The sequence below is a fragment of the Lontra canadensis genome, unplaced genomic scaffold, assembly GCF_010015895.1.
Source record: "Lontra canadensis isolate GAN:19392208 unplaced genomic scaffold, GSC_riverotter_1.0 scaffold35, whole genome shotgun sequence".
NCBI classification, from domain to species: domain Eukaryota; kingdom Metazoa; phylum Chordata; class Mammalia; order Carnivora; family Mustelidae; genus Lontra; species Lontra canadensis.
The window spans coordinates 3,996,014-4,121,330 of record NW_022631029.1 but is presented as its reverse complement, the minus strand read 5'-3'; the positions used below and the strand labels follow the sequence as shown (position 1 = coordinate 4,121,330).

Here is a 125,317-nt window from a genome sequence, read left to right as displayed (position 1 = left end):
GAAAGACTTATTGAGGTTCTAGCTCTAGGTCTCGAAAAGGAATTGGGAGGATTCAAACTAAACTTTTGGGCTCTCCAGTCTCAAAAGAACTCGAAGGGTCGTGCTGGGGTCGTGATGGCCCTGGGAATAGAGATGCAGGGCTGGGAGCAAGGATCCCAGCACCCTCCCTCGTGTTTAAGAATGGAACAGAGTTGGAGGGGGGGGAGGGAGCTGTATCAACAGAAACTGAGTTTATAGATGAGGAAATTGAAGCTCACACAAGTGACACTTGCCCAAGAACACATCTGGAATTTGAAAGTAGATATGGCTGGAGTGGGGTGGGGAGGTGGTGGAAACTCTCCTTAGTAAGGGCCCTTCCTTGGTAAAGAAGTTGTCTAGCGGGTGAGAGTCAAAAGAGTGGGGGCATGAGTCTTCTGGGCAAGATGGTTACTTCAGTCCTCTCTTCATTCATGCATTTATTGAATGCCTACTGTGTGCCAAGCTCTGGGACTCCACAATGAGGTTGGATCTATTCCTGCCCTCAGTGAGGACACCAGTGAAAAGTCAAGTAAAAATAGCATGGAAAGAAAAGAATTGTAATTTGTGCTAAATGCTGGGCGAGGGGAGAGGCAGTTGACCAAGGAAGGACGGAAACAGACATTTGAGCTTAACGCTGAGAGAATCACTAGAAACAGCAGAAGGAACATGTTCTGAGTGTTCCCAAGATACACTGGAGCTGGTGTGTTTGGGGAATGCCACAAAAAGTCCTACAGTGGGAATGGACAGGGAGGAAGAAGAGGTGAAGAGGTAAAAGTGTATGTCTGAAGAGGGGACCCCACAGGGCCTGGGGGAGATTGGGGATTATTTTGTTGCAATGAAGTTAGTGGGTTTGGTGACAGCAGCTCTCACTTGGGGTGCATTGACGATGTCTCTCTAAGCCCCAATTCTACCCATGTCGGAGCCCCACAGAGTCTCCAAGGAGGCTGGCCATCTTGTGGTTCTGGTAACTCCCCACTCCTGCTCACTCACCCTTTGTGTTCTCAGGTGCCCTGGGGAGTAAATTCCAGCTCTTCCCTAACCACTTTTGAATAGGCAGATGAGGAAACTGAGGCTAAGAGAGGGGAAGTGACTAACCTCCTGTCCTGGCTGGTTCACATCTGAGCCAAGAAAGAAAACCCAACCCCTCAGGTTTACACGAAGGATGCCTCTTCTGGTCTGGACCATCCCGTGGACTCTGCACCTGGAAAATGGAGGCAGGAATCTATCCTCCAGGTTGTAGGGAAGGGCTGTGTGGTTCATTGAAAGACCACACACTGAGCCTTCTTGAGGCTCCCACTACACTCAGAATGAAACCCACATCCTCACCCCTTTTTCCTGTGGCCCAGCCACACTGCCTGCCTTGTCCTTGACCCGACAAGTTTGGTCTTACCTCTGAGCCTTTGCACTGGCTGTTGCCATTTCCTGCGCCACTTACTAGTTTCTTTATTCCAGACTTGGTTTAAGTCATCTCTTCCCTGACACTCTGTTCTTTCCCTCCTTGCTCTTGTCACAAGGAATCCTAGGGCCTTGGGTATGGTATGTGCCTTTTTCTATTTGTAGATTAATGTGTGTGAGCAATAGGGCCTGGGTTCTTCCTACCCCATGGCCATAGACCTGTTGATCGGTTCAGAGGGGACAAGGCCTCAAGGATTGGGGCAGTTGTCCCATTTGTTGGCTGGAGAAGCTGCTTGACACTCACCCCTGTTGAGTCAGTGGGTCAGTTGAGGAGCCTGTGCCTAACCCGGTGAAAACTCACTTGAGGGCTGAATTTGGAGCCCCGTAAGTGTGCTGCTCACAGCCAGTGGTGGGGCATGGGGCACCAGTCAGGATATGTCACAGGTAGACTGGGACAGGTTTGGGTTTAATTTCTGTAATGTCTTCTGTCAGTTCTGTGCCTTGTCCATGTGAAACGTAGTTAGGTGTGGTGGTTGGAGAGGACCATCAACCCCCAGGCTGGAAGCAGGAATGTCTTAACAAAAAAGAGGAGAAACTGCAAAATGAATGAATGAATGAATGAACGAACGAACGAACGCACCTGGGAAAACACAGTTGTATTTTAGGCACATCAGAATTCACCAGTCACTGGGACGCCTGGCTGGATCAGTTGGTTGAGCATATGACTCGGTTTTGGCTCAGGTTGTGATCAGAGTCCTGAGATGGAGCCCCGGATTGGGATTCAAGCTCAGCACTCAGTGGAGAGCCTGCCTGACAGTCTCTCCCCTTCTGCTCCTTCCCCCATTTGCTTGCACTCTCTTCCCCTCTAAAACAAATCTTTTAAAAAATACTACCAAAAAATTCACCAGTGAGCACAGGTCTCAATAACTTTTCAAACAGTGCATCAACATCTGAAAACAAATTTTCACCAGAAATTGATTTCATAGCTGGCATGGCAGCTCCATCAGTGCTAGAACCTGCACCTGTTCTAAGTCCTGCAGCAAAGACACCCAATGCAGATGCCAAGCCTGAAAATTGGCCCAGAAAAACTTAGCACTTCGGGGGTGGGGGGGTGGAGGCTGGAAGGGACTAAGAGCTAATGGATGGGCAACACCCACTGGATTTTCACTTCTCTCGGCTGTGAATAAGTAGGCCACAAAGCCACAGGTTCTGGTGAAGATGGGAGGCCCAGAAGCAAAACCACAGTGCCCAGTTTGGGGAAGTACTCCCGCCACCTTTGGAAGTTAAGTCCGAAAGAAGCCCGTGAAGCAGATGTCTCATTGTTTCCCCATTAACAAGGGGTCACCCTGCTACACCTTCCCCAGTCTCCAAGCTGTCCCAAAGCTGGGACAAAAATAAGTGCAGGGAAAGCAGGGCTGAGGGGACAAAAGAAATAAACACCCAACATGTTGTCCATTTCTTTATTTTCCGTCAGATTCTAAAACTTCCTCATGACACAAGTATAGCCATTGATTCCAGCCTCTGTTTATTGGAACTTCTATTCTGGTTTCGTGGTCAACCTTTTACATTTATTATCAAAGATTTAGAGTCACAATAAATACAAGTGACAACCTCCCCACCCACCCATCCCGCAAACCCCCACCTTCCAAATACCCTGCACTAGTGTAACTTTCTATTACACTTTCATTAAGGATTATAAAACTTTAGCTGTCCTTTAAAAAAAAATGCTCAGTCCAAGTTCTTTAGGCAACCATCATGTGCAGCATAACTCGGCATCAAATAAAAACCCAATGGTGCAGCAGCAACAACCGTCTTTTCCATGATTTACACCCCTGTGATGAGAATATTTATATAGAAAACTCCTCCCCATGTCTTTCTGTCCATAGGAAAATGACGTGTGGGACACAGGAACCACAACACCCAGCGCAGCTGTACTCAGTTGGCTTTCATTCCCTCTGCACTGGGGCCAAGTTTGCTTCATAAAGGTCTTAGGGTACGAACAGGAGCAGAGGCTATACCCCTGGGAGGGCAACTGTTGGCCTTCTCAAAGGTGAGGGTCCCAACATCACAGCTGGGACACTGGGGACCCAGTGACATGGGTAGGATGGCCAGAGCAATGGGAGGCTCCAAGTGGACACACATGTATCTACATGAACACTCATGTTTACATGTATGACAGCCACTTCAAACATGCAGCCCTTCACCCTTGAGTGACTATCATCTTGAACAGTTTCCAGTTGCCATTCAGAGTTCATGTCACAGGTAACTTGGGACCATCATCATCCTCCCATATTGTCACTGCTCGTAGGAACCAAGTCCTTTCAGTCCTGAGCCTCCGGGGGTGGGGGGGGGGGAGACCAGGACCCCAGCACTGTGACCAATTTTGACAGGCTTTGCTGCTGGGAGAACACTCTTAACGTTACTATCTGTTTCCTAATGTCTAAACCCCACATGCAGAGAGGTATTTAATATGCATTTCCTGCAACATCATAAACCTCATCAAAGAACTACTCATTTGGGGCTTATCAGAGAAGTTATACTGCAAAGGGGGAAACAAAAGAAAAAAAGGGAGGGGTTAAGAGTTTTGATACAGTAGAAATGAACAAAAGATTAAGGCATCTCACGTTCTTCTCTCCTTTAAAAAAAAGTTACATGTCACAGTAAGTGGCCCCTGATGGGATTATTCCCAGGGACGCTGGGCTGGAGGAGGCAAAGCCAGGGCCGGTAGCCCCATCCTCCACCTGTGATGGTCGGGTTTGTCTGAATTCATGAGGCCCACTTAACAGCTCAGGGGCCGGTAGAAGTCCAGCCATGAAAGGTGAGTAGAGGTGGGTTCCTGAGCACAGTGATGAGCGAGGTTCTAATGGGCTGAGGTTGAGGGCCAACCTGTGCAGCACAGTTCAGCTTGGGCCCATGAGTCATAGACCCATTCAACCCCAGCTGGGGCGTGACAATCCTGGCACACCCCTCCAGTGCAGAGGTGACTCTTGCCTGGACACCTGATCCCAAGTTACTGCATAGAACTGACGTCTGTTTGCCCATAGAAGTGGCCAGCCTAGGTGCTCCTTCTTGAAGGATTTGGAAAATCTGGCCCATGTCATTGAACAGAGAGGGCTAACAGCTCAGGATAGTATAAGACAAGTATTTATTTGCCAGGCACACAGAAAAATGTGAGAAATAGAAATGCTTGCATACTCTTGATTTTTTGGTGTAAAAACACCCCCCCATGTCAATTTCCCTCCTTTCCCCCAAATCCCTGGATCTTGGAATGAAAGCCACCCTTCCTTGCCCTCCCCTCCTTCAGCCCCTCTAAGTTATGCACTCAAAACAAAAATCAATTTAAAATACAGGGTTTTACACAACAAAAAATTAGAATGTTGCAAAACTAGGTCTTCTACCGCGGGTCAAAATGTTGCTAAACATGGATATTCACACATGAGAGAGGGGGTTAAATGAGCCTTTATTAGAATGTTGTAGCAGTGTGTTTTGAAGAAGGAGGCCCTACAAAATAAGGATTTTAAATTAAGTCCCTAACTGCATGGATAGGAAAACTAGGGCTGGGGCTGAAGTGGGGAGCAAGAGTACCCCATCTCCACGTCGACAAACATGTGCGCGTGCACACAGGACACCCACGCACCTGCACGGAGACAGCCCTGTGCACAGCACACTCACGACAGCTTCTGCCTATCCTCATGGAACCGATTTTTAGGAAGTGGGAGAAACCAAAATGAAACACAACTAAGAGCAGACCTGATCCTTTGCATAAGACATTTCTGTAGACTCGAAAGAGAGTTAAAAAAAAACCCAACAAAACAAAAAACAAAAAACAAAAACAAAAAAAAAAAACCAACAACAAAAAAAACAAAACAGTCTGAAGGCGAACCCTGGCAGCATGGCCCTGTTTTAAGGGAAGGTTCTAAACTAGACCCAAATGAAAACCCTGAAGTCTTGGAAGGGCAGGGGTACCTCCCCACCAGACACACCTGACAGGAGCATAGGCCAGGACAGCTTAAGATGGTGTCCATCAAAATAAGTAAAGGAAGAATTTAATAAAATAAAACCACCACAACAAAAAAAACACAGTAGCCCGCCCCTTCAACTTCCCACTCAGGCTCTGGGTGTTGCTGCCAATTCTCTCTCCCTCCTCTACTGGCGGCGTGCGGCTTCTGGAATCCCAGGCCCTCTGGCTGGGGTCTGGGTTGCAGTTTGTTGTTCTGCTAAGTGTGGGAGGTCCAAGGTCTCCGGGATGAGCAGCAGCAGAGGCCTTCCGCTAGAGTGAGGGCTAGGCAGTCAGTGGCCCACCCTCTGGGGTGTGGGGGCCGTGCTCGGCAGGGACCCCTAGGTCTGCACGGTTTACTTTAAACTCCATCATCATGAGGTGATTAAAAAAAATCTGTCAACCTAAAGATTGCCATGAAGGAAGGCAGTCAAAGACTGGGAGGCTAAGATGGGGAAAAGCAAAAACAAAACAGAACGCTCCGCTTGACTTCAGAAGCCCCGGGCGCCGGTCTCGCCGAGCGTGTCACAGTGTCCAGGGTGAGCCGTCCGTGCACCCTGCCGGGGGGGAGGGGTTAGGGGCGCTGAAAGAAAGGGCCGGAAGCAGAACCAGCCCCCAAGGTCCACTTTTCTGCTGGTGTTGGGCAAACTAAAGGCAAAGAAAGGAAAAAAGCCCAAGGGAAAGGTCCCTCAGTGATATTCCTCGTCCACCTGTGAAGCAGCCCCTCAGCTGCGACGAGACTCTGCAGCCAAGAACGGGACCCTTGCTTCTGCAGCGCGGCCGGCGCTCGCTCACTCGATTCCTCAGGGAGTATGAGGTCTTCCCGAGTGGAGGGTGGCAGGGCCAGGTGGGAGGGAGGAGGGAGCCTGTTCTCCACTGGGCCCGGCTCGCACTATTTCCATGTGGCTGACTGGGGGATGGAGCGTGGCGGGATCATGTCCAGGAGGTACTCCCGCTGGCGGTCCACTGCTGAGGAGGTCTTGTGCACTGCCAAGCTCGGGCTGACAAACGCAAGGGCCCCGCCTGCAAAAGAGCACAATGACAGGGTGTTTAATGGTATGGTAATATTCTCTCATGAAAACATTAATTAAAAAAAAAAAGATTTATTTGACAGACAGAGATCACAAGCAGGCAGATAGGCAGGCAGAGAGGGAGAGAGGAGGAAGCAGGCTCCCCACCAAGCAGAAAGCCTGATGTGGGGCTTGATCTCCGGACCCTGGGACCATGACCCGAGCCGAAGGCAGAGGCTTTAACTCACTGAGCCACCCAGGCGCCCCTCTCTCATGAAAACATTAACAGGGACATGGAATGGTGCATGATGCCTCTGTAGGGCACTCAGTGAGTTACACACAAGGGACATACCAGTGGAGAGGCAGAATTGGGGGAAAAGCCCTGAAGTACAGCTTTTGCTCTCCTGGGGTAAGAAACACCATTCTTTTCTTTCTCTATCCTCCAAATTTCTCCAACGAGCAAGCATCTTTTACAAGTGGAAAATGAACAAATTACCCCCCGATCTCCAACACACACAGGTTTTGGGTTAGCCTGGGGCTAAGGACTGCCCCGTCTCCTGCCCCCATCACTGTGTTACCCCAACAGTATTTTTTTAAAAAAATTTTTTTAAGATTTTATTTATTTATTTGACAGACAGAGATCACAAGTAGGCAGAGAGGCAGGCAGAGAGAGAGGGGGAAGCAGGCTCCCTGATGTGGGGCTCGATCCCAGAACCCTGGGATCATGACCTGAGCCCAAGGCAGAGGCTTTAACCCACTGAGCCACCCACGTGCCCCACCCCAGGAGTGTTTTTGGTGGCAGCTACAACATTTTGTGGAACAAATGTTCTGAGGTCAAATGCAATACGGAAACCTCTCTACATACGAAAGAGAAACCTGACTGGGTCCTGCCCAGAAACCAAGGGTAACCTGGAGTGCTGGGAGAACCCTTTTGGGAAATGCTTTTATGCTACTAGATATTTATCCTTCATCCTACTACTGAACACAGCAACTACTTACTCCTTCACATTCATTACCTTAAACACACAGTTTTCACATGGCTGCTACCACTGTGCACACACGCACACACCTATGTCTATTTTGCATACTTTCAAAATTTTCCATAAAAGGAATTTTCAAGCAGCTGTGAGTTCTAGCTGCATCTTGCACGTGCTGCACAAAGGCCTCTCTGCCCTTGTCTACAAATGCTCTCTAGGCTGCTCCAATTCCTCCGCAGCCAGACCAATGTACTCCCTCCCCTGAGCTTTCCCCTGTGGAAGGCTCGGATTCTTGGCCACACTTCTAACTCTAGGGTCAGCTCCACACACAGCTGACTCCAGTGTTTTGTTTGCATGGCCGGCCTGGCTTTCCCAGCTCTGCCTAAGGAGACGGTTTTCATGGTGTTGCCCCCTTTTTAAACCTACGGGGATACAACAAACTTGGGTGGGGGCAGGGAGGGGCACTGATTCCCACAGCGAATGTGCTCACATGTCTCCTTTCAGCCCTTTGTGCCTACCTTTCACTTTCCTGTTTTGATGGAAACAAATATTTAACTGTCACCTTAATGCTGGCACATAAATAATAAAAAAGAGGGAGGGAAGCGGTGTGGAGGACAACCCAGGGATGATGGGACTGGGGCAGACTGGGAGTGCTCACCTGAGGGTACCCCCCCACACAATGAGTTGTTCCTCAAATGTGGTTTTCTCAGAATCCTCTGCCACCCACCCTAGTTAAAACCCTAGCCCCTGCCCCAGGGATCTTACCCTTCCCCCACCCCTCCCCGTGTTCTTGTTCTGTTTATCCTTTGCACCCCCTGACCTAAAGCAGAGGGTGGGAAGAGCGTCTCACAGAGCAAGAAATGAAGAACACTACCTGGCTGAACAAGAAATTAAGTTAGTGTGCCAGAAAAGATACAGCGTAACAGCAAAAACGATGTTCCCTATGGCAGGAAGGGGTCAGGGAGCCAGAATTGGCAAGATAAGTGTCTGTGCTGACAGGTGTCCACTGGATGGTGTGTGTATGACTGACACACACACACACACAAACTCGGTTTGCCCAACATTTTGAGTCAAGAGCTAAGAGTCTGGGTATAGAGTGTACAAAGGGGGGAAATCAGTATTTACCCAGGGCCACCACTTGTTTGGGGCACCCGGTTTGGTGAACAGTGATTAAGCTGAACAGTCAAAAGCAGCTGCTCTCAGGGAACAGGTCTGGGGTTTCAGGGCTCTGCACCACTTCTGTTCACCCTGTGTACGTGCAAGTCTTAGACAAACGCAAGGAAGGGACGGACGTCACCATGTGGGGGCGGCTCACCTGTACTTAGGGGTGCCTTCTTCCAGTTGGTGGTGGCATTGCCCTTGCCAGTGCTTACAGCTCTCTCGGAATGTCTGCCGGTCCTGCTGACAAGGGCTGTGGCTGAGGCTGCGTTCTGCAGTTTGGGTGACTGGCTGAATGTGTGCAGGACACCACGGGGCGCTGTGGCCGAGCCCCGGGACAGCTGGCTGGAGGCCTACAGTGGAGAAAGGGTGTGATGGCTCATGTGGGGAAGGCAGTGACAGAGGGCAAGACGCTCAGCGCAGCCTCTCCGTGCTCTGGCCGACCTCTTCCCACCCACACAGGGTCCCTAAAGTCCAAAATCAGGAGACCAGGTAAGTTACACCAAGGGGGAGGGTAAGAGGGAGGGAGAGAGAGACAGACAGACGCAGGCAGCGTGACAGTCGGCGACTGACGTGGTCACGGTCTGGGGCGTGAGGGCTGGTTGGTGGCGCGGTGCAGGGGCTCCCGGCACCGCAGTTCTGACCTGTAGCACAGCCCCGTTACTCCAGTCGCGGGCCTCTCCTGAGCGGAACGCCAACTTACGCCGGGGTTTTATGACCTATACAAACGGGGTTGAAATCGAGGTCAGCACCATCCACAGACAGCCTAGGGTGACCTAGAGTGACCGAGGGCAGCAGCTGTGGCCCCATGAGGCCCAGCCCCCACGGGACAGGCCATTTCCTGAGGGCAGCACAGCCACCCACTATATAAGGATCTTGAGAAGATGTGTTTATTAGCGAATTACAAATGACTTCCGAGGACACAAAAAATTGCCAACGGGGTGCTTTGGGTCTACAGGGGGTGGGAAAGCAAAGCATTAAAAAAAGCAGCCAAAACTTGACTTCAAACTTCTCTCCTTAATTTAGCTAGAACATTTCTTCCAAATGCCCCTTTTGCATCTCAATGTGGCTTTCAGAAAAGTCCTTTTAGACAAGAAGTACTTGTCAGCCGGAACACTGCACGTGAAAGCTACAAAATCTAAAGAAACTGCAAATTAGTATTTTCACCACCAAAGGCCACCATTAAATGCAATTTAGACACACAGTTAACAACCAGGCAGATAACTGCCCAGTGTGGGACAGAACGTCAGAACATCTTGCTTGCTAGCAACAACTCCCGGCTAAGGGAAGGGAATAGGCCCCTCTCCTAGAAGGTGAGGCCGCCCAACCCCCACTCCCAGGCCGCAGGGCCACAGCTTTGGCTCCCCAAGGACTCTCACCTGCTTTAGTGCGGGGTGTGGGGCGGCGGCAGGCTCAGCCTTGGCCTGTGTGGGGGCTGCACCCTGTTGCAGGAGGCGCTGCTCGATCTCCTGCTCCTGCTGCAGAGCCTTCACAAAAGCAGCCTTCAGCCGGCTCGTGTGCTCTACCTTGAGTGCCTTCTTCTGGTTGGATGCCATGCAGTTCTCACACATGATGGCGCCACCCTTCTCCTCCCGCCAACGGCATGTGAAGTCCGTCTTGCACTGCGCACACATGTAGGGCTCCCGGGACAGAACAGCAGCAGCTGACATCCTGCCCGCTACAGGGAGATAGGTGGACTCATGTCATAGGAACAGGATGCCAGAGTCAGAGCCCCTACCATCCAGGACAGGATGAGGACGTGTGACAGATCTGGAGCAGTGCCCTGGACTGTGTGGCTCAGCTGGCATCAGTAAGCCAAATCCCAAGACATTGTCTGTTTGGCACGCATGTACTGGTGCCAACTATGTGTGGACACCAGGCCAGCCTTGCGCCTTGGGGAAGGTTTGCTGATAGAAAGGAAGTTAAGCAGCTTTGGAAAATGCCATGAACTAGGTACACTGGGTACCAACTCTCAAGAACCTCAGTGCTCTCTAGGGGCGCCTGGATGTTTCAGTCGCCTAAGCATCTGCCTTCAGCTCAGGTCATGATCCCAGGGTCCTGGGAGCCCTGAGTTGGCCTCCCTTCTCAGCGGGGAGCCTGCTTCTTCCTCTCCTTCTGCAACCTGCTTTGTGCTCTCTCAAATAAATAAAATCTTACAAAGAACAAAAGCGATCTCAGATTAGCTCCTCCCAATTGCCTTTCCTACTCTCCCCCACCTTCTCACAGTGAAGAGAAGGTGACCCTCCAGGTCCCACCTTGCTGTGATAGGCATTCTTGCCAGAGGGCCAGTCAACTAAGGACTAATTATCGAGCAGGTACTCCTGCTGACAAATGTCATACCCATTGTCTTGTGCATGCAAACCTCCTAAAAGGGCAACCCACGCTGTTATTTTGAGAAGGAAAGAAACCAAGGCTAAGGAGATAAAGTGTCTTGCAGAGTCACACACCAGTAAGTGGCAGGGCCAGGACTCACACGTGCTGCCCAGCTGAGGGCACTCTGGGTCCTTGGCCCCTTTATCTGAGAAACGGGAGCACTGCATCCCCTTGGTTGGCCACAGGAAGGGTGACTGGGGAAGCCAAGTAAAGTCCATGCTCACGTATGGGATCAATATTCTTTTTGTCACTGAAAGTGAAGTAAGATGGGGAAGCCTGGGTGGCTCAGTCAGTTAAGCCTCCAACTCTTGATTTTGGCTTAGGTCATAATCTTGGGGTTGTCAGACTGAGCCTGCACTGGGCTCCACTCTCAGGACAGACAGAGTATGCTTGTCCCTCTCCCTCTGCTCCACCTCCCACTCACTCATTCTCACCCATTTTCTAAAATAAATAAACGAAATCTTTAAAAAAAAGAAAAGGAAAAAGAAAGAAAGAAAGAGAAAGCGAAGTAAGGGGTGCGTTTTGTATTCTCGTAACTATCTTTTGTGTGTCTAGAGTACTCAAGGATTTGACTTCCTCTTACCATCAGAGACAATGCTGCCAAGAGACCCTGGGCCTCTCTCCAGCCCTGGGCCTGCCCAAGCTGCCCCTGAATGCTGAGGGGCTATATAGGATCAGACTGGGGGAGCCCCCTCACCCGAGGCCCCCAGCTCCAGGCTCTCACCTGCAGCTAACATGCTCCAGTGTAAAGAATACATCACTTTCCAAACGTCTAACCCTAGAGGACACAGCACCTCTTTCCAGGGAGCTGTAGCAGGGATGACCAACATGAGAGTGGAGACACTGGTACAAGGCTGTACTTAGTCACCCAGCCTGAGGCTCTGGGACACATCAGGGACACCTCAAAAGGAGCTCAGAGCTTCCTCCCAGTTAGGTCCCATTTTGGGCAATACGAGAAGGATACTGACCCCAATGAGAGAACAGGTAGACACGGGCTGACTGGGAAGAGCAGATGCCCAGGGCACACAGATACAGACGGGTGGGCACTGTGTCCTGACTTGGGCCTCCCACCACCCACCTATCCCGCAGTGGCCTCACGGCAGCTCTTTTGCCAAAATCACTCCATCATAAAGATGACACCAAAGGGATCAGACACATCCAAGGGTGTGAGAGCTCGCACCCTTCCCTGCTGGGCCTGGCTCTCTGACAAGTGGAGGCCACCATCCCCAATTTTACAGAGGACAATGTTGTCCCTGTGTGGCTTCCCACTCTCAGCCTGACTCACAGTCAATCCTTCATATGGCCCTGTGGTTGGGGAGGATTTTAAGAGCAATGGCGTGGGTGGGTGGATGGGAGGTAGTAAGGAAGTTACAAATTAATCTGAGGTGGCCCGCTGGGCATCCTTGGCCCTGGGTCTGGCTCCCAACCAAATACGGAGGGCTCTACCTCTAAGAGGCACTAGCTACAATGTCCAAGGATGTGATATATCCTTTGTGATATACTGATTAAAGAGGAGGAAGAGAGCACTCCCTCCAACACCCTGACATCAAGCAGGCACTGCAGGGACCCCAACTACCTGTCACACATACCTGCTTCCTTCCCTCTCTGGAGACAAGAAGCAAGCAAGCAGAAGGTGCTTTTCCTTTGCACAGGCCCCATTACTGTTGCTCCCAACTCTGTGCTGGTAAGGGCAGCCCTGAGAGGGATCGGCATGTCCCAAGAGACAATTCAAGGTATGTGGTCTGACGCCTACCAGGCCCTCCCTTGCCCTGGACCAGTTACAGCTCCATCTCCTCCTCAGGTCTGATATCATGCAGGGAGAGCATTCAGGCTGGCTGCCTAAATAAGACCATCACAAACTCAATCTCCAAGCAGAAACATCTTCAAATCATCTGGTGGAGGCCCCTCAAAGGCCAACCTGGCTTCCCACCTCCATTTCCAATGTTACTTTTTTTTTTTTTTTAAGATTTTATTCATTTGACAGAGATCACAAGTAGGCAGAGAGAGAGGAAGGGAAGCAGGCTCCCTGCTGAGCAGAGAGCAAGACTCGGGGCTCGATCCCAGGACCCTGAGATCATGACCTGAGCGGAAGGCGAGGCTTTAACCCACTGAGCCACCCAGGCGCCGCACCAATATTACTTTTGATCACGACCCTATATATGCCCTTTTTTTAATCACTAAAACCTCTAAACATGCAAGTGGTGCTTTCCAAACTGTTTCCAAGGAGGGTGATAAAGTGAGTCTGGCCCAGGTGTGGGTGTCCCCCTCCTACCTTCAGGGCTGAGAGCATTCAGGGCTCTGAAAAGTTCTAGCTGGAAAGACCTGTCTGGAAGCAAAGCCTGTCAGTCTCCTGTAAATGTTCCTCCTCATGCCTCTCTGCCTGCCCCACCATCATAGAGCAGCTTCTGCCCTCAGACCATGTGTGCAGGCCCTTGGGCGTCCCCAGGGCCCAGCTCTCAGAAGAGGCCCCAACAAGAAAGGTGACTGTGATATGTTTAATAAGTTATCCGAGGTGATAGATGGTGACCACATTTATTGTGGTGAACGCCAAGTAATGTATAAAATGGTTAAATCACTGTATTATACACCTAAAACTAATTAACACTGTATGGCAACTATACTTCAATAGAAAGCATTTTTAAAAATGTAAAAACTAATGGGGCACTGGGGTGGCTCAGTTGGTTAAGTTTAAGTGTATGATTCTTGATTTCAGGTAAGGTCATGACCTCAGGATCCTGAGATTGAGCCCTGTGCTGGGCTATGTGCTGAGTGCAGGGTCTGCTGAAGATCTGCCCTCACCTGCACCCCTCCCACCCCCCGGGTTGCTGCAACTCCTAGCACATGCGTGCAGTAAATAAACAAACAAATAAATAAATGTAAAAACTGAAACAAGCAAAAAGTAAAGGCTCATAGAAAGTAGGACTGATACAAAAGGTTATACATAAGATGCTCCACCCCAAGACAGCTCTCAGAATACAGCAGACATTCCAACATGTGCTATGCATTGAAAATAACCTATTGTAAGAAAAACTTCAGTGGCAAGAGATGAAAATAGCTCCAAGGCCCACTCACCTTGGGTCTCTAGCAGGTTCTGCACCACTTCCTCCAGGCCGACCAGGTAGATGAATTCGTTGTTGGCAGCGCTGGGCAGGAAGTTCATCTCTGGGGCAGGGGGCTTGGGAGGGGGGATTTCTAGCAGCGTCTTCTCCAGCTGTTTGCGCAGTGCAAGCTTGGCAGCTGCCTGACGACTGGCTGGAGAATCAGCAGAGGTGACCACAGAGGCCACGCTGGTGGGGGTGGAGTTGGCCTGAGCAGAGGTGGCTGTCGTTCCTTTCAGCGACGCTGGGGAAGGCTTTTAGGAGATAACAACTTGGTCAGGGTTCTGGGGGTGCCTAATCCCAGAGACCAGGATGGCACTGTTAGCTGCACTGACTAATGAATCTTTAAGGTAGTAACTCCAAGCTGCGTGACATCAGCAAGCCAACAGGCAAAGCAGCATTAAACTCATCACCGTATGAGAAGACCAATCTTATAAAACATACTTGTTGAGGTTTAGCTGATATCCAATAAACCACACACATTTACAATCTGTATTCTGCTGTGTTTTGCTACACGAGGACACCCAAGAAGCCAAAACCATGACCAGGGCAGTGGGCACCCCCGCTCAGGCAACACGGCCACAGTCCCATCACTATGGCCTAGCAGACTTCCTCCCAGCACAGGTCGGATGGCCGCCTTCTTCAAAGGGGTGTGAGAGAAGATCACTACAGCACTGGTGGCATTTGCTTCATGAGCACCTTTGTATGCAGTTGTCTGAGACTCTAATGTTTCACTCACCTCATGTGTCCTCACTGGGGTTATGGTGGAGAACAGCTTTTGGACCAACCCCTGTCCCGCCCCTTCCCCCACTCCTGATCTTTCGTGCTCCTGTACTACTTTCTCGTCTTCATCTGGACCCCAGTGGCCAATGCTCCATTGTCTCCTTCCTTTAGTTCACCCAGCCCTCAACCTTGTCAAGTGCTTTCCCCAAAACCCAGAGCTGATCACACTAGTGCTCTTAATTTTGTGGGGCTGAGAACCCTTCTGAAAATCTAAGGAAAGCAGCATACACCACCCCCATGAAAATACACACACCTGACAACTTGCACACAACACATCATAGGACTCAGGGAGCCCAGAATGGTTTCCCAGGGCCCCCTCCCTCACAGAGGGTCTCAAGAGCTGAACAAGTTTCCCAACACAGAGGACACCAGCCATCAAAGCAGCTCAGCCTGGTCTGACTTTAGAGGAGACGGGGATGCTCAGAATCCTGCTGGTCAGGCTCTTATCTGAGGGAGGCAGACAAAGATGCACCATGCCAGAGGAGGAAGAGAAGCTAATACAGCCATCAGCAAAAGCCCCTGCAGACCCAATAATTTTCTCTGTCAATAAAGCTCTTGCTTCTAGCCTGCCCACCCACCCTGGTCCCATCTTCCTGGCACTACTTCATGGGAACAGACCCACCCCATCTCAGAGGCTCTGTACAGAGGTGAAAGGACTCGTGGCTAAGAATAGATGTGCTGGTGCTGTAAGGACATTTACAGACATGCTCCCCTCATGTGCTCATGCAGACAGGGAGGAGGGCGAGGAAGGCTCTGGTGCCGCTCCACCCCTCTCACCCTCCCGCCCCCGGTCCCAGCCATCTCTAGGCCGATCAGATGCTTTACCTGGCCTCATCCAGCCCCCAAAACATCTTGGGTCCACCACCTGAAGCCTCCCCCATACCCTGCAGCTTAGGTCTGAACCTTTCCCCCTCTCAGTACCTATCCACCTCAGCTAGACCATAGTTCTTAACACAGGAGGAGCTCCAGTCCAAACCCCCATGGGGCACCCAAGGCCTTGCCTGACTCTGAGGGAGCAGGCAGCTCACACCATACCACTCTGGAGACCTGACTATGCCGCAGGACCAGGGGCCCTTGATGTGTGCGCGCGCGGGGGGGTGGGGTTAGGTTAGCTCAGCACAGTCCTCACCTGTGGGATGTTGACAAGCAGACTGGTATTGGGGACATTGGCGACACGGATGAGGCCCTGCTGGATGATCCTCTGTCCCTGAATTTGCACACTGGGCACAGATGCCCGGGGGGCCAAGAGGAGCGGTGGCGGCCCCGTGCTGGAATGTTGTCTGATGTTGTGGATTTGCTGTGGGGTGGGACAGAGGATAAGATGATGAAAGGGATGGGGCGCCTGGGAGGCTCAGTTGGTTAAGCGTCCAACTCCTGATTTTGGCTCAGGTGATGATCTCAGGGCTGTGAAACTGAGCCTCACATCGAGTTTTACAGTGGGCATGGAGGCTGCTTAGGATTCGCTCTCTCCATCTGCCCCCTACCCTCCATGCACTCTCTCAAAAAAGACAAAAAAAAAAATGAAAAAACCACACCTTTTTAAGGCTGAATTAACATTCCACTGTATGGGTATTTCCCCATTCTCTCCCCCTCACCTTAAAAAATAATAATAAAAAATAAAATTAAATAAACAAAAAGATGGTGAGAAGATCAATGAAGGGAGGGGAGGGTGAGACCCCATAATCCCCAAGCTGATGACCAGGAAGGACTATTCTCATGAGGTGACTGGCTGGAGTAGCCTGAACACATTTTTACACCACACAAGCATACCCTGCTCACCTGAGCCCCCCTGACAAGTGGGGGCATGACGACCTGTGAGCTCGCCTGTGGCCCCAGCTTCGAGGACACCTGCTGCCCACCGCGGACCAGGGGTGGTGGGATGACACTGCCAGGCATTCTTGTTGAAGAGGTCTGTCAACAGCACCAAACCCCAGATTTTATACCCTTTTTTTTTTTTTAAACAAACAGGTTTGCAGTTTTGTAAAAGTGCATACTTGTTTAAAAGGGGGGGGGTGGACACCAAAATGCCCATTTATTCTAAACACAAAAGAAGAAGGAACATGGATTACGACAACAGCCATGCAGAGTGGCTTCACTCAGGAGTGAACTGCACCAACAAGGTAGCACATTTTCACCCCTACAACAGCAGAAGTCCAGCTAACCTGGGCTGGGTGTCATTTTCTTGCTGGTCTTAACTGGGGGCACAGGCCCCTGCTCCAACCTCAGTCTTGTGTCTGGGAGGAGCAGCTCTGGGGAGCTCTGCCCATCTCACCCTGTGGGCAAGAGGCCCTGCTAGGTCCCACGAACTTGGAACTGTTGAAACAAAAGGAACCTGGTCTGCCTAAATCTTGGTTCTCTAATTTTACTAGGAGCAGTCATAGGAGGAGCCCTCTCAGCAGTGGCATGATTCGTGATGTCAAAAGTGGCCTAAGTTTGGGCCTCACTCCAAAGGAATCAGAAGGAATGGGCAGCCTTTCACAGGAACTGGATCAGGACTGTTCAGGAGACTAAGCAGAGGGAACACTGACCTGAAGGGATGGCTTGCCAGAAGGAATGTTCTGGGTGCCCCGAACAAGCGGGGGAGGGGTGGTCACGGCACTCCCAGCAGAGCCTGTGGGCTGTAAGAGAGCAGACATGCGAGAGATAAGGGAGTCATCAGGCCCACTCCCCTCACATACAATCCAGAGGGAGAAAGACTGGTTTTCTTCCTCTTCCAAAGCCATCAAGCTCTAAGGTTCTATGCTTCCAGTGTAGTCTGTAGCATAGTCTCCAGCTAAAGTCTGTAGCAGGAATTGACACACCTGAAATGGACAGAGGAGGGGCGCCTGGGTGGCTTAGCTGGTTAAGCGACTACCTTTGGCTCGGGTCATGATCCTAGAGTCCCTGGAGTCCCGCATCAGGCTCCCTGCTCTGCAGGGGAGTCAGCTTCTCCCGCTGACCTCTCTCCTCTCATGCTCTCTCTCAAATAAATAAATAAATAATCTTAAAATGGGCAGAGGAAAGATTTTCCAGCACCCCTCCCTCCTGGGAATGCTTGACATCACACTGTGGTTTAAGAGCAGGTTTTGACTTCTGGGGGATGTGAAGGACTGGTGGTGACGGCTAAGGCAAATGATGCCAGACTTGAATAGATTAATCCCAATCTTGGTGAGAAAGCACCAAGTCCAAGCACTTCTTAAAGTAACAAATGCCACTAGATAAGGACAGGGACAGTGTGTCTTGGGCAGTATGAGCTGACAAGAGTATATAGAACACAAGTCCCCTTAAGGAAGCAGGACAGGAGGATACTCACTTAAGGCTCTGCTTGGGCTCCCACTTGAACGCAGTAAGTGGATATAGGCCAGTGGACAGAGCCTGCCAATTATTTGTTTCCTTTCCAATTGTTTAAGACTCAGTGGAGTGAACCAAGTCTGTCCCTGTCCTTTATCTAGTGGAATATGTTACTTTAAGAAGTACCTGGTTTACTGAGATAGTGGTTAAAGTAAAAGGAAGGGTAGCTTTAAAAAACCCAACAGCCAAAAATGTAAAAACAGAATCAAACAAAAACAAAACAAAACAAAACCAAATAAATAAATAAACCAACAAAACAAACCTAACCTTGGCGTAGATGGTAATCTGCATTTAGAAGCAGCAAAAGGAGCCTCAGACACCAGGGGAGATGGCAGGAGGAGCCCCAGGACAGAGACTCTGGGGCCTGGGAAGCACTGTGGCATGCCCCTGCAGCATGAGGGAATCTGTCCACAAAACCGTAGTAGCTCCTGATGGCCAGCACGGCCCACCCACAAGGTAGGAGGCCTCTCTGAAAATGTGTTTGGGAAAGAGCTCTTGACCCAGAACTTCCAGCAGCTTCTAAGACATCTGTTCTCTGTTTTCTTAACACTTCCCATCTATGAGGAGTTTTACATACTCCTATCGAGAATATTCTAAACCAAAACGCACTGTAGTATCCTTACTCTACCTTCCTTTCCACAAAATGTATAATTCAAATTTCCATTTTAGACGTTGACCCTTATGCCCCGAGGAAACTTGTTTGCCTGTGATCAGCTGCTCCTGGTTCCTGGCACTAAGGTGGGCCAAGGTAATGAGTCTTGGGTTTTCATCCCATTTTAACTGGCTCCTGCTGACTCCTGAGAAGAGAACGGACACACACACACCTTCTGGGCGGTAGTTTCCTTTTGTATTTGACTCTGCCGCAACTTTTTTAATAAAACAAGTTTTGCTTCTTCTAATCTTAACTCTTCTTTCAGTTGCTTAATCATTCTTTCTCGTTCTTCAGGACTGCTTTTCTGCAAGGACAAGAGAATAAGGGTTGAAGGGGAGAGCCACAGCCAGGGAGCACAGGCCCCACCATCACCATTTGGGGATAATGTCAGGCAGGGTCACCCCCCAACACGGGGACAAGGCTCACCATGAGGGCCTCGGTGCTGGTCTCCTTCAAGGCCTCCTTTGTCAGCCCATTCACCCTTGGGCTTGCGGGCTGCTCATTGTCAGAGAGCACAATCACATCAGGAGAGGGGGCTCTCCTCTCAGACTTCATGTCACTGTGGAGCAGGGAAAGCAGACTGTTACCAGAGTGCCTGGACGCTCCGCCAGCACCGTTCCCCAGAGCCCGGCACCTATATACCACAGATGCCCAGACTCAGACACAGCCACAGCAGGGAGGTGGAGAGCATGGCTGACCCACTCACTCTCCCAGCCTCTCTCCTTGGGCGTCCTCCCTACCACACACCCATACTGATTCTCTCACTATATTCACCACAAAGCACCCAAACTGAGAGCTAGGTTCCTAGCCAAGACTAATTCTTGTTGCCCACCTCTGTGTACCCAGGGCTGAGGACACCTGTGTTCAAGGGTGACATGGTCATTTCGGAAAACACTGCAGCTCCCTTCTCTACCATGTGGTTTAGTTTGATAAAAATGCTCAGCCTGAAGGGCACCTGGGTGGCTCAGTCGGTAAGTGCCAACTCTTGATCTCAGCTCAGGTCATGATCTCAGGGCGATGAGATTAAGCCCTGTGTAGGGCTCTGTGCTCAGCACAGAGTCTGCTGGAGAGCCTCTCCCTCTGCCCCTCTCCCTGCTTGTGCGGGCGCACACATGCACGTGCTCTCTTTCAAAAATAAATTTAAAAAATCTTAAACAACAAACCCAGGATCCTGGAGCTGAGGCAGGGTCTTTCTTGGCCTGTCGTCAGGGCTCCTGTGTGTTGATGTGACAGTGTGATGCTGAGCTTCTACTGTGTCTCTAACCGCATTCACAGGGTCCCAGAGACCATGCTGTGCGCTGCCAACCAAGCAGCTGTTTGCTGAGGGCCCAAGGTAAATTTTCCCTTAAGATCTGGCCTCCACTTGTGCTGAAGGATTAGGATCCTTTTCATCAGTAGGAAAACCAGCAGAGGACCAAACAAACCCACTAGGTGGCACTGTGACCCAGTGAACAAACTCAATAAAGTTAACTGGGAGAAATAGCGCTAGTTGTCCCACTCCTCCCTCCTAGACCCCAGGAAAGCAGGGACAGAGTTGTAGATGGAGAACTAGTTTTAACAGCCCACTGAACTGCCTTTTTCAATCCTGGAATGAGGTCTGTCTTTACGAAAGGATGGGCACAGAGGACCAAATACAGGGGCATGTTTGCCCCTGGACCCTTCTCCCCAACCAGGGCTCTTCCATCCCTCCTAAAAGAGCCACACGGTGGCTACACCTCAATCCTTCTAACCTTGATTTGATTTAACCAGTACAGTTGTTGGCCGAAATCTCAAAAGACATCAGAGGAGTGGGAAAGAAGGTGCCATTTCAAAGTATACAGTCACCTCACTGGGGTGATTAAACTACAGTCTCAAGTCCAGAAACCGGTTGGCTGTTTATCAAGTAACCCAGGACATCATATTTCAGGCCTCACCAAACCAAAGACGAATGCAATCTGGGAACCACCACTCACTCTGTTTGTCTCCCTGCTGACTGCCAACTCTGCCCAAGGTCAACTTTCAAGGGGACCTCAGGGCTCTAATTCCATCCAGGTTCTCTAGATGCAGACAAAGATACTGAGGGGCAGTGCAAGGCCCGAGCATAGGAGCTGTAGCCACTGGTCCCAGCCCAGGTGGACTCCCAGGTGACTGCATGCAGACAGAGCAGCAGCCCAGGCAGAACCATGTCTAGAAATGCAGACTGCAAGCATTTCCTGAACAAGAGTGCGCTGAGACGATGGTAATCACTTTTTGTCATTTTACTGAGGGCATGCACTTTTTCTGAAGGTTGAGAAGTCTAACAAAACTCAAATTGTCTGAGGGAAAAGGGCAGGCTGAGGGACCAAGAACATCTGGAGGCTGAAGCTTCCTGAGATGGCCACTCCAACCACAGCACTCCCAGGTCTCATCTTGGCCTGAGAGTAATCAATAACTCATCCAAGCAATGACGTCACCCCACCCCCATCAATGATCACTCAGCATCCCAGCAGCCAGCAGGGAGTGAACTTCCTGTATGCTAATCATCCACCAAAAAGTCATGTGACAAAGGCATTTCCCCTCCTTGGTCATGTGACCCTTTAACTGTGCCTTCCAACATGAAAACCATGGCAACAGCCAGTTCTAACCGGTTTGTGACATGCAGCCTTCATTTTGAGAAGTGAGGTAGGGTTCAGGTGCTGTCAGAAAATGGAGGCACCCTGCTCACCCTGGGGCTGCCCAGCAGCAGACACTTCCTATGTGGCGCCAGCCCATGAGGAACTGTTAGTGTATTATAGGGGCCAGGGCCACCTCTTCCTAACACAGAGAGGTCACCAGCCCCTCTAGTTGCCAACATGGAAAACTTTCCTAAGCTCAATTTTTAAAGTAAAGGTGCCTCAAAAGTCTTCTCAGTTCTTTCACAGAGAGTTCTTTTAATTCAGGAGAAAGAATACTCCTTTGACATAGGCTAAAAATTAGTTTGGGTGTTTTTGTTTTTTTAATTGTTCTAAATTGTAAAACCATTTAGGCAGAAGAACAAAAGCAGAGGAAATCTAGCCCAACATGCTAGGGGAATAGCACTGTGGCCAATATACTGCTTTCCTGCTTCAGTCCACGGTGGGCATGTGGCTATCAAGTTTATTTAGAAGCTACACGATTTCAGGGCAAATCCAGTAAGCCCATCCTGCCCATCTTGGGAACTCTTGTGTAAAATATTACGATCAAGAGAGATTTTATGTGACCTATGAAAATCTCTGGAAGCAGAACATGCTATTATCAACAAAAACAGTCTCATCACCTCCTCCCCTGTATGCCAGCCTTGGCTAAACCAACACAAAAATTCTGTTACCTGCTTGGAACTTTCATCAAGTTTCACAGAAGAAAGGAAGAGCTTATATAAACTTAACTAAATGACAGATCCCATGTCCACAGCACCAGGCTACCATCCCAACTGCTCACCAAGCAGCAGTTTGTGTGAAGTTAAAATTTAGCGCCCTCTCAGTCCATTCCAGGGGAAATGGCCTCATAAAAAGAACACAGAAACCGTTCTTGGCAGCTCTGACCTTCGCTGTTCTCCGAAAGGGCTTGCCTGATGTATGGGAAAGGGACACTTCGTCCACACTTGTTCATTCACTCACTCACTCATTTGTATCTGTCGAAAACCCACTAAGAAAGCAGATGCTGTGCCAAGCAATAGGGATACAACCCTGGATAAAAGGCAGTTCTGTTCTCAGGATCCTTCAGGAGGGACAGACCCCCAAACCAGGAGAGGAGGGGCAAGTAAGGGCATATCCACAGGTGGGAATGGATCACCACTTGCCTTGGTTCACTGAACAGCAGGGAAAGCTTCAATGGAGCGCGAAGAAATAAAGCATCTTGCTACCCCAAAGACCTGCTCCATCAAAGACTGCATTTCACAAGATCTCCAAGATTTTTTTTTTTTTAAGATTTTATTTATTTATTAGAGAAAGAGTACAAGCACAGTGGGGAGGGGCAGGGGGAGAAGCAGATCCTCCCCTGAACAGGAAGCCCGAGGTTGGGTCTGATCCCAGGATCCTGAGATCATGACCTGAGCGCAAGGCAGACACTCAACCAACTGAGCCACCCAGGCACCCCCCCAAAAACGATTTTTAAGTCACAAAGGTTTTTGTTATTTTCTTACACAAGATTCTTGCACACGCTAGGGAAGCTAAAGAGGACTATAGGCCCAATGAAGCCTCAGGACAACAAATTCCACCTCAGGGCCAGCCTGAGGAGACAGGTATGACCAGCCACAACCATTCCCTGCAAGAACTGTCCCTCTTCCCATTATCTTTTGGGCCTGGCTGGGTGGGGAGACACAGGTAACTACTTACTAGTAGTGTTTAAGGGTGGGGTAGGGGGCACTGCTAGACCTAGCACCTGCCTCACCCACTCTTGCAAACACTTGCCTCCCTCAGTGTGTTCCTCCACTGGAGCCCAGTCACACGTTCCAGGTCAAACATACCAACTGGCTTTTCCAGAAGCCCCTGTACCTCAGGTTCCTACCCTACCCACAGAAATATCCTGCCTGGGTTCCTCTGCCTTCACTATGGGTCCCTCCTTGGAATATCCCTCTACCACACTCCTGAGGCTCCCATGTGAGCCCCAACTCACACTTTAAGACACAACTTTAAAACCATGTCCCCTCAGAAAGGTCCTTGTCTGGCCCAGTCCTTCAACACGCTGGCCCTGGGAGCATGATCAGCACTCCCCCAGTGCACTCATGGGGAATACCCCCCACAGCATGCATGCCTGAGGAAGCCTTCTTAGCTATGCCCAGTACTGTCCATCATGGGGTGGGGAGTTCAGGGCAGAATTCTGGGGTTCCACCGAAAGACAGCACAAGCCTGAGCAGAGGCTTCCCTGTCAACAACCAGCTTATTCACCTTCACTCCAGCAAACTAGTCCAAGGAAAGTACCTTCACCTTTCTACTGGATCAACCAACAACCCCACAGCCTCCCAGGGTGACGGTGTCATTGCCTGTTTGTCAGGCAGGTTCCCCCACTCAAGCTGGGGCTGGAGGCCATCAAAGGCATAGGAGCCTGGGCCCCAGACACCAAGGCTTCCAATGAGGGCCAGGATATTCCCAGGGTGACCCAATAAGCAATGGACAAGAGGGGTCCAGTCCTGATGTTGACACCACAGTCCCAGGAAAGGGGGTGATGCCCCCCATGTCCCCATGTCCCCAGAGCCAGAGGGGCAGGAATTTTCCCCTGGTGCCACACTGGCTGAGAGTGGAGGAAAGGCCACAGGGTCTCCTCCAAAGCCTGTGGCTACACTCACAAAAGCTCACATAAGCAGGCACTATGAACCAAGCCTGGCACTGGGGGCTTCCCTGGCAAATCTGAATTTCACTTAGTTCTGTCTCTTGTAAGTGAAGAGCCCATGGCAGGATATTTCCCTCTTTGTGCCTCCTACACCAGGACAGCAATTCCTGCCCTGCTGCCCCTCAGGATTGCTGGTGAGTGCAACCGCAGCGCTGAGGAGGCCTGGACACACTAGGAGACCATCAGGGAGTTCAGGCCCCAATCTTTCCTAAAACGGTAAAGAGTTGCTTGCCATGAATGCAAGCTTGGCACAGAACAGACAACTGGCCATTGCGGGTTAATACTTAAATATTCTCAAACCCAGGGAAGGCAGGAATTTATCTGTTTTATGAACTGCTCTGTCCCAGCAGATGAAGAAGGATCTGGCACGGTGGGTGCTCAGGCAACATGGCTGGTGGACGTACCCACCTCTTCCTCTTTCTTAGCTCCTGGTTCCAGGATGGGGTCTGTGAACTCATGAGGAATCCAGTGATGCCTGTAGAGACTGATCACCTTGCACATGCTGTCAGCTTTTCCCACATGCACTGATGCCATGTTGCTAAAGGATGTGCAAATTCACTTAAAAGGATTTCTGAAGGGGAACCTGGGTGGTTCAGTCAGTTAAGTGCCTGACTCTTGATTTCACATCAGGTCATGATTTCAGGATCAGGAGGACCCCAACCCCCCGCCACACTGGGCTTTGTACGGAGTGTGGGGCCTGCTTAAAATTCTCTCTCCCTCTGCCCCCCTCTGCCCACTGCTTGCTTGGGTACTCCCTCTCTCTCTTCAAAAAGGGATTTCTAGGGGCGCCTGGGTGGCTCAGTGGGTTAAAGCTTCTGCCTTCGGCTAGGGTCATGTGCCCAGGGTCCTGGGATCGAGCCCCGCATCTGGCTCTCTGCTCAGCAGGGGGCCTGCTCCCCCCCCCCAACCGTCTCTGCCTGCCTCTCTGCCTACTTGTGATCTCTGTCAAATAAATAAATAAATAAATAAATAAAGTTAAAAAAAAGCGGGGGGGGGGGGGATGTCTACATTCTGTGTCATTACGTCTGTCTTTTTAAGGAACAGGTCCTGGAAGTGCAACTCCTAACCTGTGAGTCAAGACTTTGGTGGATGTTAAGGAGCCTTAATATAGTCCACAAAATCATGTACAGAAGACCACCACGCTACACCCTGATGAGACGACCCATACCTCTCCATGTTCACACATCCATTCAGTCCTGTCCCCAGAACCTGGGACCGGTTTTGTGGCTCACTCTGTGAACTACAGGAATGCAGAGGAAGCGATGCTACAAGCTTCTGAGGCAAGGTCACAGAAGCCTTGCAGTTTCCACTTGGGCCCTGAGAATGCATGCTCTGGTGGGGTCTCACAGTGTGCTGAGGATGTCAAGTTAGCCGTATGGAAAGAGGGTCAGATACACAGAGATGGGCATAACATCCTACATGAGTGACAAAGCCACTGGGGACATCCAACCTGGTTGAAAAAGGACTGCAAGGATCAGAGTCCAAGAAGCAATGCCCACCTAGGACCATCTGACCTGAAGACAGGACAAGGCTACACCAATACATCATCACTTTAAAGATTTTATTTATTTATTCATCTGACAGACAGAGATCATAAGTAGGCGGAGAAGCAGACAGAGAGAGAGAGGAGGAAGCAGGCTTCCCGCTGAGCAAAGAACCCGATGCGGGGCTTGATCTTAGGACCCTGAGACCATGACCCGAGCCGAAGGCAGAGGCTTTAGCCCACTGAGCCACCCAGGCGCCCCAATACATCATCACTTTAAACCACTAAGCTAACAAAGCTGACAGCCCAGCTCCGCCCCCAGGGAACTAGCCCACATCACTGTAACTCCGTATCCTCAGACTGTCCCCAGCAAGGAGACTCACTCTAGAAATTACCCTGGGACAAAGCAAGGAGAAACAATGTGGGAAAGAAACAGTTTACCCAAGCAACCACCCCTACTGAACCTTGAAGCCCCCCAAAAGGACCAGCAATTCTCTGTGCATGAGGGATGACCACAGCAAATGCAGACTTGAGAGGATATAGCAGCACAGCTCCAGAAAGGCCCGAGACCAGAGCTGCTCAAAAAAGAAAGGAAGTGAAGAGAGGGTCCCACAGGAGAGGAGGGGGCCATCTGTGTGTCTGGGAGCCACCAAAGCCTCAAGCATTACACTGAGTACTGCGAATCAAATCCAGAAAGCAATTCCTCATGCTTTTAATCTAATGAGTATTGCCATTCCAGAAACACTTCTAGAAAAGTCCTACAAGAGAGAAAGATGGTTACCACAACTTCCCAGGTTAGTTCTACCACCTGGGGACATTTCACTGGCCCCTGAACATACCTCTGGGATCTTTCATGGCCATCTGGACATGGGAGCTGCTCACCAGGACCCCTCACCAGCCCCCTCCTTTCCCAAGGGGAGCCGTTCACCGAGACACTTGGTGTGATCAGAAAGGGAGCTCTGCTGCACACAGACACAGGCTGTGCCTCAAAGCTGAAGACGTGCCTGCCTCAGGGGACGGTAGGCACTGATGGGTGCCTGGTCCCCTTTCCAGACCCCCCAGGGCCCTGAAGCCCACCTGCTTCCTGCCTGCCTTAGCCCCTCTTCAACTCCCTGGACTCCCTTCTTGGCATCCATTACCACTTCTCCCAGCCCTGTAACTTGACACTCTGTTGGCTGGGATGTCAAGAGAAAAGCCCAGAGCCTGCTTTGCAGGGGCTGGGAAGTCAGAATACATTTTGCTTCTTGGCCACAGAGGCCATGGAGGTGAGCAGCTGGGGATGAGATTTCTGAAACCTAGCCATCATTCTTCCTGGAGACTTCAGGTCCAACTATCGCTCTGGGACCCATTATGTGCACCCTGCCACAGCTAATGCTAAACATTTCAGAAGAAAGAAAAGGCGCTCCTGTGGCCAGGCTCTGGTCCTGAGACCCCATCCCCCCTCCAGGGCCCCTAGCACAGAGGAGGGCAGTCCCGAGGCACATGGCCAGAGCAGAGTGCTGTGCTGTCAGCAAGGCCAGGAAGCAGTCAGACTGTCCTGCTGGGGCTCCTTCTAGGAACACAGGAGCCCCCTAAAGTCACAGCCTGGCCAGGGAGGCCCAGAGGACTTCAATCCAACTGGAACAACAGGGGCCAGTTTCAGGAGGGTGCAAAGTCACCCAGGGCTGTAGAGACAAGGTGAGGATGGGTGAAATAGAACACTCCCCTAGGCCAGAGAAATTAGCTGTGACCGCACATAAAGGCCCCAACACCAAATGGCAATGGGGCAACCTTTAGGGCCAGTATCCACCCAAGGAGGTCACACCAGCTTAACACTGCCAGGAGGCAACATGTCCAATAACATCAGAAAGGCTAAATCCCATTCAGTATGCTCTGCTCAGATATTTGGAAAGGAGCACTTGTTACAAATGACCACAGTCACAGAACTGAAAGGCTGACTTACCTTGGATTTGGAAAAAAATCACCCAAGACATTTGCAGACCCTTTACAAGGGCTATCTCTGTGCCAACCACCAAGGCACACACTTCTGTATAATCCTGTATAATCCTTTCAAATGCCTGATCGTCACTCTACAAGTGAGGAAACAGTCTGAAAGGCATAACTTCTTGAGGTCACACACCTATGGCCTGCAGATAACCTGGGCTCACACTAGGCCCAGTGTTCTGTGGACGCTTGGCAATCCTGCCCAACTCTGGGACACCAAGGGCTGTCATGTGTACCCTGCACTGTACTGGGACCCATGCCCCCACCATAGGTCAGATCAGCGAGGTGCCTATGACCTACAAAGGGTTCAATGGCACCCCAGAAAAAGCAGTCAGAGGGTGAGAGAGAATGTGCTCATACGACTATTAACTCTGACACCTCTAACTCAGGTTATCAACTACCATTTTGGGAGTAGATTAAAGAGGAAAATGTTTTTACTTATTCTTAGGATCCTGGAAAACCAGCAGCATCCGCATGCCAAGTCCTTGAGTTGAGAAAGAGAGGACAAGTGTGAAAACATGGATGTGATCCTTGAACTTGACTGGAAAAAACCCTTGCTCCACATGGACTGCCACCTGCCCAAGAAAGCTTGATGGGGTTTCAGCACCCTGGAATCCAGACTCCTAAAGGGGCTGGGGCCTGGGAGAGTAAAAGAAAAAGGAGCATGGGACCCCAAATGTCATAGCACCAAAGCTAGTGATTCCTCCTTTGTCTCATCATCATACCCACATGCCAGACCAACCTTCGAACACAAAGAGAATCCAGAAGCACTCTGCAGCATGAAGGGACTCCCTACATCACATCGCATGAACCCAAACACAACTCATGGGATGCCAGCTCCCTGACCAACTCACAGAAAAAGAAAATCACCTGTGTGCAGATGAAAACTACACATCGGAAACAAATACTGCTTTCCAATTTGCAACAACTACCAACTTCCGTGACAAATGCAAAGTATTTGCTTTGTTTGAAAATTTACTGCCCCCTTTGAAAAATCTGTTTCAAACTGCTGGATCCTCCCCCACCATCCCCTGGCAAATCCCAACTTTCCCTCCCAGCATAGCTCCAGCACCCCCCACCCCCACCAAATCTGCTCTGACACTCTTAGCGCAGCAGGACCATGGGAGGCTAGTTCTACCTCTGCAGCTGTGAGGGCTCCACCGAGTCACCAGACCTCAATGAACCTCAACTGCAGAATGGGATTCCACGGACCTCCAAGGGGTATTATAAAATGTAAAAGGCAAAAACATGCACCTAATTCACAAATGACAGCCCTCCCCTTTCCCCCATTCTCACTGAACATGATGTGCACAATCAGAACAGCCCCCATCACCTCTGCAGCTATAATTTAGCTCTGAATTGACTCATCTGGCCACCTGCTCTGCAGCCAGAGGTCCCTGGGGACAAGGTCTCACGCCAAAGGCTTCCCTTCCTTCTATTGTCTGATTCCAGCGGGCCATTAACCACTGTTGCCTGAGATGGGAGCACACAGCCCTCATGGACGTCCTTGTCTTTGCCCACTTTAGACGGCCTCCTCCCAGCCCATCTAAGCTCCTCTGCACTGGGCTCTGCCAGGTCACTGTTTTAACACTGAGACAACTGTCTTTTTCACCGAGTCAGGACAGTAGTACCAAACTGCCAGTACTCAGTGGCACCATGCTGCAGGCAAAGCCCTGGATGAAGTAAAGCTATTAACTTTATTAAACTTCAGCCCTTGAGCACATGTCTTTTTAATATTCTGTGACAAGATAAAACACTTCTCCTGTGTGCCATAGCAGGACAGCCATCCAGAAGAAAAGTATGTGTGTGAGCATTCACAAGGCTCGCAGGAAGAACTCAAAGACACACTGAGGTTATTCAGACTTGGGTGTTGCACTGACATTTTCCCCAAAATGGTTAATGCAAAGCCCATTTCTTTGGAAACAATGACCAGTATTTGTTGTCAGTGATAAACTCCAAGCTTCCTACAAACAAAATATAAAAGTTTGGAAAATTTGTGTTTGACCCAAGAAGTCAGATATTAACTAATGTGATTTTGTCATACTGAATAATGCAGTGTGTCAGTATTTCAAAGGTAACTCTGTAAACTACTATTTTCTATGTTCAAAGGCATTACAAACTCAAACCTGAGTAAAAGATCATCCTGGGGGTGAAGACACAAATTACCCAGGCAGAAGAAACCCAAATAATTTGTGTAGCTACTTTGTTCTTGAGGAGGGGGTGTGGGCTACATGTGGTGACTTCCTTCCCAGGAGTCCAGCATAGGAAGAGGCAGAGAGAGTGACTTTACAGTGGAGACATCTGACAGATGCCACCCCAGCCAGGTGATTAAGGTCAACATCACAGTGAGAGGTCAAACTGATGGCATGTGCTGTGGATATGGTGTGGTAAGAAGGGTACTTTACATCTGTGGTCCTCCTCAAACCCATTGCCCCAGGCCAACCATGAAAAAACTCCAGACAAATCACAACTAAGGGATTTCCCACAACACACACGACTCGTTCTTATCAAAACTGCTGAGGTCACCAAAAACAAGAAAGTCCAAGAAACCGTCTCAGTCCAGAGGCGTCTAAGGAGATATGATGACTTTATCTACGCCAGAATTAATAAATACTTTCAAATTTCTAACACAGCAAATGGACAACAGATATTTTTCACATAGCCATGATGGAAAAGGGGTTACACCAACACTTTCAGCAAAGGGTTTCCTATGGGAAGTGCCATTCTGAGCAAAGGCTCCCGAATGGAGTTCTCCTGACATGTCATCCCCACATGGCTTTCCCTTGCTGCCGAAGTTGTGTTTTGAAAAGTGAGACATACTAAAAATTTCAAAGGACTCACCCCATAGATACCCTATAATTTATTCAATTATAAGCCAACAGAAGTCGGTGACCCTGTTCTTGTGGCCTTAAAAGCGGCAACTGGACAGGCTCTGCAGTTACCCAATTCACAGAGAATATGGCACTACCCAGGGCAGCCTAGACACCCTGCATCTGCAGATGGGGAGGCCAAGCACAGACTTCCCTCAGAAGTCAGCTGGGCGCTCCAGGCTCCCAGTGCCAGGACATTATCCTGCCCATCTCACATCCCATTCCCCCCCATACCTCCATTGTCCAGACAAAGGCATCTCTCCCTCCTCCCAACATGTCCACCTCCACCCTCATGTTCAGGTGTCCCACAAGCTTCTGGGCTCCACCCAGGGCAGAGCATCAGCTCTCTCCTCTCCAGAGGATGCCCACAGCCTGCCCTCCCTACCTGCTCCAGACGGTGCGTTATGGCCCTGCTCCAACCACCACCACTGTGGGCCTTCTCAGACCCTCTCACCAAACCCAATGTCTCCAGGGACCTGGAGCCCCTGAGCACCCCAATTTCTGAGCTGTGAGCTCCCTAAAATATGCTACCCAGATCACTCTTTCCCACACTGCCCATGGACACCGCAAGTCCTCTTGAAGGAAGGCAATGCTGTGTGCCTGGACTGGTTGTTTTCTTTAGAGTGTGGTTGTGTTAAAGTTGCTTCTGAAAGCTACCAAGGCCCTGCACTGAGGAACTCTACATGTCACCAGCTCTCAGTCATACTAAGACTGGAACAAAGCTTTTCAAAGTGGTTATTTACATCCCAACTATTTTTAAGATTTAAGCTCTAAAAATAAGCAGTCTTAGGGGGCTTGGGACCCAGGGAAGAGGATTAGTAATGTCTGGTATGTCTCCCATCTCCACCCATCAGACACTTCCCACCTCCTCTCCCACCCCACTCCCAGGCGGGGCCCCCTCATTGACATCTAGGCTGCTTTGCCATAAGGAACTCAGCGTCTGTCAAGGCAACTGACCCTGCTGTCACCACCTGCCTCCCACAGGGCTCTGTGGCCATTCACCTGCCCTCTTCTTTCTCATTCTTGGACATCCTTAAGTCCCAATGGCTTTTCCTATCACTGTGACAAACCTTACCAGACCATGATGGGAGCTTCTGAGGCTTAAGAACGACCAACCCAATTTCAGAGGAGACAATGAACTTCACCAGGGTGGAGTAAATGGTCCCAAGCCACATGGGGATGTGAGTGGAATCAGGTTGCTGGACACCAATTTTCTTTCTCCACCACCTGCTACTCCCCTAAGACTCACAAATTATAATTCACATGCTCATTCCTCTGACAGAAAAAAAGAAAAAAAAAAAGAAAAAAAAAAACACCTTGGAAATCTCTTGCCATTAAGCCATCTCTCCTTTTTCTTCAGGGCACTTCTGCTGAGAAAAGTCTTCTCAAAGTCTGACTTCTGCTTACTCTCCCTCCCCCCGGGAATCACACAGCAGCCCCCCTTCATCCTGGTGTTTCACCAGGGTAGGTGGCCACAAGGGACATGACAGGATCCCTCAGGCCAATGTGCTTGCCATCCCCCACCTTCCAGGTTTGTTACGGTTCTGGTACACACTGTTTTCAATACAGCAGAGAAATGGCTGCAAAACATAAAGCAAAGCACATGAAAGCAGCTTTAGAGCCCTCACGGACTTCATAGGTAAAACATTTAAAGGACCTGCTTCAGCACCCAAGACACCAGTTGTAAGATGAGGAGTCTGTCATCATGTGACAAACAAAGCACTAGCAGGAAGATGTACTGAAGAGCTATCAGAAACTTCAACTGCAGAATTAGGCCAAATAATTTCAAAGAAAATGATCTGCGTAATCTACAAATCTGCTTAATTCACATGTGTGTGAATTGTTCATGACTGCTAGGGTGCCTGGGTGGCTCAGTGGGTTAAGCCTCTGCCTTCGGCTCAGGTGATGATCCCAGGGTCCTGGGATCGAGCCCCGCATCAGGCTCTCTGCTCAGCCGGGAGCCTGCTTCCCCCTTTCTCTCTGCCTGCCCCTCTGCCTACTTGTGATCTCTGTCAAATAAATAAAAAAAATCTTTAAAAAAAATAAAAAAAAATTTAAAAAAAGAGTTCATGACTGCTAAAGGATGAGTGTTTACAGGTGCTTACCTCACCGACTGTACACAGCCGTCTTCTGGTTCCTGACAGGGCAACCACATCCCCAAGAAGGCAGGCACTACCCAGTTGAGAAAGAGACAGCCCCTTCATGAGCAGGGGAAGGTGTTATAAAGGCAATGGGCAGGTGGCTTCTCACCTGTCATCAGTCTGGCTTACACTAGGCCCCATGTGAGCTGCATCTCTCTGGGAGTTAGAAAGAGGACACCCAGAGTCTGTCACTCTGATAGGCCAGCATTACCTAATGATTTTTAGAAGTACAGGTGAACCCCTCAAATTTCAATTTCAAACCTGGGATAAAGATACAGCTCAGAATAAAGGCAGGTGGACAGAAAGACAGACTTGGGATGAGGAGCCTACAGGGAAGGAATAAAGCAGAGAATAACACAAGAGAGGCTACAGCTAAGGCAGGGAAGGAAGCACGGAACCAGGAACAGATTTCTGAAGGAACATACCTCTTGGTTCCCATGCACTAAACACGCTAAGAAAAGCAAGCAGGCCATGGAGATTTCTAGTTGGAGCTGATGGAGCTGCTCCCTGAGACTGCCCAGCCTCTCCTGGAAGTCACCCAGCAGTAACGACAGAGAATTAGCAAGTGAAAGCAGCAGCCAGGCCACAACAGGTGCTAGGGAGGGGCGGGGCTCCAGAGAGCTTTCCACAAGAGTGCAGGAGCCCCCAGACTCAGCAAAGTGGTCATACAGAAGGAAACAGGCTTCTAGCTAAGAGACTTCCAAAGCTCTCACACATAAAGAGGGGGTGCATGAGTGGGGGCATCCAATCCTTGTGAGGAAGATGTCAGAGAGCCAGGGTGAGAGTCACAACCACACCTACCCAGGCTGTGCAAGAACCCAAGCCATCACACCCACAGCTATGTCACATTCACCAAACTCACTCAAGAACACACATTCCAGCGGACAGCTGGTCAGGCCAGGCACAGCTGTGATGGAGCATGGTCCTGAGAGAAGAGTAGGTGGGGCTCAGGTCAGTACATGGCTGGTGAGCACTACGTTTCCATCTCCTTCCTATCACCATGGGAAAGAGGTAGCAGTCACACTAGCATGCCAGAGCATGCCAGAGCATGCCAGGACCTGGACCCAGACCCCTCTGTAGACCCCATGGCTAAATTTGTAAAGAAGGATGACACCAAACTGAGAATAAAGCAGCTGAACCCCCATACCTGTGAGTAAAATAGTCCAGACATTGCCAGGGTGGGGGCAGCAGTTTCTTTGAAATAATTCAACATGCATGTACTCTGTGACCCTAATTCAACCCCTAAGTATTAAGCAGATAAATAAAGGATTGATGTCCCCGCAAAGACCTGTAGAAATGATGACCGGAGCCACAGTCACACCAGCCCCAAAATGCAGACTGCCCAGTGTCTATGGTCGGATGGGTGGATACAGCGTGCATACCCGCACAGGAGAAAATCCGCAAAATGCTCCATACAATAGGGATGAATCCCAAAACACATGGAGAGAAGCCAGACCCCACTGAGCTCATGCATGATTCTGTTTCTAGAATCCATTTCTGAGAGGAGGCATGATTAGTCTAGGGTGAGAGAGTATATCCCGTCAAGGAGAACAGGAAATGTTTAAATGGCTACTTTTATGGTGACTACTAGGTTCTGTATCCTCATAAGGCTTTGGACTACACTGGTGAAAAATACACCAGGAGAGGCTCTCTGGGCTTTATCTCCTCACAGGGCAGGCAATCCTCTTCTTCCTCTCCCAAGAGGCTGCCTGTAAAGAGCATCTGCCAGACAAGAACTCAACCTGTCACCTAGGGAGTCATGTTGGGTGAGTGAAGGGATGCAGCCCTCTACCTGCAGGCCCCATTTCTATGCAGAAGAGAACAAGGCCGTCCATATAAACCCATATTATAGACAACAGGCAGCTGCAACATGTTACTTTCAGATTCATTTTTGGTTTTAGGAGAACGCAGGTGTGTTGACGTGAATGTGGGTGATATGCCCCCACACAACACACCACGGCAGGACAACCAAACCCTGTTTCAATATCAAATGAATAGTGATGTCCCTGGACACAGAAGGTGTGCCTAATTTTTTTTCCTTTTTTTGGTGACTAGTTTCTTTAAAGATGTGTCACCCCCATGATATCCTTGGTGAATGTCAAAGTCTCTAAAGAAAGATGGGAGAGTGATTCTGTCATCAAAAACACCAACTTTAACGAAAGGGCCCTGCTTTGCAGGCCTGGTAAACAGAGGACGCTTTCAGTGCATTTTTAGTCTGTTCAAGTTCGCAAGTGCTTGACTTAGGGAGGTGGAAAGCCAGAAAAACTCAAGCCAGGAACAGCTCTAATGGCTCAGACACTACTGCCAGTAGGCCATGGACCCCTCAGTGGCATAGGAGCCCCTTCTACCCAGGGGGCAGGCCCTCAGTCTGAGTGAAGCCCTGACCTGTAGCAAATCAGATGCATGATGCAAAGAGGGATGGGGAGAGAGGAGGGAGACATGCAACTACCCAAAGGCCACACACCCCAACAGAACCCAGGAATGGAAGTCATCTGAACATCTGCCCCACATTCACTGAGGCCCACATAGCAGGCTATTGAGAAGTGGAAGCTGGCCTACTTGACTGCCCCTGCCTCACCCATGGGACCCAGGGAGCCTCAGCCCTGTTTCCTCCCAGATAAAATGAGGAAGTAGAGAAGGGTCTGCTTTGGCACACATGGACTTCCATCCCCAATGAGCTATACCCCTTAATCTCTAGTCTTTGTCTCCAAGACCTCTGCACATTGTTTCATATTATAGTACACCAGAAAGTAGCTATGATCACATCTTGTCCTTTCTTTTTTTTTTAAATTAACATATAATGTATTATTTGTTTCAGGGGTACAGGTCTCTGATTCATCAGTCTTTTAGGGACTATCACAATGTGGGTCACAGAGTCAGCCTGGTCCTGGCCTATTAACAACCCAGGAAGGGCCAATGTCTCAGAAAAAGGCATATACATACACGTTTTCAGTAAAGCATGGGGGTGGCTGTTGATGGGAGCCCATACCCCACAAAGGCCCAGACTGAAAAGACACCCAGTCCTCACCTTTCAGGTGCAGAACCTCTAAAGAACAGGCTCATGTTTTATTGAGTTAAATGCTCCTCAACCCGAAAGTCCGGGGGGGAGGGGGAGTTGTTCTCACCTGTGCATGGCCCAGATTACTTCTAAAGATCAACAACTTGTGAAAGAAAGAGACTCTCTATAGGAAAGTACAGGAGTAGAATCTATTTATCACAGAAACAAAATAGAGAACCCAAAATAGATTCCTCTGCTTACCCCAACTCCAGCCTCTTCCAACAATCCTGACTTGGGATGGGGTAGGAGGAGGGCAGGCATGTGCCCATGACCTTTGGGTTGGTCTCACAAGACCAGTAGGCTCAAGTTCCACCTTTGTGGATTTTTGTTTTTCTGTGAGCACGTTTATGGATGCCAGAAAAAAAAACACCCAAACTATTTTAATCTCATTAATTTTTTTAAATATCCATATTGAGGTATAATTTACATACCCCTAAAATTCATTCACTATAGTATAATTCAATGATTTTTAATAAACTTAAGAGTTGTGCAACCTCTATCACAATCTAATTTTAGACTACTTCCACCACCCCCAAAAAGTTCCCTTGAGCCCATGAGATGTTGATCATTGCTCCCAACCACCCCCACCCCCAGGCAACTACCAGTCACTGTCTTTATAGTAAGTTTGTTTTGAACATTCCCCATAGATGAAATTATACAACATGCAGTCTCTGGGTCGTTGTCTCCCTACCAGCATGGGGAGTCTGAGGTTAATCCATGCTGCTGCATGAATCGGGAGTTCATTTTTAAATTTCTCAATAGTATTCCACTGCATGGTTAGAGAATGTTATATCTACCTTTGCCTGGCTATCTGGATAGTTTCCATCTTTCAGTTATTATGAATTATGCTGTGAACACCCACGTACCTGTCTTTGTGTGGACACATGTTTTTATCATTTCTCTTGAGTATGTTCCTTGGATAGAATGCAGGGTCTGTGATAAGTTCATGTGTAACTTTGTAAGAAACTGCTGAATGTTATGCCATTTTACATTTCCACTAGCAAAGTATGAGAGTTCCACCTTCTCCACATCACCAACACTTGTTATTGTGTTGTTTTTTTTTTTCTTTAAAAAACAACAAGAACAACAACAACAACCATCCCTGAGAGTTGTTTAATGGCCCAGCCTTTGGTCTACCCTGGAGAATGTTCCATGATCATGTATAAAGATGTATTCTGTTTTCTGTAGTCACTGGTGCTCTATAGATTCCTGTTAGGCCAAATGGATCAACAATGCTGAGTCTTCTAGAACTTTAACAATTTTCTGTTTAGTTGCTCTACCAATTAAGAGTGGAATATTGAATTCTCTAACGATAATTGATAAAATGTCATTTCTACTACCTTATCAGTTTATGTCTCAGGTATTTTGGGGTTCTATTCTTAGGTTGACATAAACTTATGACTGGTATGTCTGTCTCCCTGCTAGATAATTATAAAATGTCACTCTTTGGCTCTAGTACTATTTTTTGGTCTTATAGTCAATTTCATCTGACATTGGTAATAGTCACTCTAGCTTTCCTATGGTTACTTACGGTATAGTTTTTCCCATTATTTTACCAAAGGATAAAGCATCCTTAAACCTAAGAAGTGTCTTTTATAGACAATATACAATTAAGTGGGATCTTGCTTTTATCTAGTCTGATAACCTCTACCTTGATAATTGGGGTTTTTAGACCCCTCACATTTAACACAATAATTGATCTGATTGGATTTACAGGTGCTAAAGTGTCATTTTGCTAGTTGTACATACATTCTTTTTTTGTTATTCCTCATTGACAGTCTGCTTTTGTGTTAAACATTTCTTAGTATACAACTAAATTCTTCTGATTTTTTAAAATTGTATTTTAAAGTTATTCTTAATAGTTGCTCTAGAGATTACAATGATCATCTTATTAATTTACCACAATCTGCTTCAAATTAATATTAACTTGATTCCAGTAAAATGTAGAAAAACTTTACCCCAATGGAGCTCCATTTCATTCCTCCTGTTTTATACTATTATTCTCTGACATATCTGTCACCATTATAAACACAACAGACTTTGGTATGCTTTGGTGAATTCCAGAGAGATGCAATGGTTATTTTTGTCTATTCTATGACCAGTGTTAAGTTACAGTTACCACTTTACATAGTGTTATGTGTTTTAAGAAGAAATAAGAATAAAGTTTTTTATGTTAGCCCACATATTTACCATTTCCAGTGCTCTTTTCTTCCTGGGAACCTAAGTTACCAACATGTCATTTTCTTTCAGCCTGAAGAACTGGCAGGTCTGCCAGCGGTGGATTCTTTTGGTCTATATCTAAAAATGTCTTTTTTGCCTTCATTTCTGAAGTTCTGTGGACACAGAATTCCAGGTTGACAGTTTTCTTCCTTGAGCGCTCATGAATACCATTCAGCTTTTATCTTGGGTGAGAAGCTGGCTGTGAATCATATGAATGCTCCCCTGTATGTAATAAGCCCTTTTTCTCTTGCTACTTTTAAGATTTTCTTTTTCTCTGGCTTGTAACAACTTGACTATAATGTGTCTAGGTATAGATCACTTTGTGTTTCTGCTACTTGAGGTCTGTTGAGCTTTTTGAGCAGGAATTCTCCTCACATACGTTCTTGAATATTATTTCTTCAAATAGTTTTTGTCTTGCCCCAACCATGACTGCAATCCTGGGCTAACAGAGTCATTGTCCTTCCCCATTTCCCACCTCTAAGACTGTCACTCCAACCAATAAGGCCAAGGTTCCAGGGCTACTGTCCCACAACTCTCCTAAATCGAATGAGCCCCTTCTCACTCCTGCAGAGAGGGGGCTGGTCTTCACAGCCTGTACCTGCCAGGCAGAAGTTCCCTAGCAGTAGAACTGGGGAGAGGGCATGGAAAGGACTCCAGGCTAAATCCTCACATATTCTCACTATTCTTACCCGAAGTTCAGTAGTTCCTTAAGCACAAACACTTCTCAGATCATTATATGCCTCAGACCAATTTCCAAAGTGCTGAAATGATTGACATTTTTGGGCTTATTTCGTCCTGTTTTATAGTTTGGGGGTGTGTGTGAAAATCTCTCCTCAATCAATTGTTGCTGGAAATTACCCTCCAGCTTTGATTTACTTTGAAAATAAAATACACACAAACTGGGAGCCTAAATCAGAAAAGCTGACAGAGATGGAGAGGGGAACTGCTGAGAGGGAAAGAACTGAATTTACCCTTTGGTCTTCCTATGTATGCTACACATCACACCAATGTAGTAAAAAAAGTTTTATCTTGGTGATTTTAATTCATCAGCCACTTCCTTAAAGAAAATTATCTCTCCTAGAAGCTACCAGAAACTCCCTTTAGTCTTCAACATGCCCAATTTGAGTCATAAGATAGCATGAGGGACGCCTAGATGTCTCAGTAGGTTAAATTTTGCCTTCTGCTCAGGTCATGACCCTGGGGTCCTGGGATCAAGCCCCGAGTCTGCTTCTCCCTCTCCCTCTGACCCTCCCCCCACTCATGCTTTCACTTGCGTGCACTCTAACTCAAATGAATTTTAAAAATCTCAAAAAAAAAAAAAGAACAAAACAGTGTGAAAGAAAACGAGGCAGTTGTGAAACAAAGCCAAACAGAAATTCTAGACACAGAATACTATGCAGCAATGAAAATGAATTAACTACCACTAAACTCAATGTAGATAAATCTCACAAACAGTAAGCTGAATGAAAGCAAGCAAAGGGTACAGACTGTATAATACCATTATGTATTATGCAAAACCAGGAAAAACTAACCTATGCTATTAGAAGCCAAGAAACTGGTTACCCTTGTGGTAGTGACAATAAGCAGGCGTAAGGGGGCTTCAAGGCTGTTTCTTGAATCAAGCTGTAAGGATGTGTTCACGTTTGGGCAAATGTATCAAGTAGCACCCTTCTGCACTTTTCAGTATGTGTCCTATATCTCAATTAAAAAAAAAAAATGAAATTCTCTCAGAACCATCTAAAATTGCTTGCTAGTTTTATAAGATTCAGTGAACTTGAAGCTGAAGAGCTTCAACCCACTTAAACTATGATTAATACAGCTGTGCCTTTTGATCTGCCCAATGTGGGATTTCACACTAACCTGAGAACCAATGGAACAACCACACCATGATACAGGGAGGTTCCTAAAGGGATGTTCTCAAGCCAGATGCACTCAATAAGGAAGGATTCAAAGACCACCTGTTTCTAACACAGAAGCTGGGGCCACGCACTCCAGAACAGGTAAGTTTTAGAATTGTAAGGTATACCTGATCCTATGATTTTTGTCAAAACTCACAACTGTACTTCTTAAATAAATTAAACAGAATATTCTATGTGGAAACTCAGGGACATAGTAGCTCTACATGTGGACCACCTTATTTTGAGTGAAGACTGAAGGGACAGTTGTCACCAATACTTCCCACACTAGGACCAATTCTGGGTACATATCTGTCACCCAATAACCAGCAACCAGAGACTATCACCCATTTTACTAATGAAGAAACAAAAAGACCATCTACTCAAGATCAGTCAGGGAATATAATGTGACCCCAACTCTGCCTACCAGCCACCAGAGCCAAACTCTTTCCACACTCTCTTACTGCTCCATGAGTGCCCTGGGGAGTCTCTAGTCCTGTAGGATCAACTCTGCCCTGTGTGCCTGGGTTAATCTCTGATCCCTGCTCCCTTGTTTCCTTTGTGTCATAAGGATATCATCCCCACCAACCTCAAAAAACACCACTCTGTCCAAGTAACCTTGGGTTTGAAGTCAATAGGCATAATGGAGGAAGTCTGGAAGCAAGAGGCCCAAAGGCCAAATGTAGCCCCAGGCCTTGTCAACAGAAAGATGTGGTAATCTCTCCCTCATAATCTGCTGGGTTGCCTTGCAGAGAAGCAAGGTGATTACAGGAGAAAATGCACACCAGGAGCCCAGACGCAAGAAGAACCCAGATCTTCACAAGCAGGGGCTCTTCCTCCTCCTCAGCTACCTGAGACAGCACCTGAAACACTAAGGACCAAGTCAGATGGAAGGAAAGAAGGCCCAGACTTAACGATTTTATTTCTGAAGCTTTCAAAGAGGCCTCTGGTTTTAGAACAGGGAGAGCAAAAAGCAGAGACAGACAGAAAAAGGCCTTTTGGGGTATTAGAAAAAAAAGTACCCCCCAACCCACTTTGAATGCTTTCCCCATAGAAGGGGTTGGATTCTCCCATTTATCTCAAAGAGGTTAAGAATTGTAAAAGCTGAGAAATGTCAGGCCAAATGACCTCTGAAATCTGCAGGATTCTGAAAATCTGGGCTCCAAAATGAATTTAACATGACGACTGCAGGGTAGAGTCATCCCTGTGTGAGTTAATCAACACTCATGCTCCCAACTTCCCTGGCTCTGCACCTGCTACCCTTACCCCCACCCAGGGCAAACAGACTTGGAAAGGAGTCTGTAGGGGAGGACCAGGGAGTTAGTGAGGGAGGGCCAGGAGGGCCACACACCCGTTGTGGCATATCTGGTTCAAAAGACATCTAGGCGTGAACATTCTGGAGAATGGTTCTCTCATCAGACCTCCAAGGAGAGCAGTAACAGTAGATGCTAGGCCCAGACTTCTCTTTACAAGAAAATGTTTCTGAGTGAAGAAATTGGTGGGGGGGAGGGGGTATGACAGGAAAGACACTGAGTCTTAATTCTTCCAAGTTTTTTCCTTAAGAACCTCACAAAGCTGAGGATCAGTAAAGTTACTCTTGAACTAATTTGTACTAAGCAGAAATCAAAACACCACACCACAGGAGACTTGAACAGAATGATCTCCTCCCTCATAATGTGCTGGCTATAAGGAGTGGTGGCACAAGTACAAGGTATCCCTGAGCTGGACTCCAGACTCTGCCCCCAGCCCAGTGACCCAGAAGAAGCTTAGAACCCCTGCTCTCCTGAACCCCAAATCTACAAAGCAAGGAGATATATTCAAATTAAAAACTCTTGAGTTTTCCCACAAATCAAAAGCATCAGCTGAACAGACGAGAGGTCTGAGTTTAGTCAAGACTTGCTGCCTTACAAGGGAGCTGATGGAGAATACTATCCCTCCTCTTGTGAGAACCACACCCTCTGTCACTGATATCCAGGCCCCAGTGGGGAGGTCTGTCCAGTACAGTACAGTGATGCCAGAACTAGAACCCACAGCCATCTCCACAACTCACCCAAAGCTGCTTCCTGAAGGCCTGAAGGGAAGCCTCATCCCCATCTCCTCACCACCTCTTCACACCCAGGAGACCTGGTTCCAGGTCCCTCCTCCTCACCTGTATGAGGTACGCATGTCCACGGGCCCGTCACCCGCCTGCCCTTCGCATCTGCCCATGGTCGGCACCTCTGCCCCCCTCAGCAACCCTTGGGCTGGGCCTGCTCCTGGCTCAGGCGTCACTCTCATGTCTCCGTCAGTGTTTAAATCTGAAGACAACAATCCTCTCTCCATTTTTATTTTCTTGCTCTCCACATCATCCTCCGCTGGGTCCCGTTCAAGCGCTCGTTTCTGACTCCGTGTTCGGCATGCTTCTTCAGTCATTCTGAACTTTGGGAGAAGGAGAAAACACGACATTTAAACTTGGCACAACCAAGTTGCTACCTTCTTAGAAACTTTTTCAGAGTGTCAGCTTGGAGAGTTTTCCTTGCCACATGCTGCTAGCAGAAGTAGGCACAACAAATCCAGGACCCACAAAGTATGCCCAAGACCTTTCTTCACTGCCTGGGGAAGGCTGGGCAGGATCAGTGGAGCATCTGGGGGGTTGAGATCTTTGGGGACCTGGACAAGAACAATGGAAAGTGGCTCCTTATCAGAAGGAAGGGGAGTCCTCTGTGCTCCAGACTCAAAAGCAAACAGAGGCAAACTGGTCTAGATCTGAACTCCCTGCATTTGGGATTCTAAGTACCTACCCTGGATTGGAGGTGTCTGTAATCTTGCAAAGGGAAAGCACACTGTCCCAGGAGCAGGGTCAATGCCCAGGTCCAGCCCAGCACTGCCTCAGGTTGACCCTTTCTCTCCCCTTTAGTGAGGGACAGGCTCCTCATTCCCTGCTCACTTCTGGGGGTGAGAGGTGGGGGTCACGTTTAACCCTTTGACCGCCAGCAAGGTAAACTTTGAGTGGAGTAAGAGCTGGCTCGTCACTGTGCCAGCATCCTGTACCTGCAGCACACACATATCTTGATTTAAAGAAAGAAAAGAAGAAAAAAAAAAAAAAAACAGCTGAGTCAGTTTTTGATCCCATGACATCACTGGGCTCCACATGACCCTTCCCAGGATTCAGTCTGAGAGACAAAGCACTTTCCAGAAAACCAGTCTGAACCGGTTCCAGACAACAAGCTGAAGTGTTATTAACCCTCACAGAGACAGGATGGAGGACAGCGCAGTGATGTCTGTCTGCAGGGAGGCTGCTGGCATTCCACAACAGAGTCTGGGACACAGGCACTCGCTCTTAAAGGAGCCACTCTGAGCCCAGCCTTGATGTCCCAACAAGGCAGGACACAGGAAATAAAACTGCAACAAGAGTTCAGTCAGTCTAAAAAGCCAAGCCAGAGTTCGTGAGAGGACAAAAAAGAATTTAGCTGCCAGGCTCTAACAGAATTCCCAAAGTGCCAGTTCTACACAGGATAGTAGGCATCCAGTCTACCAACATGGGGCCCATGGAGGAATACACCATGGGCTCAGAGAATCTCAATTCATACCTGTGGTGTACCTACACGGAAGGCACCTGTGTCCACAGACACAGACTCTGTGTCCACAGGCAGTGCACCTGGCACCTCAGTTTCCTCACCAGTGAATACCCTGGGAGGCCTATCCTGGACAGGGCCAGTCATTCCCAGTCCCAGAGCCCACCTTCTGGGAGGCTGAGGGCAACACAGAGTAACAAGGGGGCCACTCCATCATATACGGGATACCCTCCTGAGATTATTCACTCACAATCTTCTTTAGGAGCCAATTCCACAAAGAGCAGTAGCGCAGGGCCTTGCCCCAATGGCCCCTTTGGTTGGACTTAGAGTGAAAGGAATGAAACGGACAGCTGCCTCATGCTGCTGGCTCAGGAGGCAGAGTGGCCCATATACACACGTCAGGCCAGTGTGGCCTGGCTGGGGCACTCAGATATCTGCTACTACAGGCAGTACAAATGAGTCAAAATGAGCAAGTCTCCTGGTGGTCATGTCACCCCTAGGGTGCTCCCCACCCATGTTGAAGGAACGTGGGGCTGGAGAACTCAACGCTCAAGGGCACAGGATATCAACAAGACCTTCATCTGACCCCAATTCCTCCTGGCATCCTATCCCGTGCCTGCCACCAACCCTGCTCAGTCCCAGTCACCCTTCCCCAAATATCCCCCCATCCTCTCCTCCCATTCTCTGTGTGAATATGGTCTCCTAACTGGCTCGGAGAAAGCAAGGATACCCCCCATGTCCCTCTTAGCCTAAAGCTCTATGGCTTCTGTCCTCCTTCTTCTTTTAATTTTATTTATTTGACAGAGAGAGAAGAGACAGCGAGAGAGGGAACAGAAGCAGGGGGAGTGGGAGAGGGAGAAGCAGGCTTCCCGCCAAGCGGGGAGCCCAAGGCAGGGCTTGATCTCAGGACCCTGAGATCATGACCTAAGCCAAGGGCAGATGCTTAAGACTGAGCCACCCAGGCGTCCCTGGCTTCTGTCCTCTGATACGCCTTCACAACAAACCCAGTCAGCCTGCTCACTGAGTCTATCAGCCCTGTCTCTGTGAGACTGCAGATCAGTCACTGTCCTGAGTGTCAGTCACCCTCCCCTCCCTCACTGTGGGCTCTTGGGTCATCTTTCCTTGGGGACGGCCTAAAACAGGAGCCCCTTGCACATTTGGGAATTAGACAAGAGGAACAATTTCAGTAGCTGCCTTGGACAGCAGGTAGCTGTGCTCCCCAGACCAGAAAGGAGCCTATCAGGATCAAACAGGAGAGGACAGGAGACAGAACCAGAAAAAAGGAAAAGAAGGTCCCCACTAGTCAGAAGAAATTCTGCCCCTAAGGGAGAAACTCCCAGTCTGGCCCGGTACCCACTGAAGGAGAAGCGGGACTAAGGTCGATGTGGAGGATGCCCTCCCCAATCCTGTACTCAAACTCCCTCATGCTTCCCCACTCTGCCTCTGCTCCAGCTGGTACCCTCACCCACCCACCCACCCTGCCAGCCAGCACAATCTTTGGCCTTGTAAATTCCAGATTCCAATCCATGATTCTCATCTAAACCCAGACCCTATGTGAAGTCTTTCCTCTCAACTGCCCACATCTTAACTGCCCACATAGATAAGGGGAGAGGGGGAACCAAACCAGTTGCTGTGTGCCAAGTCACCAGCCTGGCAAGGTAGTGCCCAGGTGACCTCACTTCATTGTCACTGGTGTAAAACAAGAAATGGCAAAGGGCCAGAGCAGAGCCTCACACCCACAGGGCTGCTCCTTCCAGCCCCAGTGACCACCCTGGGTCATAGGATCCTCCACAGCACCCCAGTTTGGGTAGTTGATTAGGGTTCCCAGCAGAGGACACAGAACATAGCCTGTTTATGCTCTGTGTGCAGTATCAGGGTAGCTCACTCTGAAGCTGAGGGGCTAGAACTCTGCCAACCCTAAGCCCAGAAATAACAGCCATCCTGGCAGTGCACACATGCCCTGCCCCTCCGACTCTGGTGGGGGCTTCTTGGGAGGGGGGCTGCTGCATGCCTCCCACACCAAAGGAAGGACCAGCATAGCTGGAGGGGGTACGGGGCCGAACATGGCACAGAGTGCCTCCAGCTCTGCACCCCACCCCCTGTCCTGCCTTAGGTGGAGCCTGTTCCACACAAGGTGGCTGTCTTAGAGGCCACAAGGGGCACGTGCTCCTGGGGACGGCAGGTATTGGTAAATAGCAGCTCCTCCCTCCTCGCAGCATAAAGGACCAGTGGCGCCCACCCCCCGACGTCTCCTGCACTAGGGCTAGCGGCCACCACCTGCAGGCATGAACCCAGAATCTGCCACAAACCTACAGGGAAGAAACAAGCCTTGAGGAATGAAGCATGACCTATGATCTCTGCAAAAAACAGCGAGGAGGTACATTAGAATACATTCTAAAGAGCAGGTGAAGAGGCTGGATTAGTGTGATAGCAAATTAGGATCTGCTTCACATCCCTGGTCAGTAAGGGTAGAATGAAGGGAAAGACAACAGAGTTTCTACCACAGGCCCATTCAGGAATGGCCAGCCCACAAAGAGCAGCTCCCTTTTACTGAAGGGGGACCCCATGCTGGTAGGGGAATATCCTGACAGCAGCTCGCCCACTGTAAAGCTGAGGCCCCCAGGTCTGCAAAAGGCTGCCTAAGGCACAGGATGCTACCCAGGAAGCAAGGCTAGAACGCAGGTGGCCTCAGCCCCTCACAGAGCCTGCTCTAATACATCCTCAGACAAGGATGGGGGAGCAGAAAGGTGGCAGGATGAAGCCCAGATCCTCCTCACCCCAAGAAGGAGGTTGTAGCCACACTAGAGGCTACACAGGCATACCCACAAAGCAACCCCAGAACAAAGGGGCCATGAAATCACAGGTGAAAGGATGACATGGGACTTTGGGTCAGTGCAAACTGTAATTGCCTCTACCAAAGGCTACTTTATTTGTTTATTTTTTTGGAAAATGCTTTGACAATATATTTTTTCATTTTTTAATTTTTTATTGTTTTTAAGATTTTATTTATTTGACAGCTAGAGATCACAAGTAGGCAGAGAGGCAGGCAGAGAAAAAGGAAAGCAGGCTCCCCACTGAGCGGAGAGCCCAACGTGGGGCTTGATCCCAGGACCCCGGGACCATGACCTGAGCTGAAGGGAGAGGCTTAACGCACTGAGCCACCCAGGCACCCCAAGGCTACTTTATTTTAAAGATTTTTATTTATTTATTTATTTGAGAGAAAGAAAGAATGCACATGCAAATTGGGGGGAGAATCCCAAGCAGACTCCACATGAACATGGAGCCTGACATGAGGCTTGAACCCACAACCCCAAGATCATGACCTGAGCCAATCAGAGTCAATCAAGAGTCACCTGTCTAGCCAACTGAGCCAGCCCCTACTTATTTTAGTAAAATCCCACTGTCTCACTGATCTGAGAACCTCAGAGGAGAAAAACCTGTTCTCAAACAACTCCCAAAGGGGTGAATGATGTAGGAAACAGAATTTTTAAACCAAACTAAGGAGACCAATGAAAGCACCTGGCACAAGTTGAGCACATAACACCAGTAAACGTCTCCTGATGATTTAAAAAAAAAAAAAAAAAAAAAGTAAACAAACACAAGTCATGGAGCTATAACCCTAAGGCATTATCATTCTGTACTTGGAAATATTATTTATACTACACAGTTACTAACACACCAGCAGGAATACTACCAGTAACACTCCTGTTTCTGCATGAGAAAAGTGCTTAGCGATACATGGTTAGGAAAAGTGACCAGGCTGAGGCTCTGAAAGGTGGACCTGGGGTGCTCTTTCCAGAGCTGAGAGAAGAACATGAGGAGGTGGGGAAAAGAGGGTACTGAGTGTGGACTGCCCTCAGGGGGAGCATGGACAGGTGGTAGGGTATCCAATTTATTCTAAAGGATCATCTGGCTGATCTGGGGACAGACTAGAGTGGAGGTGGTGGGGGACGCAGTCTTGGGAGGCTTCTGTATCTTATGGATCAGGATGAGAAGGAGACTGAGCAGTGGGGAGACACAGCCAAACACTAAGGATACTTTAGAGGATATGGACAACACAACATGCCAGCAGCTGGATAGGAGGCAAGAAAGGACTGCTTTGGGAACCTGGATGGCTCAGCTGGTTAAGCTGACTGCCCTCAGCTCAGGTCATGATCCTGGAGTCGTGGGATCGACTCCTGCATCAGGCTCCCTGCTTGGCAGGGAGTCCGCTTCTCCCTCTGAACCGCCCTCTTCTCATGATCTCTCTCTCTCTCTCATTCTCTCTCTCAAATAAATAAATAAAACCTTAAAAAAAAAAGAAAGAAAGAAAGGACTGCTTTGTTTGTTTTTGCCTGAGCGACTGGAAAGATGGAATTATTTTCTGAGATGGGGAGAGAACAGATCTGAGAGAAGGCTGAGACTAGGGTAGTTTGGACATGCTGAGCATGGGTCTACCAGAGCCACAAAGGGAGGCTGAGGAGTGTCTGCTGACAGGTAGAGGCCTGCACATGGGCCAGCTACTGTCCTCAGTAGCACAGGGCACCCTTTCCTGTCAGGAAGGAAGAAGGGCCTGTGATGCATCCAATGCCAAGCTGGGTAACAACAAGATCCAGACACTGGTCTCACTTGGCACAAGCCAATCTCCACACTCAACATATAGGCCCTGCTGTGGGGCAGCTCTATCAGAACTCAGCCAGGCACCCACCAAAGAGTGCCTCTGAGCAGATGCGAAGTGCAGGTGGATGTTTGTGCCCTGGTGATCCTGAGGCTGGGACTGTGGTGCCCCCCTGCATGGCCTCCCCCTTGTCTCCTGCCTGAACCCAAGAATCCCATCTACTCTCCCAAACAGCCTGAGGAAGCTTGGGAAGATGAGTCTCAGACCTGTACACCCTTTACCCACCCTCTGGAGGCTTCCCACATTCTTGAGAGTCAAACACAAGACCCGAGGAGGGGCCAGGGAAAAGAACAGCTAAGCTGTACTTTGGTGCCAGCAGCCTCTGGCTGACAAGCACATGTCTTCCCTTCCAGAATAGAGGCCTCCCTCTGTTCGAGTCCTGAGCCACTCTCTGATATATCTCTCTGAGCAACAGCAGCAGGGATAAAGTAGCTGTGTTCTGGAAGGAACTCATACTAAAGATGCCAGTTCTCAAGTTTTAAACATCAAACCCTGTTAAGGCTGAGTGTAAGGGACACAATTTAACTTGGGAAATAGAAGGATGATTCCAACAGTCAGCTTCTACTATCAGACACTAAAGAGAACAGAAGCCTGATCTCAGGGAACTGGATGAAGGATCCTGTTATTCTTTGAGCCTCAGTTTCACTACCAATACCTCATAAACATACTAAGTAAAGACACACATAATGATGTTAGAAATAACTTGAATGAGAAAACAAAACTGCAGAATAGCATAAACTACAATAGTATAAGTAAAATATTTGTTAAAATATTTATTATGTATAAATATTATAATATAAATAGCATAAACACATGGCTTAAAAAGGCTTTAATCTTCAGAAAAAAAAATACTGAAAAAGCTTACTAAAATCAAAAGTGAAAGAAATTGGGCTAAAAGCCATAGCACTCATTTCTCAAGAATTAAGAAACTTTCACTTTCTGTATTAAACATTTCTGTATGAAATTATTTCTCCTAAGGATGACTTCATCTCAGTCTTATATTCAAAGAACACAAAGATAAAACAAAGAGCTAGACAAAGTAACACTCCAACATGCAGAGGCTGAAAACTGAAAGGACTAGCGGGAGTGAGACAAGGGAAGAGGGCCCTTTGGAGGGAAGTGCTCCCAGGCCAGAGGGAGGTTGTTCTGTAACATAGGGAAATCACAAGGCTGGCTCCTCCAACAGGAAGAACTAAGAACATAAGACAAACATGCCACCTTCAGTGGACTGAGAGGGGATGCTGCTGCGACCTTCCCGTCCATTATGAGCAAGTGTCTATGTAGCTTAAGAGTCTACCCTCTGTGTCACTAAAGAGACTCTCAAGCTCTAAGCCGTAAAACCACACCCCTCAGCTCCTCCCCACTGTCCACCTTCTACCTGGACTACCAGTTGTGAACTGGCTGCCAGGCCATGGCATCAGTGTGGGCTCACTCTGAGGGAAGCCGGGTCTCACCCAGTTCCTCAGGAAGACTGCCCACAGCAACAACCCCTATACTACTCAGCAGCTTCATCTCTCTTCCCAGCTTGCTAAACTCTTCCATGGAAGAAAATCTTGTTTTCCCATTCACCTTCATATTCAGTGTGGAGCAAAACAATACAGGTACAGTACACGCTACTGAGTTAAACCTACATTTCTATAAATTAGCCTCATGAAATAATGTATGCTTCCTGGCATTTGCCCTATAGGTCAAAACGAAGCAAAGAAGTACTTTCATTAAATACTCTGTGTTCAGAGGCACCCGGGTGGCTCAGTCGGTTAAGTGGCTGCCTTTGGCCCAGGTTGCGATCTCTGGGTCCTGGGATCGAGCCCCACATTGGGCTCCCTGCTCCGCAGGAGTCTGCTTCTCTTCTCTCTCCCTCTCTCCCCCCCAACCCCCACTCATACTCTCTCTCTCAAATAAAATCTAAAAAACAACAACCCTCTGGGGGGGCCTGGGGGGCTGAGTGGGTTGGGCCTCTGCCTTCAGCTTGGGTCATGATCCCAGGGTCCTGGGATTGAGCCCCGCGTCAGGAATCTCTGCTCAGCGGGGAGCCTGCTTCCCCCTCTCTCTCTGCCTGCCTCTCTGCCTACTTATGATCTCTCTCTCTCAAATAAATACATAAAAATCTTAAAAAAAAAAAAAACCCTCTGTGTTCAGACTCTCTGAAAGCTGAGACAGAGTCTTATAGACTAAGGCTGAGAGAGAAATAGGAATCTAGGGAGATGGTCTAGGCAGGAGAGGGTTAAGCCACTGGGCTGGGAGGTCTCAGGCAGAGAAGGGAACCACATGAGTCCTGTGCTACAGGTTTGCTCAAAAGGACAACTAAGTCTTACTACTCACTGACTAAAGCTGGGTTCTTAACCCTTAGGGATCTGAAAACCTAAGATACTCCAAAAATACAGGTGTTTTTTCTCTTGTACACCATCAAAAAGGCCCTAAGTCCAGCTGCCTAGCTAGAAGGTCCCTGGGCCTTCAAAGACCTACACTAAGAGGATCCTAGGGAGGCCCTCCCTGTAGCAGTCCTGTGACCTGGGCGGGGGAACCAACCACACATGCTGGGGGTGATAGCTGCCACTCAAGCTCTGCTTGTTGAGGATGTGTATGTTACCCAAGGTAGGGAAATCCAAATCTTAGTAGGTGAAGAGTCTGGGCCTGAAACCCAGGTCCACCATTCTTTTCTACCTGGCACTTTCACAAGCTGCCCATTGTGAACATTCCACTACACACTCAAGGGCCTTTTTTTTTTTTTTTTTAAGATTTTTATTTATTTGACAGAGAGAGAAATCACAAGTAGGCAGAGAGGCAGGCAGAGAGAGAGGGGGAAGTAGGCTCCCCACTGAGCAGAGAGCCCAATGCGGGGCTCAATCCCAGGAGTCTGGGATCATGACCTGAGCTGAAGGCAGAGGCCCAACTCACTGAGCCACCCAGGTGCCCCTCAAAAGGCCTTTTGTTAAATCATGTTTAAATTGTTTTCATCTGGAGTGATAAGCACATAGTGCAGCTAAAATAATGCACGTGCTAATGAGGAGGAAGATAAAACACCCATCCTGAAATGAGAGGAAACTGCGCCTGAGGGAATTAAGATTTTCGCTGCCCAGGGCCAGGCCAGGGAGGACCCTGCAGCCAGGAGGTATGGGACCCCACAATTAAATGTCACTACCAGCCACCAGGTAACAGGCTACATGACAGCTGTGCCTCAGTGTCAATGCTCCTGTTTGTCCCTAGCCCTGGAAGAGAAGAATGGCCGCCACACAGCAGACAGACGAGAGACATCTGATGAATGAACAAATATAGGTTTTATGAAGAGGAGCTCCCAGGAGGGGAAAGGGTGCTGGTCCAGACATCTCAACCCCATTTCAACACTGAGATCCTCAGATTGTGACCCAAGTTTATTGCTCCTCTGTTGTTACCAGAAATGTGGGGTCTTCTTACTTTTAAGGGCAAAACACCTACACTGAGCTTTTACCTCACACAGATCACGTCAAATGATCCTCATAACCACCTGCAAGGTAAGTGCCACCACCTACCCCCACCTTATAGGTGGGGAAACTGAGACAGATTGTAGTCACACAGCAAATGGGTAAGACATGCTGGGAACTGAAGCCCATGCTGTAGGCAGTCCCAAATGAAAAATTCCATTAACCACCGAGAGTCACATGTGAGGTTTCCAAAGGATACTGGGAGCTCCTCACAAGTATAGAATTGGGCTTGACCTCTCACCCACAAGGTCCAGATGAGATATTAAATGATTACAACTTTATGTTGTTGAATGAGATCACATTTTTCACTGTTTGCTTTCTAAGTACAGTAAAAGTTCTGGAGCACAACATATATGCATTTCTAAAAAACCATGGCATATTGCAAAATCGTGCAATAAAACATAGGGCTACCAGAACAACAGGGTTAGGTACACAACACCCCAAAACTTCATCATGACATTAAAAAAAAAAAGACAGGAACCTGATTTTTAAATGGTAGCATGTTAAACAGCAAAAAAATATACAAATGCTACCTGAAGTCTGAACCCTCACTGAAGGAAAGACCTGGCATTTGCTGTGGCTGTTTTCTGAGTTACTGTGACATGCTAGAATGAAGCTGTCTGACCCAAGAGAAAATGGTATGGTCTAGAGGAGGCCTCGTGCATATCTGAGGTGTGCATTTCCATTTTGTGTACTATCAGGTGCTCTTTCGCTGGGAGCAATTTTCTGGATTCACCTACCGCAGGAGTTGGCAAACTTGTTCTTAAAGGGACACGGTAAATATTTTCAGCTTTGCAGGTCATTCTGTCTCTGTCCTGATTACAGAGCTCTGCAGTTGTATTAGTATGTCCTCAAATGGGCATAGCTATGTCCCAATCAAACTTTATTTACCAAAACAGACCACAGGTTGCGGGTCATAGCTCCCCAACCTCTAACCTGAACTTGGCATTTCTCCTGGACAAAATCATACATATGTGTTGTACTCCAACTGTGTCCTAATATATCAATAGTGTTGGAACAAATCTGCTTTTCCAAAACAAGCATTATCAGAGAATTGACTATAGAGGAAAACAGGTTTCAAAAAAGAACGTGAACATGTAAATTCAATCTGAGCCCAGGACTCAAGGTTACCCCTTTTGATAAGTCAGAAGAAATTTAGTTTCAAAAAGTGCTAAGTGCAGAGAGCTTACCAAAGGGCTAGCCTGTCTCACTATTTTATACCATCCTAAAAGCCCTACACACTCTCAAGATAAATAGGTCCATCGTATAAGGAAATTATGTGCTATAAACTCAATTACTGCAGTGGCTGGAACTTTAACCCAGTTACAAAAGCAAGCGGTTCCTCAGCACTCATACCTGAGCATCAGACCAAATCTCTAAGGAAAAGCACAGGGATGTGAAGGATCTTGATGGGCACAGGGCTGGGAGGGGATGGGCTGGGGTGAGCCCTTCTTGAAATAGGAATGCTTGAGCTGGGAGGCAAAGTGACTTGAACACACTGGGGCTAACCTGCTGAAGGACCAGGGAGTCTCTGGAGATGTCCTGCAGTGGGAAGGGAGCTGCAGGGCCCAACCAACTTCTCCAGGTAACCAGGGCTTGCCTTTACCCTTGAGGCCTAGGAGGAAAGGGGTCATCTGTGCCAGAGAAACTTCAAGAAGGGGGTGGGGAGAACCCCTCCTGGGGACTAGAAGGATGCAGATCCATACCACAGTGCCCCCCAAGGGCCCCACTCTAGGAGGTCCTGGGCAGACAGGTAGCACTGTCATAGCTTTGCACCCGGTGTCCTGCCCCACAGAATGGACAGAGATTTCTTTGTAATCATGACCTTCATTTGGTACATTCTGCCTTCAGCTGCAGCTCCATAGCCTAGCTCAGCCTGGGGACACCAAGAGAACCCCAAGGACCCTCCTGGGGACTCCACCAAATCACCACTTTGGTCGTTCTATTCTGCTTTTATGTGAACAGTGGACCTGACTGGTAGGCATATCACTTCACCCCTAACTTGGGGTCTCAACGCAGGTTTACTGAGCTTTCTCCTTAGTGTTAAAAGCAGCAAACACAGCTCATCAGGTGGACAACTACTTCATAAAGATGAGACACATGAACAACAAATTCTTCTGTCCTGTTGGGAGGGGCTTAGTCACTCTTTCAAAGGCTTCTCACGAGTTGGACAATCTCACTATCAACCTCCAGTGGCCATAGTGCCTCAGCTCCGGATGCTGGGGAGGGTGAGGGAAGTGAGAAGAGAAGAAAAGAGACAGGGAACACATAATGCCCCAGACTTGGGATCATTTGACCCCACTCAGCGGACACCTTATTGGTAGGAGGACATGGAAACTGGGGCACTGACAGATACCTCCCAACTCCCCAAAGCTACAGCTTACCAAGAACTTTGCACTACAAATATACATATACATGCATTCACAATCATGCATACTCACAGACACATGCATTCCCACATACATGCACTCACACATGTGCACAGTTTTTAATCCCTTCCTCCCACTTCTAAATCTTGCCCAATTATCTCAGAAAAGGTGTTTCCCTGTTCAATTCTGAGCAAAAGATCAGCATTTCTTATGAGTGATCAGTGTCCAACTTCTGATCCACCTGTCTCAAAAAGGAAAACCCTGAAGTTTGAAAATGAGATCAGACTTGGGGCCAGAATCACCACAAAGACACCCAGAACCCCACAGGCCCTCGCATAAATCCCCATGCACCTCAGCCACTTTAGCCCACATTTCCCCAAACCCTGCCCAAGACTAATGATTTCACACCTGGCTGGAGCAGCAGAGCATTTTCAAATCACCAGCACTGCAACCATGTTATTTCTACTACTTTGTGCATATAGTAAGCTAAGATTCCAGAGAGGACAAAGAACTAACCACTCTTTACTGTTGTTTATCTGAGTAATGCCTAAACTCAGAAGGGAACTTCTGCAGCACAAGGAGCCTGGTCAGTTACTAACTACCTAGGACACTTCCATCTCTTAGTTCACAGCCTATCCCGCCCAGCAGGATGTAGATGCTGACAGGCTCCTAACAAATGCTGATACCACACCAGATAATGACCTCTCCAAGAGACCAGTAACCAAGAGGTACCTGCTCTCTGGAGGGTAGGAGAAAGAGTAGTTCAGGGTCCCCGCCTTCATGGGAGCATAGACCTTATAAAGGCTATGAAATGCATGTGCTAAATCACCATTTTATTACAACTCAATGCCAGAAAAGGAGTTCGTCCTGGTAGAAGACAACAATCTAGAAATGCTTCATTGGAGCTGGGCCCCAAGAACAAAATCTGGACTTGTAAAGATAGAGGAGGGAGGAGGATGCCTGGGTGGCTCAGTGAGTGGGTTAAAGCCTCTGCCTTCAGCTCAGGTCATGATCCCAGGGTTGAGCCCCATATTGGGCTCTCTGCTCACAGGGAACCTGCATCCCCCTCTCTGTCTCTGCCTGCCTCTCTGCCTACTTGTGATCTGTGATCTCTATCAAATAAATAAATAAAATCTTGAAGAAAAAAAAAAAGATAGAGGAGGGAGGAAATATGTTAGAAAAGATGAAGTGGAAAATACACAGGAGCATGAAAACCCATCTCCAGAAAAAGTAAATGAAACCAAATAAAAGGAGATCAAAACTTTAAAGTTTTTTTTTAAATGGGATGAAATTGTGTAGAAGGAAAAGGAATCCTGTTAGACCACTTATACTCTGTGTGAGAGGCTCTCGGTGATGGCAGGGCCTCACATGACTTCTCTGGGCACTGGGAACCCTTCAGGAGTCCAGGGACTGGGGTTGGGGTGGAGGTCAGGACCAGCCATCAATGAGCCTGTGAGAGTGAGGAGGGCTAGAACCTCTAACCGGATCCTAAAGGAAAGGGTGGGAGGAAGCCCTAAGAGCCATGAAATGGAAAAGGATGCTCCAAAGACACATACACACGACTTAAAATCAAGTGCCTTCAGTCACTCCATCAACCAAATCAATCTGAACACGGGCACTCTCTTCGGGGGACTTCTTTGCTTCTGGAAAACCCTTCGTAGCCGCAGTCCTCAGCTTGGACTAGGAGCCAAAGGGAAAGGTTAAGTTCAGGAGCATCTCAGCCTCCTCGTAACAGAGTGCTTCTAACATCCCAGGTGTGCCCACACACTGCACACCATCTGAAATCCTAATGACCCATCAAATATAAGCCTGTTACCATCAAGGGGTTGGGGGGCCATCTGACACAGGCCACGACATCATCTATCATAGTTACCTCTAGTCCTTGGTTCAAGAACCATCCAGAGAAACAGGTTAAGAAAGAAAAAGATTAAAAAGGAACTGGCACCTCTAGTTTTCACATTTACAAATAAACACACATTTACAATCAGATTTTGTTAAAGTGGAGGACTTGTAAATGTCCTCCAAACAAAGTTAACCTGGAGAGGAGAAACTTTAACACACTTAAGTGGTGACCATCAGGTCATGATTTCAAGGTCCTGAGATCAAGCCCCACATCCGGATCTCTGCTCAGTGGGAGACTGCTTCCCAGAGAGCACAAGCATGGGGAGGGGAGGAGAGAAGAGGGAAATGGAGAAGCAGGCCCCACAATGAGCAGGGAGCCCCACGCAAGACCTGATCCCAGTAACCCCAGGATCATGACCTGAGCCTAAGGCCACTGCTTAACCGACTGAGCCACCAAGGCGTCTGACCATCAACATTCTAAAGACAAAACTTTAATGATCCTCAGATTCCTAAACACAAATCCCACACAGGCTACACAGTAAAGAACACAGCACTTGTAGTAGCTCACTCAGGCACAGTGCGTGGGAATGAAGCGGGGTTTGGGACAAGTCATCTCCAGAAAACAGACAGGCATGAGGCCAGCCTGCTGACAGTTCACTAGGCTGCTCAAACTCGCCTCCAGGATGTGCAGTGCCAGGCCTGGGACATCAGGTCCTCAGACCTCAACCAACCTCCCTCCCTGGAATCATGGGAGAAATGGTGGGGGGTGCGGGGTGGGAGGGTGGAGAGTTGAAGAAAGTACAGATCCTATCCTGGGGAGACAGTGTACAGAATATATTCTTATCTTCCCTCAGATACAGCCAATCTCCTGCAAACTTCTGAAAACAGGGAATAATGTGGATTAAACAGATCCCCCTCAACTACATCGGCACCCCAGCCCCATGCCTTGGCTTCTGAGCACCCCTTCCCAGAGACATGAAATGAAAGCCAGTCTTCATCTTCAGTCAGAGCACACAGTAGGAAAAAAATGCACTTACACTGATCACATGTTAAGAGAGGGAAAGACCAGTAGCAAGTATCTTTAAAACTACAGTAGCTCCTCCAGGCTCACACTGGAGATAAGTACCTGGCTTCTGTGTTTGCTCTCGAAGTGCCCCATGAGCACCCAACACCACCCACCTGAAAGTGGCTCCACATACGCATCGAACCACCAGCAGCAGCCAGAGCCGCTGGGCCAAATCCCAACCCTACAGCCAGAAAGAAATAGATGCTGTTGCAGGAGCACACAACAGAGAAACAAAGGTGCTGCCTGTGAAGGGGAATCTGAGCAATATTAAATGTCCACCGGGAAACATTGACCAGGAATCCCCCTGGTGCGGGATGTTACCCTCAGGGCTAGTGGGCTACATTTGCCTCCCATGGGAAAGGAAGAGCCCTCTGTTCCTTCCCAGCTGCCTCCTGAACCATGTGCCTCCATGGTCTACAAAGGGTTACACCTACCATTTTCATGCCATCTGCAATGTCCCCATTAGGTGTCACATCACAAAATGGGAAGCCTTAACCCTTTCAGTGCCAACTCCCTCAGGGTCAAGACACAGCTCTAACCACCAGCTCCACTGAGGCCCCTGGCTGAAAATGGCAGGGAGGCTTTGCACAGGCCAAGTCTAAAAAGGACCCAAAAAGTGACCTCCATTCCTAGGAGGAGACAGAAGGAGAAAGAAGGTGAACCAGGGGTGCCTCTTTTGTCATTTTCATCAGGGTACCCAGCAATATGGTAACACCTGGAGGCCTTTCCTGGGTTCCCTTTGTCAAGCTCCTCCTTGCATATTCTGTGCTATCAGAGCACACTGGCAAATGCCCCAGGAGGATCAGAGTCAGCAGGGAAACTTACTTTTAGGACTAAGTTTCTGGTCTCAATAAAGCCCATGGGACTAAGAAACCATTACTACCAAGGAAAAGTTCTCTCAGCACTTTCTGCCCAGCTGTAAGAGCTGAAACAGAAATCCCACTTCTAGCCTCTACGGTAAATGGAAATCTTCCCCTTGGGCAGACAGCTGTTCAGATACCTTCATCAATCAATCAATCACTGGGAAACAGCAGAGCTGGGCTTGAGGGTATCACATTAAGTGGTCCTTTTTACTATTCAAGGTAAAAGCAAGGCCCTTGCCTCAAGCAGCCTTAATGTCAGGTCTGTCTCTCTGATTTTGTCTCCTCCCATCCCATGCCCCACTCCACCCTGACCCCATTCTTTTAGGCCACAATGACATTCTGGCTGCTCCAGACAGTCAAGCTCACTCCCACCCCAGGGCCTTTGCACTTCCTGCTCTCTCTGCCTGGAAGGTCTCCACCCCCAGGTCTCTGAACTACCCTCTTTTTCAGGTCTTAGCTGAGACAGCAAAGTGCTATCATCTCCCCATCCACACAACCCCCTCCATAGATTTCTAACTTCTTTCCCACTTATTACCACTTAACATTCTATTTACTCATCTCTCTGTGTACCCTCCTAACTCAATCTCCCATAAGACAAGGAATACCTCTTTGTTCAGTGCTACCATCCTAGAGCCCAGAACACATACATGTGTGTTAAACATACAAGAAAAAGTATTTTCAGAACTCCCAGCTATCATTCTCTCTTCCTTGTTAAAAAAGCCAAAATGGGGGGCAGGGTAAAAAAAAAAAGCCAAAATGTCCTCATGTCAATAAAAAACATAAGGATCAAAAACAAAACTCTTACCTTTTAATAAAAATTAACTCACGATAGGTAAAAGACCTAACTATTAAAAGCTAAACCTATACACCTCTTAGAAAAAAAAGAGAAGGGTAAATCATGACCTTGGATTTGGCAACATATTCTTAAATGTGAAACCAAAAGCACAGTATCAACAGAAGGAAAAAAAAAAACGGCAAACTGGACTTCATCAAAATTAAAATCTAATGTGCAAAGGATACTATCAAGGGAGTGAGGCAGGGTCTGGCTGGCTCAGAGAAGTGTTCAACTCTCTATCTTGGCATTGTAACTTGAAGCCCCACATTTGGTATAAAGATTACTTAAAAAAGAGAGATAGAGAGAGAGTGTGTGAAGAAACAACCCACAAAATGGGAGAAAACACTTGCAAATCATCTATCTGGTAAGGGTCTAGTGTATAGAATATATAAAGAACTCTGAACAGGGGCGTCTGGGTGCCTCAGTGGGTTAAGCCTCTGCCTGCAGCTCAGGTCATGATTTCAAGGTCCTGAGATCAAGCCCCACAGCCGGATCTCTGATCAGTGGGAGCCTACTTCCCCCTCTCTCCCTGCCTGCCTCTCTGCCTACTTATGGTCTCTCTGTCAAATGAATAAATAAAATCTTAAAAAAAGAAAAAACACAAAAAATCTCTGAACAATTAAAAACAAATCCAATTCAAAAACATACAGACATTTCTCCAAAGAAGATACACAAATGGCCAATAAACACATGAAAAGATGTCCGATATTTGTCATCAGGTAAATGCAAATCAAAACCACAATGAGCTACTACCTCATACCCATTAGGATGACTATAATTAATTTTAAAAGAGAAAAAAAAAGTGTTCTCAAGGACATGGAGAAACTGGAACCCTTATACATTACTGACAGAAACATAAAATGGTGCAGTGATGTGGTAACAGACAGTCTCTCAAAAAGTTAAATACAGCATTACCATATGACCCAGCAATCTACTGCTAGGTACATAAGCTAAGAGATGTGAAAACAGTCACACAAAAACTTACACACAAATGTTAAAAGCAGCACTATTCACAACAGTCAACAAACAGAATCAACCCAAATGTCCATCAACAGATGAATGAACAAAATGTGATATATCCATACAATGAAATACTATTCACTCATAAAAAGGAATGAAGTTCCGATTCATGTCACAAGGTGGATGACCAGTGAAAATACTATGCTGAATGAGAGAAGCCAGATAAAAAAGGCCACAGAGAATCAAAAATTATTCCATTTCTATGAAATGCCCAGAACAGGCAAATCCATGGAGACAGAAAGTAGATTAGTGGTTGCTAGGGGCCCTGAAGGGCACAAAGGTGGAGGAGTGGGACATGACTGCTAATGGGTACAGGCTTCTTTTGGGGATGAAAACATTCTGGAATTTGACAGAAATGATGATCATATGACATGGTGAATGTATTAAACGCCAACTTTGAAATGGCTAAACTAGTGAATTTTAGGTTCTGTGAATCAATCATTCAGTTCTTACAGCGACGAACTCACAACAAACCCACCACACAAGTGGGAACTAAGAATTGCCTCCAACCAAAGGAGCCAATGCCTGAAAGCATGGCCACGTGGGCAAAGATCAATTTAGCAATGGGGAGCTAAGGCAGAAAGAGGGCAAGGCCTCAGACAATTGGGGTCACACAAACCACCATCAGCAGAACACGATTTAAGTCAGATTCATTATAGGGTCCCCACTGCCTAAAACCAAAACAACACACACTACGGTTTTATATTAATACACTACTGGGAATGTGCCACCTGCCTCAGTCACACGGGTATTTTACTTGTTCATCTAAATACCTGCTTAGTTTCTCTCTTTCTTTTTTTAAGCTACAATGTTGTGGGGTTTTTTCTTTTAAGATTTTATTTATTTGACAGAGAGAGACAAACCAAGAGAGGAAACACAAACAGGGGGAGTTGGAGAGGGAGAAGCAGACTCCCCGCTGAGCAGGGAGCCTGATGGGGGCTTGATCCCAGGACCCTGGCATCATGACCTGATCTGAAGGCAGATGCTTAACAACTGAGCCACCCAGGCACCCCAACCTGCTTAGTTTCTACCAGGAACAAAGGGCTGACTGGACCCCATGACAGGCCTCCTCCTAGGAAACTCTGGGAAGATACACAAGGAGGCAGGTGGACACCAGGTCAAGAGACACAGAGTGAGGTCCCTTCCACGAAGAGTTACAGTGATAATCCCTAAATCACACATACGATCAAACCATCTATTTTATCCACTCCTCACTGGCTATGGCTACTATGGACACATGACACCAGTGAGGTGCGTATGGTCTCTAATCAAAAATATATTAAGTTGGGGGCGCCTGGGTGGCTCAGGTCATGATCTCGGGGTCCTGGGATCGAGCCCCGCATCGGGCTCTCTGCTCAGCAGGAAACCTGCTTCCCCCTCTCTCTCTGCCTACTTGTGGTCTCTACCTCTCTGTCAAATAAATAAATAAAATCTTAAATTTATATATATATATAAAAATAATGTTGGGCACCTGGGTGGCTCAGTTGGTTAGGCGACTGCCTTCAGCTCAGGTCATGATCCTGGAGTCCCAGGATTGAGTCCCACATCAGGCTCCCAGCTCCACGGGGAGTCTGCTTCTCCCTCTGACCTTCGCCTCGTTCAGGCTCTCTCTCACTCTCTCTCTCTCAAATAAAATGTTAAAAAAAAAACCCAAACATACATTATGTGAGAAAACAAAGTATGGGATATCAGAGTCGAAGTATTAAAGTGAAGAAGCACATGCAGTGGTAAAATGAGCTCCAAGTACTGGAGAGGGAGGCTAGAGGCTCAGGGAAAGGAAGGTGCCATCAGCATCACTGTGCATAAGGTAAAAATCAGAATGCCTGGTTCGCCTCAGTTTCCTCCCCTGTGAAATGGGAACAATACCCACTTTATAACTATTGCTCTTTAAAGGCTCTGTGAGGGGCGCCTGGGTGGCTCAGTGGGTTGAGCCGCTGCCTTCGGCTCAGGTCATGGTCTCGGAGTCCTGGGATCGAGCCCCGCATCGGGCTCTCTGCTCAGCAGGGAGCCTGCTTCCTCCTCTCTCTCTGCCTGCCTCTCTGCCTGCTTGTGATCTATCAAATAAATAAATAAAATCTTTAAAAAATAAATAAATAAAGGCTCTGTGAAAGGTAGTTGTGAGTATTATTATTACAGAAAGTAAAGATGCTGTAATCGGAAGCTGTTCCACCTGAGAGGCCACCAGCCACAGCCCCTCATACCAATTCTAGAATCTGAAGGTTTTCTGTTTGAATTTTAAACTAACCACAAGTGGCCACCACCCTCACTTTTGTAAGCAGCTGTCTCCCCTGCCCTGGGTGACAGATGTCATAAAGTTCCCTGAGGGAATACCTGGGTTAAGCCCATTTTTTCAAATCCTAGATTATGGAAAACTGCAAATATACCCACAGAAGTAGCAAGAAGAGCATGACTCACAGTGCACATCCACCACTCAGCCTGCACGTCTTCCACACTCGGCCTTCCCCCACTAGCTCCTGGGAAGCAAATTCAGCATTCATTTTATGAATAAACTGGTCAGTATTTATCTCTACAGCACAAACAAACCACAATTCCATGAGCTGACCTCCAACAATTTAACAAGCATTTTTTTTTTTAAGATTTTATTTCTTTCTTTGACAGAGATCACAAGTAGGCAGAGGCAGGCAGAGAGAGAGGGAAGCATGCTCTCTGCTGAGCAGAGAGGCCAATGTGGGGCTCGATCCCAGGACCCTGAGATCATAACCTGAGCCTAAGGCAGAGGCTTAACCCACTGAGCCACCCAGGCGCCCCCGCAACAAGCATTTCTTAATCTTTGTCAGCCACACATGGTTGAAATCTATAGGTGCCCCTCCAACCTTTCCTTTCAACCATACATTTATTTATCCTGTTTCCCACAGTCAAGTTGGCATCCCTGTAACTATAACACAACATGCCCCTGATTTACTGTAAACTAGATTTTGAGGCCCAACCAAGCACACACCATTATAGAAGGACACACATTCTCTTCAATGGCAGGCAGCTATAGAGGATCACTGTCTGGATTCAACATTTCATTAGGTATCTGAAAACTTTTAAGCTTTTAATTCCATCATTTCATTTTAATTAGCTAGAATATGTTAATAGCTGCACTGTCCGCTAGCTGCATGTGGTTAAAGACTAAAACTAAATGAAAATTTGACTTCTTCAAACTATTCCAGGTGCCACATTGGACAGTGAGGGTACAGAGAGTTCTAGGAAGTTCTGCAGGGCAGCACTGAACCTGTGAGGGAAGCTTGCTCTGACCATTTTGTTCCTTGAGAGTTCAGTCCATAGAAAAGTGAAAGAATAAATACTAGTTTCTATTTACCAGTTTTAAAAATGAATCAGTTCAATAGAACCTTCCAAAGAGGACCAGAGAATTTCTTCCTTTCCTGTGGAGCACCAATAATATAAATGAACCTGTGGATTTTTAACACATCTGATGTTCCAACTTGGGAATCCGTTTTTATTCATACTCCTCTGTCCCACCCTTCGCAGTCTTACACAATGAGGACATTCCCAATGCAGATTTAGAATTAAAATGTTGTAACTTAAGTGCTTTCATTTTATACTTGTATTTTTCTTAGTGCTGAAAATTCTGATTCTTAAAGACATTAACTGCTTGTTTTCTCCTGCAATATAATTGTCCCCACTATCCACAGTTTCAGTTACCTGCGGTCAGTCACAGTCCAGGAGCAGATGATCCCCTGGCAGACCAACAGAAGTCAATAGTAGCCTAATGCTATGCTGCAACACCTACGTCATTCAGCTCACTCCATCTCATCACACAGGCATTTTATCATCTCACATCATCACAAGAAGGGTGAGTACAGTACTAAGATATTTTGAGAGAGAGACCACATTCACACAACTTTTATTTTAGTATAGCTCTAACAGTTCTATTATAATTAGTTATTGTCGTTAATCTCTTACTGTTTCTAACTTTTAAACTAAACTTTTTAAGTATATATGCATAGGAAAAATCACAGTATATATAGGGTTTGATAGTATCTGCGTTTTCAGGCATCCCATGATGGTCCTGGAAAGTGTTCTTATAGGGGAAGGGGCACTACAGTATGTAACAATAAGACTACTGGTATAATTAACCTAAAACCAAAAATAATTCCTAAAAACAGTTAATGATTTTTTAAAAAAAGAAGTTTTTGCCCTTATGGTTTATCACATTACAACATTTACAGTCTAACTACTATGTTTAAAACTCTAGCAAAGGAAATTCTCTCAGATGTTAAGTCACCAACCTCAGTCACAACTGACATATACTTAGATTCCTATTCACTTCCTTTTGCTTCTGGTTTTTAGGGGTTGCTTCTCTCCCTTGCCCCAAACAACATCTGCCATACTTTTGTTTATAATTATGTAAAACACCCATCTGGTGCTACACCGAAAAAGAAAGCCAGAGACATCTCCTGGTAACCCTGTCTCTTCTCAGCCTTCCTCCCAGAAATGACCATGTTGTTCATTTATGGTTTAGATTTCCTGTATTTAGAAATAAAATATAGGGGCACCTGGGTGGCTCAGTGGGTTAAAGCCTCTGCCTTTGGTTCAGGTCATGATCTCAGAGTCCTGGGATCGAGCCCCGCATCGGGCTCTCTGCTCAGCAGGCAGTCTACTTCCTCCTCTCTCTCTGCCTGCCTCTCTGCCTACTTGTGACCTCTGTCTGTCCAATAAATAAATAAAATCTTTTTAAAAAATTAAAAAATTAAAAAAAATATATAAGCAAACATAAACACATAGAGCCATGCATGTCTCTCCACCTTCCCTTGGGCAGGTAAGTGCACTACATCTCTTTATCCTCCACCTTGTTTTTTCCACTTCTTATTTCATCCTAGAAATCCTGTCACCATGACATGAGGACATGCTTCCTTCCTTCAGGGGCTTGACACCACCTCACCAGAAGCTCTACCCCTAACCGGCTCCAGTCCCAACTGACATTCATCTAAGTCATTTCCAGCTTTGCTACTTCAGAATGTTGTAAGGAACATCCTTGTCACAATTCTTATTTTTGACAGTGTATCTCTGTGATACATTTCTAGAAGTGGAATTTCTGGAGCAAAGGGTAAGCCAATCACTCTCTGAGGAGTTGTGAACCTCTAAAAGCAACATATGGCAGTGCCTGATTTCCACCAACAGACTGGTATCCACCTCTGGGGACAAAAGGTCAGAAATGTTGTTTTGGGGAAGCTCCAATGAGAATTATTCTTAGTATCAGAAAGACCTGAGCATCTTTCTATACCCTGGTTAGAGACCTCCACATTCACTTTCTCTGTGAACTGTATTTCTGTAAGTCACACCCATTTTTAATCCTTAACACCCAACATAAGGCTAGTCATTCAGCACACTAGCAGTGTGTACTTGAACAAACACGGCTCCTGACAAGAAAAATTCAAGAGGCAGATGCCACATCCATTAGCCCAAGCTGGCAGTCTGACCCAAGGTGTACACACCTCCACTGTGTACACGGTGGGGCACTGTGTGGGGGCTATGTGAGTACCTCAAGGGCTCATTGGGAACCTACCTTCCTCCTGCCCTGCTCCTCTTCTGTGCCCACTGAGTCCTGGATGGCAGGAACAGGGAGATACTAGTTGACCACAGGCCATGGTACAATTAAAAGTGGGTATGGGTTAACCAGAGAAAACCCAAATTGCTGAGGTGACTTATACCCCACAACAAAAAGTACAAGCTGACATATTTACAGATCTTAAAAAATAATTATTCAAGGGTGTTTTTGCCTCTTTGGCATTAACCATCATATGCCATAACTGTTCACAGACTGTCCCTTTCCTATCAAGCCCCTTCATGTACTGGGTGGGGAGAGGCAAGGCCAGAAAGAACACTTAGGATGACTTCCAGGGTTTAAACCCCCAAACTGTCTGCTTCTAATGCTATGGTTGTATCTTCCCTGCTGGCCCTGTGACAGGAAAAGAGGGGCTTGCTTTTATTCATTCATTCATTCATTCACTCATTCATTCATTCGTTCATTCAGCAAGTACTTACTACTTCTGAGTTAACAAAGAACCAGGCAAATGGCGGAGCACCCATCCTAGAACCTCAGAGAATGCTAAGCTAGCCCACTGCCTTCAGACAATGACCTGAGCTGCAAGACAAGGGGAGTCCCTAACCCCACTGGGCTGGGGTTCAAGTGAGACCTTTTTCAGATGTGAAGTTCCTTGATTTTTAAATGCTAATGTCTAAAGATAGCCTATCAACAGCCAAGTGCCAGGCCCACCCCCTGTGGATGTCCCACTATGCCACCAGGACCAGGTATCAAGCATCGTCAACACTGATGATCCAAACCTCATCTAGCTCTAGGAAACCAGCACAGACTTGAGGTTACTTCTTGTCTCCAGAACTCTGAGGACCTCAGGCAGGGCTGGGCTATGTAAAATGGTACAGCTGCCACAACAGTCTGGAAGGTCCTCAAAATGTTCAACAGTTACCATTCTGACCCAGCAACTCCACTCCTAGGTATATACCCAAAGGAATCAAAAACACATCCCCACATACTGTGTACACAAATGTTCATAGCAGCACTATTCAGAACTGCTAAAAGGTGGAAACACCCAAATTTATCCCAGGTGAATGAGTACATGGTCCATCCATGTGATGGTACTCAGCCATAAAAGTGTATGAAGCACTGAAACATGCTACAATGTGGATGAACCTCAAAAACTACGCTGAGAAGCCAGACACACAAGGTTATATATTGGGTAACTCTGCTGATATGTCCAGGACAGGCAAATGCGTAGAGACAGAAAGCAGATTAGTGGGAGAGGGAGTTTAAGGAGTGACAGCTAATGAGGATGGAATTTCTTTTTGGGGTGGTAAGTGCTCTGGAACTAGACAGAGGTGAAGGTTGCACAACACTATTAAATAAACAAAAACAAACAAAAAAATCATCGAATCATATACTATAAATGAGTGAAATGTATGGTAGACAATTTAGATCTTGATTGTTAAAAAAATTTTTTTTAAAGCTGGGCTCCTTGCTCAGCGGGGAGTCTGCTTCTCCCTCTGCCCCTCTCCCCAACTCATGGTTGAGGCTCACTCTCCCAAATAAATAAATAAATAAATAAAATCTTCAAAAAAATTTTTTTTAAAGCACTGGTAAAGCTTATTTGTTGGAAGAACATTCTGGAACTGTTTTCCCACTAACAGGATAACTTGACTATGCTCATGTGTTTTTTTTTGCTACATGCAAATAAGAGCCAAAACCTCACAAAATTAATCCCAACTATTGTCAAGAAGCAGGCAAATCCAGGCAGCTGGTTCTCACTCCATGCAGCTATGGTGCTGTTAGAGTGGCATGCAGCCCTCACCAAGTCACCTGCTGGCTGGCATGGAAAAGAAGCAGCTGACCAACCCAGGAGGTCTCCAACCTGCCTTACAGTTCTAACTCTGAGCTCTTAAGTTCTTCTCCAGATTGACAGTCCTCAGCCAAAACATGGCAGGGCAAACCCTGCTGATAACAAGACAAAAATCCCACCCAGGTGTCAAGATCAGTCCTGCTAGGTTCTGACAGTCCTTGAGTTGAGAGCCCTAAGCAAGGGGTCAGGCTGCCTCAGTTTCCTCACAGGCATGAGTTGGAGGTCAGGGCAACCAGCTCCAACCACCAGTGCCAGGCCCTGTGCCACAGACAGTGGTCAGGGAAAAATTCTTCTCATTTTGGTCAGTGTTGAGAAATCACAAAAATGGCCAGAGGGCAAAAGGCCACCTGGCCAGGATTATATTTTACTCCTGACACTCCCTGGAAGGTTTATTCCAGTTAGGCCTGGGCTTTTCAAGTGAGTGAACCCCGAGACAGGAAGGGAAAAGAAACGGCCTCCCTGGAAGCAAGGGCAGGGCCTCAGTGATCCCATGGTGACAATCCAATACACAATCCTGGAGGGACTTGCTTCCCTCCATTTCCTCTAGAAGTGGCTGAAAGCTTCTGAAGCAGTGCTCAGTTTCCAAATGTCTAAGAAGCTGGGCAAGTCATTCCACAGATACCAGATCCCAAACACTCACCTGGCTTCTGTGCATGGGATGCTAGTCCTACCAGCTGGCCATGGCAGCAGCTACGTCAAAAGGCAACTTGTGTCAACGTGCTGACCAACCTATAAAGTAAAAGGGAGAAAAAGAAACACTGAATTTCCAAGGAAATCTTCTGGAATATATGGATGATTTTCAGTCATCTCCCACCCAAATTTATACAGCAAAATTTTAGATTTCAACCACAGCTGTGCCTGTGCTACTTTCCACAGGGGGACAGGCTGAGGAAATAAATTTCTATCCCTCTCTGACCTATGACCCAATACAGTGTTAACCAATAAACCCTAGCGTCCCAGACACTGACTTCAGCAATATGGTCAGAGATATGAGGTGGTAATAAGCAGCCACATCCTGACATACCGAATATATAGCAAATGGTTCAACATTCTGGTTAAAACAGTAATAACATTAATAGCAGAAACAGTAATATCTAGAATTTAATAGGTGCTCAGTAGCGAGTTCCAGTTACTATGCTAAAACTCCCTACACCTCTTTGAATCCCAAGGACAATTTTGGGTTACACAATCATCCCCATTTTACAGACAAGGGATATGATGGGTCTAATATTCAGGAATTTGCCCAGAGTCACCCAGATCTCCCTCTACAGACATGACCTTTTTGCTCCCCAGTCCACGCTCCCTCGAAAAGATGGCAGAGAAACCACCCACCATTCCAGGCAGCTGTAGGATTTGCCCTCAAGAAGCTGAGGGTCATGTGCCTGGAGCCTGGCGGACTTTAGCTCCATAGGGCAACTCGAAGTTTTACTCTGATGATCATTTCCACAGGGATTACAAAACCGCCCAGAGAGGAACCAACTGCCTGTTTTACAGACAGGAAAATTAAGGATCAAGAATGTTCAGAACTCTCCCAAGGTCACAGAGACAGTGTGGCCCTAGGACTTCCCCCTCCTTTGTGACATCAGATATGCAGGGCTCCACCCACAGAGGCTAAACCTAGAGAACTAGCCAAACCAAACTCCTAGGCAGTGCTGTCAGTTGTAGCCTGGCGAATACTGTCAGTATCACCTCTGCTGTCATTCTTTGTGCTCACATGACTACCAGGAGCTTGGCTCTGATATGAAACCTTTATTTTTAAACTGGGTTCACAGCAATTCACAGTTCATGGATAGCGAGAAACACTCCCACAGGAGAACTTGCAAAAAAAAAAAAAAAAAGCAAACATCAGTGAACTCTATGGAAAGACCTTTGGGCACCAAGGAGCACATGGCATCCTCCTCAGTGAGGCCCAGGACCAGCCGTAGCCACCATCTGGGCTAGTTTTGGGGAGCAGGGCACTTTCTGCCACTCTTTTTTAGCCCCATTCAGGCCAGAAAACACAGTGGATACCATTAACCCTGGTTCTTTCATATCACCTGAGCCATGGCCTCACTCTGCAATGGAGATGGAAAGCCCAGCAGCAGAGGCTTTCCGAACACCTACCTCTTAGGAACAAGGTCAATACAAGTCAGCAGTATTTCCACAGATTTTTAAAAATCCATTTACAACAGCATAAATATTAAATACTTAAATCTTTAAAAAAATTACTTATCCTTATTTATTTTCGACAGAGAGCTTGAGTGTGTGCACATGGGGAAGGGCAGAGGGAAGGAGAGAGAGAATCCTCAAGCAGACTCCCCACTGAGCTTGGAGCCCAACAACGGGTTCCATCCCAGGACCCTGAGATCATAACCCAAGTCGAAATCAAGAGTCGGATGCTTAACCGACTGAGCCACCCAGGTGCCCCAGGATAAATTTAATTTTTATTTTGTGTTTTTGTTTTTTAAGATTTTATTCATTTATTTGATAGAGATCACAAGTAGGAGAGATGCAGGCAGAGAGAGAGAGGCGGAAGCAGGCTCCCTGCCAAAGCAGAGAGCCCGATGTGGGACTCGATCCCAGGACCCCGGGATCATGACCTGAGCTTAAAGCAGAGGCCTCAACCCACTGAGCCACCCAGGCGCCCCTCTTTTTATGTTTTAAACAAAATCCCAGATACTTTATCATTTTAACAATCACTTCTTCAACCAGCATCCCAAATTGAAAATGACCTTTGAAAACATAACTACCATATAATAATCCCTAAATGTCAGCAAATGTCCAGTTCATATTTAGCTTCACACAATTTCTCAGAAATGTTTGTATGGTCTATTCGAACAGTAGCTGTTACAGTGTTTGTATTACACCTGCTCCCTCAGCCTTGATCACTCTCACCCCCCAGATGGCAGACCCTTCCATGTCCATGCCCCGTTTCTCTCCCCGTCAAGTCACTGCTCAAAATGTCTCCTTTGCAGAGGCCCACACTGCTCTTTCTCTCTCACACAGGCCCAGCCTCTCTGCATACTCCATATTATGCAGCTACTATCTAAGGACTTTCTCACCCAGTAAGAACAGAAATGCCACACGAAAAGGGGTGTTTTGTCTGCCTGATGCGTGATTTTATTTAAAGCACCTAGAACAGGGTCAGACACACACCGGTGCTTGATAAATATTTATGAAATGAACAGGCGGGGATGATTTAACATTGAAGGAAAAGGAACCTATATGAGGATCCCAGAGCATTAGTCCCCCCATACAAATAGTGTGAAATTCACAAAGGAGCAGAAACCAGGCAGAGATCACTTAGCACCATCAGAACTAGGACCATTTCTCTAAAATAAACTGTAGTTGCTTTTTACTGATACATCATCTGGACTGTTTTGCCATCCACCCGCATTGGCTGGGTTTAGAGAGCTTTTACTGTTTTTATTTCCAACCCATACATCTAAAACAGTATCAAGTAACCCTTAAGTACACAATTACCAACTCATTAAGAGACTCTTCCACTCCCTTGATAAATCGTTATGTTTTGGCTTTGACCCCCAACACCAGGGTCTAAATGCACACCATGTGCACCATGGTGCACACACGCACCACCCCAACTCTGAAACCCACCCAAACACAATGATTGCCCAGTTTAGGGGGGCAATCACCCTCGGTAAGAAGGTAGCCATAGTAATTTACATGAAATCAAGTCACTGCACTTTGGGGAACAGAAGTCCTTTGTTGCCATTTCATCCTCTCTAGCTCAGGCAAGAGGCTGGCTCCCTTTAAACTTGAGGGGAGGAACACTGGCCAAAAACCAACGGCTGTGTGGGGAACTCCAGTTCTGCAGACACACTCCAGTTGCAGCATCCATGGCCAGCGCAGAGATGGATCTCTGGGGCCACAGTCACCTAAACAGCCTGGGCTCTCCAAGGCACCCCCAAAGGGCCTCATCTGAGGCCTGGCCCTAAAGAAACTAACTGCACACCTCTGGTCTCCTCTACCACCATCTGCACTCACCAAACATTCGTGCTATCTAAAAATTCTTCAAATGTGTCTGTAACCAAGTATTTATCACCCTGTTTCTAATCTAGTTCTGGAAAATAACATGAGGCCAAAAAACTCTAAGATGAAACCCAACAATACCCTTCACCTCTTCCATCTGTAAGTCCACAAAGTCTACTTGCTCCATGAAAACCGAGTGCCCCTGAAGAAAAGGGTTACCTAGACCATCTCTGGCAAAGGTCTTAGTCAAGGAGGGGATTCCCCGGTGAGCCTTATCAGAAAGGCAAGAACTGAGGCAGGGCAACCATAAAACATCACAAGGAAGCCCAGAGGTCATATTGCCCTATGCGCTGGCTGCCTAGGGAATGATTAACCTGGGCCAACAATTCGATTTCTAATCCAGGGTCGGCAAACCTGCCTGAGTGGTCCTGGTGAAGGGTATTCCTGAAACAAAGCCACACCCACTCAAATACGCAATGTTCACAGCTGCTTCCACCTATAAGACAGAACTGAGTTATAGCAACAGAGACAGTACAGCCCCAGAAGCTGAAAACATGGGACTACCTGATCCTTGAAAGCAGAAGGAAACTGCAGCCCTGACAGGCTGTGCTGAGTGAGTATCAAAGGGACAGAGGTGACCCAGACACACCACAACAAAAAGTCAGGGCACAGGCACACCAAGGAGATGCTCCAGCTCTGAGTTGGCCCCAGGGCACAAAGCAGTACCTGCTCTCTCCAAAGCATGGAGCCTCATTAACCCTCTGTCCCCACGGAGTAGGGGAGAGCATGACTTGGCATACTAGAGAAGCAAAGAACCAGCCCCATGAGAGCCAAGGAGCCAACAGTGAGGCCAGCTACACAAGCCCATCCTTGGCAACCAGAACTGGCCTGTCTCTACTGTCAAACCTAGGAGGCATCCACTGGGTAACCAGCCAGTATGTGCCCTCCAGGCCCCTGATCTGTCCCTGCCTATCTTCCCTTAGCCATGATCACCATGCCCTCACTGAGGAATAGATCATCCACTCTCCACATCATGCCAGTGCAGCATTCCTAAAGGCCCTCAAAACCCCCCAATGCTTGTTAACATCTTACGCCGACCTTTGAGGGCCTGCCTGCTTTGGGCCCATGTGACCCTATGAAGTCATCTGACATGCATGTATATATGTATATACACACACAACATTCCTGGCTCACACTGATCTTGTCTCAATTCTTCATACTGCCACATCTTGCCTCCACCACTGGGCTTTTGCACACAGTGTTCCTATAACTGGGAAAGCCCTTCCCTCTGCCCACTCATCCTTCAGACTCAAGCACCTGTTACTTAAGCATGCTCTCCCTAAGCAGTCCCTCCCCATTCCCCCTTCTATTACTGAGGACTACAGGCTCAACACTTAGCACAGCTGATCTTGACATTTGACATCCAGCATCCCATTAGGCTCTCTTCCCCAAACACTATGGAGAAAAAGCTCTTGTTCATCTCTTTATCCAATGCCTAATGAAGCAAGAGTAGGAAATGGCATCCTCCATGAGTTATAAATACCCAACCACTATGTTTCCACCATGGACCTGAGGCAAAAACACAGCAATATAAATATAAACCCTACCCTTAATTAGAACAGCAAGTCAACTTGCCAGGAAGAAGTAACACTGAGATAGTCAAGGCCACAGCGCCACCACAACCCCTGGGGGAAGCTCTCCCCACCCTCCTTTATACTGTGTTTGGAGAAAGGCAGAGAGCTTCATGAATCACTGGGAGGTTCCAGAGACCTCTATAGCCTTGCATCTGGAAAGGCTTTCTGTCACTGCTAAGAAGCATGACCTACCCCCCCACTTCGGCACCCACACCCTGTACTCCCCTCCTCCTTTCCTATTCTAGCCTAAAACACTCAGTACAATCTTTCCAACAGATCCCTTCCCTCTCCAAGGCTTGGCTCCACCATATCCCTTTTTCCTGGGCATTCCAGGAATCCCTCCCTTTCATACCACCAAACCTGAATGTTCTAGTGCTCCCTCCTAATGAATCATAACTAGTTGCAGGAGCCCACCTGAGCCCTTGGGCAGACCCTCAAGTCTTAAGATCATCCGAAGGACCAAGACCATCCAAAGGACCAAGTTACAAGCCCTGGCACCAGGCAGGCTCTCAGAACCAACAAGCTTTATGCTAAGTAGTCTCATTAATGTTGTTCCTCGAAATATTTCAACTCCTATCTAGAGTTTCCACCTTGCCCCCCAGCAGTTGCCCTGGCAAGTCCACACAGAAGTTCAAAACTTCAGACAAACCCCTATATTTAAAATGCTCATTAATCAAATGTCCACATCTATCTAGACATGTCTGAGACTTTGGGAAGGGTCTGAAGTGTTAGCGTTTAGCACTGAGGATGCTTGGTATGTTACATTAGTAAAGGACATCTCAAAGAAAATGACACGAGAACAAAAGAGATAACATCTCTGTTAATAATGAGAAACTAAGAACTGGTGTTTACCATTTTGTGTACATGCACCAACATACACTACTATTAAGGAAATTCGCTGACAAACAGCCATAGGAAACAAGGAATACCCTCAATCTCCAAGCCAAGCACTGGAGCAGCAAAGACCTCAATCTGTTTCTGGACACTGCTCTCCTAAGTCCCCTGAAGACTCTAAGAGTGCCATGTCACCCCACACAGCTGGAGAAAGTGCATCAAAGCCCCACCCCTGTGGGGACCAAAAAACACCCACGGAATCCCTGTGCTCCAACATTCCCAAAATGATGTTACAATGAGCCTTCTAGAATCACACATATCCACATCCTTTTTTTTTTAAACCTCATAGTATCCAGCACAAGCTAAGCCATCAAAATGTGAGTGCCTTTGCTCTTTTCTCCCTAAACTAACTCTTGGGAGGATAAAATGCATGTTCATAAGGATGCAAGACATTTCTGACTTCAAAAAAATTCCATTTTTTCTCCCACTGTACTAAGATATAAGTAACATCAAACTGACCATTTAGCTAGTAAGTCTACAGCTCAATGGTGTTAAGTCCATTCACATTGTTGCGCAACCATCACCACCAGCACCATCTGTTTCCAGAACTTTGTCACCTTGCAAAACTGAATCTCTGTCCCCGATTAAACACTAACTCCCCCTTACCCCCACCCCAGCCCCTAGCACCCGCCATTCCACTTTTCTAGCTCTGTGAATTTGACTACTCTAGGGACCTCATAAGTGGAATCATACAATATTTGTCCTTTTGTGTCTGGCTTATTTCCCTCAGCACGACATCTCTTAAGGTAAAACCACATACATCATTTTAACCCTTTGAGGCCAAACTGTGTACAGAGCAAAGCCCATAGGCCTTGTGTTTCTACAGCCAAATGTATGACTCTAGAACCCTGCTTCCCAGACAAGCCATGTCTCTGACATCCTCTACTCTCCAAATAAACTACACAAAATGGCACTGGAAAAACGTAGAATGGTAAAATGAGAGCAGCAGTAAACATTACGCCTCAGATGGACTTTAAGTATGCTTATCTCACCCCAGCTCTGACCTCCCAAAGCACCCCATCTCCCTGGGTTATACCTCTTTCCAGCTCTATCTCACATCCAAGAACCAAGGGAATCAAGCAATGCCTGGTGGGTGAATGTAAAAATGACTAGCTTGTCTTAGACATAAACATTTCCTAAAATGGAAGCCAGAGATAACACAGCCCAATCCAAAACTATTCCCTGGAGCATCTGGGTTAGATGTGGAAACTTAACACATGCCCACCAGGGGTACAAGCCTGAGCTCCTGACACAACCAACTCTACACAAGGGAGACCCACACAACTAGCCCAAACAGTGTACCTGCCAATCAGCATCAGTGAAAAGGAAAACACTATAACCCACCCGCTCAAATTTTAAGAAACCAAGCCCAACTATCTTGGGAGGCAAAGCCAGGCCCAGGGGATTCACCACACTAGCTGAGTCCCTGGATGATGCTGCCTAGAAAAAGAGTAACATCAAGTGACCCCAATATGAAGCACCCAACTCACATAGAGGGAGGACATTTCATTGCCCATCATTTCAGATAGGAATGCCCAGAGCGCCCCTATCTCCTGGTCAACTGCTCCAGTATAGATTAAAAGAGAAGCAAAAATGATTGTCTGGGGTTCTCAGACTAGGGAAAGGCAAGCAGGCAGTCAGTCTCCTTTGCAAAACACCTATGTCCCTGTGTGGCCTGTGATAGTAAAACATACAAAGAATACTCCTCAGATGCCTAAAGAGTGGTCCTGAGTCTCCAGGACCAGTCAAAACAGGAAAATCTGGGAGTGAGGATCACAAAAAGTCCCACCTGCAGAAGACATCGCCTCCATCTCTAGGGCAGCCAACAGAAAATCTAATGGCAGCCAGCCTCATTCCCAAGAACATATCATCCAGGCTGCCTCCACATCTTGCAGGATCTCAATCACCTCTATTAGCTTTATAGTTGGCTGCCAGGTCATGTTTATTTTCATGTCAAGAAAGAAAACCTCCAGCCGTTCTATTCTTACGGCAAGTTTTCTTGAGTTTACTTTTAAAGAAGCAACACCTTGCTTATCATAAAGGCAACCTCCTGGAAAGGTGAGACTCCTTCTTTCACCAGTGGACGGTTATCATCCACTACCACTGAGGCATTGTGGGCCCTAACCAGAGGCACCATGTGCCTCCACAACCAGGTCTGGGTGACCTGGAGCCTGCATGTACCATGCAAGCAGGAGCAAAGCTACCAGTTGAGCACCTTCTCCAAGCTGTGAAGACAGCCCCTAAATCAGCAACCCACTCACTCTCATCTGATGACAACACAGGCACCAACCCCAATCTACATATTCATGAGCAGGACAAAGACCAGTAAATTACACCAAGTCTCTCTGAGGAGCAGCATAAAGGCCATGGGCTGAGCTTACTTCCCCACAAGCCACAAGTCCTGGAGAATAACAGCTACACTGGTATACCTGAAACTAATGTAATATTATGCATCAACTATACTCAAATTTAGAAAGAGAGGGGGAGCAGATAGACTGCCACCATCTGGTAATCTTCTACAAGGACTGCCCAAGTGTTAAAGAACCGTATCTTACTTTTCAGCATATTTTTCTTTGGAAGGAGAAGCTTTTGTTATTCAAGAGCACCCAGAGGGAGCAGCATTCTAAAGACGGCCCTACAGTATACATACAAATGAAGACCTGGGCCTAGAAGAAAAGAACTTCACAGTCCTGAAATCTAAACAAAGTCTACCCACAGTAGTTCACATAACTTATCTTTGAAATGTCCAAGACAAGACAGTACTATTTGGGTCAGTCAGCAGTTGGTGGGATGGCAGAAATCTCACCAAAGAAATATAAATGGGAGAGAATCTCCAGTTTTCACCTCTAATGCACCTCACCTCTTTTCTCTGTCTTCTCACTGCCAACGAAATTACCCACCAGCCATCCTACTACAGCTGGATGGACATGGAGCCTCAGGTGACCTCTGCCACCTTGATCCCTGATAAGGGTACTATCTTCCAAGCTGGCAGTGGGAGACCAAGAAGCAGGGACACAGGTCTATTTAAGCTGGTAGTTTCCCCAAACACTAAAGGTCTGACTAAATCCAAATCCAAAGGGGCTAGTGAGTACCCAGGCAGGTAGCAGGGTCAGTGTTGTCCAACCACAAACCTTCCAGATACCCCCAAGCTAAGTTTCAGGCAGGAAGGTGGAACTTGGTAGAATTTTAGAAATCCAGTCTGACAGCTGGTCTTCAAATACAAAACCACCTACAACCATCTGACCAACCAAGCTTCCCTAAGTGGCAGAATTCATTTCTTTGACCATCAAGGCCCAGGTCAAATAGTCAATAACCATCAGGTAACTTTTTTTTGTTTTTTTAAAGGTTTTTAAGTAATCTCTGCACTCAACGTGGAGCTCAAACTCACAATCCCAAGATCAAAAGTCACACACACTCTACTGACTGAGCCAGGCAGGCACCCCCAACTGGTAACTTCTCAGAAGTAGCTGAACTGTTCACCAACCACACTATGGCACTGATGGCCCTGATTAAAGCCACATGGCCAGCCCAGGAGTCCCGAGGCCTTGCAGCAAAGTGCAGGACAATGAACTGGTTCCTGGCCCCAGATGCTTCATCACTGCTGTAAACTCTGACGATGTACCACAGCAATCACAAAAATCGCAGGACTAAAATGCTGCAAATGGAGAAGGAAAAAACTGTAACGATGGCAACATCTATCAGTAAATACACTACATACATACATACATACTTACACTACATACACCAATTAAGAACAAATTGAGAAATGATGTAAACAGATGCCACACCTTCCTGACAGTGTATCCAACAATAAAAGTTATGATCAGAGGATGTCAGGAACAGAGGGGCTCCCCAGGGAGGGTATTCACAGAACCATCAACTGTCAGGGGCGTCTGGGTGGATCAGTGGGTTAAGCCTATGCCTTCAGCTCAGGTCATGGTCTCAAGGTCCTGGGATCGAGCCCCACATGGGGCTCTCTGCTCAGCAGGGAGCCTGCTTCCCTTCCTCTCTCTCTCTCTGCCTGCCTCTCTGCTTACTTGTGATCTCGCTTTCTCAAATAAATAAAATCTTTAAAAAAAAAAAAAAGAAAGAAAGAAAGAACCATCAACTGTCTTCACCATCCCCAGGGTACCCTACAGGGTAAACTGAAGCCAAGGTGTAGGTGAGGGTGAGCCACACCTGGCTTCTCTCAGCCATCAGAGCTCACCAGTGCCCTCATGGACACTTACCCTCACAGAAGGGTCAAGAGGAGGGGGAAGAGGAGGGACCGGGTGGACACAGGGCCCTGCTTGCTAGTTCTGCTGACCAGCATGTTGGTCTAACTGCTACCTGACTAACACAGCCCATGAACTATCATCTAAGAAGCAGGAAGAAAACTGCACTGAAGATGAGATGCCTGGAGAACCCTGCTCCAAGAGAAGCAAAGCAGACAAGGCCAAACTGCCCCCACAGAAGTTTTACGAAGAAAACTGCCCCCCTTCTGGGGGGCGATGGCAAGACCAGAGTCTCATAATTTGCTTGCTGCTTCTGCCTCTAGTCAAAATTCTCCTTGCTGGTAAGAGGTTTTAGTATTAAAACTCTGAGGTGTTACAAGATGCAATGCAAATGTCAAACGAACCTCTGCCTTAATAGAAGAAAGAATACAGAAATAAAAAATAAAAAGCATAAAACTGCAAGGGCCATACAGACTCAGACCATGCCCTTAATGGGACTTCATCTGTACCTGAGACTAACCCCAGAGTAAGCTGGAGACACAATCGGCACGTGCACACACAAGACCAATATATTCAGGTCACCACACAGGCACACATAGGGCTAACACACTTTGTCCTCCAGGCAAAGGCAGAGTTCTAAGCCTTTAAAACTTGTGAAAACACAGAGCACACATCCCAGAGAAACACTGTCCTACATGGGCCAGGTCCAAACTTCCTCACTCTAGTGTCTCTGAACCCCAGTCTTGCCAAATCCAACCCCAAGCAATTTCAGTGGGAAGTTGCCCAGGGTCCCAGGCCATCTGCCCTCTCTTTAAGGGAGGTTGCAAGGCCAGCACAGGTGTAGAGGGGCAGAGCCATGAGGGTGGTGGCGTTCACTCACCTAAACCTTTACTGAGCCAGCCTCACAGGAGGCCCTCCTGCCTCCTCCAAGGCCCACCCCACTGCCCTGCTCTGCCTCCAGCCGCCTCACACAGACCTAGGTCCTATCTAACCATCCAGCATCAAAATGCAGCCCAAGACCCAGGCCCTGCAGATCTGTCCCCAAGACCACAGTGACACCACTGCCAAGGCAAGGGCTCTACTGTTCCCATGTTCCAAGCCCCTTCCTGGGTGCTCAAGCATCAGTGGGGCAAGAAGGTGAGGGCCTGACTCTTCACTGAGAAAGCGACTATTAGGCACACAGTTTCAAACTTCTACAGGAAAGCCCACTGATGACAACTTCTGGGACACTGAAAGAATCATCTTTAACATGTTGACAAGAGGGACACCTGGGTGGCTGAGTTGGTTGGACGACTGCCTTCAGCTCAGGTCATGATCCTGGAGCTCCAGGATCGAGTCCTGCATCGGGCTCCCGGCTCCGCGGGGAGTCTGCTTCTCTGTCTGACCTTCTCCTCACTCATGCTCTCTCTCACTGTCTCTCAAATAAATAAATAAAATCTTAAAAAAAAAAAAAACAAAAAACAAAAACCATGTTGACAAGATATTTTGTTACTAAACAAGGAAAAGAAAAGCGTAACAGTGGCTAAGAATTATTGAATTCTTTATTTGATATCAGGCAGGGTGCCAGCACTTTACATGTCTGATTTCATTTAATCCTTATGACCACAGAACAAGGAAGGTACTGCCAATGCTACCCACTTCACAAGGGATACGGCCAGGGGGTACTTCACATGGGGGAACTTCCAGGGTTACCACATTTCACAGAGGGTATTGCCATTATTACTCCTCCTTCACATGAGGTACTATCATTGATGTGGGTACTACCCACACTTCACACAGGGTGGCACTGATGCCCAGATTTGACAGGTAAGAAAACGGAGACTGACAGAAGTCAAATGGGGATCCAAACCCAAGCCAGCTATCTCCCAGGCCCAGGCTCAAATCTGAACTACTGTACCATCAGGGACAGTCTGACTTCGAAACCATCCTGAGGCTGGATCCTTCCCAAGGTTCTGGGAAATTTTCCTAGAGCAAAGATCAGCACACCCGCAATTCCTCTTCTAAGAGCACATTAACTTAACCCTTTGCTGAATTGCTAGAAACCTCATGGAGGAGTGAGCCTCAACTGCACAAGCTGTATCCTGTGGACCATGTAGCAAATTCAATGACTCCCTTTCTTTAAAAGGCACAAAACCCCTAAGAGGTGTTGAAGATCATATATCTGAGCCCTTACCTGCCAAGGTACAAGCCAAAGGGCTTAAAGGACATAATCGACTGCCATCCTAGATCACAAACCAGAATGAATTTTCATCTTCACTCCTAATAAGATGTACACATCCGCCAACCACTCTCTAGTGCATCACAGGAGCAAACCAGGATCCCTCAGCAAGGAGCATGTATGCAGATTTCTCTCCTTTTTTTCTGTAAGAACAGCACAGGGCTCACAAGTGTGAGGCAGTAAACAGAGCAGATACAAACCAGTAGGAAGATTGATCTCCTGGCCACTGACACAGCAGAGAGGTCAGCAAAGGACACAGGGCTCAGGGACAGCCCAGGCCCTACAAGGAGGGCTTCCCGGGGTGGGCAGGGGCCAGGACACATGCCAGCCCTCCCAGCTCTGTATAAGGCGCACCAAGCTGCTACCCTCACTTAATTGGCTTGATTCCTCACTCCCATCCTCCCCTCAAAATCAGGACTCTGACAGCGTATATTGTACATCACCAACCAGGTGCTACTCTGGAACCCAAGTCATTTCTTTCCAAATGCCAAATCCCCGAGGCCCCTTTCCTTCCTGCAACTACATGCCCTCCCCTCCTCTCAATGCTAGTGCTGTCACTCTATGGGATGCCCACCTGTCTTCTCCCCTGGACTCTGCCAAAGAGCCATGATTTGAAAACATTTCAGCAATGCATGAAAAAAGGAAACTTTCTCAAACCAGGAAGGAGCAGCTGTTGAAATAATTCATGTGTATGTTTCAGAAAAGTGCCTTAATTGCTCTGGGTCTCTCTGGAAAAATGTCCAAAACTTCAAGTTGGAAAATCCTCAGAATCTGGAAAATGCAGGTTACCAACCAGCTCTTGGGTCACTGGAATCACATCAAGCCTCTTCCTGATTCCTCTAATTGCTACAATTCCTCAGGCTATGGGCTGTGTCCGTCTAGGATCCATCCATTTGCCATTACTTCACTTCTGGGAACATAGCAAAACTTTTCCTACATGTACTAGTATGTGATGGTCCCTTTCACCTGTTTTTTTGCGCTTTCTTCTAACACAAAGCACAATTAGTTTGGGAGGAAGAAACATAAGAACAGATCAAGTTCTGCACCTTCCCCAACCCCACCCCACAACAGAGGTGGCCACAATCTGGCAAATTCACAAACATACCTCTTGCATTCAAAAGGGTTCGAGAAGTCACAGAGGGCCTTCATACCTCAATTCACTGAATCCTCCCTCCCAGACAGGTAAAACAAAGAGGAGTCATCCAGCACCAAAGGCCAGACTGTCTCACCAACACCCACTTTTGCCCAGGCAGTAGACACTACCTTGAACCACTTTCTCCAGGACCCAGTTCACCTCACCTTTGCTCAAATTTAGAACCCCTGAAAGCAAAGACCCACAATCTCGGAGACTGTGTCACCTTCCAGTCCTTACCCTGCTGCTACCTCTTAGACATGCTCATACCCACTCTTCCTCTCTCAGGGCACCCTATCATACTATCTCCCTTATGTGGCCGTAAGACCCTTGAGGACAGGAAAAGACCATCAGCAGACCACAAGGGTATAACATAGGCTGAACAGGGAAGGGACCCCAATTTTTTTTAAGATTTCATGTATTTATTTTTGAGAGAGAGAGAGAGAAAGAGAGAGAACAAGTGGGGGGTAGAGAAGGAGGGGCAGAGAGAGAAGCAGACTCCCCATTGAGCAGGGAGCCTGATGTGGGACTGGATCCCAGGATCCCAGGACCATGACCCAAGCCAAATGCAGATGCCTAACCGACTGAGCCACCCAGGCGCCCTGGGACCCCAGTTTTTGAAGGACAGATGACTCGTTCTCAGCCCCTCGTATCATGTTAAGCCCTACCCAATCTCCTTACACAGTGTCTCCGGCACCTGTTCTCTGCTTTTTATTCCCCATCAGGCAAATTCAAGGCCATGTTAGCTCACACCTGCCTTTTATCAATGTCTCTTTTTCCTGACTGGCTTCCCTGCTCAATTCAAGTGCATACTCTCTCTCCTCACAAATCTCTGAGAGCTCTCCATGCTTTTCAGATGAAGTATAAACAATCTTCCATTTAAAGTCATCAACAGGGGCGCCTAGGTGGCTCAGTGGGTTAAAGCCTCTGCCTTCAGCTCAGGTCATGATCCCAGGGTCCTGGGATCGAGCCCCGCATTGGGCTCTCCGCTCAGCGGGGAGCCTGCTTCCCTTCCTCTCTCTCTGCCTGCCTCTCTGCCTACTTGTGATCTCTGTCAAATAAATAAATAAAATCTTTAAAAGAAAAAAAAAGGGATGCCTGGGTGGCTCAGTGGGTTGAGCCGCTGCCTTCGGCTCAGGTCATGATCTCAGAGTCCTGGGATCGAGCCCCGCATCGGGCTCTCTGCTCGGCAGGGAGCCTGCTTCCTCCTCTCTCTCTGCCTGCCTCTCTGCCTGCTTGTGATCTCTCTGTCAAATAAATAAATAAATAAAATCTTTAAAAAAAAAGAAAAGAAAAAAAAAGTCATCAACAATAACTGGAACAACCTGCATTTTTTTTTTTTTTTTTAAACCTTATTTCCCACTATGACCTTCCATAAACGCTGAGGTCTGGGAAGGTTATCTGCCCCAACTCCATCCATCCAGGATGCTCCAGTGCAAGGAAACACTCCTTGTAAATGGTCTAGTCCAACATTACCAACCTTTTCCACAAGAGCTATAGACCTCTTGGGACCAAGAAAACAGTCCCCTCTCAGAGGAGTGTTCTGGAGAGTGGAAGGAGATCAGAAGTCCCATCCTGTTCATAACAAGATGGCATATAACAAAAATCACACTTGTACAGAGTACTGGAGTATAATAAGGGCGACTCACAACCTGGGGCTAGGACCACCTGGCCGCAAAGACATCTCTGCAACATTGTCACCCATCCCAACCAGCCAGCTAAAGAAGCTCAGAGCCAGCAACACGTCTCCTCTGTTCATTCCACCATGTGGTGGTGAGGAGTCTACACAGCATTTACTCCATCAGAGCAGCTTAGCTCTTAAATGTCAATGGTTAACTTAAAAAAAAAAAAAAAAAAAAAAGCCAAAAGTCGTTCAGAGACTCAGAAGTCTGTTCAAACAGATTAAAGTTACCTTAATTTTTCTAAGCAATTTAAGTCTCCTTTTTCCCTTATGCCACAAACCATGGCAACAGAGTGGACAAGCTCTCCCACCATCTTAACCTTCACAGAAGATGGGGACACATCTGAAATGCTCACCCAATGCTAAGCCCGTTCTCTGACCTCGTTCATTGCCTATTGTGGCAGGTTCACTTGATTGTCTCTCTAGAAAGAAGAACCCTATTCCATACTCCCTGAGGGGATCAGTGGGTACCTACCGGCACTAGGAGTAGAAAAGGCCTGTCAAATAGTGACTCACCAATGGGCCTCCTAGAATCCCTCATGGCCCCCACCCCCAACCTTCTCTTTTCCAAACAAAACATGTTTAATCCCTCTAAGCGGTTCTGTGATAAAGTTTAAAGACCACTCCAGCACCAGATTGTGCTGTTCTAGAACCATCCAGCACCCTTAGGTGGGTGTTAAGCCGTCCCCACCCCATCCCAGACTAGCATAGCCAATCACTGAAGCCTAGTTCAGCAACTGACATTTAGCCCATTCCACCTTATTTCCATGGTTGCTTGTTTTGATCTTGAAATGGTGACCTACATGTCACCTGAAGGACTGAAAGTAAGTGCCATTACTTTTTTTTTTTTTAAAGGGAAAAGGAGTTTTATGCTCTTAAAATTGAAAGCCATCACCCACTCAATTCCAAAAGAGGAAACACTGCTAGTTTTGTTTTTGTTTTTTTTTTTCTAAGGCAGCCCTGAGATTCCAGAAGCAGCCTTGAGTTCTTCCTCCCTATGTCCTGTCCTATCCTTGTACTACGGACACCATGATGTCAGGACTCAAAAAAGATGAGGCTCCTTCACTAATCCTGATGGCATCATGTGATGTGTGGAATTCTTTAATTACTATATTAGACACCTGAAACTAATATAACACCATACTGTTAACTGAATTAAAATAAACAAACAAAAAAAAGAGGAGGCCATGAGGAAGGAAACCTGCCAATGGACCTCGTAATTAGGAAGGAGGAACCTAGAACAAAACAGAACTGACCAAACCAGTGGATGGAACTAGAGGGTATTACGCTAAGTGAAATAAGTCACTCAGAGAAAGATAAATATCATATGATTTCACCCATATGTGAAATCTAAGAAACAAAACTGATGAACATAAAGGAAGGGAAGGAAAAATAAAATAAGAAACAGAGGGGAGACAAACCATAAAAGACTCTTAACTATAGGAAACAAACTGAAGGTTGCTGGAGGGGTGGGGGGTGGCGGGATGGGTAACTAGGTGATGACATTGAGGAGTGCACGTGATGGAATGAGCACTATACATTACACATAACTAATGAATCTCTAAATTCTACCTCCGAAACAAGTAATATACTGTATGTTAATTAAATTGAATTTAAGTGAGAAATTTAAAAATTAGTTAGATAGATAAATAACTAGCCGACCCAACCATAAAGAAATAAGGATACGGGGTGCCTGGCCGGCTCAGTTAGTAGAGCATGCAACTCTTGATCTCAGGGCTGTAAATTCAAGCCCCACACTGGATACAGATATTACTCAAAAGTAAAATCTTTAGGGGCGCTGGGTGGCTCAGCCTCTGCCTTCAGCTCAGGTCATGGTCCTGGGGTCCTGGAATCAAGCCCCGCATCAGGCTCTCTGCTCAGCGGGAAGCCTGCTTCCCTTCCTCTCTCTCTCTGCTTGCCTCTCTCCCTACTTGTGATTTCTGTCTAATAATAAATAAAATCTTAAAAAAAAAAAAAAGGTAAAGTCTTTAAAAGAAACAAGTAAATAAGGATGACAGAGATCAGGCCAAGGAAGCTCCAGGAGAGAACAGAGAGCTATGTTCTCTTTCCTTCTACAAATTAAACCAGGGGCAGGCCACTCTTCCTGTCAGGCCTCAGTCTGTAACACCAAGGGCTGCCCCACTCATCTTTTTTTTTTTTTAACTTTATTTTTTTTTTAAAGATTATTTATTTATTTGACAGACAGAGATCACAAGCAGGCAGAGGCAGGCAGAGAGAGAGAGGGAGAAGCAGGCTCCCCGCTGAGCAGAGAGCCCGATATGGGGCTCGATCCCAGGGCCCTGGGACCACGACCACAGCCAAAGGCAGAGGCTTAACCCTCTGAGCCACCCAGGTGCCCCTACCCCACTCATCTTTAAGTCTGTGTTACGTTCAGTAAAACGGCACACAGAAGCAAAGTAGTCCCAGGTGAATCCTAAACTTGTCTGGGGCCCAAGGATCAAACATAGTTACATTTCTAATACTCTGTCTGATAAACTGACTACAAGGATTCAATTTCATTTCCATCCAAACTGGATATATTAATATCTTTGCCCAAGAAAACTTCAAAAGCAGACCAGGCAACTCCTACTACTGACACCGGAGGTTCCACCTCCTCCCTCGCTTTCACCAGGGACAAAAGCCTCAACAAGAGAAATTTCAAAGTTTGGGAAGCAGAAGGAAGAGACAGATAACCCACATACAAACTGCTAAGAAGGTCTAATCAAACCTGGAAATCTCCAAGGTTCCAGTGCACGTAAGAGAATCCCAGGGAAGGTGGGGATTCAGAATTCTCTGAAAAAAAAAACCACTGCCATTGAAGGGGTGGGTTCAAACCCTTTTACATGCAGAGAAGTAACACATGAGACAACAAAAAATGAAGTTCAGGGACACCTAGGTGGCTCAGCCAGTTAAACATCTGCTTCTGCTCAGGTCACGATCCCAGAGTCCTGGGATAGAGCCTGAAGCCCCTTATCACACTGGTCTCTCTGCTCAGCAGGGAGCCTGCATCTCCCCACCCCCCCCATCTACCACTCTGTTTGTGTGCTCTGTCAATAAAATCTTTTAAAAAATGTTTTATGAGGGGCACCTGGGTGGCTCAGTGGGCTAAAGCCTCTGCCTTCGGCTCAGGTCGTGATCCCAGGGTCTTGGGATCAAGCCCCACATCAGGCTCTCTGCTCAGTGGGGAGCCTGCTTCCTCCTCTCTCTGCCTGCCTCTCTGCCTGCTTGTGATCTCTGTCAAATAAATAAAATCTTTAAAAGAAAATGTTTTATGAAAAAAATAAAGTCTAATCATTTGAACTGGCAATGTTCTGTCAATGATACACAAGTCCTGAGAATATTACAGGTATGGAGTGACTTGACCAATTCAACCAATGCCTTCAAACCAAGAATTCAGTTTGCTACACTCCTACTTTCCCCAAACCATTGAACAACTGGGGAAAAAAAATGTGCTTCCTCTGCAGATGTGAATAAGGTTGTAGTGGCAAAGTTTTCAGAACCTGCTGAGTAAATCTGCCCAAAACAGACAATAAAACTAAAAATCTCTTATCACCACCACAAAAATCCACCAAGTGAAGAGAATACTGGCCTGAAACCTGCTCACCTCCAAGGTCATGTCAAGCAGCTGCCTCTAAGGTAAGAATGTGTGGAGTATAGTTTAACAGCCACTAAATCAAAGGCTAATTGCACAGAACAACTGGGATTAGAGGAAATGTTATGCTGGGATTAAATGCTGGTTTAAAGCCACAGGGTTCCTTTTTTTCCCACTTCCCTTCCAAATAATTTGATGACCTTTTTAGGAGAGATCTCCTTACAATGAGCTCTAAAGACCTCCAAATTGTGAGGCTATGGTGGAATTTTGTTATAGAGAAAACCCAAAGCCTCAATCTGAGTGTTTCACTGTGTGATAATTGAGATGTGCAACCTTACGGGGATCACCAGGCAGTTGTCATCTGGAGGGAGAATTTTGTCTTAGAGGTGAATGGAGGAGTGAGGAGCTGGGATACCTCTTACTTGGGAATATTTCCTATTTGTCCTCACAGTCATCCTAGGAGATCAAAGATATATTCCCTGTCTACAGACAGGAAAGCTGAGGCCAGGTAGCCAGGCAACCCACCCAAGGGTGAAAAACAGTAAACCACTCAGGTGCAAAGCCTGATCTGTCCAATTTCCAGGCCAGCTTGGGAGCTGTAAGTCTGGAAGGAGCCTAGGATTCAGTCCCAGGCTCTCCCATTTGCCACTACATGCACCATCAGGAGGCAACCCACTTCCCATCCTGGGTCAGAGACTACCTAGGAATAAAGCCAAAAGTGCTAGGGGCTCCTCCTGGTTCTTAAACGCAAGAACCCCTGGCAAATACCTTCCCATCTCACACATGGAGGCACTATCAGAACATGAGATTTAGCAAACCCAGGAAAAGGGTTATCTCCTTTCCCCTAGTGGGGCCCCACCAACCCCGCTATCCTATATCACTAGAGAGGCGCCCAGGCTAGTTGAAAAAACATACAAAATCTGAACTCATAAAGGCTGGAGCCCACTCCCAGTTGTAGAATAATCAGCAAGGTGGCCCTAGAAAGTGTCACCCTCTCTAGGGGACTCCAGCTTCTTCCATCTAGAACATGAAGACAGGCTATTGCTCCAAGGGGCACACAGCATACAGTGACAGTTTGTCCTCCAAGTGTGGAGATGTTCCACACCTGAAGCAAAGCAGTGCCTTGTGCCCTGCCTCATCCATTCTAATCGTTAACAGCACTCACTGAACTATATACACACACTAGGCCCTGTGCTAAGCCACTTGAATTTATTATCGCCTTCCAACTCAGTTGTTCAAGGAAGACATTACCTCCTTTTTAGAAACTGGAAACAGAGGGTAAGGTTCAGTCAGCAAGGTCACATCACTAGGAAGTAGCAAGTGGAACTTACACCCAACAGGGCAAAGCCAGGGCTGGTCCATGACACCACTGCAGGGACCTGCTGCCTGGGAATAGGCACAGGGGCTCACTTCTCACTCAGCAAACAGCAGGCAGCCCTGGATAAGCAACTGGTTGGCCACTGTTTTAAAGTGTGCTCAAAGGCATCACCTCATTTAGGCTGAATTAAGTCTGAAGATTCAAATCAAAAGATCTGTTCAGCAGGGAAGGTCAGGCAGTGCCACGTCTGGGGACAAAGCTGCAGGAGGGAAGGCTGAAAAATTCTTCAACCTTCAACAAGTGGAGACTTTCTCATCAACCCCGCACTGCTTCTACCCTCTCCAACCACCCCTACCCGCCCCTCAATCCCCAGCTGCAGCTAGCTATCTTTGAGGCCAAGCAACCACAAAGTACAACAGTCTCAAACGTTCCCCAAAACTCCTACTCCAATTTACTCCAATTTCCTAATCCAACTTGCAGGTACTGTCCACATCCTGCCAGGACACTACTCTATCGCAGATGCTGGTCTCTCTCATTCTCAGACAGGTATCAAGCCTTCAGTCCTTTCATGTAAGGAACCAAGAAACAAGAAGGCAAGGCCCTTGGCAAACTTAACCTAGAAACAGGGTAACCCTTCTGAGGATCACGAGAAAGTGGGTGCAGTGCACTGAGAAGCTGCAAGGGCCCTTCTCCTGCCTCCCCCACCACCACCTCAGAGGGTTTTGGAGGATTCCCAGTCACTTCCTAAGGCTACCTGAAGGTATTCAATTAGAGTAAGTTCCTTTGTCTTCTAAAAGACTAACCTACATTTTCATCAGACAAAAAGAGGTCACAAATACAGCCTAGAAAATGAAGGGAGGGGCAATAAGCCCATGGTCTGACATTCCTCTTGACTAAAAAGTCTTGAATCACATTTGCCAGCATCTACAAGTATGCAGGATCTGTCCCCAGCTGGTACTTTTGTTTCTAAGAACACCAGCCTCACTACTTTCACTTTCCTGACACCACTTCAGGTCCCATCTTTTATTTCAACCTTAACCCGTGGCCTTCTAATTCAATGCAAGATACAGTCTTCTACAGTTAGAACATCTTACCCAAAAGAATAGCAACCTGGAAGCCAGACCATCTATCTAACCTTCTAAAAACAGTTCAGATAACTCAAGAGCATCCATACTACCAACCAACCACACTTAGCAGTCAACCACAGTTCTGTGAGCCTCAAACTACGACAGTGGCAACTTGTTCTTCCAGTTTTGCCACACTTCCCAACCCAACAACAGTTAAAAGGAAATCCCAGAGATGCTCTATTACCCCAGGATGACTGCTCATAAAGACCTCACCTAATCACCTGTTTCATAATCTTCCCAGTTTTCTACAATGAGCATAAATTAACTCAATTATCAGGGGGAGAAAAAGTCTAGGGAAAATAGCCTTGCTCATTCCATCTAATGGCACAGAAACATCACAAGTCCAAGCAGGTAGTTCTCCAGACAAGCATTTGAGTTGCCCATGGTTTTGGAGATTAGCACACTGACAGTCCTTAACTGAACTCATTGATAAGGCAGTTACATTTTTGGTCTCTGTGGGGAACTGACATATCCAAGACTCTGATGGTCCTTCTTAATTTTTCCCTAAGAGAACAAATATTAGAAAATGCCGGCATTTGGGGTTCCTGGGTGGCTCAGTTGGTTGAGTATGTGCCTTCAGCTCAGGTTCCAATCCCAGGGTCCTGGGATCCCCTGGGATGGAGTCCCCAACAAGCCCTTGGCTCAGCGGGAAGTCTGCCTCTGCCCCCTCCCTTCCACTTGTTCTCTCGATCTCTCAAATTAAAAAAAAAAAAAAAAAAAAGGATTTTATTTATTTATTTAAGTGAAGAAAAAGAAAATACCAATATTTGGGGCACCGGCTGGCTCAGTTGGTAGAATACGTGACTCTTGGTCTCTGGGTCATGAGTTGAAACCCCATGTTGGGGGGTAGAAATTACTTTAAAAAATGAACAAAACGGGCACCTGGGTGGCTCAGGCAGTTAAGTGTCTGCCTTCAGCCCTGGTCATGACCCCAGGGTCGTGGGATCGGGCCCCATGTTAGGCTCCCTGCTTCCCCCTCTCCCTCTGCTTCTCCCCGACTCATGCTCTCCCTCGTGCATGCACGCTCTCTCAAATAAATAAAATCTTTTAAAAAATAATAAAGAAAGAAAAAAAGAAATTAAATGTAGGGGGGCGCCTGGGCAGCTCAGTGGGTTAAGCCTCTACCTTTGGCTCAGGTTGTGATCTCAGGGTCCTGGACTCAGCCCCGCATCGGGCTCTCTGCTCGGTGGGGAGCCCGCTTCCCCCTCTCTCTCTGCCTGCCTCTCTGCCTACTTGTGATCTGTCAAATAGATAAATAACATCTTTAAAAAAATAAAAATAAAAAAATAAATGTAGGATTGTTGAAAGAAAGGAAGAAAAAGAGAAAGAATGAAAGAAAGAAAGCCAGCCGACATTTCAGAATGGCTTCACTATTTCCTACCTGTGCCCTTCAGAAGCATCCTTCAGTGGTCTGCTATCTAAGGCCCAAGGTGGTCCTGGCTGTGAATTCCATCACATGGGTCCCTGTCTTGTCCTCTTCAATAGCAGTCCCACTGTTCTCAAGGTAAATCCAAGACCCTCTTACGTCTCTGTGCATGTGTCTCTCTCTCTGCTCCAACCACCCTAATCTTCCTTCAGTCCTAGACACTCTATCAGAAATGCTCTTCCCATTTCTCTTTACCTACTTAGCTCCTACACGCCCTCCAATCCCAGCTGGAGAAAGGCCCCCTTGAGTCTTGCTCACCAGGTCACAGCATCCTTTTCTCCTTGACCCTTTTAAGTTTCCCCATGTTTATGAGATTAATTATGATTTCTCTCCCACTAATCTCATGGTAAAATCCACTGAGCAGGGATTCCTAGTGCAGTGCCGGAGGCACAGTGTACACTTCGGTATTTATTGAATAAGTCTACCCAGAAATCACTCTTCACAAAGTCAGAATTCACAAAATACATGATGCAAAGCAAGTGAGAGCTACTGAAGAATTGAGAACTGGAGTCTTTAAACTGTATTTTATTACTCAAATAAAAAATGTTTCTTGGGGCACCTGGGTGGCTCAGCTGGAAGAAAGTATGCAACTCTCAATCTCAGGGTTGTGAGTTCAAGCCCCACATTAGGTATAGAGATTACTTAAAAATAATGATAATGAAAAATATCTTTTTGAAGCGATTTCTTATTTTTCAAATAATCATAAAACACAAAGATATAAAAACCTTTAAGGGGGAAAAAAAACCCCATTCCTCACCCTAACCCAGAAATTCTGTTAACATTCTGGTACAAATCCTTCCAGGATTTTTCCTACCACGAGAAACATTCTTTCTTTCCTCGCTATCAAAATATACGATTGTACCTGTACCCCTGGAGCTAATAATACATTATATGTTAATTAAAAAATTAAAAAAATATATACGATTGTAGGATTTGCCAAATGATACTGCATTAATAGAGGTGACTTGACATTTAAAAAAAATGATGTCGTCTGGGTGGAAAAAACAATGCATCCAAATCGGTAATACAGGACCCATCCCAATTTCTACATCACATCCAAGATGAGAGGTCAGAGTCTGCAAAAATCAGCTTCAGAATTTTAGGGAAAGAATACGGGATGAAAAACAAAGAATGGGGGACTACATGAGGAAAGTATCTATTGCAAATTGCTCTCAAAATCTCCACTCTAAACTACCTCTCTAGAAAAAGGCCAACTTGGGGCACCTGGGTGGCTCAGTGGGTTAGGCCTCTGCCTTCGCTTCAGGTCATGATCTCAGGGTCCTGGATCGAGGCCTGCATCAGGCTGTCTGCTTGGCAGGGAGCCTGCTTCCCCCCACTCTCTGCGTGCCGCTCTGACTACTTGTGATCTCTGCCAAATAAATAAATGAAATCTTCAAAAAAAAGGTAAAAGAAAAAAGGCCAACTTTTAGGAGTTGGAAGCTGAGGAAACAAATGCAAAGGAGCAAGTCTGTGGCCTGGATCCTTCAGGGCCAGCTGGTAACTCTGCTCTCTGAGGACAACACAGGGCTACAATGGTGTCCCTAAGTTATTAGGTCATCCCCCCTACTCCCAGCAGAAGTAGCCTGGAGCCTGGACAAGTAAATGACCTCTTGTTTTAGGAGGGACCAGGAAATGTTCACACAGTGGTTTGCAAACAGGAACACTCCCGGACTCTGATGCCCCAAACATCAGGCTCAAGCCAAGGTCTGCCCCTCTACAACTCAGCAGCCTTGGACAAGCAGCCTGGCCTTCAGGAGCCTCAGTTTCCTCAGCTGTAATGTGGGGATTATATCCTCCACCACACTGGAGTGTTATGGGCAAGGAAGATGTGTGTGTACAACTGGCATTCTAATCTGAGGGCTGTTGTCTACCCTGCCCTCCTCCACAGTTTGCTGTCAGGTGTAACATGCTACTAATCTTAGCATCATGATCTGGAGCCAGCAAACATTATTTCACCTCATCTAACTTAAAAGAAAACTTGTAACCACTACCAGGAAAAAAAAAAAAAAGAACATCAAAGAACAGTCAGTACCAAGTCTGAAGCAACTACACAGAAGGCTGCCTGTCCCTCAGTTTATCTGTGCTGCCACAACCAGAAGGTGTCACTGTGCGAAATGGACACAGAACCACTTAACAAGCACTGTGTACTCAAGAAAACTAAAAGAAGTAAAAGGGTGAGGAAGAGAGAAAAATTAAAGGCTCAAGTGACTCACCCGGACTTTGATCTAAAGAATCCAAAGCTCTCAAGATAAGGATGAACTACACAGCTAGAAACGATGGGTCAAATACACAAAATTAAATAGCCCCCGCAAAGTTCCCAGGGCAGGGCAGAAATGCGCACCCAAGGGCTGACATTCAGTTCCTGAGAGAGGGCTCCCCATTCATTTCTGGGTCCCAGTGTGTTCACACACACCAAGTGTCAATCACGCTCTAGGCTGGGGCCCTGCCCATAAGCCTTTCCTTGTTGAAGTGATCAATTCCGATTCTTGGCAATAATCCCTTTAAAAGGCCAGCTGCTGCTGTCTAGTCACTGATGCCGACCCATTCCAGGTGGGGGTAAAAAATCAATACAGCCACCGCCTAAACCGGGAGGCAAATTCGAAGTGTACGGGCCTATGAAGGACTCGAGCCCAGAGTGGGGGGAAGGGTCCTGCGGCTCTCGGGGGTCAGACAGTAAGGGCGCGAGCAGGGAGAGGGCCGGCCCTGCAGGCGTGGGCGCGCGGGGACTCTTATTCTGACACGGGATCCTCCGCCGCCGCCGTCGCCGCCGCCGCCGCGGGGTTCAGCGCAGCGGCCAGGCCGGCCCGGGACCCCCGCCCCGCCTTGCCTGGGACCCCCCCGCCCCGCGCGCCCACGTGCCGCCCGCCCGCCGCCCCCTCCCCCGCCAGTCCCGGCCGCTCGGAAGCTACCCCTGGAGGCCCAGCCCCTCCCCCGGCCCCGGAGGAAGCGCAGAAGGAAGGGGGGCGACGCCGAGACTTTCCGGGACCCCCGCCTACCCCGGCCCCCACGTGCCTGGGCGGCGTCGGAGCGCGGAACTTTCTAGGGTAGCGCTAGGAAGACGCTCCCAGAATACAAGGAGCAGATAGAACTCACTCGCCCGCTCTCACTTTTCTAGGCTCACGCGGGGGTCCCTCAGAGCCCACTGACCCCCGGACCCTGCCCGACCCTCACCACCCCCGCCGCTCCAAGCTCCACCTCACAATCCCAGTCCGGACCCCACCCCCCGGCCCCTGCTCCCCGCCAAGTTTGGTCCAGAACTTACCGGGCCGCGGGCCGGCCGGGCCCTAGGGCAGCGCGCGGGTTCGCGGGGCCGTGGGGTCGGGGTCGCCTGCGGGGCCGGGCGGCCGAGGGGCCGGGGGCGCGGGGCCGCGCGCGCTCGCTCCGCCTGTGGGGCCGCCCGGGCCCGCGGCGCTCGCTCCGCCGGTCCGCCCGCCCGCCCGCGCCGCCGGCCAGATAATGCGCCCCTCGGCCGCACACATGGAGCCCGGCGCCGGCGTCACCGCCCGGGACATGCGCACCAGGTCAGCGCGCCCGGCCCGCGGCCCCCAAAACACCGGGGAGCTCTTAAAGGCGACGCCGCCCGCCCGCGCCCGGCTGGGCGGGGACAGACGGCCGAGGGGCGGGGCCTTATTGTGGGGGCGGGACGAGTGTGCGGGGAAGGCGGGGTAAGGGAGGCCGGCACCGCCCCGGAAACACCGCCTCTTCGGACTGTGCTCCACGCGCCGCCCAGCTCCGCCCGTTGGGTTTCCCACGCGGGTTCGGGCGGGCTCCCTCCCAGCGGAATCCCAGTGCCTTCCACAGGGCCGAAGGGTCGTCGCCAGCTCACCGGAGGCAGAGCCTGGCGGACCGCGCCCAGGGCTGACTCACGACGCGCTCACTACTGACCTCGCTCCAGCTTAGCTACAAGACCTGGAGCAACTCAGCTGCTTCTGAAAAGGAGGTTAAAATGCCACCCCTGTGGGGGTCCTCACACACAAGCTGCGCTCCCAGGTATCGGCTAAACCATCACGTCTGTGCAATAAAAAGAGTTCAACAGAGTAAGCTCCAGACCCACCCCCTTCTAGACACTTGAGGATGACTGCTCTCCCTCTCCCAGTTACCTCCCAATCTGCAACCCCCCACCCCCGTGTTCTTGGGAGGTGAACGCCCCCCCCCTCGCCCCGGAGAGCAAATCTACCTTTCTCTCTTCAGTGACTTGAAGTAAACACGGGAAACAGTCTAAACTGAGAAAGGATGGGGTTTTGGGTGTGTTAAACTACATAAAGGGAAACACAATTTCAAGAAAAAAATAAAATATCTAATATAACAAGAAAGTTCTCAATATCAAGATTATGTTTTGAAGAATCACCAAAAAAGGCCCTTTCCATGTTCTTATTCCAGAGTTCAAACAATTCATAAGACTCCTAGACTCCTGATTAGCGGCTTTTGTTTTATAACATATATTAATACACATTCAAACAGCCAAAACAAAAGTTTCACCAAACATACTTAAACCACTTGAAATGCACTCTGATATTAACTATTCTGTTTCATTTCTTTTAAGAGATTCAGTGTAATTTCAACCCACCATTGGTCTTTACTCCAAACCTGAAAAACAATGTAGAACAACTTTTATGTATAAAATTGTTTTCCTGCTATGTGTCCCCCAACAATAAGTTTAAAAAGGCCCATTTTAATTCCGCGCTGAGTTCCACACATAATCAGCAATTTTTTGTCCTTGATTTCACCCCTCACCCCACTCCCCAAATCTTAAAATGGCTTAATGCAACATCTGGCTCAACTCCCCTGGGCCAAAAGCAAAGCATTCCTCAAACAAAATGATACAAAATGCAAACTGTTGACCCCCAAACACCTTCCCTGACCGAGTTTTGTCGGCAGTTTGCTTTGCTACAAAGAATTTCAAATGTTCAAATTCAAAAACCAAACAAAAACAGTCTTATTCTCAAACAGGTGACTTGGTAAAGGAATGCAAGAGGCTCCCTGATCCCATGTGCAAGGACAGGTTAAAAGCAAATATCCAATATTTTCACTGTAATCCGGCAGCTTTATATATTGAGAACTGCTTTACTCTAGGACTATTAATCAGATGATGTATATTAAAGCAATACAAGCAAAATATTACCTCACTGCTCCTCACCTGGGTCTTGATTAACGCCAACTTAATTAACTACAAACACAGCAATGTGTGGTCAGGTGGGAGACCTAAGACTTGAGACAGACATAGAGATTCCAGAGTCTGAACTGGCAAGCCCTAGGTGAGTCACCAAGGTGACAACCACCCTGTTTTAAAGAGAGAGGCATCAGCTGCGACATATTAATGGCACACCCCTGTGGACTGAGGTGTGCACTGGTGACAGGTGGGCTGCTCCAGAGGGCAGTGCCAACATCTCCAGCTGGGAAAGTAGGGGTGGGGGTAGGGTGAAGTAGTTACAGGGTTTATTTCTGTGATAGAAAGAGAAGGCCAGGTGTGTAGATGGAAAAAGTGACAGTAAATCCAGACCTGTCTGGGGTCCCCGGAGCTCAGGCAGGCAAATGCTAAGGCTGCTCAGACTAGAAACCTTGCTACCTCAGTGTCTAGTACTGGACTAAACAGCAAATAGTTCAGCTGGCTGATTATGAAATATGAAGCAATCACCTTTAGATTCCATTCTAAAGCTGAAGAAACTAATTAAAAGACAAATAGGGCTCAAACCATGTTGGGTTTTTGTTTTAAGTTTTCCCTCTGCCCTAAAAACAAGGCAGTCAATTAATACTTAGAGTTACCAGTTAATGTAATACTTTAAAAACACTTCTGTTACTTAGTTAAGCATAATTTCCTTCCAAATTCATTTTAAACTTAATATCCTTCAAAGATCAGATCCTTGCTAATAATAGCCAGGCCTCCTTCCACCCTAAACACCCTAACCACTGCAAAAATATTCTAATTATCTTTCTAACACACTGTTATCTTTCTAACAAGTTATAAACTTCTAAATAGCATCTGAGCCTGTTCCTGCACAACAGAGAAACTAAAGAAAAAAAAAATGGGGCCGAATTCCATGTTCATGGCCTCTTTTATAGCAGAAAATTGGTCAAAGGCTCCATACTAGCGTGAAACTGAAAAGGAGTAGCATCACCTACTGCATGTTTGAGGTACTGTACTTTTTTGTTTTTAATCAGGAGATTTCTTTAAAGTTTCTGGCAGACAAGATTCAAGATGTTTTATGTGATAAACACTGATGGACAAGAACTATCTAAGAGACAACTCATCCCAAGGGTTTCGCAAGCTGAGGAGCCTGCAGGCACCATCTCCAGAAGTTCACAGGCTGGTGGCACGAAAGACAGTATGATTTCTAAGCAGAAAATGCATTCATAGGAAAGACAGGAATCATAGAGGAAGAAGTTGCTCCCCTGCCTGGGGAGGAGTCTGGGAAATCTTTGTGGATGTGACATTTAAGCCAGTTCTTAACAGATGAATATCCCAGGCACCTAGAACAGCAGAGGCAAAGGCCAGAGCTGGCCACACCTGGAGTGTGGGGTTTTGGGGGCAGAGACGGCTAAAAAGGGATGGATTCATTATCCTTTAAACTTTCTAGGTGTCTTTCTCAAAACACAGAATGAACTGTCATCTACTTACTTAAATTCAAAGGCTAAGCAGACCTAGTTCTGTAGACTTTAACCAATTTTGAGATTACTGCTATCAGTGACACTAGGCTCCCACTTGTTTTCTGAGTTCTCTAAAGAATAAACAGGTGGTTCATTCAAAAGTGTACCAAATCTTTTTAAAAGTAAACTTTTATGAAAAAGAGCACTGACTGCTTTCCACACTTTGCATTTTTGTTATTTTTAAAAATATTTATTTATTTTGAAAGAGAGAGCGTGCACGGGGTGGGGTGGCAGAGGAGAGGAAAAGAGAGAATCTTAAACAGGCTCCATACTCAGCGTGGTACCCAACACAGAGCTGGATCTCAAGACCCTGAGATAATAACCTGAACCAAAATCGTGAGTCAGATGCTCAACCAACTAAGTCACCCAGATGCCTCTGGGTTTTACATTTTTAGAGCTCAAAGGTCTAAAACTGTTTTCACTGAGTTCAGGGACAATCATAACTACAATCTCTAAGGGGGGGGTGTTTTAAAGTTTCTTATTTCACCCCAAATTCACACTCACATAGTGACATTACAATGTAATTGGTCAGAAAAGAGAAAGAAAAGATTCATTTCTATGTTAATATTATTTCTTTAGTACTTTGATATTTTTGGTACCTTTTTCAAAGATAAGAAAATAGTTAAAAGGACTATTACAGTGGTACTTTATGAAAAATACAATACTCCCAGTGCATACTCCTGCTAAAAAAAATGTCATTTTTTAAATCACAGCATTCTTACACTAGATTAGGAGTTTGTGGGAGACAGATCTGCACCCTTTTGACCGGTCCCTGTTGTACATACACTGAAAAGCTCTCTGAAACACAGCTCTGTAGAGATGGGCCACTTTGTCAGCATGTTTGTTTGTTGTTTGTTTGTTTGTTTGTTTTGAGTGTCGTATCCAACCACAGTTCTGTATACTTAGTGGCTGGGCAACATGGAGTTCAGGCTCCATCTGTACTTAGTCTCTGTGTGGCCCTAAGGAAGTCCCACTACTATGGAGTTCCGAGCACATGTGCTCCCCTGAAGGGTTAAATACAAACAGCTAGATGTATCACTGTGACCCTAAAGGTATATCTCCCACTGTCCTCATCTGCATGTGTCACCAGTTGGCAAAGAATATCTCTTTTGTACCTATACATGGCTTACCAAAAAAAATGCCCACCTGATGTAGATCAATTTTAAGTCTTTGACAAGTCAGTAAGTGAACTATTTTCTATGAATTAAAAAATTAAAAGGAAAAAAATCAGAAAGCTACAAGGAAAAAGAATAGAAAAGGCTGTATGTCAGTCTTAAGTCTGGAGATCAACCTATTCAAACCTACTTAACAAAGAAAGAGTGCTAGTCACATCATTGATCTGTTAATAAACATCCATGATTTAGACATGAAGAAAAATGTTTTAAATACTTGATATCCAGGGGCTCCTGGGTGGCTCAGTGGGCTAAAAGCCTCTGCCTTAGGGCGCCTGGGTGGCTCAGTGGGTTAAAGCCTCTGCCTTCGGCTCAGGTCATGATTCCAGGGTCCTGGGATGGAGCCCTGCATTGGGCTCTCTGCTCAGCGGGGAGCCTGCTTCCTCCTCTCTCTGCCTGCTTCTCTGCCTACTTATGATCTCCGTCTGTCATATAAATAAATAAATAATCTAAAAAAAAAAACAAAACAGCAACAAAAAAAAAAACCTTGATATCCAATTCATACCCCACTCCCTGGTTGTTAAACAGCAGATATTCCAACTTGACAAAGGAAGGAGGAAAAATATTCCTCCCCAAAGCTTTCCTGATAGGATGGGCACCCCCCTCTCCTCTCCCGGTGCCTAGCATTTCCTATAAAAGACAGAGTGGGTAGGGGGTGCCTGGGTGGCTCAGTCAGTTAAGCATCCATCATGATCTCAGGGTCCTAGAATTGAGCTCAGGGCAGACTCCCTGCTCAGTGGGGAGTCTATTTGTCTCCCTTTCCCTCTCCCCCTCCCCCTGTGCACATGTGCTCCTTCGATCTCTCTTAAATAAATCTTTAAAATAAAAATAAATTTTGGGGCACCTGGGTAGGTCAATCGGTGGGTCAACCGGTGGGTCATCGGTTGAACATCCGCCTTCAGCTTGGCTCGGTGTCCCTAAATAAAAATCTTTTAAAAAAATAAAATAAAGGGGTGCCTGGGTGGCTCAGTGGGTTAAGCCTCTGCCTTCGGCTCAGGTCATGATCTCAGAGTCCTGTAATGGAGCCTCACATCTGGTCCTCTGCTCAGTGGGGAGCCTGCTTCCCCCTCTCTCTCTGCCTGCCTCTCTGCCTACTTGTGATCTCTCTCTCTCGGTCACATAAATAAATAAAATAAAATAAACTTTTAAAAAACCACAAAACTTATTTTGCTGTGTTAAGGATTTTAGACCAACTTAAATGACCATTCTCGGGGCACCTGCGTGGCTCAGTCATTAAGCATCTGCCTTCAGCTCAGGTCATGATCCCAGTGTCCTGAGATCGAGCCCCATATCGGGCTCACTGCTCAGCAGGCAGCCTATTTCTCCCTCTCCAGCTCCTGCATGCTTGTTCCCTCTCTCACTATCTCTCTCTGTCATAAACAAATAAGATCTTTTTTTTTTATTAAGATTTTATTTATTTATTTGACAGAGATTACAAGTAGTCAGAGAGGCAGGCAGGGAGAGAGAAGTAGGCTCCCCACCGAGCAGAGAGCCCAATGCAGGGCTCGATCCCAGAATCCTGAGACCATGACCTGAGCCCAAGGCAGAGGCTTTAACCCACTGAGCCACCCAGGTGCCCCTAAATAAGATTTTTTTAAAAAGATGATAACAATTCTCAAAGAAAAATAACTGAGAAGCAGTCTGCCCAAATTTGTTCTCTCTCTCTTTTTTAAAGATTTTATTTATCTATTTGACAGAGATCACAATTAGGCAGAGAGGCAGGCAGAGATGGGGGGGGCTGGGAAGCAGGCTCCCCACTGAGCAGAGAGCCCAAGACCCTGGGATCATGACCTGAGCTGAAGGCAGAGGCTTTAACCCACTGAGCCACCCAGGCACCCCCCAAATTTGTTCTCTTAAAGCTCCTTAGGTGATTGAATTTCATGTAGACTACATACTCTTTTTTTTTTTTTTTGGATTTTATTTATTTATTTGACAGATCACAAGTCGGCAGAGAGGCAGGCAAAGAGAGGGTGGGGGGGAAGCAGGCTCCCCACTGAGCAGAGAGCCCGATGCAGGGATCAATCCCAGGGTCCTGGGATCATGACCTGAGCCGAAGGCAGAGGCTTTAACCCACTGAGCCACCCAGGTGCCCCATAGACTACATACTCTTAAAAATAGAGTCCAAGTTTGGTCTGATTTCACTAGACATCACTGATATTTCTGATTGACAATGCTTACTAAGAGCTCAATTTAAATATTATTTTCAGGGTGCCTGGGTGGCTTAGTGGGTTAAAGCCTCTGCCTTCAGCTCAGGTCGTGATCCCGTGATCCCAGGACCATGGGATCAAGCCCTGCATCGCATAGGGCTCTCTGCTCCACAGGGAGCCTGCTTCCCTTCCTATTTCTCTGCCTGCCTCTCTGTCTGCCTGTGATCTCTGTCTGTCAAATAAATAAATAAAATCTTTTTTAAAAAAATAAAAATAAATAAACATTATTTTAATCTGAGTTCAATTCTGAATCCTACTGTGGCACATTTTATAAAACTTCCTACCTTTGAAGGTAACTGGACTTTTCTTGCCAAAGGTGTTCAGTTCAAACTCTGATTTTCAGATGTTCATAACCTCCTCAGGTCAAGAGAACTCACCAGGTTGCTTTTCACTTCCAGGTCCCTGCCCCAGCCCATGCTATTCCAATCCCCAGAATGCCTAGCCACCTAACAAGTAGCTCTCCCTATTGCCCCCCTTTGCTCACCCTCCAATTTGGGTCTTTTTCCCAGTTACCCTATCCATGCTTCAGGGGGCACTGCAAGTCCATATAATAAATATACAAAGGCAATCAATGCACAGCAGCGTAAAGCCACAATGAGCTGAGGAAACTCAATGGGAAAAATCTGCCAATCTGGGAACCTCTAGATCATCGGTCCTCGGTTAGACCCAGCTTGTAGTCCCAATGTGGACTGGTTTGCTCTCAGACAGTATAAACTGCCATAGGTAGCTATCCAAACTTGGGTGCCAATCTTAATAGGGTCAGTAAGCTTTTATATGATTCCATAACAACTACCTTTATTGGACACCTACAACAATCTGGCCACATGCTTCATTCTTATCATCCCCACCTCACAAATGAAAAACTGAGACTCAAAGAAGTTAGGCCATTTGCAATAAAGCCACTTTCCTGAGGTCACAGAGCCAGCAAGTGGCAGAATCTGGATACAAACCCAAGTCTTTCTAACTCGGAAGCTTCTACTCCATAGAGGGTACTGTTCTAAGATAATGAAGACAAGTAACGGTAAACCATTCTTCAGGAGCATACTCTTGCAGAAGGACCTTCTAATGTCTGCTTCCTTGAGTTCTACATTCATCTCCAGAGTAGCCCTCTGTAGGCAAGTTCCTGTGGTTATGCAACAGGAAACCATCCTGTTGTCTACCCTGCCAGACAATCCTAAGTTTGTGGGTACACTAGCTGAACCCCCAGAACTGCCAAGTACAAGTCCCCTGGTGGCTTCCAGCTCTGAAAAAGCAGCTGACCAGGAAAAAGTGAGAATCTGAACATGTTTTCTATGCTCAAACTGGGGCACAGGAACTCCGCTGGAGGTGGAGGGCAAGGAACAGGAAGTGAGGAGGAAGCAAGCATCCACTTCCCAAGGGCAGCAGAGCCAGAGGTGGGAGCCTGATCATGTGCACAGTTGCCATTACTTGTCCACGCCCACTTCCGGCCAGAGCCTGCCTCTTCACCTCGGAGTCAGTATTTTGGTTGAAGGAAAGGAAGACAGACTACTAGAAACTCTCCTTGTAATCTCCCTCTTCCCCTTGGAGCCTGTATCCTGAATGAATACCCACCCCTGCTCTCTGGCTCCACCCCTCACAAATACCCTTAAGAAAAGCACCTGTCATATAATTGATCTCCGTGGACTCACATCAAATCTGACCACAACATAGCAAAATCAAAATAGTGCTTTCCCAGTCCCAGTATAAGGGGGAACCCTAGGCAAGACGGAACTGTGTGCCAAGAACCTACTAATACACAAGAAAGCAATCTATTAGAAATCTCACTTTTCTTTCCTAGGCTATAAACAACACCCAAGCACTCTACTTGTCTGAATTTGTTTTTAAGGATTTCAAACAAGGTGTAAAGGGCTTTTAGAACTGTTTATCTCTCTGCGTAATATGCACTGCCATGTAGAAACACCACAGGATTCCAAAAACACACTGCCACCGACTTCAAGAAGAGCAAAGCTGAAAATACTTCTGGCAGTGACCATCCCAAATTCTCTCTTGTGTCTCTAAGATTACAGTCACAATCACCCTGGATCAACTAGAGCCAAAAGCCAACAATCAACCAGGAAAACGCCAAAATTTCTGCCTCCTTTTAGAGGGAAGAAACAGAAGCAAGTAACCCAGTGAGGAAATCAGACGGATAGTGAGGTTTCACTTCTAACCCTCCAAGAAACTCTACTCCAAGTTCCCAACATCCAAGGATAGTCCCAAAGAAGTCCTGCAATAGTCTTCCATTCCATAGTTTGTTTACTTGTCTGTGACTGGGATGTATGCACCCTGAAAGCCGACTTCAAGGGTGCCTGGGTGGCTCAGTTGTTAAGCTCTGACTTCGGCTCAGATCATGATCCCAGAGTCCTGGGATTGAGCCCCACATGGAGCAGCCTGCTCCATGGGAAGCCTGCTTCTCCCTCTCAAACTCCCCCTACTTGTGTTCCCTTTCTCGCTGTGTCTCTCTCTGTTAAATAAATAAGTAAAATCTTAAAAAAAAAAAAAAATGAGGGGTGCCTGGGTGGCTCAGTGGGTTAAAGCCTCTGCCTTTGGCTCAAGTCATGATCCCAAAGTCCTGGGATCAAGCCCCACATCGGGCTCTCTGCTCACTGGGGAGCCTGCTTCCTCCTCTCTCTCTCTCTGCCTGCCTCTCCACCTACTTGAGATTTCTGTCTATCAAATAAATAAATAAAATCAAAAAAAAAAAAAAAAGAAAGAAAGAAAGAGGGGCACCTGGGTGGCTCAGTGGGTTAAGCCTCTGCCTTCAGCTCGGGTCATGATCTCAGGGTCCTGGGATCAAGCCCCGCATCGGGCTCACTGCTCGGTGGAGAGCCTGCTTCCCCCTCTCTCTCTGTCTGCCTCTCTGCCTACTTGTGATCTCTGTCTGTCGAATAAATAAATAAAATCTTTAAAAAAAGAAGAAAGAAAGAAAGCAAGCAAGCAAGCTAACTTCATCCATCCTGCTCACTGCTAGGCCCACAGCACTCAGCATTGTGCACTGTAGGTACACAGACATTTATTGCTGGATTATTTGCTGGTGTAAGAGGAAGTTACATGAGTCAAAATATTTAACACTATTTTTCAATCCAATTTAAGTTAAACTAAAAAAAAGAGAAAAATGCCCTACGTTATGGCCACACAAGAAAACCTAGTTTAGTTGAGTGCTCAAACTGTCCTTTATAAGACAGTTTGAAGGGATAAATTCTTTTTTTTTAAAAGACTTTATTTTTATTTATTTATTTATTTATTTATTTACCTGAGAGAGAGAGAGAGAGAGACAGATAGTGACAGAGATAGCGAGAAGAAGCACACGCTGGGAGGAAAGGGAGAAGTAGGCTCCTGCAGAGCTGGGAGCCAGACATGGGTCTTGATCCCCGGAACCTGGGATCATACCCTGAGCCAAAGGCAGATGTTTAACCAACTGAGCCACCCAGGCACCCCTGAAGTGATAAATTTTTATTTGGACAACAAACCATTATAAGCAAAGGTAGCCAGGCTGCAGAGAGGATAAAGCCAAAATTAATACTAGAAATTAAAAATAACATCTTCCATTGATTTGGATGGAACGACTTCATACAGTAGTTATTTCTCAGTTCCCAAAGAGGTCAGGTTCTTTCTTATCATCAAGATCCACAGGGATTTAATGCCTCCAGTGCTGTCTCCAACAGGAAGGAAACCCTGACTTCCCTAGCTATTTCAGTTATATAAATCAACAGTTGATCGTCTAGAGTTAGAAGCTGAGCAGTGTTGGGACCCACATGCCTTTTAGAGCTCCCCACCGACGGATAACCATGTTACATTACATCTAATAAATGTACCTAGATCAATATCATTTCTAACTATCCAAGGGTTTTTATTGCTGTAAGGACCTTTCAATTAAAAAAAAAGGTTAAAAAAAAAACTTCCTGTTAGATAAAAGAGACTTGGTAGTGGCGCCACCATCCACCAAAGTGACGTCTGTGGCACACAAAAAAACACAGCATAATTTCAAAAGGGATAGTGATCCCTTTAAAGTTATTTACCTTATTTTTTTATATTTTTAAAATAATAAAACTTTGTTCCTTTTTCTTTAATGGAATTATTGTCCTTAAAAGAATTAAGAGAAACTTAAGATTGGTGGGTTCTTTGCCTCAATAGCAAAGTTGAGAGAGAGAGACAGACAGACAGAGACAGGCAGGCAGACGGAAGGAAAGAGGGAGGGAGAGGGTATCATTTCAAAGGTGGGGGGGAATCCTTCAAACCTGGGAGTAGCCCAGTGGAGGCCTAGTTCAGATTTTCACCCATTATTTTCCCCTGGGTTTTAGATATTAGAGGCAAGTGCCATCTGTCACCACACTAGTAAGTGAAAAAGGTTAGACCCAACTCACTGGCCATGATTTTAGAGCTTTCACTAATGGCTAAAAAAGAATCCTCTCAACAACAGTAACAAAGGGTGTCCTGCCCACGTTAGCCCCCTATCCCCTCCCTACCCCCAGAGGCTGAGTTAGCATCTTCTACAGCTCTCTAGATCTTGGGAGCTCAAGGTGAACTCTGATCTCCTCATGGGCACTAAGCCACACACTGGCCCTCTCAATGCACTATTATTATGGGACATCAAATGCCTTTGTACATCATTTTCTCAGTCTTTTGTCCCCAAATCTGATCCATTACACCAAAAGAACATTCTGCTTTCAAGGTTCTAATGTGTAAGAAGAGACACTCACCAAATAACTGCTGTATATCACTCACTTAAACAGTCCCAAAATATACATATGATCCTTTAGGTTTATAGTTCATCTACGTTTTTCTTCCCACAACTCTTGAAGTTCGTTATAATCTTCTATTTTGCCTACAGTCTAATTATAGTAATACATCTCCCTACTTGCCCTCAACTCACAAATTATCCCATTTTACAGAGGCCGAAGGCAAGGCCAAGGCAACACAAATGCCTGCTACACAGCAAATCCATCTCACAGCTCCCATCTGAACACAGAAAAACGCTGGAAGACCCAGGGTAGCAATGGGTTTTGCCAGAGACATACCACATTTCCTTCTCTACGGACACATTTAATTTTGGCAGAATATCAAGTGTTTCCTGGTCTGGAAGTCCAGACCAGAACCTTAAACTCCTGAGCATGACAGTCAACCTTTATTGCACACCAACCATGTGCTAGGTGTTAGGCTGGCTGCCTCCCTTTCATTACCTCAGATTCATTCATTCATTGTCTAAGAAGCACTTCCCATCTGTTGGCACCTTCACACACATAGATATGTGACCCCTCAAATATTTAGTAAAGTGCTGATTTTGCATTATAACTTGTACAGGACCACACAACTAGGAAGGACAGACCAAAACCTGGATCAGGTCCTTCTGACTTCAAAGCTCCCCCTTCCCTTTCCAACACCCCATCCTGCTGGTCCTACGGGTTTCATTCAAAATAATAAATATGTGCCAGCACTTCTCTGCGCTGTCTCAGGAAACCCTAAACTCCAAGCTCCCCACCATCCTTCCCCTTCCCCTCAGGGCAGTGCCTACAACTGACCAGGAAGAGGCAGTAGGAGAACATCCAGGTCTGAGGCACCTTCCTGCCTGGACTTGACTACCCAGGAGCAAAGGGCCTAGGAAACTCTCCAAGCGCTTCTCCACAGAAGAAAATAGCTCGAGTTGAAACTTGTGTCCACATGGTCCACCGACAGATTTAGAACTCAAATTATAGCCTCGGCAGGAATCTTCACAAAGGACTCAAATTAAGCAAGACCCAGATGGAAATGAACAGGAGAGAGACAGCCTTAAGTCACATTGTTAAGTGAACTGCAGTTCTAGCAGAGTCAGAGAGAAGTTGTTGAAATGCTAAACCAAACAGTTCAGTCTACATTTCAGAACTCCACTTCAAAAACGTTCTCCCCATGTTTTTAGCTGGAGTCTTGTACATGGACACGAAGTGGTTACAAGTTACTCAGGTTTCAAACTGAGTTCATTCCTGTCCTTTGGACCATCTCTCAATGCCAGCATTCATCTACTTGGGCTCCAGAGAGCTCTGCATTTGGCAAAGCAGATAAAATTAGCTACTGGAGTGAATTTGGAATCCAGGGTGGGCCATTAAAAGAAGCACACATGAGATTTGTAAAAGCCATGTAAAAACTTCCTTTGGACCAGGCTGAAGTTACCTAAAACTTAGAGAAATACTGTCAAATACCCAGTCCTCTGCCTCCCTTCTACCCTTCCTGGATCTAAGGTGACCCATTTCCTGCTTCTTGCCCTGCCATTCAAACCAGATTGGCCCACAAACTGGGGATCCTCTAGAGATCAAGGGGTGAATCAGAGAAAACAGAGCAGGAAGACCTGAAGGAGTGTGTTTTTGCTTCTCCTTTTTGGGGGAGTGTGTGACACTATGCAGAAGGAGGACTGAGGGATGGGACAGGAAGTGGGTCGGTCCCACAGCCTAACAGTGTGATAATGGGGGATAATGGGAGGACAATGCTCCAACCCCGTCCCTCCAGCCTCCACAATGGCCTGACAACACTGTGGTGGCCCATGGCTCAAAATGGAGTAACCAAGATGGTCATCTGGCAACAGCCCCTGCTCCCCCCTCAAATCTAGCAGGTCTCAGAAGGACGAGAGAAAACAGTGCTCTTTGACTGTCTCTCAGAATTCCTTTCCAGCCACAAAATTCTCCAGGTCCTTGGAAGCTGAGGTAAAAGTTCAAAGGACTCCTCCTCCAATCTGGCAAGAAAGAAGACTAAAGAGGGGGTTCACATTTCTGGTCTCTTCTTCCAGAGAGGAAGAGGGTGCCCAAAAAAGAAACAGGGGAACCTTGAAGTTAGGGGATCCACGAAATGAAAGAAGAGTTTCTCCCTTGAGAATAGGGCAGGTAACCACCTCAGGAAAGGGGGACATGTCCTTGGGCAAGTGAGAGGGGAATGCCTCAGAAGCTGGGGCACCCCTCAGAGAAGTGAGGAAACCCACAGTGTTTCCCACCAGCAGAGGATATCTTGGAAAAGTGGAGGCAAACTTAAGAGACATTGAGGATCCCCTGGGAGAAGGACAACCCACATTAGGGGGAGAACCTCTGGAGAAGCCAGAAACCCCTCAGAAAATTGTGGCTTCCATAGATTAGTGGAGAACCTAAAAGAAAATATTTTGGGAAAGTAGGGAACTTTTCCTCTGAGAACTAAGGATCCAGTCAGATGAATGGGCGTTTCAGGGTAGTGGGGGACCCCCTCAGGAAAGAGAAGACACTTATCAAAATGTGGGGGTCCCAGAAAGAGTGGGAATAGTTCAGAAAAGTGGGGAACACGTCCAGAAGGGATTCTGACAGAGGGAGCAACACCTCGGATTAGTTGGGGGACCCTTGGGAGAAGGAGGTCACCCAGGGAGAGGGGAGGGCAGCAGGGAGAGCATCTCAGAAAGGGGGGGGGCCTATGCAAAGTGGGAGACACCTTAGCAAAGCAAGGGCAAAAAGGGGTAAGAGGGACAACAGCTCAGAGAAGCAGGGCTCTCCTCAGAGAACTGGGTGGGGGCTCCCTGGAAAAGCCAGGACGTCTCCTCAGAGAGGGTGTGCCCCCACGAGAAGTGAGGGGGTCCCCCAGAAGCAGGGTGTCTCCTGAGAGAAGCAGGGGTCCACAGGAAATCAAGAGGGGGTCCCTCAGAGACAGAGCACCGCTCAGAGAAGTAGAGGTCCCCTTAGAGAAGTTGGGAGGGGGCTCTCAGGGAGGCGGGGCCCTCAGAGAAGGGATGAGGGGGTCCCTCAAAGGCACGGGGGAGGGAGGGCTCCCTCGCAGAGGCAGGGGGACCCTCAGAAAAGTGGAGCGTCCATCAGAGAAGGGGGGCGCCCCTCGGAAAAGTGGACGTCCCTCAGAGGAAAGTAGTATCTCAGAGAGGTGGGGTCCCTCAGAGAGATGGGGGTCCCTCGGAGAAGGGGGTCTCCCCTCAGAGAGGCGGGGGTCCCCTCAGACAAGAGAGTCCGCGCACCGAAGATGGTCCCCTCAGAGAAGCGGAAGCCCCAGAGAAGCCCGGGGCACCGGAAGCCGGGGACCCGCCACCGGCGGCGCCGGCCCCTCACTCACCGAAGTTGCTCGGCGCCCCTGCGGGCGGCTGCTGGGCCCCGAGTGGCCTCGGGAGGCGGGGTCCGGTCCGATCAGCTCGGGTCCCGCGACGGCGGCTCCCTCAGGTGGCGCCCGCGGCGGCGGCGGCGACAGGACGACGGACGACAGACCGACCGACTGCGCGGGCGGCGCGGAGCGCGCTCGGGTGGCGGGGGTGCGCGTGCGCGCGCCGGGGCGCTGACCCCGGGCGGGAGGAGCCGCCTCGCCGCGCTCGGAGCCGCCGCTCGGTCTCGCCGCTCCTTCTCACACTGAAATTGCCCGCTTCGCAGCCCGGCTTCCCCGGTTGCTAGGCAGATTTCGCCTCGCACACTTCCGGGTTGAGGCGCGTCTCGTCGAGTGGCGGCGCCGCAGGCCAATGAGGTCCGGCCGAGGCTCCGGGGATCCGCGCCCCACGGAGGGCGTGGCCAGCCTCATGATGGACAGTGCCCCAAAGCCAATGAGAGAGCGAGCCGGCTGGCCCTCGAGACCGCGCCGGCGGTCTGGGCGGCCCCGAGGAGGTGGGACGGGGTGACTGACAAGCGATCTGCCAATAGGAGAGTGGAGCGGACCTCGGGGCCAGTCAGGGACCTTCGGGGGCGGGGATTCGGCTTCGGGGCGGGAACGCCACGAGGGGCGGGGACTTGGAGACGCGTCAATTCTTGGCCGGCTCGCTCGGACCCCGGAGGGCGTTTCGGCTGGGCCGCCCGGCGGCCGACAACTGGCTGGGCAGGGGGTTCCCCGCAGTGCTCAGCAGGGGCGCCCCACCCACAATGCACCGGAGAGGGCCTGGGCAGGGCGGGCGTGGGGCGGTTACGCCGGGCGGTGGGCGGGACCGCGTGAGGCGCGCTCTGAGAAGACTGGGCAGCCCTTGGCTTGGCCTTGTTCCCGAGGGAATTCGTTGCCCTGCCCCCCCCCCCCATACCCCACCCACCCCCGCGCCCGCCCGGATCTTTTCTGACAAGAGTTGCGGTTCGACTTCTGAGAAGAATCTTGGGTATTCTTGTCCCTGGCCCCCGTTCTGAGGAGAATCTTCGGAATTCGTTTCCGAGCCCCCATTCTGAGGAGAATGCAGGAATCTTGCCCCTAGCCCCTCTGCTAAAGAGAATCTTGGAGGCTCTTGCTCTGGCTCTCTCCTGAAGAAAGTTTTGGCGATTCTTGCCCTGCCCGCTTTTCCCACTGTGGCCAGGATGAGGGTGATTTTGTAGCTTCGCACCCCTAGCTCTGTTTTCTAAGAAGATTTGTAGAGTTTCGGGTCCTTGCCGCCTTTACTAAGGAGAATTGGAGGAACTTGGGGTCCACTGCCTTTCCTGCAGAGTATTTGCGGAGCAGACCCTGGCTCTTTTCTGAGCGCTATTAGGGGCCACTGGCCCTATCCCTCCCTTGGCTGAGGGACAGTGGGGGCTGTGTGCCGCGGCCTTCATATCTAAAGATAACTCAGGAAATTCCTACGTCGTATGTCCCTCCCCCGACCAGAGGAGAAACTTGTGACTTCAAGCACCTCTCTTTTCTCCAGAGACAACTCGCAGGAGATTGATACCCCCTCATCCCTTTTACTAAAGAAATGTCAGGTTGTGCTCCCTGAACTTTTTCTAAGCAGTGTCAGTGTTGCAGTAATGGCTCCCCTTTTCCTAGGAACTGTGACCGTTTGACTCTTTCCCTAGAAAATTTTGGGGGAGTTAAATACTTCCTTTTTGGAAAAGCTACCCATTTAGCCCTCTTTCCTCTTATTTTGAGAGTGTTTTTCGGCGCAGCTCTCTTCTCTTTCCCAAGAGTCAATCAAATCTGTGGCCATTCCTGATTCTGTCCCCTGTTGAGCTCTTTAGCTCGTTTCCTTCTCTACTGGGTGGGCCCTTTCCAGGAAGCATTCCTGCTTTCCACCCACCCCCAGACAAAATTCATCAGTCCTTCAAACTGCAGTGTTTGCACCTCTGCTGTAGGAGGTACCATGGGCCACCAGGTGTCAAAGGCCTTTGCCTGCCTCTGTCTTCCCCCTGTTGATCTGAACTCCTTGCCTGATTTCCCCTTCAAAGAACCCAGCTTTGGGGTGCCTGGTTGGCTCAGTTGGTAGAACATAGGACTCTTGATCTTGGGGTTGTAAATTCAAGCCCCACACTGGATATAGAGGTTACTTAAAATCTTGGGGCACCTGGGTGGCTCAGTGGGTTAAGCCTCTACCTTAGGCTCAGGTCGTGATCCCAGGGTCCTGGGATCAAGCCCTACATCAGGCTCTCTGCTCAGCGGGGAACCTGCTTCCTCCCCTCTGCCTACTGCTCTACCTACTTATGATCTCTCTCTGTCAAATAAATGAATAAAATTTTTAAAAATTAATTAATTAATTAATTAATTAAAATCTTTTTGGGGGTGCCTGGGTGGCTCAGTTGGTTAAGCAACTGCCTTTTTGGCTCAGGTCATGATCCTGGAGTCCCAGGATCAAGTCCTGCTCAGCAGGGAGTCTGCTTCTCCCTCTGACCCTCCCACCTCTCATGCTCTCTCTCTCATTCTCTCTCTTTCAAATAAACAAATAAAATCTTTAATAAAATAATAAAATAAAATTTTTTTTGAAGAACCTAGCTCTGGGACACCTGGCTGGCTCAGTTGGAAAAGCATGCAACTGTTGATCTCAGGGTTGAGAGTTTGAGCCCCACCTTGGGTGTGAAGATTATTTATAAATAAACAAAAACAAAAAACAAACAAACAAAAATAACCCAGCTTTGCCCTTAGTAGACAACCAACCAACCATTGAATCAAAGGAGTGAAGAGAGTAGCCAAGAGAAAGGCCCACAACACTGTGAGGATTCAATATGGCAAACTTTGAGCTCCCCACTTTGTACACAGAAACGTGCAAAGTACTGAGATTCCTAAATTATAGGATGGAACTTTGTGAGCCAAGATGAATACTATAAAGGGAAACAGGCCTGTCAGGCAAGGCAGAATGTTATACTAAAGAGATACCAAGAAGATATTGTAGGAATGTGATTAAATGAGATAATGATGTGAAACTGTTTTGTAAACCATGAAGCGGTGGTGGAAAAGATTGTTACAAGTGGGCTAACATTCCTGGAAGAAAAGTAAAGGATAAATTCTGAGAGTCACAAAAATGGGAGGTTGGTGGGCAGCCCTGTGGGGCCTGATTTCCCTGAACTCAGCCTGGACTCAAGTGGCAAGGTTGACAGAGTCCTTGGCTAGAGAAGGAAGCCACTGGAAACATGAAGACAACTTGTTCCCAGAGCCACTTGTTTGCACCTCTGTTGTAACACTTAGACCACATTCTGCAAGTGTCTGAGCCGGTCTCAGTGGACAATAACCACTCAGAATTTGGTGACTACCAGAACTGTAGCTGAACCCACAGGAGCTAGGCCAGTTACTTTCCTCAGCCCTGTCAAAAATGAGAACACCAGTCTCAAAGTTGCAGGGAGAAGAGTGTACGGTGTATGGAGCACAGTAGGATTCAGGAGCTTTCCCTTTCATTCCAGCCACTAAGCAGGATGCTTTCTGAGAGCAGGGATCCAGCCTTATTCGTTTAAGTAGTCTCTCAGTGCTTTTATAGTGACTGAGTTGAACTGGGATCAAAGAGGAACTCATTGTCCAAAGCTTCATTTCATACATGAGAAATGGAGAGACCTACAGGGCCCCTGTGACTTGTTCACATCCCACTGCTGCTCTATGGCTGGATCCTAAGCTTGCATTGCTTTAATCTCATGTTGGGCCTACATACTGGAAAGGGGAGAAGAGGGACCTATCCCCTTCAGTCCTTATACCAAGTTGAGACATGTTAGGAATCAAAAACTTCCTGAGCCTTATCTCTCTCTCAGGCAAGCCGTGGGAAGATTTTGGATATAGATCTGCTAGAGCCCCCTAACTCCAAGAGCAAAGGGCCAGGTGGGGGACCATAACCAGGGTCAAGGCCACTGAAATTAACTTTGTCAAAGGGAGATTGCAAGGTTATTTCAGGTTATTTCAGGGTTGTCTTGTGTAATTTCCAGACTGATCCCTAGAAATGTCAGGACCTATAATTATGTTTCACCTTTTTATTTTAAGAATGTACAGAATTTCTTTTTTCTCTGGAAAAAGGCATTGCCTAGAGGCAGAGATGTTGGATTAAGGGATGTCTGAGAAGTCTGGAATCCTAAACATAAACAAGAGCCCCATTTGGCTGGGAAATTGTATCCTGGAAGAGTCCAAGGCAAATGGGCATTCATCAGAGCAAGTGAAAGTCCCACCAAAATGGATGGCACAAGTCGGCTTCTGACACAAAAAAATGAAAAGAAGGGCATGTGACCCATACCAAGGATGGCTGTCCTTTCCACAGTGGTAGTAACGATTGCATCTCTCGGCATCAAGGCGTATCCCTTCCTGGGTCTGGGAAATCATGTGGGCAAACTGGCTAAGTGACATTCACATCCAAATAGGGAAACAGGAACTGAGCCAGGTGACTACACAGGCAGCAAGGAAGGCAAGGCCTCAGTGATAGTTAGAAAAAGGAGGGCCTGGTGGGTGCCATCCTCCTACTGGTGTTATGGTCTTGGATAAGGAAGAGTGCTTACTAACAGTGAAGAATGACAGCTGGTTAATACCAGTGGGAAGGGTACTAAGCACAAAAGTTAAAGTCCTTCAGGGTCACTTGGCAGTTCAAGTGACCAGAGCAAAGTGCCCTTTCCGTCATTGCCTCCTAAGATTGTGGGACTGCAGAATTCTTTGGGTTTGCCAAGCACTTTGAAATTCACATATGTGAATTGCTAATCTATTGAAACCTGCATCCTTTAGCAGGTCTTTGGAATTGGCCCTGGTTCTCCCAGGGAAAAGATAGTAAAAATTCAGTGTCTGTTTTCAGGGAGAAATAGACACTACCAAATCAAGAGGTGGCCTAAGTCATCCTCCTGCTCCCCCAACAGAAAGGCAGAGAGCACTTGAAGTATTCAAGGGTGGGGAGCAGAGTGTAATTTCATTGGTGTTGCATGGCTAGAAAATCTGGAATTGAGTCCAGCTGGAGCCCAGGAGCCCTCTCTGCCAGGCTTTTTTAGTCTCTAGGTCAAAAACCTGGACTGTAGTAACAAATCTTCCCTGGTCCTTACTGACATAATTAAATGGGATTAGTGATAACCCTTTGCTGGAGCAAAAAAAATTGTTGTCTACACCTGCATGCCTACAGCCTAGAAGACTAAGTCAAAAGGGTTACTTCCCCAACCAGGATGGAAAGCAATTTCTTAATGGGAGGGAGGTGATCTTTGACATGTGTGGCCACTTTGTGTGCAGAGGGAGGAGCCAACTGCCGTGCTGGACGGGAAAGAGTTGCGTTATTGGCACCAGTGGAGAATTTCCCCTGAGGTTCTGTGGGATCCGAAGGCCTTTAGCATCCCAGATAAGCACTTACATCTGAGCCTAAAACCCAGGTCGGGGCTTTCATTCCGCTGCATTTCAGACCCCTCCCCCAACCTCTCTCTGCCTTGAGACAAGAGTCCTGTGCCCTAGGACCGAAGTGACTGCCTCTCTGCCTCCAAGCGACATGCACATCACACCTGTGAATCTGGCCACTACTTCCATTCCCTTGCCATTCCTTCTTCCCTGTCGGGCTGGTGTCTAATCCTGCCACTAAAATCCTTCTCTCGGATTACTGAGAACTCAGTGATTCTCTTCGAGGAGCTCTTCTCGGTCTGCATTTTCTCCAACCTCCAGCATCTAGAGAACACTCCCTACTCCTTGAAATGTCTTTCACGGCTTCTGGAGAACTTGCCTCTTCTGGTCTCCTGTTCTGTCTTCATCCAACTTCTACCTGGAATCCTGCCAGGCTGCTCGTCTCTTGCTACTACTCTGTGCCTTCGATGTTTCTTCAGAGAATGAATCCCTTCAAGGAGTGGAACTCAGGAACTCCCAGATTTGTATTTCCAGTCCACCTGAGTTCCTGTCCAGGATCTCCTTCCCCTCCAGGTGAGATGTGAGTGAAACCCAACAGCTAAATGTATTTCAGACAAAATTTGATGTCTCTCTCTTTGACCCATTCTCCATTCTTTTTTTTTCCAAAGAAAAGTTCTCATATATTAACTACTGAACCAACCTACTCAGGCAGAAGCATAGAAACAGAGAAAAAATATATATATTTTCCTAATAAAACACATCCAACTGTTCAGAGAAGAGTGGTGACCTTTTCAACATGACATGGTAAGATGTTAGTGACCTTGATACAGTATAAATATGTATGTCATCTCATAAGTGATTCCTTATAGATTGAGTTTCGTCTTTCTTCAGTGTCTCCTCTTGAGTTACTCTTGATTTTATTACCAGTTTTCATAAAAATCCATGGGGAACGGAATGATTCTATTTTGTTTCTTAACCAGGAAGTTGATCCTAAAAGTTGTACAAAAAGACATGAGATCTGTGCACAGAATCAGCTGCACACACCACAGTGGCAGAGAAAGAGAGAGGGACCTTATCCTTTCAACCAAATTCCCTTTTTCACTCTTTTCTTCTGCACTAACATTACCTTTCTGGTGTTCCAGGTTGAAAGCTCTTAAATATTTGGAGATTTCTTTAACATCACTCATCAAACTCAGTTAGTTGCTCAACATTATAATTTGTCCCCTTGGTTTTCTCTCTGTTCCTTTGATTTCTGTCACTACCACCCGTTCCCAAAAATGCTCTGAGTGACTCTCTCATAATCAATTACACACAAACTGTTAGACGGAGTTCTCTTAAATCAAGAACCATGTCATACCCCTACTTGAAAAACTTCCATTTTCAAGGAGACTGTACTCTATTGGTTTTATAATTAAGAAGAAGAAATTTTCTAAAGCTGCCCATCACCAAAGGTTGAATCTTGGCTTGGCACTCAAAGTCTTTCTTCTCTTTGACCCTCCCTTCACTCCAGTTTCTTCCTGGAATGTGTCATAACCCCTTTACCTGAGGTTTCGCTTTCTGTGGTTCAGTTCCCTGAGGATAAATGCTGGTCTGGATACAGACGATCCTCCTTCTAAGGTATTGTTAGGACGGCAATAGTAGCCCGGTGCTGTCACAATGCCTACATCATTCACCTCACTTCATCTCATCCTGTATGAATTGTATCATCTCACATCATCACAAGAAGAAGGATAAATATGATACAATAAGATATTTAGAGAGAATGTGAAAGAGACACCAAATACACTTAACTTTTATTATTTATATTCTGATGATTCTATCTTATTTATTTTTATTTTTAAGTATTTTATTTATTTGAGAGAGAGAGAGAGAGCACAAGCAGGGGGAGCTGCAGGCAGAGGGAGAATCAGACTCCCCTCTGAGCAAGGAGCCCAACACAGGGCTCGATTCCAGGACCCTGGGATCATGACCTGAGCCAAAGGCAGATGCTTAACCAACTGAGCCACCCAGGTGCCCCTATTTTATTATCAGTTATTGTCATGCCTTTCTAATTTATAAACCAAACTTTATGGTAGGTATGTATGTATATGAAAAAGTTATAGTATATACAGTGTTCAGTACTGTCTGTGATTTCAGGCATCCACTGGGTGTTTTGGAATGGATTCCCACCCACCCTCCATGGGGATACGTTGATCTGCACAAAATTTCCCACTCTGGATTCCATGGGACATCAGAATGCCTCAAGATGTCAACAGAGATTCTGTGATTAGTTTCTCTCTTACAAAAATTCTTTTTCAACTAGAGGATTTTGCTAAACCTTTCCTATTGTTTTTTGTTTTTGTTTTTAGATTTTATTTATTTATTTGACAGACAGAGATCACAAGTAGGCAGAGAGGCAGGCAGAGAGAGAGAGAGGAGAAAGCAGGCTCCCCACTGAGCAGAGAGCCCGATGCGGGGCTCGATCCCAAGACCCTGGCACTCAAAGTCTTTCTTCTCACAAACTTCCTTTGTGACATGGTCTGTTTTCTTTAATTCTTAAAGATTTTTTAAAAATGTACTTATTTGACAGACAGATCACAAGTAGGCAGAGGCAGGCAGAGAGAGAGGAGGAAGCAGGCTCCCCGCTGAGCAGAGCCCAATTACGGGCTCGATCGCGGGGCTCGATCCCAGGACCCCTGAGATCAACGACCTGAGCGGAAGGCAGAGGTTTTAACCCACTGAGCCACCCAGGCACCCCTGTTTTCTTTAATTCTAAGAACAACCATTCACCTCCTGGAGAGCTCACAGTCGGTAGACCGTGGGTCATGATTTGAAAAGGGCTGGTTCTGCATGCTGCCCTTGCCTAAGCCAGCTTCTGTCACCCCTTATTGCCTCCCCCTCTCTTAGTAGTTATTTGGGGTCAAGGGATAGTGCCCCATTTTGGAGGAGATACAATTGAGGCTCAGGGATTTTTATTTGGCCAGGGTCACAAATAAATAAAACCAGAACCTCAGTCTGAATTCCAATCTTGAAATCTTTGCAGTTGCCCACACCGTCCCCAAAGTCCTCCCGGCTGCTTCAGATTAGACCTGGGTATGGTCGCAGCTCTTTGGGCTGCAGCGTGGGAAGGTGGGAAGGTGCCAGAGTGAAGAACAAAATCCCTGACTCCAGTCAAGCCTTTCTACCTGCTGGGGCCACGAATGTGTTGGTGACTAATATTTTCTGTTTATAATCCTTTAGGTTTTGTGTATTTTGCATTAATTCACCACAAAAGTGTCCCCTTCCTTCCTTCTCTCCTTTTTCCCTCCCTCTTCTCCCTTCTCCCCCCACCCCTTTATTTTATTTTATTTTATTTATCTATTTGACAGAGATAGAGCACAAGCAGGTGGAGTAACAGGTAGAGGACAGGGAGAAGCAGGCTCCCTGCTGAGGAAGGAGCCCAATGTGGGGGACTATCTGAGGACCCTGGGATCATGACCTGAGCCGAAGGCAGATGCTTAACCAACTGAGCTACCCAGGTGCCCTTCTTTCTTCCTTTCTTATCTCCATTAGATAATACATTCCCAGAAGATTAGCGCCATATTCCTCAGTATATATGTAATGAATACACATATACATACACATGGCCAGGTGCCTTGGTGGCTCAGTGGGTTGAGCCTCTGCCTTCAGCTCAGGTCATGATCTCAGGGTCCTGGGATCGAGCCCCACATCGGGCTCTCTGCTCAGTAGGGAACCTGCTTCCCCCTTCTTCTCTGCCTGCCTCTCTGCCTACTTGTGATATATCTCTCTCTCTGGGTCAAATAAATAAATAAATAAATCTTTAAAAATATATATATATATACACATGGCCAATTACCTATAAACAACAACTGCCCGGGTCACCCATCATCTTGGAAATGCCTCCTCCTTTCTTTTTCTCTGTGTCCCCTCTTCATGTGGATAGTCCCACGTTGGGACCGTCAGAGCAGAGAGGAAGTTAAGAAATCAGCCATTCCACCTTCTTCTACATTTCCCAAGGGAGGAGGGCCGGCAGAGGGTGTGAATTAGCTCTGTATCGAGGAGACGGCCAAGCTGGTCTCTGAGCCGAGCCTGACTCAGTCTCCAAGGCCAGACATTCACTGCGCTTTCCTGCTTATTTAAGCTCTAGGGGAAGAACAGACAGCTTGGGGGTCCAGAGTTTGTGCTCTTGTCTTGGGTGGAATTCAGCAGTCCCCAAGGAGCTCTGAGCCCTCAAGGGCTATGCCCCAAGGGTCACACATGTGCCTTAGCAAGGAAGGTTTCCCTGTCGCTGTCGCCACCTGCCGCTGCTGACTGGCTTCCATCCTCCATGTTAAGGCCTTTGGGCCAGTCTGCAGGGAAGCAGCCACCAAGGTTCCCTGCCTTTGGCTTCCACCCAGACTGGGCCAGCCTTGTCCTTCCTGTTGCTCCGCCTCTGACACATCTGATCACCAAGGCTCTGGTCTTCTTTATGAGAATTTTTTCCTGGATTGTTGCTGAAGCATAGGCAAGAGAGCTGGAAGAAAAAGATTTTTTTCCCCCAGATGAATTAAAAACTATAGAAACAGACCTGGTCAGCCCAGATTCTCCTCTTTCTCCCCTGTAGAGGGGCACAGGGCTGGCAGTGGACAGGTGAGCAAGGTGAGCCCCGCAAGGGGGCCTGGAATGAAAGGGGATTCCTAGTATCTCCATCTCATTTTGTTCTTTTGGTTCTAACCTTTCAAAAGGTCACATATCTGTTTGTATATTAACTTATGCCGTTGTTTATTGAGCTCCTAAAAAGGGTCAGACACCCTGAGGCAGAGCAGTGGGCAAAGGCACCAGAGAGAAGGCATCTCTCTCTCTCTCTCTCTCTCTCTCTCTCTCGCCCTGAACTTCGGGCCTCCGGTCTCCTCGCCCACAGGCTGTGTGATGTCAGACTCTGATCTCTTAAACTGAAAACAAGGAATCTGGTGGGCAATGCTTCAAACCACAGATTCAAGTCACCAGCCTCAATCAGTGATTCAGGACTGTCCTGTGGGGTTTGGTTTCAGCCTCTGGAATGTGACTGAGATTGCTGTCCACCATAGAAAGCCCTAGAAGCTCCTGCACTGGGGAAGGTGCTAGGATCCTTGGAGCAAGGGTATTCATTTCTACATGTCCTGTGTTGGAAAACGCTGAAACCCAACTTTTGCTTAGATTTAGAGATTAACTTACCTTTCTTACTAGTATAGGAGTGTCTCGAGCTGCCTGGTCTTGGCAACCTTCGTTCTTGCTCCAGGTGATGCTGAGAGCCGGGAGCTTGTGGCATAGGGGGACTTGGGTGCCATGGCAGGAGTTTTGGTGCAAGGCCCAGGTTCCTGATTGGAGTGGTCACCCATGGATACTCAGAGACCCGTGATCGTGGGTCTGGATGCTGTGGTGAGCAAGGCGAGTGGGAAGGGACAGACTGACAAAGAAATGCACAAGGTAATTCCAACTACTGATGATGATGATGATGAAGAAAAATAATCAAGGGTGTGACACAGTGACTGGGGAGGGCTCTGGCCAGGGTAGGAGTCATGGGCTTGCAAGCAGGTGGATTTGGGCAGAAACCTGGATCTTACAGAGTCAAACCGGAAACAAGCATTCTGGGCAGAGGGGAATAGTGGGTGCCACAGGTGACACCGAGTACGGGACAGAGCAGCTGGCAAGCTGGTGGGCAGGGAAGAGGTGGGAGAGGCTGGCTGATATTTTGGGCCTGGGAGGAGGTGGGATTTTATTCTGATGGGAAGAAGGAAGGGTACTGCAGAGCCCTAGGAGTTCTGTTTCCCACCAGTAAAACTCCTTATTTGGACTCAGTCAACTTCCAGCTTTCGGATCGCGGGCCTATGTTCTCTTATTCAAGGATATTATGGAGCCTCCTGGGTGGCCAGACCTAGCAAATGAAAACAGAAGACGCCCACTCAGATTTGAATTTCAGATCAATGATGGAGAGTCCTTTAGTATAAACCTATCTGAGAACGTCAGAGTCTCTTCCATGTGCCACGTCGCCACTAAGAGTCAGTCCGGTTTGAGTCATTCATTTCACATAACCCCATAGCTTGGTGTCATTGGAAGAACTGGTGAAATGTGAAGGTTAGAATCTGGTGTGGATCGGGAGAGAGAGATGAACCAGCTTCAAAAATCCACTTTGGCCCCAAATTGTGACCTTGAACCGGTGATCCTTTTGGGTGCCCCGACTCTTGTTAGATGCCCACATAGCATGGATTGAAATGACTCCGGCGTTCTCTGCTTCACAAATGTGTATCATGTTGTATTCTGTTTCTCAGACAGATCTAAGTTCTGCCCTTTTTTTTTTTCTTTAAGATTTTATTTATTTATTTGACAGAGAGAGAGAGAGAGATCACAGGTAGGCAGAGAGGCAGACAGAGAGAGAGAGGGGGAAGCAGGCTCCCCGCTGAGCAGAGAGCCTGATTCGGGGCTTTATCCCAGGACTCTGAGATCATGACCTGAGCTGAAGGCAGAGGCTTAACCCACTGAGCCACCCAGACCCCCTGGCCTTTTTCGTGGGAGTTAAGAGAAGGGAGGGGAGCGTGTCCAGCACTCATCCACTGTCCTCACTGGCTGTGAGGACCAAGGCGAGGTGTGAAGGTTGGAAGAATCCAGAGAGAGATGATATGGCCATGGGTTGCTCTTCCCATCCCAGGGACTGAGTGGACACTGCCGTGGCATCTCTGTGTGCAAAGTCCACCTGGCCTTGCCCTCTGGAGTCAAGGCATGTGGCTGTCCCACAGCCAGGCCAACCACAGGTGTGGCCTGTGGCCATTTCAGGACACAGTCAGGGAGGGGTAAATAATCCCTGAAAAATAATCTCCTTAAGCTTTTGGGTCTGAGGAGAACTAGATGCCGAGAGAGAAACAGATCCTGTGAATGAGGGATTTGGGTGTGGCCCAGCTGGGACTTCTTTCTGCTGGCACCAGAAGACAGGGGAACGTTCTGGAGGCAGGAAGAACCCTTTTAAGAGATGAATTCCTTTTTCCTGGGGAGGGGGTGGCTCAGGAAGCAGTGTGGTAGGAGTCCTCAGATCAGGGACCTGCCTCTGAAGCATCTGGTTAGTTTGTGGTGATGTCAGGAGTGCCCCGGACCCTGGTCACCTGCCGATGGGAGTCCACATTATACAAGGGAGTAATGACCCCATGTTTGTCATTGCCACTGTCTGACCCACACTCCTCTGCACATCTAGCCCGGTTTGCAACACCATCACCCCCAGTTTGTTTCTGGGATATTGGCCTGAGTGTGGCGGGGGGAGAAGGACCTGAAGAGATCCAGGGATTTGATCCCTTTTCTGGAAGTGGGGGCTCAGCTACTTTCCCCACCCATTCATGTCTCCCAGACATGACCCAGGCATCAGCGGTACTCAAGGTGTTGTGTGGCAGCCCCTTGCCTCCAGAATGCCGCCGGAGGGCTGGCAGCTCCCATGCCCACCCAGTATCCTCTTGAATAGCCAGACACCAGGGCCAGCCCATCCCCTTCCCACAGTCTTGGTGTCTACGTAGTAGAAGTTGAAACATCCATCCAGCTCTGACTGGCTGGCTGAGGGAGGTCTCCCCTCTGTCCTGTTACAATGTCCCCCACCTGTTCCTGATTTCCCATCCTACAGTGTGCTGGTCTCATCTCACAAGTGGGGCATGGCTCACTCTTACTTGAGGCCCATGGTCAGACTCCTGGTAGAATGTCCACTCCCTGAGGGCAGGGACTTTGCCAGAAATGGCTCCTGCTGTGTCCCCCACGTTGAGCATCCAGTAAGGGCCAAATAGCTGTTCGGCAAGCAAAGGAGGGAATGTTGTAGCCCTAACACTTGGGAGATCAGTATCTCCTCTCCCACGTGATACAGGAGAGGAACTGAGAGACTCTGCCGTGTAGGTTTTTCCACATCCCTGCAAATGAGGACAAGGCCAGGCCGCACTGGGGACTGGCAACTTTCAGCCCATCCTGCCCAGGAGTCCCGTCGGCCCAAACTGGTGGGAACTCTGCCCGAGCCGCCGCGCCCCCTGGTGGCCGAGGATGGAGCAGGCCGAGCTGCCCACAGCAACTGGTGACACATGCAGATGAAGAAGGAGTAGGAGATACACTTCCGGTTCAAAGCCTTACTTCTGAGCAGTTTGTACTTAACCCTTTAGGGGAGCATCTGTGTGCAGAACTCGAAAGTAGCAGAGTTTTGTCAGGGCCACACGCTCACTCTGGACAGAGTGTGACTAACTGCCGGTGGAACCTCAACTCCGTGTTGTGCAGACACTGAGTGTGCGGAATCGTGGTTGGAAATGACACTCAACACAAAACAAAAATGCACGCGGACAAAGTGGCCCATCTCTAGAGAGCTGTGTTTCAGAGGGCTGTTTGGAATATATACGACAAGGATGGGGCAAATGGTGCCGATCTCTCTCCCACAAACTTCTAATCTAGTGTAAAAATGCTATGATTTTAAAAATGCCATATATCGTAGCAGCTGTAATTCATGGGGAGTATGGTATTTTTCATAAAGTACCACTGTAATAGTCCCTTTATCTATTTTCTGGTCCTCGAAAAAGGTACCCAAAATATCAAAGTGCTAAGGAAATCAAATTAACATAGAAATGAATCTTTCTTTCCTTTTCCCAACCAACTGCATTGTAATCTCAGAATGTGAGCATGACCTGGGGGTGAAATGAATTTTTGAATTCTTCAGCAGTCCTCCTCCTCCCCACCCCCCGGCTCTCTGGGGACCAGCAGCAGACCTTGGAGAGGGTGGGGGATGAGGGAGTGGAGTCCCTGTGGCCCTCAGAGTCCAGCTCCCTCTCCACCGCCCCCCACCTCTGTTCCTTGACCTCAGGAGACACCCAACCCTCCTCTGACCCCAGTAAGCCCCTCAGCCTCTTGAGTCCAGTTGGCACGTCTGAACTGACTGGGGTTGTCTCAGTGTGGTTCAAATCAAGGAAGCCATGCCAGGTGCTGGACAGACAGGACCACAGAGGCAAGACTGCCTGCCTCTCCCTGAGTAGCCTTCTTTGTGGGAAAATGTCAGTCTAACGGGCTCGGCTAGGCCAAACGAAGCCAATACACACTGTGATCATTTTCAGGACCCCCCAGTGCCCATTGGCCTGGGGCTGTGAAGTTCACACTCCCTTGCAGTACAGTAGGGTCCTGTTAGCATTTCCGGGGTGGGGGGGGGCAGGCTCATCGACCGAGTGTGCTGCCACCTGCAGACAACATAGGCAGGTGTCCACGGAGGCGTCTGCCAGAACTGCCTGTGTTCTTCCTCCTGAGCTGTCCCCTGGAAGTGCCAGCATGTGCCAGGCCTGAGCCAGGACATTCCTGGCTGATGCTGGTCTTCTGAGTGGAGGAGCCACGGGGAGAGGGCCCCTGGCAGGCAGAGACGTGGGAGCAAGCACACAGAGTGTTCTGGGACCATTCAGGGAGGAGGTTGGACAACATCCAGGTGGGAGATGTGGCCAGGACTTGGGGAGGGGCAGTGGAGATAGCCAGAAATGGGTGGAGTGACAGGATTTCTGAGGATGGGGGGGGTGTGTGTGTGAAGGACAGCTACTCAGTGCTTGGGCCAGCTGCCCTGGCCACCCACTGGCGTCTACAAGGCCCACTCCTGTCCTCCTCCATCCTGTGACTACTTCCCGTGTTCGTCGTCCACTTCCTGAGTGTGTCCTGCACACCCGCAGAGCTTCTCCATACTGCGTCCATTTGTGCTGACCAGTCCTGCTGAAAGGAATCTGCTCGGCTTTACCCGAGACATTCCCCAAAACCTAGGACTCCAACACCCACTCTTTGTTCATTAAGATTTGGCAATTCGTGGAAAGTTTTCTGGAACTGCTGATTTACTCAACCAGGGCATTGTTCTGCAGCACCCAAATGAGCCTACTTCCTGTCAAACAGTGGCCATCTCCGGACTGGCTTACTAGCCACACGTGATCCCAGCTGGTGGCCACATGCCTGCTGGTGAGTGGCTTGTCACATGGTGGATTTGTGGCTGTGCTCTGGTTGGGTAGGCTCAGGATGTGATTCTTGCAGAAAGGCTGTGAAACTTAAGGTGGGAAGAACGATGTCCATACCAATACCAATAGGGCAGGCAGTCCACCCCATGACGAAGCCATTTATGGCTGGGTTGTTGGGTATAGGGCAGGGGTGGGATCACTGTTAGGGGAAGTTCTTCCTGGCAGGGCCTGTGGAATCCCTGATACACCCAGTGGCCAGTGGTTCTGCCTCAGGAGCATGGCCCAAAGGAGAGCTCAGACACGCCCCTATTAGTCAGCAGTTGAGAGCACGTTGGTGTCGTGAGGGGCACAGTGATGAGAGCAACACAAGGGCCTTGACAAAGGGTGGGTGGCAGCCAGGCACCATCTCTGCACGTTAAAAACAAGGCACAACCCAAGAGAATTGAAAACACGTTTAAAAAATGTGTAGGGGTACATTCCCAACAGCAGCACTACTCACAACAGTTAAAAGGAAGCAGCAACCCAAACGCCCACCAGTGGATGAATCCGTAAGCAAGCTGGTCCGTCTACACAGTGTAGTATTATTCAGCTTTCGGGAATGAAATTCTGATTCATGCTAGGTCGGTGAACCTTCAAGTCATGTCGAGTGAGAGAAGCCAGACCTGAAAGGCCACGCGTATGATCCCATTTATGACATGTCCAGAACTGGCAAATCAGAGCCAGAGAGCAGATTAGAGGCTGCCAGGGGTTGGAGAGAAGGGGAGTGGAACTGACAGTTAATGGGGACAGGGTTTCCTTTTGAGCTGATGAAAATATGCTGAAACTAGACACGTGTTGGTTGTACACGGTGGAGGTATTTAGTGCCATTGAACTGTACGCATTAAATGGTTAATTTTATGTGACTTTCACGTCAAAAAGAAAATAAAAATTAAAAAAAAAAAAAAAAGCCCACAAAAACCAAACCACCCTACGCACATGGAGGCTGGCTGATGTGTTTTCTAGGAACACAGGAAATAGGACACTAGGTGAGCAAGCGTGTCTGGGGTAAGGGCCAGCAACAGGCAGCTGTGGGCCAAATGTTTGAGGTCCTAGGGGTCCACTCTCCTCCAGGCGAGGCTGTTCTGGAGGAACATCATCAGTAGAGGAGAGGACTCAGGTTTCCACCAGGTCCTCCAGTCTGGGGGCTGGGCTCTGTTGGTCTGCAGAACCCCCTGATGCCCACTCACCAAGCGGCCCCCCACTGCCCCGGGAAGAGGGCAAGAGCGGTCTCTGGAGTGGTGCACACAAGGGACAACGCGACAAAGACAAAGCGAGTGATGGCTCCTACAAATTATTTTACTTTGAATATATAGGAAAAGAAATCCACAAACGGGAATCTATGTTCTATGGTTATGTCTTTTAAACAATGTTTTGTATTTACAAAATTTTTTTCCTGATTAAAAGCACCAGCTGAAGTTACAGGCTGCTAAAACCATAAGATATTACAAACCCATTAAAAGACAATATGCCAAACATACTTATTAAAAACCCTTAACGAAACAGAAACAATGCAATCAACAAATTTACCCACTGCACCAGGCAGCCCTTTTCTGATTTCCTTGCCAGTGTTCCCGATAATAGGGTGGGGAGTGCTTACCCCAGGGAGAGGACCCTCGCTTCACCCGTGGATGACTGCAAACACCCAGCACGGGGGAGGCAGCGATGTGCACGTGCGTGCCAGCGAACCTGGGGCCTCCCGGCCCAGTCCCCCAAACCTACAGGCCCTGAGGACCCCAAGAGGAGGTGGGAGGAACATACGAGAGTCAGAATAGCTTTCAGTAATTTACCTGCCAACAGGGATCTTTCTGCTGCTCCCCTGCATTGCTGTACACTGAAAGGCTTGGAGTTTTTAATCTGGTCTTCCTAACCACTTAGTTATGACACTGTGTAAGGTCTCCCTGGGGGCTCACTTGCTGCCTGTC

At 47.7% G+C, this 125,317-nt stretch overlaps 1 protein-coding gene across 8 annotated transcripts; it reads right to left on the bottom strand.

Moving 5' to 3' along the window:
• Window positions 1-5,276: 5,276 nt before the first annotated feature.
• GATAD2A (GATA zinc finger domain containing 2A) lies at window positions 5,277-108,382 on the bottom strand. Of its 8 annotated transcripts, none has more exons than XM_032867773.1 (13): window positions 108,067-108,382; window positions 67,435-67,523; window positions 41,895-42,163; window positions 19,218-19,350; window positions 18,964-19,095; window positions 17,338-17,427; window positions 16,589-16,720; window positions 15,939-16,106; window positions 14,001-14,280; window positions 9,935-10,233; window positions 9,200-9,274; window positions 8,713-8,908; window positions 5,277-6,433 (listed from the first exon to the last, which is right to left on the bottom strand). In XM_032867773.1, exons 2-13 carry the CDS (start codon window positions 67,447-67,449, stop codon window positions 6,303-6,305), a joined length of 1,920 nt encoding a protein of 639 aa, XP_032723664.1. In that variant the 5' UTR covers window positions 67,450-67,523; window positions 108,067-108,382; the 3' UTR covers window positions 5,277-6,302. The 8 variants fall into 8 exon arrangements, with proteins under 8 accessions (XP_032723664.1, XP_032723665.1, XP_032723669.1 ...); XM_032867774.1 differs by lacking the exon at window positions 108,067-108,382 and adding an exon at window positions 93,262-93,381; XM_032867778.1 differs by lacking the exon at window positions 9,200-9,274.
• Between the last annotated feature and the right edge of the window lie 16,935 nt (window positions 108,383-125,317).

Excerpts from the sequence above, each read along its gene's own strand:
- GATAD2A (XM_032867773.1), bottom strand. Across the intron at positions 19,351-41,894 it reads GACATGCGTACCTCATACAG|TGACATGAAGTCTGAGAGGA; the intron begins GTGAGGAGGAGG and ends CCTGCTCCACAG. Across the intron at positions 8,909-9,199 it reads GTAACGGGGCTGTGCTACAG|GCCTCCAGCCAGCTGTCCCG; the intron begins GTCAGAACTGCG and ends TCTCCACTGTAG.